At 39.0% G+C, this 125,752-nt stretch overlaps 2 protein-coding genes across 2 annotated transcripts; both read left to right on the top strand.

Annotated features, from left to right (window-relative positions):
• The first annotated feature begins 12,700 nt into the window (after positions 1-12,700).
• EPCAM (epithelial cell adhesion molecule) lies at positions 12,701-26,944 on the top strand. Its single transcript, XM_060606630.3, has 9 exons — positions 12,701-12,944; positions 15,146-15,253; positions 15,572-15,812; positions 16,696-16,761; positions 17,973-18,036; positions 19,498-19,599; positions 21,285-21,485; positions 24,016-24,060; positions 25,472-26,944. Exons 1-9 carry the CDS (start codon positions 12,869-12,871, stop codon positions 25,511-25,513), a joined length of 945 nt encoding a protein of 314 aa, XP_060462613.1. The 5' UTR covers positions 12,701-12,868; the 3' UTR covers positions 25,514-26,944.
• An 11,539-nt stretch (positions 26,945-38,483) lies between these two features.
• Positions 38,484-119,584, top strand: MSH2 (mutS homolog 2). The gene is made up of 16 exons (XM_078444435.2): positions 38,484-38,773; positions 49,992-50,146; positions 53,732-54,010; positions 55,031-55,177; positions 57,397-57,546; positions 59,171-59,304; positions 72,081-72,280; positions 86,150-86,259; positions 103,855-103,978; positions 105,458-105,608; positions 108,442-108,539; positions 111,197-111,442; positions 112,869-113,073; positions 114,250-114,497; positions 116,425-116,600; positions 119,137-119,584. The coding sequence occupies exons 1-16, from the start codon at positions 38,563-38,565 to the stop codon at positions 119,305-119,307; spliced, it is 2,805 nt and encodes a 934-aa protein (XP_078300561.2). The 5' UTR covers positions 38,484-38,562; the 3' UTR covers positions 119,308-119,584.
• The last annotated feature ends 6,168 nt before the right edge of the window (positions 119,585-125,752 follow it).

The following is a 125,752-nucleotide window of genomic DNA, read 5'->3' as shown; positions in this document are numbered from 1 at the left end:
GTAGAGAGAAGGGCAGGGGAGACAGAGAATCCCAAGCAGACTCCACGTTGTCAGTGTAGAGCCCAACACAGGGCTCGAACCCACGAACCATGTGACCGTGACCTGGGCTGAAATCAAGAGTCAGACCCTTAACCAATTGAGCCACCCAGGCACCGTGGTGAGGAAGATTTCTGACAAGTATCCAAATAAGGCTCTGAAAGCCCTCAAGGGTAAGAAGAATCTAAAAAATAAGCTGCAAAAAAGAAAGCAATCTGTTTCATTAACACTTAAAATAGTGTAGAACTGGAGAGTAGCCAGACCAATCCTCTTTCTATTAATTCTGTGTACTGAGTTCTCTGTGGTGGGTATCTGTCTCACCCCTGAAGTTAGAAATTCCTCAAGGGAAGGCATGAGGACTGAGAAACCTAAGACCCCTGTCTTGTTGAACCTGAATCTCCACAGAACTAGTATGGAGCCTCCTAGTTTGATGGTTGATTAAAACTGAATCATTTTATCTCCCCTTCTTGCCAGTTGGTTCTGAAATCTGATTCTCCTTAGGTAATTTTGGATCCCCTTAAGGCTTACTTATAGGCCAGCTTTCACATTTTTACCCCCATTGTATGCCCAACATGCATGAAACAAATTTACCCGTGCTTTCCAGCAGGTGATTTCTACAGGAGTGAGCCAGCTTGGGTGATATACAAGCCAAACTATGCCTGTGTTCTTATCTATACTCCATATACTCCATAATTCCACTGGTTAGTGATTGCCATTCAATGGACCTGCTGCTTTCTCCTACCCAAGCGTTTTGCACCCAAGGATAGAAGCAAAGTGTGATGTCCCTCCATGTCAAAATGGCTTACTAACCCTTCACCAGTCTGAGATATTCTATGAACTATTTGTAGCATTTAGACCCACATGCTATTTTTTCTGGGCTATATATCTACATATCTATATCTATATCTATATTTTTTGCTATCTTTTTGATCTAATAAATCCTGCATGGAAATGGAAGTGTGGTCATTACTTTATTGGTTCACAGACTTCTCTACAGGCTTCTGGAGAAGCCTTCTTTTTTTACAAACAGGGAACCAACAAAGATGTGACATATCCTCTTTCCTCCCTCCTTTGTCCACATTCCTTTATTTCCTTCTTTCACTTCCTTCTACCAATTCATAGCCATAATTCTCCCTGTAATGCACTCTAGCACCCTAATGCTAAGGACTGATGATCCTTAGCACTAGGACAGTGGACAGCCTAGAACTCTCAGGGACGTTATCAAACTGGGTACATTCTGAGTCAGTATTGTATACACAGTGATGTACATTGCATGTGGTTCAGCTGGGCCATGACAGCTCATGTCATTTGATAACTCATTCATCCTGAGTAGGAGTGCCAGTGAAATTAAGTTCATGATATTTAGTTCATTTTTATCACACACCTTGAGTTTCTAGGGACATCTCCGGAGTCCCTATCAGAACATACAGATAATTCCAGAAAGGAGAGCCATGTAAGTGTGTACTTTCCCTTTGTTGTTCCTTTCTCATGCCTTGCGAGCTGCCAATGTGTTTATTCTCAGCCAGCAATATGAGCACCCAGGCGACAGTCCTGTTTGACCCTGGCCAGTTACCAGGAGAGAGAACTTCCTCCGAATCGTGTATGTATACCTGGTTGCTTCAGAGATGTCATTAAACTTGAACACTGTCTAAAATAAGCTCTCAGGTTTCATCAGAGCTTTGGATACACTGTAAATGACGCATCATAAAGACCCCACCCCTCTCTGATCCCGATAAGGCGAGGGTTAAGGTCCATCTCTGTTTGCCACACTCTAGTTCCTTCTGTCTAGGCCACAATACAATTTCTGGAACCAACTAGTTCCTTTCTCAGCTGGCTCTAAGAACACTGTATTCTTTCTCAGTATTGAATGGTTAACTCATACACAAAGTAAATGCCCAATACTTATTAATGACCGTGACTCAATCATCCAGGTGGTTATTAAGCTAAGATTGGTCACCCCAGAGCTCCCACTTCACCATATCCTGCCAGAGAGAGCACTTCCACCCCTCCCTACAAAGATTGCCACCACCCACCACTATACTCTGTAGGGCAGGGCAGTCATCCGGAAGTTCCTTGACCTTCGTATTAATATTCAAAATCTGCACAGCTCAGGCTGATTTCCCATCTCCCTGCAAGAGCCTGTCATGCTAGTCAGACCGTCTTATACCCCATTTGCCTCAGTCACTGCCAGAAGAACACCTTCTAGGTTACCCAACATCACATGGGCCATTCATCCCAGTACCCTTGAGTTCATCACCTAATCTAATCCAGTCCCTCTCTGCCCTCCCCAAACTCTCCCACTGCACCCTTCTCGACTCCTGCTCTGTCACCATCAAACATCCTGATAGCCTCCTCTTCTTTGACCACCCCTCCACCTCTAGGCGGTGAGTGAAACTGGCTTCCCTCCCAGGTGGAAGATGCTTTTACTTTTTCCCTCACTCCCAGGCACCTCAGGGCCAGGGGGTGTGTGAGGTGTTCTGCTTGTCTTTTCCAAACTATTCCTTTAATCCTTCTGAATGTCCAGCTGCTTCAAATCCCCTGTGGTCACCCCTTACGCTTTAGGCTCCTCACTTCCGAGCTTCATTGTCACAGTTCTTCACCCTTGTCTGACCTGCATCGTTACTTCCCAACCCTGCTTAGGTGCCATGGCCCAGCACTGCCATTCCACTTTTGCAAACACGTTCCACACTAACCTCATCCTTCTTTTATCTGTCTTGTTGGCTTGGAATATCCCATTCTGTTGACCCCCAACTCCCTGGCTCTCAGAGCTTGCACCCAAGCAGCCAGTTATTGCTAGAGGAAATCACATCATGTAGCTGATTGATTTCACTTTGAATTGTGACCTGAAACCTCAAAGGAACACTCTGCACTGCCTGGCAAATACTATCAAGTTTTCCAGGAAAGTTCACTGTCCCATGCTACAATGATGTTCTCAGGGGTGTCTGGCTGGCCCAGTTGGAAGAACTTGTGACTCTTAGCCTTGAAGTTGTGGGTTCGAGCCCCACATTGGGTGTAGAGATCAGTAAAAATAGATAGATAGATAGATAGATAGATAGATAGATAGATAGATAGATAGATTTGTCAGAGATTTTGCTCAAAAAAAAATTTTTTTAATAAAAAAGTAAAATGATGTTCTCACTTTTTCCTTTTTTTCCTCAAAATCTTCCACACTGCAGGGGCGCTCAGGTGGCTCAGTTGATTAAGTGTCTGACTTTGACTCAGGTTATAATCTCATGGTTCATGAGTTTAAGCCCTACATCAGGCTCTGTGCTGACAGCTCAGAGCCTCGAGCCTGCTTTGGATTCTGTGGACTCCCTCTCTCTCTCTGCCCTTCCCCATCTCACACTCTCTCTCAAAAATAAATACACATTAAAAAAAATTTAAAAGGCTTCCATACTGCAAATCTTTAATAGCTGCGAAGTATCTCCCCCAGAATGTTTATCATGACTCTCATTTTTTTTCAAGTTTTTTAAGAGTTTATTTATTTTGAGAGAGAGAGAGAGAGAACGTAAGCAGAGGAGGGGCAGAGAGAGAGAGAATTGCAAGCACGTTCCACACTATTAGTGTGGAGCCCAATGCGGGACTTGAACTCACGAACTGTGAGATCATGACCTGAGCCGACATCAAGAGTCAGATGCTTAACAGACTGACTACTCAGGTGCCCCACTGATGGGTTTTTAAAAAATGATTCTGGGGCGCCTGGGTGGCTCAGTCGGTTAAGCGTCCGACTTCGGCTCAGGTCACGATCTCGCGGTCTGTGAGTTCGAGCCCCGCATCGGGCTCTGGGCTGATGGCTCAGAGCCTGGAGCCTGCTTCCGATTCTGTGTTTCCCTCTCTCTCTGCCCCTCCCCCGTTCATGCTGTGTCTCTCTGTCTGAAAAATAAATAAACGTTAAAAAAAATTTAAAAAATAAATAAATAAATAAATAAATAAATAAATAAATAAATAAAAAATGATTCTGATGGTTTTAACATAGGTTCACAAATTGTATTCCTCCACGTGGGAGGTGATGCTTCATTTGCCTCTCCTTGAGTGTTGGCCACACATAGTGACTGGTTTCAAATGAATGGAGTGGAAAAGGGAAACATAGCCACTTTACAGTGGGGAAACCTGGCAGACACTACCTTACATGGTGATTCAAGTGATCCAAGTAATAAAGCATGCAAATAACAAATCAGTTTGATACCATGTACCCTGGATATGATTTAATGAGGGGGGCCTAACACCTCTGTAGTATTCTTCCCCAAACCCATGAATGACCTCTGTCTTCGCATGAGAAAATATCCATACCCCAGCTGAGAGACATTCCACAAAACTGTACTATACCAAAGAGTACTATACCAGTAGTACTTTTAAAAAGCATCAAAGTCATTAGAAAAAGGGAAAGACCGAGAAATGGTCACAGACTGAAGGAGACCAAGGAGAGAGGATAATTAAATGCAACATGGGATTTTAGATCAGAAACTGGAACAGTAAAAGATCATTCGTGGAAAAACTGGGAAATTCTGAATAAAGTCTGCAGCATTGGTAGTAATATCATACCAATGTTAAGTTCCTTTGGGCATGTAAGATGTTAACACTAGGGGAAACGGGGCAAAGGACATATGGGAACTCTGTACGGTATTTTCAACTCTTCTGTAAATCTAAAATTATGTCAAAATAAAAATTAAAACTAATAACTCTCACATCTCGTCTTCATAGCCTTCTTTCGGCTGATGACCTTACCTCATACATCCATGATAAGATAAAAGTGTCAGAACAGAACTTTCATTCTCTCACAGCCCATTAGCTGCTGTGTCTGTGTCTGCTTCCATCTTGCTGGTGGAAGAGGAAAGCCATCCTTGCTCTCCCTGAGGGCTAACCCTTCCACTCTGGGTCCCATTCTCTCTCCCTTCTCCCTTTCTCCAGGATGCCCCTCCCTCACCTACTTCTCTTCTGTCCTACATCAGCAATCCCCCCCTCTCCTGGATCACTTCCATCACCATGTAAACACCATCTTTCACATTAATAAGACCCTCCCTTGACTCTTCATGTCTCTCATTCCACTACCCCGTTTTCCTCATCCCCTTGGAAAATATTTTGCAAGACTTATCTGCATGTGTTCTCTCCTCAATTACTATTTCCTGTCAATTTCTCTCCATGATCACCATGATTCTGCCAAAATTACCAAAATCCATTGGACCATTCTGTGTCATCTTACTGATTTCTCAGTGGCATTCAGTACAATTGACCATTAGCTGTCTTTTGAAAACCCTTTTCTCCTGGCTTCTGTGACACTCCTTCTCCTAGCTTATTGCTACTTCATCTGCCAGTGCTCCTCAATGCTCTATCCTGGCTCCTCCTCTTTCCTGGTCAACTGAGTCAGTTGAGCGCCCAGCTCTTGGTTTTGGCCCAGGTCATGATCTCACAGTCGTGAGTTCGAGCCCCATGTCTGCGCTGTCAGCACAGAGCCTGGAGCCTGCTTCGGATTCTGTGTCTCCCTCTCTCTCTGCAACCTCCCCTGCTCATTCTCTATCTGTCTGTCTCTCTCTCTCTCTGTCAAAAATAAATGTTTTTTTTTAAATTTAAATGAATTAAATAAATAAAAAGTTTAAATAAAATAAATTCTTAAAAAGAAAATTTAACACCCATTTATGATACTCCCAGGAAACTAGAATTAAAAAAAAAAAAAGTTTTTAAACCTGAAAAAGGGCATTCATAGTAAAAAACTCACAGCCAATATAATACTTTATATCAAGCAATTGAATTCTTTCTCTCTAGGATCAGGAATAAGGCAAGAATGTCTACTTTCATCACTTCTATTCAGTGCAATAAATAATATTTAAAAGAAAGAAGTAAAACATTTTTTGAAGATAATATGATTGTGTACATATCAGAGCCTAAGAAATCTACACACACAAAAAAGCTGCTAGATCTATTAATGAATTTAGCAAGGTTGAAGGGTATAACGTCAATATATAAAAATACATTGTATTTATGTATACCAGTAATGAACAATTGGAAAATGAATTTACAATACAATTGACCCTTGATAATATGGGTTTGAACAGCACAGGTCTGCTTATAAGTGGATTTTTTACAGTACTTTGTTTAAAAAAAAATTTTTTATAGTACTGTACTTTAATTGTATTTTCTCTTTCTTATGATTTTCTTAATAACATTTCTTTCCTTTAGCTTGCTTTATTGTAAAAATATAGTATCTAATACATATAATTATTATAGTACATAACATAAAATTTAATCAATTTAATCAAAATTTTAATCAACAGTTAATCAACTGTTGTATGTTACTGATAAGGCTTCCCATCAACAGTATGCTATTGGTAGTTAGGTTTTGGGGGAGTCAAAAGTTACACTGGGGATTTTTTTTTCTTTTTAAAAACATTTTTTTTAACATTTTATTTATTATTGAGAGACAGAGCGAGACAGAGCACGAGCATGGGAGGGGCAGCGAGAGGTGGAGACACAGAATCTGAAGCAGGCTCCAGGCTCTGAGCTGTCAGCACGGAGCCCGACGTGGGGCTCCAACTTACAAACTGTGAGATCACGACCTGGGCCAAAGTCTGTTGCCCAACCAACTAAGCCACCCAGGCGCCCCTACACTGGGGATTTTTGACTGTTGAGGGTCAGCACTCCTAAACCTTGTGTTGTTCAAGGGTCAGCTATAACATCAACAGATGAAATGCTTATGGTTAAATTTAACAAACTATGCATAAGATCTTTACACTGAAAATGACAAAACATTTTGAGAGAAACTAAAGTGAGTTCTAAATAAATGGATAGACCTTGACATAGACTAGAAAACTCAATATTACTAAAATGTTAATTCTCCCCCAAATTTGATATATAGATTCAATGTGATCCCAATAAAAATCCCAGCAGGCTTTTTCATAGAAATTGACAAGCGCAGTCTAAGATGTATATGGAAATGCAAAGGACCAAAATGCAAAACAACATTGAAAAAGAACCACAACATTGGAGGGCTTCTGCTCCTTGATGTCAAGACCATCTTAACCAAGCTGGCAGAGTCCTAGAGCAAGGACAGGTACGTACGTCAACAAAACCAGAGAGTTCAGACATCAACCCCACACACATATGGTTAACTGAGTTTTGATAGGTGACAATGATAGTTTTTTCACTGTATGGTGCTGGAACAACTAGCCAGACATGTGAGTTAAAAAACAAAACAAAATGAAAAAAAAAATACACGCACAAAAACCTTGACTTTTTAAAAAAAATGTTTTTTAATGTTTAGTTATTTCTGAGACAGAGAGAGACAGAGCATGAGTGGGGGAGGGATAGAGAGAGAGGGAGACACAGAATCAGAAGCAGGCTCCAGGCTCTGGGCTGTCAGCACAGAGCCAGACGCAGGGCTCGAACTCGCAAATCGTGAGATCATGACCTGAGCCGAAGTGGGTCGCTCAACTGACTTAGCCACCGAGGCGCCCCTTGACATTTTTTTTTAACATAAATTAACGTATTTATTATAGGCTATCAGTGTTTCAAATGGTGGAGCTTCTACTGGTCTTTCAATTCCTTCAGTCTCCTGATGGCAGATTTTCCTTGTGACAGCAGAAATGGTGTTTGTTATAGATCCAGGCTCCACCAGCCACCGTTTTCATGAAGGAACCACAGTGCTAGATCCCCACAGCTCCTCTTTTCATCTTGGTTTTGCCACAGAGGGAGCAGGTGTACTCGGTGTGCTGGCTTATTTCAATTTTCTTCACCATTTTCCTGAACTAGGCACTTGAACAGTTTCCTGGTGCGGTTAGCCATGTTGCCTCAGATGAGATCCCAGCCCAGTCAAAAACTTTGACTCTTATATTATACATAAAAATTGACTTGAAGTGGATCATAGATCTAAACTTAAAAGCTAAAACTATGAAAGTTCTAGAATAAAATGTTGAGAAGACGACAAAAAGTTGGATGATTTCCGCATAAATAATAATGGTGAGACGCGTGTGAGAGAACTTTGTAAGAGAGAACTGTCTTGTACAGTAGGATAGGAACATGTACCATGTGAAGCTGGGGAGAAAAAGCAGCTGACTGCCTCTAGTGGAACAGGAATCAGGGTGGGGAAGGGAGCTCCTGGTTTTTAACGCTTGTAGTATGATTTGACTTTTATACTATGTACATGCATTTATTTGATAAAAGTAAAAATCTGTATTATTTTTAATTACAATAGATTTCACCTAATGAGTATCTACATATTAATGTAGGAAATAGTGTACTAAATACTTATTATGTAGCGCTTTACATTTTATGAAAGAATTTCAAGGGCCAAAATATATAAAAAACAGTTTTTTCATGGTTAGGGGCTAGAAGTTTTGATCTGGAGACAAAGTTAACTTTTTTAATGACAGATAAAATGACACTTGATAAAAATTATACACATACATATGTGTATATATTAAGGTGGGGCCCGAATATACAAATGCAAACTAGTTTTATAAACCTAAACCAAACTGAGTAATATCTCCATTTTATCAAGAGTACATCCAATGAGGTGTGCCTGGGTGGCTCATTCGGTTAAGCATCAGTCTTCAGCTCAGGTCATGATCTCGCAGTCCGTGAGTTTGAGCCCCGCGTCAGGCTCTGTGCTGACAGCCTAGAGCCTGCTTCTGATTCTGTGTCTCCCTCTCCCTCTGCCCCTCCCTCACTTGCACTCTGTCTCTCTCTGTCTCTCAAAAATAAACAGTAAAACAATTAAAAAAAAAAAAAAAGAGTACATCCAATGAAACCCGGTTCTTTAGAATTAATGAACACATGGCATCAAACTGTTTGACAATGATTATCTAGGAGAGAGAGAGGTTTGCTGGGTAGTGGTCAAGAAGAACTTTCATTCTTCAATCTTTTTTTTAAAGATTTTATTTTCACGTAATCTCTGTAGCCAATGTGGGGCTCAAGTTCACAACCCCCAGATCAAGAATTGCATGGGCTACTGACTGAGCCAGCCAGGTGCTCCTCATTCTTCCTTCTATATAATGTACCTTTGTTTCCTACTAATATATTACCCATGAAATACCAAAAATTTTAAGAACTAATAGCCCATTATAGTAAACGTTTACACATTACACTTCCTTTTAGCCATCTGCGAGAATAACATTTATCCTATTTAAGGTTTAAGTTCATATATTATGTGTGTGTGCAGGAGTGTGCACACACACACACATATACTCTAAACCTATGTGAAGAAACTAGTATAGGATATTAACTAGGTAATGTTCTTAAAGAGCACTTCTAATTGTTTCTTAAGGAACATAATTCTTTTCTCCAATGCTGATTATATTTAATATGATATATTTTTGTTTTAGAAGTATCCTTTATGTAGTCAAGAAAAACTCAAAACCCAAATCCTTATTCAATCAATTAATATTTTATATTACTCATTGAATTTTTTATTTTTATTATTTTTTTAATATTTATTTTTGGGGGGGGGGGAAGGGGGAGGGGCAGAGATAGAGGGAAACACAGAATCTGAAACAGGCTCCAGGCTCTGAGCTGTCAGCACAGAGCCCAACGTGGGACTTGAACTCACGAACCACAAGATCACAACCTGAGCCAAAGCCGAATGCTTAACTGACTGAGTCACCCAGGCACCCCTCATAAATTTTTTTAAGTGTTTATTTTGAGAGAGAGAGAGTCTGCATGCAAACAGGAGAGAGGCAGAGAGAGAGAGAGAGAGAGACAATCCCAAGCAGGCTCTGCACTGTCAGCACAGAGTCTGATTCGGGGCTTGATCCCACCAACTGAGAGATAATGACCTGAACTGATATCAAGAGTCTGACGCTCAAATGACTGAGCCACTCAGGTCCCCCACCCATTAAATTTGTATTAACTACTTTCTCTCCTTTTCCATCCAGTCTTTGGCTTTGATGTTGTTTTTTCAGAAAGAGAGAGCATGAGAATGGGAAAGAGAGACGGGGTGAGTTGGGGAGAGAGAATCTTAATCCATGCTGAACACAGAGCCTGAAGCCTGACTCAGGACTTGATCCCATGAGCCTGGGATAATGACCTGAGCCAAAATCAAGAGTCAGGGTCTCCATCACCTGAGCCACCCAGGAGCCCCTGATGTTGGCTTTCAAATTTGATTCTTATTTGATGGAATGCAGGAGTTTGGTCAGAAAAGTTTAATTTTGGGGTGCCTGGGTGGCTCAGTCGGTTAAGCATCTGACTCTTGATTTTGGCTTAGGTCATGATCCCAGGCTCATGGGATCGAGCCCCACATCAGACAGTGCAGACCCTGCAGACCCTGCATGGGATTATCTGTCTCCCTCTCTCTCTGCCCCTCCCTACTCACTCTCTCTCAAAAATAAATAAACATTTTTTTAAAGTTTAATTTTTAATTTTGTCATATTTTTTTCTTAGTCAAATATATCAAACTGGCTTCTGTCAAAATTTAAAAGCAACATCTGTAAAATTTGAGAATAGTTTTAGGAGTATACCTGGGTATGAAATCTTGCAAAAATATTGACATTTCTTCCACAGGGCACTGGAATCACAAAAGACTAACAATCAAAGCATAAAATGAGAGTAATTTTGAGCAGTGAGTGAGAAATTACAAAGGTGTTAAAGAGCTATAAAAATAGATAATATCTTGGGGCATCTGGGTGGCTCAGTCAGTTAAGCCTCTGACTCTTGGTTTCAGCTCAGGTCGTGATCTCGCAGTTCATGGTTTTGAACCCCGCGTTGGGGCTCTACACTGACAGTGTGGAGCCTGCTTGGGATTCTCTCTCTCCCTCTCTCTGCCCCTCCCCTGCTTGTGCTCTCTATCTCTCAAGATAAATAAAATAAACTTTAAAAAATGTTTAAACAGGGGCACCTGGGTGGCCCAGTCAGTTGGGCAACCAACTTCACTCAGGTCATGATCTCACAGATCGCGGGTTCCGGGCTCTGTGCTGACAGCTCAGAGCCTGGAGCCTGCTTCACATTCTGTGTCTCCCTCTCTCTCTGCCCCTCCCCCCACTCATGTTCTCTCTCTCTCTCTCTCTCTCTCTCTCTCTCAAGAGTAAATAACATAAAGAAATTTTTTTTACATGTTTAAATAAAAAGTAAGTAATATCTTGGATGTGTATTTAGATACAGTGAGTTAGAGATTAATGTGGTATTTTGTCAATTAATAATCATTTACTCAATTCTCTTAATTTTGATGAACAATTTAATAAACAGCCTTCAAGTTATAAGAAGATGAGGTAACAGAGTTAGATCTGGCAATGAAACATTTTGCAAATAAAGCCACAAAAATTAATGAGATTATTCTTGGGAATAGTATGTATAGTTTGGGGGTTGGCAGTGTGCAACTTCCTGAAAATACCCAAAATGCAAAAGCAACAAAAATCAGGTTGATAAATTGTTCTTGATTTGATACTATTCATTTCACTTAAATTGCTGAACAGATCATAAAGTTCCAAAACCAGGTCTAGCAACTCAGATTTACAGGTTTAAAAGACTGATAAGATTTCCTTATGAACTCAATAATCAAATAGTTTTTTTAATGTCCTAGTAAAATTCAAATTATACAGGTAGCCATTGTAACACAGTGACTATTTACATTAATCAACTGACAATAATAGGAAGGTACAACTTAAATTATTGCTCAATAAAAGCATAAATTTTTACTTGATATATACTCGAAAAATCAAATTTAGTTGAATCTTAAAATTGCTTTTTCACCTTTCCTCTTTTGCACTTACTCTGATGATATCTAAAACAGAAAAAAAAAAAAAAAAAAAAAAAGCCAGAAAAAAAAAAAGCCTCCCTCCGCCAAAAAAAAGCCTTTTAAAAACAGGCTGTCATATTACAGCTAGCCCAGATAACATTAAAAACACTCGAGTCATTACAATTATTTTAAGACTGTAATAATAGCGTGTTGTAATTTGAATTCATTTGCAATGAAATTATTGTCCTTCGTTTCTCCTTCTCTGTATTTTGAAAGGACTATCGACATTGTTCTCCAATATTAATCAAAGCTGGAATCATCTCAGTTCTCAACATTTGGCTCTTTGGGAACATATTTTCTTACATCTTCAGGTGCTAAAAATGCTTATAAAAATGGGGAAAGAATGAGAATAATTATAAAGAACACACGGATTTGTCATCTCCTGACAGCCAGAGAGAGTTTTCTTTTCTAGCTTAAAAGAGTAAACGGCCAGGTAAAGTTCAAAGGTCGACTTTTTTATTGTTGTTCCGACGGTTCTCCAGCTTCCCTTTACATTCCATTTTAGCTTCCGCCTTCCCAGACCCCTCACTCTTTCCTTCAGACCTCATTTCTTCAAGGTTTCAGAGTCGTGCTCCTTCTGGTAAAGGGAAGCCTCAGTTTTTTCAAATTTTCTCAGTAGCTACCAAGGTTCCCTGCAGGCTGTCAAGGTCATAGCCCACCGCCCCTCCAGCCCCACCAGCAACCACTGCAGGAAGCACCTGCTGGCGGCGTGGGGCGGGGCGCCGCCCACATACACCTGGGGACGGGGTGGTACCCCCACCCCCACCCCCGACGGCCTCGCCAGGTGTGGGGGAGGGGAGCTTACTCTTTCTCTCTCCCCCGCCCCCAGGCGGTGACTCACCGCCGGAGACCTGCGGCTGAGGTGTGCAGCCCGGGGCAGGGCCCGGGAGGCGGGGCCGCCAGGTCCGGCAGGTCTGCTCCGCCCCGCCGCGCGCGCAGAGTGAGCAGTTCCTCGGGGAGCTCGCACCGTTGGTGCGGTGCGGGTATAGCTCTCCGCCGTCCTCCCGACGCTGACCCGCGCAACCCACGCCCGTTCGCCGGCTCCCAGCGCCCCGCTTCCTCCGCACGCTCTCCCGCGAGACCCCAGCCCGCCTCGCGCCTCTGTCGCACAGTATGGCGCTCCCCCAGGTTCTCGCGTTCGGACTCCTGCTCGCGGCGGCCACCGCGGCGGTGGCCGCGGCTCAGAAAGGTAAGCAGCAGAGTTGTGGGCTGGGGCCGGGTGGGGACGTCCCACGGCATCCGAGACGGGAGATGGTGGTGAAGGGGCGGCCGGCCGCGCTTTCTCGTCTGGAGCGGATGGCGCGGGGCTGCAGCAACCCAGGCCCTCTGCGCTCTGCAGGCGGTGGGAAGGCTCCCGCTCGCACGGCGAGGAGGAAACCTCCTCACTATGCGGCTTTGCACCGCTCTCTAGGGAAATGGCCCGGAGCAGGGGCGGGGAGGCAGTGAACGAAGTGGCCTCGTTCGGTAACTCCTTGGCCTCGGAGTGGGCCAGGAGGGCTTGGGGAGACGCAGCGGCCGCGCCACGTCTGGGCGCGCCCACCTACTCCCGCCGAGGCGCGCGCTTGGGGTCCTAGTGTGGCGGAACCAGCCGCGGCCGGGAGGGGAGTCGGTGGCGAAGATGGCCCGGCCCCTCCTCCCCCGGGCACCTGAGGCTGGCCCCGGATGTGGGTCTCGGGCGGGGTCAGGTGGCTGCGGGGAGGCCGTGGGGCCCGCTGCGCATCTGCGCGGGTAGCAAGTCGTCCTGGGCCTCGACTACCTGGGGTGTGAGAGTGGGTGTTTCCACTTCTTTAAGGATCGTGTAGGTAATGCCAAGTTTATTGTAGGAACCCAGAAATATCGGTAATGGTAAAGAGTAAAAAGAAAAACTCACAATCTGACCGCTTCAAGAGAATCTCCTAATTAATAACTGACTATACTTTTTAGACATTGCTTTAAACATTGCTGTAAACCTAAACACAGTTTTATATCTTGGTGTGTGTGTGTGTGTGTGTGTGTGTGTGTGTGTTTACTCCCACATAACATCCAGATTTTCCTTTTCTTTTAATCTTGGAAACCACAATTTAAGTGGTGATGGAACAGTCTCTGGTGTGGAAGGTCACGCCATTATCCGAACGTTGGACATACGGTTTGATTACATTTTTCTTAGTTTGTTATAAACATCTTGGCTGCCATCTCTTGATGGTAAGATGGTGGCCAGAAGTAAAGTGGCAGTTGGCGGAAGTTTTCTGGAAAGGTCTTTAGACCTTTACCAACAGGGCTTGGGCTTAATTCATTACACTTTCAAACTATGCAGTTTAATTAACTCATGTTTTTCTAGCTCCAGTCTAAGGCTAAGTACTTAATCTTAAATTGTTTTAAAGTGATGATAGTTGCTATAGAGTATGTTCAGAAAGCCTGTACATGATTGGTCTGTTCTAAATTTCCACGTCCCTTGGGCATGAAAATGGGCTTTGGAGCAGGTATAGTAGAGTGCTGCATAAGACTTTAACTCTTGGAGGACAGCCACTATCTCCTTTTGTGATCCCAATATGGAGTTTAGTGCTGGACCGATTATATAGGTGGTTCATATTAATTATAATTTAAACAGGGAATAATTAAAGCCAACTTGAGATGAAGGATCAATATAAAAATGGTTTGTCACAGTAATTTTTGTTAATGATTGTATTCTCTTAGCTAGACAAATAAACGGAATTAGAGGGGCTTGCCAATTTGAAATTAAAATGAGGTTTTGAGATAGTGAAAGATAATGACTATTAAACTGGCACTAATACCCAGGATAAGCTGCTTAATATCACCTTCAAAATTGGGAACTTAGAATTCAGTTTAGTTAGGAAGCCCACAAACAAAAGTGACCCCTAAATTCACTGAAAGTATAATTTTTCTAAGATATAAAGTTGTCCAAGGGCTGAATATATTCCCACTAAGCTTAAATCTTTAAAGTTCAGATTTTAAGAAAATGGGCTGGGAGGAGGGAGGAAATGTGAGTTACTTACAGATCCTAGAATTGGAATTGTTGATTTTTGGGAAATGAGTCAGTAGCTGACAAGCAAGAGTTTATCTAACAGAACAGGAGGAGGGAAGGATCTGAGACTGAGAGTATCATCATGGAGATAAGGCTGAATATGATGTTTGGAGGGCTGTATTCTTGGTTTAAAAAAATCAAAATGGGAATGCATGCAAATTAGACTACGTGTCTGTATAATATATACAAACTATTCACCATGATATCAGCCACTCAAATTACAGCTGAAAAAACATTCAGGACCATTTTTTAAGGCTTTGTGGCCCTATAACTTAAGCATTATTATTAGAACATAATTTAGCTGGGACACTAGAGTTCATAGTTGGATCCACATTTTAAAGTGGGATTTTGTTTTTTAATTTATCTAGGATGTGTCTGTGAAAACTACAAACTGACCACAAACTGCTCTTTGAACACACATGATCAGTGCGAGTGTACTTCAATTGGTGCACAAAATTCTGTCATTTGCTCAAAACGTGAGTAGAATATCCTCATTGCCTTTAAACTGTATTTTGGTTTAGCCTTCCTTAATTGATGTGTCTTGAGTTGGGAAGTGTTGTGTTTTGTGGGGGTTTTTTTTGTTTTTTTTTTTTTTTTGGTTCAAATTTGGATCATGTTATTTTGTCAAAATTATCTCCTGTAGCTGAACCATCTGAAAACTTAGAAAGTGAATATGGAACCATGTAAGTCTGCAATAATCTTTGGCTCTGGGAGTTTAGAGTTAAATTAAAATGTTTTTCCTTATGCATAAAACTGCAGTTACTTTTCAGTATGACATGAAGCTTTCTTTTCAGTGGCAACCAAATGTCTGGTGATGAAAGCAGAAATGACTGGCACAAAGTCTGGGAGAAGAGCGAGACCTGAGGGGGCTTTCCAAAATAATGATGGGCTCTATGATCCCGACTGTGATGAGAAGGGGCTCTTCAAAGCCAAGCAGTGCAATGGCACCACCACATGCTGGTGTGTAAACACTGCTGGGGTCAGAAGAACTGATAAGGACACGGAAATATCCTGCTCCGAACGCGTGAGGACCTAGTGAGTTGAGCTGTCAAATGTTCCTTGTCTTCATGCTTTTCAGATTCGTTTAATGACATTTATCTTTGAGTATGTAATGTGATTTGGTGGTTTAGAATTCAAAAGGTAGAAAAGGGTATACAGTGAAAAGCTTTCATTTTTTTCTCAACCCCCTCCCCCCCCCCCCCCCCCCCCCGCCTGCAGCTACCCAGTTTACTTCCACAGAACCGATGTCACCAGCTTGTTATATAACTTTCCAGAGATACTTTTATGAATTCACTAGCAATATATTTTTGTTATTTTAAGAATTGTTTCTTATAGTAGCCTACTAAACAAGGATTTTCCTCTTACATTTTTACTTAACACTGTTCAGATTTTAAAGTTGGATTAGTGTTAAATGTATATGAAAAATTTAAGCTGTTTATGTATTTGCCTATTTATTGCGTTTTAAAACGAGGTGTGGTTGTCTCGGGCTCATGCAATAAAAAGGAGCGGAAGCATACTCAAGCTAGCTTAAGGAAAAAAATTTTTATTTAAAAAGTGACTAGAGCTGGAAAGTTATCAAGACCAAGGCAGGCACTCTCTCCTTTGGTGTTCTGAAGCCTCATGGTCACTTTTCTCTGTTCCACTCGGTGCCTTTTTGTCTGTTCCCTTGAACGTGACCCAGCGTGAGCAGCTAAGCCTTGGCTTTACGTGACCTTGAGTATAGTGGCCCAGCGCCAGAGGTTGACCTGTTGGAAGGGTGTTTTCTCCTGGATGAGTGCTTTATGAGCAACGTGTGAAGGCCAAGGAAGAAATTAAGGGCATACCTATTGCATAAACCCTTTTCTGTTAATTATACTGTAATTTCACTTGGGAATTTTCCTATTAGTCAATCAATAAATACTGTCTTTTTACTTTACAGCTGGATCATCATTGAACTAAAACACAAAACAAGAGAAACACCTTATGATATTAAAAGTTTACAGACGTACGTACTATTAAGTGCATTCTATTTGCACAGTTAATACTCAGATCTTCGTTCTACACCATTAGAAAAAGGAAAACAAGTCTTAATGCTTTTTCATATTTATGAAAAATAAGATATTATAAGTAATATTTTAACCTTATTTTGAAAATAGAGTTGCAAGAATAATACAGATTCCTATAGGAGTCTTCACTCAGATTCACCAGTCACCAATGAACATTTTGCCCCACTTTCTTTTTAAATGTGTATGTGTGTGTGTGCTTTTTATATCTGTCTAAACATGTATAGATGTTTTTTTCTGGAACCATTTGAGAGCAAGTTGTAGATATCATGCCCCTTTACCCCTAAATACTTTAATGTATCTTTTCCTAGGAACAAAAGGCACCCTTTTAGTTTCTTTCTCTTTCTTGTAATCTCTACGTGCAATGAGGGAATCAAACTCACAACCCCAAGAGGAGAGTCGCATGCTCTACTGACTGAGCCAGCCAGGCGCCCCGAAAGGCACTTTTTTCTATAACCACTCTACAGTTACCAAATTCAGGAAATTTAACGTTACACCAAATTGTGCCACTTTTCCCAGTGTTGATCTTTATGGCAGTTGTTTCCCCCTTTGACCCAGAATGCAATCTGAGATCATGCATTGCATTTAGTTGTGATTCTTTAGTCCTTTTTGATATGGAACACTGTCTTGGCCTTCGTTGGTCCTTCATTACATTGATATTTGTGAAGAGTATAGGCAAATCAGTTCATAGAATGTCCCTCAGATTAGGATTTATCTGTGCAAGCTAAACATTTTTGACAGAAAAACTGCATAAGTGATCTTATGTCCTTTTCAGTACTTCACATTAGGAAGCACCCGATGTCTTGTCCCTTTATTAGTGATGTTAACTGTAGTTAAGGGGATATGTATATATATTAGGTTTGTAAGGTAGAGTTACTGTTTACTTCTTTGTAATTAATAAATATATGGGCAGATACTTGGGTACTGTGTAAATATCCCATTTCTAATCAAACTAGAACTCAATTATTTTAACATCAATGGATGATTCTAGCCTGAATCAATTATTAGTAGTTGCAGAATGGCATAAAATTTTTAAAACAAGTTTGGTTAATGACAATTCTAGAGCTTGAGCTACCTGCTTAGTTAGAAAGTAATGCTTCTTAATGTTGTGTAGTACACTTTTTTTAAAACACAGGTTTTTAATTATTTACAGTGCACTTAAGGAGGTAATCACAACTCGTTATCAACTAGATCCAAAATATATCACAAACATTCTGGTAAGATTTTTGTTTTTTTTTAAATGAGCTTTTGCAGAAAGTTGGTGGGATAGTATGGTTTGGGTATGAATTTTGATAGTGGTTAAACTGCACTTGAATACCAGTTTAAACCCTGGACGCTTAATTCAAATTTCCTGTTCTTTTCCTTCCATAGCCTTTGAAAACCTCAAGTTCACCCTTAAGGAAAATGTAGTATCTCTAATTTCCGTCATGCATGCCAGTCACTTTAGCCTGGGAAACCTCTCTCAATGATTGCTTTTGGTACATTTTCTTTAGGATGCCACCTAGCTCCCATCTTCTCTGGTTTAAGGAGCTAATTCTTAACCAGGTTACCCCTTCCTTGACTCTTTGAACTCTGGTTGAAAAATACTTGAATAGTGTAATGGAACTTTTTCAAGGCAGAAAAGTGATGTCATTTTTAAGGACAGGAAGGAATATACTTTTTTGCTCCTTAAAAGCAGAATGTGGTAAATGCATACTGCATTTTGGATTGTATTTCTTTAGTATTTTATTTTAAAAGTAGTTCTAACCAAATAAGGTGCTTTATTTTTTTATTTTGTTTTTATTTAAAGTTTACTTATTTATCCTGGGGGGGAGAGAGAGAGAGAGGTCAAGTAGCGGAAGGACAGAGAGAGAGGGAGAGGCAGAGAATCCCAAGCAGACTCCATACTGTCGGCACAGAGCCCAGTGCAGGGCTTGAACCCATAACCTGTGAGACCATGACTGAGTGGAAATCAAGAGTCAGAAACCTTTTTTTTTTTTTAATTTTTTTTTTTTTAATGTTTATTTTTGAGAGAGACGAGACAGAATGCAAGTGGGTTGGGACAGAGAGAGAGGGAGACACAGAATCCGAAGCAGGCTTCAGGCTCCGAGCTGTCAGCACCAGAGCCTGACGCGGGGCTCTAACTCACGAGCTGTGAGATCATGACCTGAGCTGAAGTCGGATGCTCAACCGACTGAGCCACCCAGGCACCCCCCAAGAATCAGAAACTTAGCTGACTGAGCCATCCGGGTGCCCCTTTGCTTCTTTTTTTAAAGTAAGCTCTGTGCCCAATGTGAAGCTTGAACTCATGACCCTAAGATCAAGAGTCACATGCTCTACTGACTGAGCCAGCCAGGTACTAAGATACCTTTAAGATACTAAGGTACTAAGATACTAAGATACTTTAAGATCTTGTTTGAAATCTTTTGGGCAGAAGAATATTCTCTTTTAGAAAGAAAATATGCATCATAATTATTTTTAGTTGTGTAGCTGTCTTACTTCCCTTGGATAGATTTTAAAACTTCCAAAGAGTTTTACATTATTAGTTATAAATTCAGTTACCCGCTAATGGAAAGGAACACTGACACATTTAGATTATAGAAAATTAAAAACTAAATATTCTGAATATTGAACAGTAATATTTTTACATGATTTTGGTTGTGTTGGTATTAATTTGTATTTTTCATATTTTCCCCCAGTATGAGAATGATCTTATCACTATTGATCTGGTGCAAAATTCATCTCAGAAAACTCAGAATGATGTGGACATAGCTGATGTGGCTTATTATTTTGAAAAAGATGTGAGTATAATCTTCCTCATTTAATTCCTGTGTTTAGAAATGCAATGCTAGTGGCGCCTGGGTGGCTTAGTCGGCTGAGCATCCGACTTTGGCTCAGGTCATGATCTCACGGTTCGCGAGTTCGAGCCCCACATCAGGCTCTGTGCTGACAACTCAGAGCCTGGAGCCTGCTTCAGATTCTGTGTCTCCCTCTCTCTATGTTCCTCCCCTGCTCACACCCTGTCTCTCTGTCAAGAATAAATAAAGAAAAAAAATTAAAAAAAAAAAACTGCTTTATAAATGCAATGTTGTATGTCATGCTTCAATGGATTCAGGATCTTTCATCATCTTTTTTTTTTTTTTTTTTTAAGTTTATTTATTTATTTTGGAGAGCACACAAGCTGGGGAAGGGCAGAGAGAGAGGGGGAGAGAGAGAATCTTAAAGCAGGCTCCACTCTCAGCACAGAGACTGACACAGGGCTCAATCTTACAAACTGGAGTAATGGCCTGAGCTAAAATCAAGTCAGACACTTAACTGACTGAGCCACCCACCCAGGCGCCCCTTCTTTCGTTATCTTTTTCTTCACTTACATATCAACCACACCTCTGTTCTCCACATGATTCTTGTGCTGCAATTAATAACATCCTCATCCCTGCCTTGCACCTTCTGCAAACACCTTTCTGACCTGTTTGTTGTGTATGAGAGAATATCTTCTCTCATAATTCTTACCTGTTGTATCCTTGGTAGTTACTTAGTTTATGTGGATAGCCTCTTCTCCATTATAATGTCCATGAACAAGGGGTGATATAAGAAGTGCTATGTAATTAGTGTGATTAAAATAGTTTGTTTCGGGGCGCCTGGGTGGCTCAGTCGGTTAAGCGTCTGACTTTGGCTCAGGTCACGATCTCACGGTCCGTGAGTTCGAGCCCCGCGTCGGGCTCTGTGCTGACAGCTCAGAGCCTGGAGCCTGTTTCGGATTCTGTGTCTCCCTCTCTCTCTGACCTTCCCCTGTTCATGCTCTGTCTCTCTCTGTCTCAAAAATAAATAAACATTAGAAAAAAAAAATAGTTTGTTTCGACTTTGTTATCAAAAAAATAAATTAACATAGTGAGCTATGTATTTTTATTTAAAAATATTTTTTAATGTTTATTTATTTTTGAGAGAGAGACAGAGCGTGAGCATGGGAGGAGCAGAGAGAGAGGGAGACACAGAATCCGAAGCAGGCTCCAGACTCTGAGCTCTCGGCACAGAGTCCGACTAGGGGCTCGAACTCACAAACTATGAGATCATGACCTGAGCCGAAGACAGACGCTTAACCTACTGAGCCACCCAGGCACCCCTACACTGAGCCATTTTCTGATGAAACCTGGGATTTGCTTCAAAGCAATCTGGCCCAGGGGGAGGGGGAAGGGAGGAAGGAGAGAAGGAAGAATGGATTAAGTAAGGTTGGCCATTTGTTTATATTGTTGACTCCAGGTGATAGGTACATGGGATTTCGTTATGTTGTTCTTTCTACTTTCATGTGTGTTTGAAAATTTGCCACAATAAAAAGTTTTTTTGAAGTTTCAGCGTACGTGATAGTTACCGCTCAAACCAAAAAGACCCTTGACAGCAGTTCTTTCCATGTATAATTGGCATCTAATTCTATGTGGCCATGGTAGGTTTTCTTAAATATTTTAAATTGCTTTTCTCCTTCTAAATATAGGTTAAAGACGAATCCTTGTTCCATTCCAGTAAAATGGATCTGAGAGTAAACGGGGAGCAATTGGATCTGGATCCCGGGCGAACTGCAATTTACTATGTTGATGAAAAACCACCTGAATTTTCAATGCAGGGTCTGCAAGCTGGTATTATTGCTGTCATTGTGGTTGTGACACTTGCAATTATTGCTGGAATCGTTGTGCTGGTGAGTGTAGAACAAGTCCACTTTCTTTTTTTCTTTTTTTATTTATTTTATTTTATTTCTATTTTTATTTTTTTTTAATTTTTTTTTTAACGTTTATTTATTTTTGAGACAGAGAGAGACAAAGCATGAACAGGGGAGGGTCAGAGAGAGGGAGATACAGAATCCGAAACAGGCTCCAGGCTCTGAGCTGTCAGCACAGAGCCTGACGCGGGGCTTGAACTCACAGACCGCGAGATCATGAGCTGAGCCGAAGTCGGCTGCTTAACCGACTGAGCCACCCAGGCGCCCCTATTTTATTTTATTTTATTTGAGAGAGAGAGAGAGAGAGAGAGAGAGAGTGTACAGGAGTGGGGAAGAGAGAATCCTGAGCAGGCTTTGCACTGTCAGTGAAGAGCCCAGTGCAGGCCTTGATCCCATGACCCTGGATGATGACCTGAGCCAAAATGAAGAGTCAGAGGCTCAACCAACTGAGCCATCCAGCCATTTGAAGGCATATTTTTTCAAGAAAAGGTGACAATGTGAGAGAACTATCTCCATATTTTAGAACATATTAATGAAGCAAAATCTTCAGTTTTTATAATACTCTATAGTGAATGAATCTCTTGCATCTGGCCCTTTTTTATAAAACGGTCACTTTATGAAGTAAGAAAGGATACTAATCTGAGAAAAGCTCATAGCTGAGCACCGCACAGGTCAGTTACGTTGCCACCAAGCAGCAAATGTCCTTTAGTTCTCTTGCTGCAAACAGTCCAACAGCCCTGCCAGCATCAGTGCAAAATACCTGAACTCCCAAACCGTTCAATGAAATGAAACAACAGAACACCAATTATTAAAGTTAGCATGGAAAGGGTTAAAAGTGGTAAATATGAGGAACGATTCTAAACAAAAGATTAGCAAATTTAATTTAGCAGTGCCTCAGCAGAAGAAGGTACCACCTGGACAGGATTTATTCTAGAAATACAAGGATGCTCAGCATTAAGAAATCTTAACAACATAGCATAATTCAGAAATAGATTTGAGGGTATGTGAAAACTTAAATTTTCAGTTCAGTGGAATCATCATACCTGGCTATCCATCTGGACGAAAACAAAGTTGAGCTTCTATTTCGCCCCCTCAGGGCAGGCCATATTGCCCAACTCTGGGAATGGTACATTATGGAGCAGGGTGCCCATGTTCAAACAAATTCCCGATGGATTATAGTAACAAATGTTGAAAAATAGAACAAGCCTCAAAATTAATTTAGGAAATGTTTGTGCAACCTTGTGGTAAAGGAAACCAAGCAAGGCAGGAAATCTAGAGTCCATGAATGAAAAGTTACATATTTGACTAAGTTGAAATTAAACATTTTTTATGGCAAAGATCTTATAAAGTGAAAAATAGCAATGATATGCTGGGGGGAAATATCCATGATGCATAAAACAAAAAAGATAGTTATGCATAATATATGAATTCTTAGAGGAGAAAATTAAATCAAGAATAGCAAATGGCATGGATAGATGATTCACAGAAGAAATCCAGATGGGAAATAAACACATGAGAGAATCCTAGAAATCAAATTGTCCTATAGAAATGAAAGCACAGGTACATAGGAAGGACAGTATAGGTTATGTATTGCACTGTTGCTCGTAAGGGTGAATCTGGAAACAATTTGAGTGCACCCCTGTAGGAAAATGGATGAGGAGATTGTGGAATATCTATGTTATGGAATAAAGCTGTTAAAAAGAATGAGTGCAATTTATAGCTTTTGCTCATCGGAAGGTTCCTATGATGTTGATATAGGCTGTGCAGAGAGGGAAATAATACTGTATGATCCCATTTTTTTAGACTGCCCCCTTTCCCAAAACTCATATGTATGGTTTTGTGTATGTTTGTATTAGGATGGAGCAAAATGTGGAAGAATGCGTAACAGGCTGTTAGATTTTATTATTAAAGATTGTTTGTTGTTTTCTCAATGCTTTTTTTTTTTTTTTTTGGTTTTTTTAACTGGTTGTTGTAGGCTTTTTGTTGTTACTGTTCCAGAAGATTTTGGTGGGGGCTGGGCTCAAAGTTTTTTTTTTTTTTTTAATTGAAATATAATAAACAGTGTTATATTAGTTTCTGGTATATAAAATAATGATGCAACCATTCTGTATATTAGGGGCACCTGAGTGGCTCAGTCAGTTAAGTGTCTGACTTCAGCTTGGATCATGATCTCACAGTTTGTGAGTTCAAGCCATGCATAGGGCTCTGCACTGACAGCATAGAGCCTACTTGGGATTCTCTGTCTCCCTCTTTCTCTTTGCCCCTTCTCTGCTCGTGCACACATAGTATACTGTCCTTCTCTCAAAAATAAATAAACATTTTTTAAAAACCTCTTTAATTCTGTATATTACTTAGGTCTCGTCATGGTAAGTATAGGCTTTTGTTTTTTTTAGTTTAGTAGGGAAATTTTAATTTAAGAAATAATATCTGTAGATTTTAAAATTAAATTTGTTCAGATAGGAATAATGTTCATTAAAAACATTTATGTGTCAATTTTTCTTCCATTCAGGTTATCTCCAGAAAGAACAGAATGGCAAAGTATGAGAAGGCTGAGGTAAATGGATTACTTAATAAAAAGGCCCCTTTTTAAATCTCTTACTCCTGATAATCACTATACCTACCTAGACACTGATAGGACTCCATTATACTGGAGCCCCTTCATAGTATAGTCCTTAAGGTCTTAGGGACAGTCTTTCAGTGTTTCCTTAAATTCTCCTTCATGAGTTCCATGGCAGACCAGCTAATATTGAATTCTGCCTCAACGCATAGTGGGATAGGAAACCTGCAATTTTTGTTTGACAAAGTGTCAACTTTTAATGGAATCTTTCAGAGGCGTACTCTGTGGATTCACATTACAGAAACTTAATGTGGCTGATGACCTGAGTTATTGTTTTTATTCCAGTGAAATAATTATTAAAAAAGAGCTTAATACATGTCCTAATGAGTCTCTTCCATGCTAACTAGTCACCTACATTAGTGTGAAGACAAAGTGTGAGATTGTTAGCGTGTCAGTTGCTTGGAGTTGGATGTGAACCACACTTGTTCCTGAACTCTGTCAATAACATTTTCAGTATACCCACTGATTTTTATATATTTATGCATTTATTTGTAATTGTGTATGTGCATTTTACTAATCTTAATTGTGTATGTGCATTTTACTAATCTTCTACCAAGAAACACAGAAATGTAAAAGAATATTGAAAAAAAATTGAATAGAACTAGAAAGTTGTAGCGTTTTTTTTTTTTTTTTTCCCTAAACCATAGTTGACCATCTGGCTTACCTGGTTTGGTGACCACAGGTCTAGGGGACAGACTCTCCCTGAACTGAAGCATAACAAAGTTGGAATGACAATGTAGTGTTGTGGTCAAGAGCAATGTAGATGTGGGTTTGATTACTTGTTAGCTGGGCAAGTTATTTAACTTCTTTAAGCCTCCATGTTTCCTTATCTGTAAAATGGGGATATACATACAGACCCATTGTAGGATTAAACACAGTAGTCTGTATACAGTGTTGGTCCACTGCTTGGCACACAGCAGAATGTTTGCCAGTGGTCGTAGTTTCCATTCATCTTGTCTCAGTTCTGCTTGTAACTAATTGTGTGATCTGTGACAAGTCAATTCTAAGCTTCAATTTCCTCGTCTGTAAAATAGAAAATATATTGTTTCTTACTGGACATAAAAATGGCATCCATTTAATAAAGACCTTATCCATTCTTAAAGATCTAACTCACCTGCTACTTCCCCATCACTTTGGCCGTCTTACCTCCAAATAGTAGTTTGAGTCGTGCATTCAGTGCATGCTTCCTTGTAGTACATTTTTTCTTTTTCCAAATGGGGCTCATAAACGTGGAGAGAATCATCTTGCTTTCCTCTTTTTTTTTTTTTTTTTTTGTAACTATTTTAAGGATGAACAAAAACCTGGAAAATTATTTAAATTTGTTTTCTCTTTTTTTCCTCTATTTCAGATAAAGGAGATGGGTGAGATGCATAGGGAACTCAATGCATAATGACTATAATTTGAAGAGTAACTGCAAGAAGGGAAGTTAGCAAACATTACAAATGTACAAACATGGGACAAAGAGATCTTTGAGGACTATTGTTTTGTTAGTTAACATCTGTTTGTAATAGTGAAACCTGTACTCAATATATAAGCAGCTTCAAATTGACTTTACCAATCTTAAAATTTGACCACAAGTGTCTTATATATGCAGATCTGATACAAAACTAGGAACTTGGACTGCAGAGTTAAAATTGTTTCTGCCTTACATTGAAGTGTGTACCTTAAATATGCTTCCACAGTAGAGATTTAATGACTAGTGTCTCATCCATTTGTGATTGAACGCTGCCTTTCTTTTTACTTTGAGTCTTGTACATACAAACTTTTTTTTTACAAACTGAAATAAAATATTTTAAAACTAAATTTCCTAACTTTGTTTGAATCATACAGAATCAAATTTCATAGTATACAAATAAGATAACAGGTTAAGAAATGCTCAGAATGCTAACTGCAAATTGGAGTTTTATAGGAGTATTTATAATTATGTGTATTCAGTATAAAGTGTATAATCTCTATGTAACTTCTACACAGAAAAATCAAACAGTTTTATTCTGAATGAATCTAAGTTTCTGTTTTAAACAAATTGGCATTTTGACAAACACACCTTAGGGCAGAATTGGTGGATAATGTTGTGAACCATGAATGCTATGGTTGGTTGAGTTAAAGCACCAGACATTCAACATCTTACATGACAAATAATTACAGTAAGACACATTTTGTGTGAGTTAAGAGTATCCTGAAATTTTGCTTTTGATAGGAAATTTTTAAAAACACTATGAAGAGAACAGCATTAAAGAAAATGTAAAAGTTAGATTGAACATTTACCAACGATTTTTATCCCTTCTGTAGTAGGCAGACTTCTAGGATGTCCCCCAAGATTACTTATCCCTGATGTACATGCCCAAATAATCCTCTCCCCTAGAGTGTGGGCAGGGCCTGTGAATATGATGAGCAGTCACTCCCGAGATTAAGTTACATTTTATGGCAAAGGTGAGGGGATTTTAGATGTAGATGTGATTGAGATCCCTAAAGCTTGACTGTATTGAAAGATTACAAAAGAGTGCCTGAAGGTAGGAGACAAGAAGTAGAAACTATAGATGAGCTCTCCCATTAGTCTTAAAGCAAACTGCCATGTGGTGGAGAGGGTCACCTATCAGGAAACAGCAGGCTGAGAGGAGGGCCTCAGTCCCACAACCACAAGAACTGAATTCCGCCAACAATCACTGAGCTTGGAAGAGGACCCCAGCTCCAGATGAGATCACAGCCCTGGCCAACATTACCGCAGTCTTGAGACCGAGAAAAGGACCCACTTATGTGATGCCTAAACTCCTGACCTGTGGAAACTGATAATGTGTTTATTGTCTTAAAATGCTAAATTTGTGGTAATGCATTATGCAGCAATAGAAATTGATACCGCGAGTAGCAAGAAGGGAATAGATAATAAGGAGCAGCCATTACCCCCAGGCCTGAGACAGAGCACCCGAAGAAGAGAATCTCTACTTCGCCTAAGCCCCACTCCCCAGGCTGAGATCTGGACCCGTTGGGAGAGGGCAGTGCAGCTCACTGAAGAGGAGGGAAGTTGCTATGATGCTACCCTGGAGGGACTTACTGAAAATCTGCCCCATGGAACTTGCTGGAAATATGCCCTCTAGGACAGGAGTCCTCAAACTACAGCCTGCAGCCTGGCCTACCACCTGTTTTTATATAGCCTGGGAAATAAGAATGGCTTCTGCATTTTTAAAAGATTGAATATTTCCTAGTATGTGAAAGTTACATGGTAAAAATGTCAGTGTCTGTAAATAAAGTTCTATTGGAGCACAGCTACGTTCATTTACTGTATGTGGCTGTTTTGTACTGTGGCAGAAGAGTAGCGTTGGACCCACTGGCTGGCAAAACCTAAAATATTCATTCTGGCCCTTAACAAAAAGTTTGCTGAACCCCTGCTTTAGGGTGCTGGGGAAAAACTGTTCATAGGAACATGTCCTATTAGACACCAAAGGCACTCCGTAAAGCTGCCTCCCCCCCCCCACCCCGCCCCCCCCCCCCCCCCCCCGAAAGAGCACAAGCAGTAGAGAGGGAGAGAATTTTAAGCAGGCTCCATGCCCAGCTCGGAGACAGGGCTCAATCTCACAATCATGAGATCATGACCTGAGCCGAAATCAAGAGTCCAACGCTTAACCGACTGAGCCACCCATGTGCCCTTAAAGCTGCTTTTTGTCATTTGGGTGTGGGAGCAGGTGCTCAGGGAAGCTGAGGAGCTGGAGAAGCCCTGGGCTCTTCAAACTGGGGAAACAGCAGGTGTTGCAAGGGGAACGCACTCCCCCTTTTTCTTGAACTGTGTGTCCTGCACCCTGTACTGACAAAGCTTCAGGTGCATTTTTACACAGAAGGCAAAAGGGTGAATTTGCATGGAAGAGGCAGTAATTAAGGCACATTCTTCAATCCCATGCCTTCAAGTGTCTGTCCTCTTTTGAAGCTATACTTCTAAAGACAACACTGACTACTAATTGCCAATGGCCTTTTTTCCCCAGTGTTTAATCATGTGATTCCTCCACAGCTTATCACTATGACTGTCCCATTTCTTAGTATGTTGCTTACAGATTTTCTTCTTTGGCATAACTGGCATTAGTCTCCCCTGGTTGTTTTCATCTTCTACTGACTCTGAAGTACTGATCCAGGATTTAGCCTTAGTATTTTCTACTCCTGTGGATGTGATCTATTTAAAAACTGTGCCTTTTCTTCTGTTAATCTGCCTTCTGTCGATTTAATTCACACACTCCCAAGAACTGAACCTAACAGGGTAGAGGAAAGTTTCTCAACAAATATAACAGTTAATAATAGATACAACATAATTTCACAACTCTTTTCTGTCATCCTGAAACATGGCCCCCAAGCCCTCTAAACATTCCCACTGACCTCCCTAAAAAGCTACCATTCCTTCTCTCTTTCATATCAAACTTTTAATTTTTTAAAATGTTTTAAAATTTTAATTTCAGTATAGTCAACGTACAACTTTATATTAGTTTCAGGTGTAAAATAATCCTATTACTCAGTGCTCACCACAATAAGTGTACTCTTTATTTTTAGGTTATCTCCATACCCAACATGGGGCTTGAACTCAGGACCCCGACATCAAGAGTTACATGCTCCTCCAACTGAGGCAGCCAGGCACCCCACAATAAGTGTACTCTTAATCCCCGTCACCTATTTCATTCATCCCCCCACTCCCTCCCCTCTGGTAGCCATCTGTTTGTGATCTAAAGTTAAGAGTCTGTTTTTTGGTTTGTTTCTTTTTTTCTGCTTTGATCATTTGTTTTGTTTCTGAAATTTCACACTTAAGTGAAATCATAGGGTATTTGTCTTTCTCTGACTTATTTCACCTAGCATACTCTGGATCCATCCGTGTTGTTGCAAATGGCAAGATTTTATTCTTTTGTATTGCTAATATTCCATTTTGTGTGTGTGTGTGTGTGTGTGTGTGTGTGTACATATACATAACCACCACTTCTTTATCCATTCATCAGTTGATGGACACTTGGGCTGTTTCCATAATTTGGCTATTGTTGGTAATGTTGTGATAAACATAAGGATGTATACATCCTTTTGAATAGTGGTTTTGTATTTTGGGGGTAGTAGTGTGATTACTGGATTGTAGGGTAGTTCTATTTCTCCTATCCAAGTACTAACCAGGCCCAACCCTGCTTACCTTCTGAGATCAGACGAGATTGGGCACGTTCGGGGTGGTATGGCCATAGACCGGGTACTTCTATTTCTAATTTTTTGAAAAACCATAACTGTCTTCCACAGTATTTGCACCAGTTTGCAGTCCCACCAACAGTGCTTATGGGTTCCTTTCTTCTTCACATCCTTGCTAACACTTGTTTCCTGTGTTTTTGATTTGAGCCATTCTGACAGGTGTGAGGTGATATCTCACTGTTTTGATTTGCATTTCCCTGATGATGAGTGATGTTGAACATCTTTTCCTACGTCTGTTGGCCATCTGAATGTCTTCTTTGGAGAAATGTCTGTTCATGTCTTCTGCCCACTTTTAAATTGGATTCTTAGGGTTTTTTGGTGTTGAGTTATTTAAGTTGTTTATATATTTTGGATACTAACCTTTTATTGGATATCATTTGCATCTTCTCCTATTCAGTAGATTGTCTTTTGGTTTTGTTGGTAGTTTCCTTTGCTGTGCAGAAGCTTTTTAGTTTGATGTAGTCCTGATAGTTTATTTTTGCTTTTGTTTTCCTTGGCTGAGGAGACATATCTAGAAAAATGCTGTTACAGCCCATGTCAGAGAAATTACTGTCTATGCTCTCTTCTAGGATTTTTGTGGTTTCAGGTGTCACATTTAGGTCCTTAATCCATCTTGAGTTTATTTTGTGTATGGTGTAAAGTATTGGTCCAGTTTCATTCTTTTGCATCTCCAGTTTTCCCAACACCGTTTGTTGAAGAGACTTTTTCCCATTGCATATTCTTGCCTCTTTATCGAAGAGTGACCATACAATCATGGGTTCATTTCTGGACTTTCTATTCTGTTCCAATGATCAATGTGTATTTTGTTCAAATACCATACCGTTTTGATTACTATAGCTTTGTAGTATAACTTGAAATCTGGAATTGTGATACCTCCAGCTTTGTTTTTCTTTTTCAAGATTGCTTTGGCTATTCAGGGTCTTTTGTGGTTCTATACAAATTTCATGATTGTTTGTTCTAGTTCTGAAAAAAATGCTATTGATATTTTGATAGGGATTGCATTAAATTTGTTAATTGCTTTGGGTAATAGTAGATTACTTGTATTTGTCTTCTTTCCAGATTTTTTCTTGTGGTTGATTTCTAGTTTCATTTTGTGGTTGATTTCTAGTGTTGTGGTTAGAAAAGATGCATGGTATGACTTCAATCTTGAATTTGTTCAGGTGTGTTTTGTGGCCTAAAATGTGATCCATTCTAGAGAATGTTCCATGTGCACTTGAAAAGAATGTGTACTCTGCTGTTTTAGGATGGGGTGTTCTGAATATATCTTGAAATCCATGTGTCCAATGTGTCATTCAAAGCCACTGTTTCCTTGTTGATTTTCTGTTTGGATGAGCTGTCTATTGATGTAAGTGGGGTGTTAAAGCCCCCACTATTATTGTATTACTATCAATTACTTTATGTTCATTATTAACTGCTTTCTGTATTTGGGTGCTTTCAAGTTGGGTGCATAAATGGGTATAATTTTTGTATCTTTTTGTTGGATTGTTCTGTTTATGATTATATAGTGTTATTCTTTGTCTCTTGTTACAGTCTTTGTTTTACAGTCTATTTTGTCTGATATAAATATTGCTACCCTGGTTTTCTTTTCACTTCTGGTTGCATAACAAATGCTTCTCCATCCCTTCACTTTCAATGTACATGTGCCTTTAGGTCTGAAATGAGTTTTATAGGCAGCATATAGATAGGTCTTATTATTATTAAATCTATTCTGTTGCCTTATGTCTTTTGATTGGAGAATTTAGTCCATTTACATTCAAAGTAATCATTGATTAAGTATGGATTTATTGCCATTTTGTTACTTGTTTTATGGTTGTTTTTGTAGTTCTTCTCTGTTCCTTTCTTCAGTTGCTCTCTTCTCATGATTAATTGGCTTTCTTTAGTGATATACTCGGATTCCTTTCTCTTTATTTTTTGCAGATCTATAACTGGGTTTTTGGTTTTTTAAATTTTTTTTTAACACTTATTCATCTTTGAGAGACAGAGAGAGAGAGAGAGAGCATGAGTGGGGGAGAGGCAGAGAGAGAGGGAAACACATAATCTGAAGCAGGTTCCAGGCTCTGAGCTGTCAGCACAGAGCCGGACACAGGACTCAAACCTACAGACTGTGAGATTATGACTTGAGCTGAAGTCGGATGCCTAACCAACTGAGCCACCAAGGTACCCCTATAACTGGGTTTTTGATTGATTAGGTTTATATGTAACATCTTCTGCATAGAGCAGTCTATATTAAGTTGATGGTAGCTTAAGTTTGAACCCATTCTTTACTCCTCTTCTCCCCACCTTTTGGGTATATGGTGTCATATTTTATATCCTTTTATGTTGTGAGATGGATATACTTATTTTTACTGCTTTTGTGCTCCCTACTTTTCTTACTTTTACTTATGGTCTTTCCACTCAAAGAGTCCCCTTTAATATTTCTTGTAGAGCTAGTTGAGTGGTCCTGAATTTCTTTAATTTTTCTTCCTCTGGAAAACTCTTTATCTCTCCTTCTATGTGAATGATAGCGCTGCTGAATACAGTATTCTTGCCTGCAGACTTTTTTTTTTTTTTTTTTTTTTTGAGAGAGAGAGATAGAGAGAGACAGCATGAGTCAGGGAGGGGCAGAGAGAGAGAGAGAGAGAGAGAGAGAGAGAAAATCCCAAGCAAGCCCAAGAATCCTCTGTCAGCACAGAGCCCGGTGTGGGGCTGGAACTCACAAACCATGACATAATGACCCAAGACAAAATCAAGAGTAGGACACTTAATCGGCTGAGCCAGACAGGCACCCCTTGGCTGCAGAATTTTTTTTCTTTCAACACTTTGAATATATCATGCCACTCTCGTCCTGCAAAGTTTCTGCTGAAAACTCAGCTGACAGCGTTGTGGGTCATGTATGTAACTGTTTTCTTTTCTCTTGCTGCTTTTTAACGTTTATTTTTGAGAGAGAGAGAGAGAATGAGTGGGGGAGGGCAGAGAGCGACTGGGACAGAGGATTCGAAGTGGGCTCTTTGTTGACAGCAGAGAGCCTAATGTGGGGCTCAAACCCACAAACTGTGAGATCATGACCTGAGCCAAAGTCAGACCAACCGACTGAACCACCCAGGTGCCCCTGCTCTTGCTGCTTTTAAAATTCTCTGTTTATCATTAATTTTTGCTACTTTAATTACTATGTGTCTTAGTTTTGACCTCCTTGTGTTGATTTTGTTAGGGGTTCTCTGTACCTCCTGGTTCTGGATTTCTGTTTTCTTCCCCAGTTTTGAGAAGTTTTCAGCTATTATTTCTTCAAGTAAGTTTTCTGCCCCATTTTCTTTCTTTTCTTCTGGGATCTCTATAATACAAATGTTATTACACTTGATGGTGTCACTGAGTTCCTTAAGTCTATTCTCATATTGCTTAATTTTTTTTTTTTCTCTCACCTACTTAACTTGATTACTTTTCGTTACTCTGTCCTCCAGGTCTCATTCTTCTGCTTCTTCTAGTTTATTATTTATTCTATTAGTGTATTTTTTACTTCATTTATTGTGTTCTTCATCTCTGATTTGTTCTTTTTATCTCTTTGTTAAGGATGTCATTGAAGTCCCTCTTAAATCCAGTGAGTATCTTTATGATCATTACTTTAAATTTTCTATCAGGCATTATTACTTGTTTTCATTTCACTTAGGTCTCTTACTATTACTTGGTACTGTTTTTACATTTGGGATATATGCCTCTGTGTCCTCATTTTGTCTAACTCTCTGTGTCTGTTTTTTATCAAACTTTTTAAAAGATTTTATTTTTAAGTAATCTCTACACCAGATGTGGGGCTTGAACTCACAACTCCACAATCAAGAGTCACATGCCCTACTGACTGAGCCAGCCAGGCACCCCATCAAACTTCTAAAACAACAAGCACATCTTGCTTTCAGAATGAACTCTTCAATCCATAGAGCTTCTGTTCTCCACAGTAACTAACCAAAGAGCTTTCTCCAAAACCAGTGACTTCTTTGGGTCCTTTGTCCACTTTTAAATTGGTTTATTTATCTTTTTATTATTGAAATGTAAGATTTCTTTATATATCTGGATACAAGTCCCTTTGGATATATGATCTGCAAATGGTTTCTCAGAAGAACATTCAGAAAACATGAAAAGGTGCTTAATATCGGTAGTCATTAGGGGAATGAAAATCTAAATCACAACCACAGTAAGATACCATTTTTTTTTTGAAGCAACAAAACGTTCTAAAGTTAGATTGTGGTGATGGTTATACAACTCCTGATAATATAATCATATGCTTTATTTTTTTTTTTTAAATAGGTTCCACACACAATGTGAGGCTTGAACTCATGATCCTGATATCAAGAGTCACATGCTCCAGGGGCACCTGGGTGGCTCAGTTGGTTGAGTGGCCAACTTCGGCTCAGGTCATGATCTCCAATTCATGGGTTTGAGCCCTGCAATAGCGAATTACATGGCTATACCATATTTTATATATACATTCATCAGTTGCTCCGAAGCAGTCACTACTTTTATTACCAAATAATATCGAGTTGCATGGCTATACCATATTTATTCATTCATCAGACTGCTCTGAAGATGTCTCCCTCTCTCTGTGTCTCCCTCTCTCTCTCAATTGTTAAATTAACAATAATAATTTACTTTTAAGGTTAAAGCACCTTAACGTACACAATACTTTTCTATACTTGGTTGTTTTAAAATAGTAATTATTATTTCTTTAATGAGCCTCTTTGTTAGTACATATGCTTTTTTACCCAACACTTATTCTGACTGTAAAAAGAAAATAGTCATTATTGTGAATTTGGAAAATATATGAGAAAATTTAAAAAAACCTGTTGGGGTCATGATTTTTTGCACCCTATCAGTCATGTCATGTCTTCCAGTTATATTTGTATGAAAGTTCTCTTGCCAGTTATTTTTAGAAATGCATAGTTTCCTATGTAGGACTGGAAAACATATGAAATTTCTGTAAGATGCCACTATTTGACATAACTTTAGAAATTTATCATAAATATTGTTGGGGAGAAGGAAATTACTTCCTTTATTCTCAGAAGTTCTTCTGGTCGGATTAATAATTGACACAGATTAACAGAAGAAAAAAACAAAATTACATGGGCACAGAGATTCAATAAAAAAACTGAGACCAAAGGAAATGACAAATGTATGCAGTGTTTATACATTTTAGACAAAGAAACATAAATCTGTGAGGAATTGACAGGACAAAGAAAACATGTTTGGGAGTTTCAATTAGTAAAGGAATTCTAACCAGAATTTGGGCTTGGGTAGTAAATTAGTAAAAACGACAAGATTTGTTTTTATATAGGCTTCTTCCGCCCTGAATTCCCACCTCTGGTGATACGGATGCTACTCTCAGTCTCCAGGTGATGTGGGGGGCACCTTTCACATGGGAGACTTATTTCCTGCATTCAGGGAGATAAAGGGTCAAGAGGCCCTTCTTGCATTGCTGCTTTTTCAGTAACTTCAATTTAAAGCAATCAACATTCCACTGTGGCATATCTTGGGGCAGACTGCACTGAGCTCCAACAACATTGAATCCATGCACATGACTTAAAAAAAAAAAGATGCTCTTGGGGCGCCTGGGTGGTTCAGTTGGTTAAGCGTCCAACTTTAACTTTGGCTCAGGTCATGATTTCAGGGTTCGTGAGTTTGAGCCCCACGCCGGGCTCCGTGCTGACAGCTCAGAGCCTGGAGCCTGCTTGAGATTCTGTGTCTCCTCTCCCTGCCCCTCCCATTTGCAGCCTCTCAAAAGTAAACAATAAACATTAAAAACAAGATTAAAAAAATAAATAAAAAGATGCTTTTAAGACAAACTCTTAGACAAATTCATTACAAGTGCATGTCAAAGTTTTATTTCAAGCTTGTGTTTAAACAGGTTAATTTAAAGAACCCACTTCTTGGGGCACCTGGCTGGCTCAGTGGGAAGAGCATGCAACTCTTGATCTCGGGGTTGTGAGTCTGAGCTCAATCCTCTTCTCAAAGACATTTTGTAGGGGAATGTCTGGATGGCTCAGTCGGTTAAACATTTAACGTTGGCTCAGGTCATGGTCTCTCAGTCAGTGGGTTCAAGCCCCACATCTGGCTCTCTTCTGTCAGCACAGGACCTGCTTCGGATCCTCTGTCCCCCTCTATCTCTGCCCCTCCCCTGGTGTATGCTCTCTCTCTCTCTCTCTCTCAAAAATAAATAAACGTTAAAAAAAAAAGACACTTTGTAGGAAAAAAGCATGTTAGGATCATTGTTATTAGCCTGGATACAAAGCAAAGGATCATTAGGTATCTTCTATGTTTTGTTAAAAGTCACTGTCCTCTGCCGAGGCTGATAGTCCTCTGGAGGAATTTTCTGGACTTTATGCCCATTATAGTCTCTCAGAAATGGTTTTAATGGGTGCCTGGGTGGCTCAGTCAGTTGAATGTCCAACTTCAGCTCAGGTCATGAGTTTACAGTTCATGAGTTAAAGCCCCACATAGGACTCTGTGCTGACAGTGCAGACCCTGCTTGGGATTCTTTCTGTCTCCCTCTCTCTCTCTACTCTACCTGAACTTTCTTTCTCTCAAAATAAATAAATACACTTAAAAAAGAAACAAAGAAATGGTAATAATGTCTCAAAAAGAATGGCTAAAGACATCAGACTATAAAACTCAGGTTTCAAACACATTATCTTTTTCAGAACTGCTGGTAGAACTCCCCCTGCCCAGGAGCAACCACCACGGTTATGGTCTTTAGAAGGCTCACGCTTTGGAGATCCATCTTGATTAGCATGGTGCTTCACCCCTAAACTGTACAAATATTCTGAAATGGGGCTTTAGCTCACAATCTGGAGTGGATTTTTTCCAATTTTATTTTTTAAAATTTATATCCAAATTAGTTAGCATGTAGTGCAACAATGATTTCAGGAGTAGATTCCTTAGTGCTCCTTACCCATTTAGCCCATCCCCCCTCCCACACCCCCTTCCAGTAACCCTCTGTTCTCCATATTTATGAGTCTCTTCTGTTTTATCCCCCTCCCTGTTTTTATGTTATTTTTGTTTCCCTTCCCTTATGTTCATTTGTTTTGTCTCTTAAAGTCCTCATATGAGTGAAGTCATATGACATTTGTCTTTCTCTGACTAATTTCACTTAGCATAATACCCTCCAGTTCCATCCACGTAGTTGCAAATGGCAAGATTTCATTCTTTTTGATTGCCAAGTAATACCCCTTGTATCTATATACCACATCTTCTTTATCCATTCATCCATCGATGGACATTTGGGCTCTTTCCATACTTTGGCTATTGTTGACAGTGCATACCCAATAGGTGCCAGGCCTTATGGCACACAGACGGTTAAGCATACAGAATTTGGAACAAGACAGAACTGTATTACTTACTACCAGCTCTGTAATCTTGGGCCAGATACTTCACATCTCCAAGTTTCCATTGCTTCATTGTAAAATAAGAATAACAATAGTACCTAATACCTAGCGTTTCAAAGATTAAAAGAGTTAACACATGTAAAAATAAGGAAGACACCTGTCAGTGAATGGTGATGAACATTAGTCATTATCATTAACTATAAAAACTCATTGGTGTCCTTTCCAGGTGTTTAGTAAAAGAAGTGAACAGGTATTATAAAACAATGCAGAAAATATTATAATATGAATAAGGTGGTAGGTACTCCAGAAGATAACGCAACTGATGACACCTGCAGAAACTGGGCAGGTTGGACTGAGGAGACATTTGGGATCGAAGACAAAATGATGACTGGGAATTTGCTACACAGACAGGAAAGGGCCATTCTGGAGCAGAGAGACAAGTTTGTGTTGAAGCCACAACCCTTGAAAGGTAAAGGAAATTTAATTATTAAGTAAGCTCTGTGCCCAATGTGGGGCTTGAACTCAGGACCCTGAGGTCAAGAGTCTCGGGCTCTACGGACTAGGCGCCCTAGAAGAGGAATTTACTGGCCCAGATAACAGACCTGGGGTGAGAGGCGAGAGCACTGCAGGCTGAGGGAGATGTTAAGTCTGTGGGAAAATTAGTCAGCAGAGGATCCAAACTTTTTCTGTTTTCCAAGATATTTGAATTTTAACTGTAGGCCACTGGTTTCAAAACATTGTCGGGAATACCCAAGGATGTTTTTAAAAAGATCCCAAAACTCCACCTTCATAAATTCCAAGCTTTTGTATGTGGGTGTGGCCCAGGTATATCTTTGAAAAGCCCCTGGAGTAATTCTGCAGTTGAATCAGGGTTGGAGCTGCTTCCTTGGGTAAAGAGTGAGCCAAACAGGAGAGTAGATACCTTTCCTAAGGCAGGTAACTGTGCAGGATGCGTTCTGACCTCCTTCAGATCTTTGCTCAACATTAAAAAAAATTTCACCCCATCTTTATTTTCCACCTATACAGTTATCTTCTAACAATTTTCTTACTATAAATTTACTTATCATCTGAATTCATTCATGAGAATACAAACTGAACAAAGGCAGTGGTTTTTCTCTTTCCATTTCTAGTGATCCTCAGATTCTAGAAGAGGCTGGCACATAGAAGGCCACATAAATGTTTTTAAATGAATGAATCAGTCAAGGAGAAACGAGAAAGAATATGGCTAGTATAGAACAATAAGGAGGTTGTGGAAGAAACCTGTAATCTTGATGTTGGCAGTTTGCTTAAAAAGGAAAAGGGAGACAGGGAAAGAGGGGTGGTTTTATTTTTTAATTTCAGTATAACTCCAGTGTTATGTTAGTTACAAGTGTACAATATAATGATTCAACGATTCTAAGCATTACTCCCTGCTCAGAGAGAGGTGCAGTTAAAAAAAAAATGTATTAGGACGGGAAGAAAGGCTAGTTTTTCCTTGTTTTCAAGTTTCTTTCTGATCTCACTCATACTTCCGGGTTCATAATAAACTCAAGAGAGCCAAAACGTCCCACCCGGCCGCCTTCCCTAGTTATCTATCCACCTGGATTCCTTTCAGATGCAGCAGAAAAAGTCACCAGCACCTGAAATCTTTTAACGATGGCTGTCTGCCAGGGTCGGCGCGCGACCTAGGCTCAAGCATGCGCAGTAGACAGTTACCAGCGTGCGCGGGAAGCTGGGCCGCGTCCGTTTGTGATTGGCTGCCGCAGCGGACTCCCACCCACCGAAATGCAGCGCTCGGTGCTGATTGGGTGACTCCGCAGAGGCCGGACGTCGCACGGGAGGGAGGGAAGGGAGGCGGGAAACAGCTTAGCGGGTGCGGGGTCGCGCAGTTTTTTCTGGCAGGCGGTGGAGAGTTTCCGAAATGGCGGTGCTGCCGAAGGAGACGCTGCAGCTGGAGAGCGCGGCCGAGATCGGCTTCGTGCGCTTCTTCCAGACCATGCCGGAGAAGCCGACCACCACGGTGCGCCTCTTCGACCGGGGCGACTTCTACACGGCGCACCACGAGGACGCGCTGCTGGCCGCCCGAGAAGTGTTCAAGACCCAGGGGGTGGTCAAGTACATAGGGCCGCCAGGTGAGGGCGGGGACGGCGCGGGCTCGGGGGGACCCCGCGGAGGGGGCTCCTTTCAGGCAATGGGCGGCGTGCGATTCTTGGGCGAGGAGGCACGGGGGCGGAGACGTCGGTGCCTCCCGGGGATGGCGCTTTCTGCGGCCGCTGCCTGGCCAAGTGAGGCGCCACCCGCCCCTTCCTTGCGTCCGTCCTGAGTCTGTCCCTCTGAAGCGGCCCTAGACCTGAACTAACAACGGACACGGGGAGAACGGACACGGAGAGAGCGTCCCGGCTGCCAGGCGTTGGGCGAGGCGTTTTAATACATTGTTCTTTCTTGATCCCCTGCAGTCGCGTGGGTGTCTGCCCGCCGCCCCGCCTTGGCCCTGTGGATCTTCTCGCCTTGGCCCTGTGGATCTTCTCGCAACTCCCGACCAGGAGTTAGATTTAAAATAGAAGGTGGTCTGGGAAACCGTTTTATGTCACCAGTGTGATTTTGCCCACACGCAGTGCAGGGATCTGGAATGGGTTACTGTTGATGGGCAGGAACTGTTGCCAAGTGGTCAGAACCTCGCTTCGAGCCAGATTGCCTGGATTCAAGTCGCGATCCTCCACTTAATAGCTGTGTGACCTTGGTCTAGTCACGTATGTCTGTGCCTCAATTCGTCACTCCATGTCCTCTGTAATCCCAGCCCCATCTCTCCAGCATCATCTCTCCCTCTAAGGCTACATACAAACTTCTCACCCTATGTGAGCTGTATGTTCTAGGTGTTGTGTGTTGATCTTTACTGCCTGGCTCCATTTTGATGATGGAAAGAGCATTCTGGCAGGAGTGAGGAGTCGTAGCTTCTAGTGCTACTTTTGTCACATGCAGATGGGATGTTATTGATAAAAAGGATGTTTCATTCCTTAGACAAAAATTTGTTGAGTGCTGCTGTATCACGCAGGGTTATGGACACTGGGAAAGACAGTATCCCTGCCTTCACAGAGATCTTTCTGGTGGAGAGCAAGGCAGAAATAACAATTCACTGAGAAAAATTGTGGAGGTGTGCTCCGTAGCAAGTTGAAGTGACAAAGAGGCAGGAATGCCAAAGATTGGAGACCTCAGAAGCACTGCACGAGAAGCTGAATTTCACTTGAGTCTTGAAGGACCGGGTGTTTGCAGCGGAGAGGATCTGAAAAGAGGCAGATTGCTGTTGCTAGAGCAGAAAACCCTGAGGAGGGTGGCTCAGGTGGATGGGATCAGATGATGAAAGGCTCTTTATGTTGTAGTGAGTTGTTGGAATTTTATGCTGTAGGTCCCTGAGAAGTTGGATGGCTTAAAAGGTGAAGTGATATGTTGGATCATTTGGCTGTAGGGTGGGGGTTGTTAGAAGGGGCAAGAGTAGAGGTGTTGGGATCAATGAAGACCAGCCAGAGATCATTATGGATGGCTTCATAGTTAACGATGGTCTAAGTTGCTTTCCAGTTTTAAAGTTTTTCCAGGCTAGTGCACTTAACTCTCTTATTTTTGTATTATGCAGTGTAGAATAGTTTAAGCATTTAAAATGATGTAAAAAGTTCTAAACATACTTGTATGTTTGTGTACATTGAATCACTGATTTTTCTATGCACCTGTTAATGATTCTAATAGTTTTTCTATTTTATTTATTTATTTTTTATTTAAAAAAAAATTTTTTTTTAACGTTTATTTATTTTTGAGACAGAGAGAGACAGAGCATGAATGGGGGAGGGTCAGAGAGAGAGAGGGAGACACAGAATCTGAAACAGGCCCCAGGCTCTGAGCCCTCAGCACAGAGCCTGACGCAGGGCTTGAACTCACGAACTGCGAGATCATGACCTGAGCAGAAGTCGGATGCTTAACCAACTGAGCCACCCAGGCGCCCCTAGTTTTTCTATTTTAGATTATGAAAGGAATAATGGATATTAAGCATTATACCCATTTATTGGGAAGGAAGTTTAGTATAAATATCCAGGAATCTTTTATACTGGAGTGTAAGCTTTTAAAAAACAAAAATTTTCCTTTTATTGCTCTTGAAGGTTGAAATGTGTTTACTGGGCACATTTCTAAGAATAGAGTAACCTAGACTGTCACCTCCTCTTAGTCATGCTGAGTATGGCATTAAGGGTGAATTTAACTTGGGGCCCCTGGGTGGCTCAGTTTGGTTAAGTGTCTGACTCTTGGTTTCTGCTCAGGTCATGATCCCATGCCATGGGTTTTTGGGATTGAGCCCCGCATCTGGTTCTGCACTGACAGCATGGAGCCTGCTTGGGATTCTCTCCCTCCTTCTCTCTGACCTCTCCTGATTGTGTGCGCGTGCATGGTCTCTCTCTAAATAAATAAACAAACTTTAAAAACAGGTGAATTTAACTTCTCAGAGATTAGCAAGTAAATGGGTTATTCCTAAGGATCTAGTTCTTATGTTAGACATTTATGCCAAATACACATTTTAGGTAAAAGATTGTCCTAATATATGTTTGTGTAGGATAATAGTTACAAAAAGATCAATCATTTGTTACTAGAAATCGGCTGAAATAACTGGAAGAGGGAGGGACTCAAAAGCAAAAATGTACTGTAGATCTTCAAAGCTGATGTCTTGCAGTTTTCACTATGCAGGATGCAGTGTAACTGAAGATCTTTTTAAATAATGTTTTATTTATTATTAAAAAAATTTTTTTTGAAGTTTATTTTGACAGACCCAGAGAGCCAGTGGGGGAGAGGCAGAGAGAATCCCAAGCAGGCTCCATACTGTCAGCCCAGAGCCCAAAATGGGGCTCGGACTCATGAACTGTGAGATCATGACCTGAGCCTAAACCAAGAGTCAGATGCTTAACTGACTGAGCCACCCAGATGCCCCTTAATGTTTTTTTTTTTTAAGTTTATTTATTTATTTTGAGAGAGAGAGAGAGAGAGCATGCATGTATGCAAGGGAGGGGCAGAGAGATGAGAGAGAATCCCAAGCAGGCTCTGCACTGCCAGCACAGAGCCTGATGTGGGGCTTGAACTCATTAACTGTGAGATCATGACCTGAGCCAAAATCAAGAGTCAGATGCTTAACTGACTGAGCCACGTAGGCCTCCCAATAATGTGTCATCGTTGGTGTAAGGCTGCCAATACTTGTTTCTTGGGAGGAATTTTCCTTCAGTTTAATACTATGCATAATGTTAAAGGGTTAAAAAAACCTTTTTCTTTGTTTCTCTGTTCCACCTGGAAACCTGGTCAAGTTAAGGTTAGTTATGTTTCTAGGCATCATTGCTTATTGCAGAACTGTAAGGCATGATGAGGACCACGTGTACTTGCACTCTACAAATCTTGGACCCTGTGACCTTTTCCCATATTATTGAGCAGTTGAACTTGTTTCTGACTAGAGAAAATAGAAATCATTAGACGAGAAGTCCCTCAATTTCCTGCCCTCAAACCTATACTTTAGGTAAAACAGATTTGTTGAGATATTATTAATATACAATATGATTTACACACTTAAAGTAAATAGTTCAGTTTGTTTTTATTTTTACAAATCCGTGGTTTTTGTAATAAACCATTACACATGGCACATTTTATTTATTTATATTTACTTTCTAAAGTAATGTATGTACCCGACATGGGACTCGAACTCAAGACCCTGAGATCAAGAGTCGTCTGCTCTACTGACTGAGCCAGCCAGGTGCTTCCATGGTAAATTTTAAAACATTTTTTGGGGGCGCCTGGGTGGCTCGGTCGGTTAAGCGTCTGACTTCGGCTCAGGTCATGATCTCACGGTCCATGAGTTCGAGCCCCGCGTCGGGCTCTGTGCTGACAGCTCAGAGCCTGGAGCCTGTTTCAGATTCTGTGTCTCCCTCTCTCTCTGCCCCTCCCCTGTTCATGCTCTGTCTCTCTTTGTCTCAAAAATAAAAACGTTAAAAAAATAAAAAATAAAATAAATAAAAAAAAAACAACATTTTTTGTCAGCCCCCAAAATAAACCTGTACCTATTAGCAGTCACTCCCCACCCCTTCCACTCTCTCCTGTTCTCCCAAACCTAGGCAACCACTAACCTGCATTCTCTCTAGATTTGCTTATTCTGCACATTTCATAAAAATGGAACCATAAAATATGTAGTCTTTCATGACTGGCTTCTTTCCCTTAGAAATATTTTCAAGATTCATCACTGCTATTAGTACTTCACTTCTTTTTATTGCCAAATAATAATCCATTCTATGGATATACTGTATCTTGTTTTTATCCATTTGCTAGTTCACAGACATTTGGGTTATTTCCTGAACCTATACTTTTTTTTAAATTTTATTCACTTTTGAGAGAGAGAGCACATGAGTGAGTGAGGTGCAGAGAGAGGGGGACAGAGAATCCTACTGACAGTGCAGAGCCCAATGTCGGGCTCAGACCCACAAACCACAAGATCATGACCTGAACCTAAATCAAGAGTTGGATGCTTAAGCTACTGAGCCACCCAGGCATCCCTTGAACCTATACTTTTTAATGTCATCTGTACCTTCTTTCCTTCCCTGTTGTGTCAGTGAGGAGGTGGCCTTTTGCTATGGTCTGGATCCCATCCCCACTTCTCAGATGTGGCTTTCTGTTGATCCTTTCTTTCTTCTGTCTGGTTCATTCTATTAGCATTTAGACTTAGTTGCATCTTCTTAGCTACTTTTGATTTTCAACATCTAGTGATAACATTATTGTAATAAAGCTCTGTGAGATGGGTTAGTACCTAGCTCCAATTTGTAGATTAGGAATCTGAATCACTGAAAAAGAAAGTTCCTTAGCCTTTTGCCTCTTTTGTTGTCAGATCTCAGCTTAGAAGGTGTCTCCTTTTGGAAGTCTTTCTTGATTCCCACGTTAAGATGGTCTGGTTAGCTGTGCCTCTTAGGTGTTCCCTGACCTGAGACTTTCTCCGTACCCTAGACACAGCATGTATTCTACCCTATTGCCCATCTATCCCAGTAGACTGAAAGCTCCTAGAGGGCAGGAACTGTGTTTTAACCAGTGTCTGCCTCTGAACCCCAGCACCTGGCACAGTGCCCACGTGTAGGAGACACATGGTAATTGTCAGCTGAATGAGGTTGGGGGCTCCAAATTATTCCTGAAGAGAAGAATCTTATATGAACATGAGGCGGTTCCTTCTGCTGTATCCCAGGTGGAGGCTGGGTAGTTTTCTGTCCCTTATTTCATACCAGGAGGTCAATTTTACCTCCCAACTGATTAGTTGTGTTTATTTTATTTTTTTACAATGTTTATTTGTTTATTTTGAGAGAGAGAAAGCAAAAGCATGAGCAGGGAAGGGGCAGAGAGAGAGAGAGAGAGGGAGACACAGAATCCGAAGCAGGCATCAGGCTCTGAGCTGTCAGCACAGAGCCTGACACGGGATTCAAACTCACGAACCAGGAGATCATGACCTGAGCTGAAGTCAGGTGTTTAACCGAGTGAGCCACCCAGGCACCCCAAGTAGCTGTATTTTAGATGCCTGTCAGTAAATAAGACTTAAAATGCACTGCCACCCAGTATGTCACAAAAACTCCTTTGAGAGAAATAGTAATTTTGGAGGATAACCTTGGCGGTTGGGCAGCCCTTCTGTACCTTAGCAGTGGAGGTAGGGGAGGCCATGGGGGGAGGGGAATTACCTCATTTGTCTCTTCACCCCACCCACTCTTAAGAAATTACCACTGTTGTGAACCTGTGTTCTGTTGAATTTGTCTGTTGAAAGAGGTTGAAAGACTTGACCAGATTCCTTCTACCCAGAGCCAAGTAGATAACATTGATGTGCAAAGTAGTTGAATGTAATAGGGAGTGGTGGGGCTTGTGGATCTGAGAGTGCTTGTTCATCCGGTGATAGCATTCAATTTCAGATGCTTTAAAAACCCTGTACTGGCCAGACAGTTCTGCTGACACATCGTACTGGGTTGATGATTTAAGAGCTGTTTCAGAATTTTGCCAGACTGATGATTTTTTTTTCCCCTCTCTTAGAATTGTTTTTGCTGAGTTAGACTTTACATTTTGTCTTCTAAAATGTAAAGGAAGATTTGAAAAGCAGTATTTTTAAAATTCATTGTATTTATTGGAAGTTGCTGATAATCCTCACAGTGGTGTTTATAAGTGTCTTTGGGAGAAATTCCTCTGTGATTTTTGTGTCAGTGCTTTCCTTGAGCAAAATTTTTTTTCTTATTTTAATGATGTTTCATCATGAATAATATTACTTATGTGGAATTCAACTGGATGGGTTGGTAGGGTGACCAATCATTCTAGTTTTCTTGGGATTGAGAGGGCTCCTGGAACATGGGACTTTTAGTATTAAAAATGAGGGGGGGGGGCACCTGGGTGGCTCAGTCAGTTGAGGGTCTGGCTCTTGATTTTGGCTCAGGTCATTGTCTTTTGGTTGGTGGGATTGAGCCCCATGGTTGGGCTCTGTTGATGGCGTGGAGCCTGCTTGGGATATTCTCTCTCTCTCTCTCTCTCTCTCTCTCTCTCTCTCTGTCTCTGTCTCTCTGTCTGTCTCTTCCTCTCTGCCCTCCCCCTGCTCTGCCCTCCCCCCACTCATTCTCTCTCTCTCAAAATAAACAAACTTAAAAAAGAGAGGGGCGCCTGGGTGGCTCAGTCGGTTAAGTGTCCTTCAGCTTATGTCATGATCTCACAGTCCGTGAGTTCAAGCCCTGTGGTCAGCTCTGTGCTGACAGCCTGGAGCCTGCTTCGGATTCTGTGTCTCCCTCTCTCTCTCTGCCCCTCCCCCACCTGCATTCTGTCTCTCTCTGTCTCTCAAAAACGAATAAATGTTAAAAAAAAAAATTAAAAAAACAAAACACCAGAGAGTTTTGGGCAAAGTGGAATGAGTGCTAGGCAAAACCAGGAAATAATTTAAATGGGACCTACCATTCCACTCAGGTTCTCATCGAGAGTGAGTGTTAGTTGGGAGATGTGAGTCTGTTGCAGGCTGGAGGCCTTCGTTTTGGAGGATGCCTCTGAGAAGTGTGAGTACAGGCTTTGTTGAATGGGAGTATAGAGTAAACATAATTTTCATGCAACTTGCTTTCTAAATGCAAGCTAGAGAAACAGCAATCTATTCAAGTCTAAGAAAAATGTGACTGAGTTGAAGACTGGTGGCCTAAATAGTGTTTTGCTCTAAGTTTGAACTGATTGCCTGTATTTTAAACATTGGGACATTTCATGAAAAAAAAATCATATTTTGAGTGGCTTTTGAAAAGTCTGCCCAGTTGAAAACTCTGGGTGTGAATATACCCGCAGCAAAGCAGTGGGTTTGGAGCTGAGTGGCTGCTCTCTGATGTGTTCCAGATTCCTCCTTTACTCTCCTGTGCTTTCCTTGTTTTGTCACGGTTCCCACCACTCTATATGATCTCTTTTGAAGCCACTTGTCATGTCAGCTCTGTTGTTCTCTTCCTTTGGCTTCCTTTGCTCATTTGATACCTGGCCTGGTCCCTGTAAATACTTGTTTGTCAGTCCTGGATGAGATCACGAAGAATGTTCTAGGGAAGAACCTTAGGCAAGATTTGAGCCCTTTTTCAGGGTGGCAGACAGTGGGGATTATACTAATAACTTATAACTAATACTAGTACTTATAACTAATGAAGAAATGTTGGGAATGTTACCTGTGTTTAGGTGTACAAAACAGTTGAATTATGTCATTTAATCTTCATGCTTATTTGTATTTGATAGTTATACTTGACATGATCTATTATTTAAAAGAAATTTAAAAAAAATTTTTATTTATTTTTGATAGAGACAGAGTGTGAGCTGGGGAGGGACAGAGAGAGAGGGAGACATAGAATCCGAAACAGGCTCCAGACTCTGAGCTGTCAGCACAGAGCCCAACATGGGGCTTGAACCCAGGAACTGTGAGATCATGACCTGAGCAGAAGTCGGATGCTTAACTGACTGAGCCACCCATGCATCCCTATTATTTTTTAAAAATATTTTTTTTTAAGAGAGAGAGGGAGGGAGAGACAGCACAAGTTGGGGGGGGGGGGCAGAGAGGGGAGGTACAGAAGATCTGAAGTGGGCTCTGCTAAGAACTGAGTGCTAGATGCAGGGCTCGAACTCATGAACCGTGAGATCATGACCTGAACCTAAATTAAGAGTTGGATGCTCAACTGACTGAGCCACCCAGGCATCCCTATTCTGAATTAACTTACTTTTTAGTTTTTATTTGAGAGAGAGAGAGAGAGAGCAGGGGAGGGAGCAGAGGGAGAGGGAGAGAATTTTTTTTTTAATTTTTTTTTTTTTTTTAACATTTTTGAGACAGAGAGAGACAGAGCATGAACGGGGGAGGGGCAGAGAGAGAGGGAGACACAGAATCGGAAGCAGGCTCCAGGCTCTGAGCCATCAGCCCAGAGCCTGACGTGGGGCTCGAACTCACGGACCGTGAGATCGTGACCTGAGCTGAAGTCGGAGGCTTAACTGACTGAGTCACCCAGACGCCCCAGAGGGAGAGAATTTTAAGCAGGCTCCATGCTCAGTGTGGAGCTTAATGCAGGGTTTGATCCCAGGCCTCTGGGATATTGACCTGAGCTGGAATCAAGAATCGGATGCTCAACTGACTAAGCCACCCAGGGGGCCTCTTAAATACTTTTAAGTGGTATTATCACTGGTATTACCTGTTATTATAAGAAAATCGAATTTTTATTCAATTTGATGGTGTGAGTGATTTTATTAATTTTGTAAGAAATTGACAATTGCAAATCAAAACTAAGGTGGGACACTGTTTTCTAGTAAGAGTTCTTAACCTTGGCACTATTGATATTTTGGACTGAGTAATTATTGTTGTGAGGGGCTATCCTGTGCATGTTAAAATTTTTTTAAAGATATTTTTATTTTTGAGAGAGAGACTGAGTGTGAACAGGGGAGGGGCAGAGAGAGAGAGAGAGAGGGAGACACAGAACCCGAAGCAGGCTCCAGGCTCTTATCTGTCGGTGCAGATCATGGGAGATCATGACCTGAGCTGAGGTTGGATGCCTAACCAACTGAGCCACCCAGGTGCCCCAGTATCCTGTGCAAGTTTAACAGCACCCCTGCCTTACCCATGCGATTCCATTAGTACTCTGCTGTTCTCCCTCCCTCAGTTGACAACCCAAATGTCCTCAGGCTTTGGCAAATGTCTGCTAGAGAAGCAAGATTATTCCTAGCTCAGAACCAGTAATCTGAGATGAAGACCAGAAAGTTTGAAAACTCTGTGTTGCTTGGATAGGGGAAATAAAGGCACTCATACTTTATGGATGATAGTGTTAATTTACACAGCCAACCAAAGGGAATAGTCTGGCAATATTTATCAAAATCACTGTATTCTTTGATAAAATCCAGTTTTGGGGCTTTACCTTACAGATGTACTCATATTGGAGAGTGAAGCATGTACAAGATTATTCATGCAGCATTGTAATAGAGACTGGAAACAACCTATATGTTCATCAGTAAGTGACTAAATTATAGTACATCCTCAGAGTCATTAGAATGTTTGTAGCTATAAACAGAAAGAAGCTGATTATGTACTGATGGAACAATCTCCAAAATATATTAGGTTAAAAAAAAAAGCCAAGATACAGAGCACTGTTTGTAGTTTGCAACCATTGATGTAAGAGAGGAACAAAGTAATGTTTGTGTGTGCATAGCCTGTGTTTGGAAATATATTAAAAAAAATTTAATGTTTATTTTTGAGAGAGACAGCGTGAACAGGGAGGCACAGACAGAGGGAGACACAGAATCTGAAGCAGGCTCTAGGCTTTGAGCTGTCAGCACAGAGCCTGACGCGGGGCTCAAAACACATAAACCATGAGATCATGACCTGAGCTGAAACTGAACTCTTAACCCACTGAGTCACCCAGGCACCCTGGAAATATATTTTATAAACTGATGGTACTTGGCTGGTAAACTCTATGTGTAGGGGATCAGTGTGAAAGGGAAGTCTCCTTTTTGCTGTACTTTTTTTTCCTTTTTTAAAAATTTAAACCAAGTTAGTTAAAATAGTGTAATAATGATTTCAGGAATAGAATTTAGTAATTCATCACTTACGTCTAACACTCAGTGCTCATCCCAAGTGTCCTCCTTAATGCCCATTTAGCCCATCCCCTCACCCAATACCCCTCAAGCAACCCTCAGTTCTCTGTATTTAAGAGTCTGTTATGGTTTGTCTCCCTGTCTGTTTTTTGTATTATTTTTGCCTCCCTTTTCTTATGTTCATCCGTTTTGTATCTTAAATTCCACACATTAGTGAAATCATATGATTTTTGTCTTTCTCTGACTGGCTTATTTCACTTAGCAAAACTCTCTACTTCCATCCACATTGTTGCCAATGTCAAGATTTCCTACTTTTTGATTGCCGAGTAATACTCCATTGTGTACGTATACCACGTTATCTTTGTCCATTCATCAGTTGATGGACATTTGGGCTCTTTTCCATACTTAGGCTATTGTCGATAGTGCTGCTATAAACATTGGGGGTGTGTGTGCCCCTTTGAATTAGCATTCCTGTATCCTTTGGATAAATACCTAGTAGTGCAGTTGTTGGGTCAAAGAGTAGTTCTATTCTTAATTTTTTGAGGAACCACCATACTGTTTTCCAGAATGACTGCACCAGTTTGCATTCCCACCTTGCTGTACTTTTTCGAACCTTTGAGTTTTGATCTGTGTTACCTAGAACATTTTGCAATGAATAATGACTAATTTGTTTTTATGGACCTTTTCGGAAAAGTTTAATTTCATACAAATACGATATAGTTATAAGACATTTTTTTTTTTTGATGTTTATTTATTTTGAGAGAAAGAGAGCTAGTGGGGGAGGGACACAGAAGGAGAATCCCAAGCACGCTCTGTACTGTCAGCACACAGAGCACAACGCGGGGCTCAAACCCACAAACCATGAGACCACGATCTGAGCCCAAACCAAGAATTGGCTGCTCAACCAGCTGAGCCACCCAGGCGCCCCATGTAATTATAGAACTCTATTCAGACTTCTGAGAAACTAATTATAAGAAAGGACAAGTAAGTTTATCTATATATGTATTTACTTATTCTTTTATCTTTCTTAATTTTTTATTTTGATGTGTAGGTTCCATGAAAGCAGAAGAGCCATATCTGTTCATTTTATGCCCTTCAACTACCAAAGTCCTTCAGATATGTAATAAGGGCTTGATAAACAGTTTATTGAAGAAATGAATTACTGAGAGAAGAATGTGGCTTGGGGGAACCATTGTGTTACTACTTTAAATCCTTAAATCTGTAACATGTATTTTTAATATTTTTCTTTAGGAACAAAGACTCTGGAGAGTGTTGTGCTTAGTAAAATGAATTTTGAGTCTTTTGTAAAAGATCTTCTTCTAGTTCGTCAGTATAGAGTTGAAGTTTATAAGAATAGAGCTGGAAATAAGGCCTCGAAGGAGAATGATTGGTATTTGGCATTTAAGGTAATTATCTTCCTTTTTAATTTGGTTATTTTTAAGAGTAGAAAAAATAAAGATGTGAGGGAATTCTGTGTGCTTTAATATTTTAACCAGGTTGTGATAATAAAATACTTTGAGAAACTAATATTCTTTAGCATGTGGTTTTTAAAATCACAGTTTAATAGCAACTTTGAAATTCACTAAATCGTTATTATGAGTATGAATACTCTGAGCTTTGTCAGTATTCCTGAAACCTAAATAATAAAATAGATTTTACATAAAGTTGAGTGCCAGCATTAGACAGATTTGATTTTACTGTTTTTAAAGTAATAACGTCCAGATTTACTGTATCCCATATATCTCCTACACATCTGTAACATGTTTGTATCTTTGTATGTGCCTTTCTCTTCCATTAAGTTTATAATTTTTGTAAGTCAGAGACTTTGTTTAATGATGATCATTTCTTGGTGTCCCTGGAAAGGCTTATTTTTTTTTTTTCTTCTTTTTTTTTTTTTCCTGGAAAGGACTATTAACATGCATGCTTCTGTGCCTTCATGGAGATAGCACTATTTTATTTTATATAATGACTGTCTTCATTGCCATTCTGTAAGGTCCTGTTTTTGGTTGTTCAACTGTAGGTTCTGTAACCTGCAGAGTAGGTTCTCAATAAATACTGCAATAAATGAATGGTTAAAATGTTGTTGGGGAGTTACAATTTATTCTTGAAAGGGAATAAATGTGTGGTAAGGGAGACAGTGCTTTGGGCTTATAGTCAGCATATTTCATTTCTTTTCTCCTCTGCCCCTCTGGGTGTCCTTGGTGTATTTCCCAACTGTCTCCTGTATCTGTTTCTCCATAAACAGTAAAATTAGAAGGTTTTTAATGATGTTTTCCAACTTGAAAGTCCTGTGAGTTTTTTCTTGTGAGGTTTAATAGAATATCTAAACATCTGATCTTGGTACTACCTCAAATATAACATTCAATCTATGTTCCATACTGTGTCCTCCTTCCCCCACCTGCCTTTGTAGGTATGTCTGTATTTACTGAAGATTATATCTGGGAGAATTTAGCATTCTGCATTATGGAGTTTTCTGGGAATTTTCATTGGTGTTTTACTGAGAAAAGTGGGGCTTTTACTAAGAGTTTTAGTCTGTGTCTTGAAAGATTTTAGTAGAAAATTGAGGTACCACAAAGTGATGTTTTTTCATTTTTCACACAACTCAATTAGTAATAACACCAAAATGTAGAATCCTAAATTTAAGAGATTACCATGATTATCATCCTATCATACCTCACTCTGTGTCCTGTCAGAATCCTTCAAGATGAATTCACTTTAACTCCTACCTTTTAAGTCAGGGGGAAATTTTTTCAAATATATGTCTATCAGGTTAAAAAGGTGGTATCTTAATCCTGACATTTTAAGAAGTTCAGATCTAAAACTGCAAAAACTGATTTATCATGACATTTTTTAGCTTTAAAAACATTTTTTTCTAAATGTTTTTATTTATTTTTGAGACAGAGAGCGACAGAACATGAGCAGGGGAGGGGCAGAGAGAGGGAGACACAGAATCTGAAGCAGGCTCCAGGCTCTGAGCTGTCAGCACAGAGCTCGACGCAGGGCTCGAACCTACGGACTGTGAGATCATGACCTGAGCTGAGGTCGGATGCCTAACCGACTGAACCACTCCGTTGCCCCAGACATTTTTTAGCTTTTTGATTCTATTGTAAATATTAGTGATATTTAAAGTAGTTGGTCTCTTATGATTGATTTCTTTCCCATGTTCTCAATGGTATGTACAGAGTGGGAAAGGATCTTGGATACAATCTAGTTCACAGATTAACAGTCTTATGTTGAAGGACCCTTAAGAACCCAATTTTATTAGCTACTATTCCCTTTTGAAAGTTTAAAGGTGTGCTTTGTAACCTGTATGTGCAAATCTGAAAAATGTATGTAAAAATATGATGTTTACATTTGCAATTGAATCAGTGCTTTTAAAATTTGAATGCAAGATAACACTGTTTTTCCATTTCATTTTTAAAAAATTTAAACATTTTATTTTTAAGTAATCTCTACACCCAATATGGGGCTCAAACCACAACCCCAAAATCAAGAATCACATGCTCTACTCACTGAGCTAGCCAGGCACCCAGCCCTCCATTTCATTTTTTTTAATTGATTTTTTTTTAGAGAGTGAGGGAGAGAGAGTGCTAGCAGGGGAGGGGGCAGAGATAGAGAAAGAATCCCAAGCAGTCTCCACACTCAGCATGGCTCCCGATATGGGGCTTGATCTTGACCTTGTGATCATGACCTAAGCCAAAATCAAGAGTCAAATGTTCAACCAACTGAGCCACCCAGGCATCCCCTTCCTTTTCATTTTTGATCCAGATTTTAATCAACAATCCATAGTTACAGGATATTTAGAGTCATTTTATGGAAAAATCAATGATTATCATGATTATGATGCTAAAGTCCTTCAAGAACTGTTGGGGCACCAGAGTGGCTCAGTTGGTTAAGTGTCCGGCTTCGGCTCAGGTCCTGATCTCATGGTTCGTGACTTTGAGCCCCACATCAGGCTCTGTGCTGACAGCTCAGAGCGTGGAGCCTGCTTCAGATCCTGTGTCTCCCTTTCTCTCTGCCCCTCTTCTGCTCGTGCTCTCTGTCTCTCAAAAATGAATAAATGTTTAAAAAAAAAAAAAAAAGAACTATTGAACTATTGATGGCTATTGGTTCCTTAAGTTTGGTTGTCACCGTGGTCATTGGACTCTTGGTGACTCTCCTGTTTCATACCATGGGTGGTCAGTTGTCTCAGAAAATGCCTCATGTTAACAGTTTCCTATCAGCTTCTGATCAGGTTGAAATATGTAGTGTCACCCACTGGCTTGACACAAAAGTGAAGAAACTTGACCCTTTAGTTGACTTGTGCAGTCCTACAGAGAGATTTCTAATCTTTTTGAAATATTGAAAATAGGCCAAGGATCCTTTATTTTGAAATGACTGATGTAGAACAGTCTCTACATTTTACAGATAAATATATTGATAGAGAATTAACTTTCCAAGGTCAGTATTTGTAGCTAATAATACTGCTCTCCTATGTGGTATAGCTAGTCAGAGAAAATACAATGTGCCACCAGTAGGTAGGCATTTTGGCAGGATGTAGAAATTTAAGCTTACAATTGACAGGATTATCAATTTGGATATCTTAATTATTGGTGTGTGTATAAATCCAGCTGCCAAATTTCAAGTAGGCTTCATACCTGGTGCAGAGCCCAATGTGGGGCTTGAACTCAAAACCCTGAGCTTAAGACCTGAGCAGAGATTAAGAGTTGGATGCCTAACTGACTGAATGACTTAGGCGCCCCTCCAGCTGTCAGATTTCAAACTGAAAATCTTTTTTGCCCAAGTGTCCTGAAAATAATTGGAAAACTAGGGAGGATACTTTATAGAAAATAAGGTAATAGTAATTGGAATATATTGTTATAAGCAATTTTTTTTTCCAATAGTAATTGGAATATATTGTTAGGAACAATTTTGGGGGGTAACTCTTGTTTGCTATGAAATTTTTTAAGTGCATTCAACAATTCTTCAAATTTTTGTTTATTTTTGTTAAGGCTTCTCCAGGTAATCTTTCTCAGTTTGAAGACATTCTCTTTGGTAACAACGATATGTCAGCTTCCATTGGTGTTGTGGGTGTTAAAATATCTACAGTTGATGGCCAAAGACAGGTCGGTGTTGGGTATGTTGACTCCATACAGAGGAAGCTAGGACTTTGTGAGTTCCCTGATAACGATCAGTTCTCCAATCTGGAGGCTCTTCTAATTCAGATTGGACCAAAGGAATGTGTTTTACCAGGAGGAGAGACTGCTGGAGACATGGGAAAGCTGAGACAGGTAAGGGAATCAAGTCTAGTGATGGAGAACCTAAGCCTAGGAAAGGTTCTAATTAACATGCTATTTTATTTAAGGAAAAAAATAATTTAAAAGTCATTTTTTTTTGTATTTAATTACAGTAATGTTTTATATTGAGGATTATCTTGATGTTTATCTTTCACAGAAACTTTGTATATTTAAGAGGATTGTAGAACAAGTTGTTTCTTGTTTTACTTCAGATCCTTCCTCCCTCCCTCCCTCCCTCCCTCCCTCCCTCCTTCCCTCCTTCCCTCCTTCCCTCCCTCCCTCCCTCCCTCCCTCCCTTCCTCCCTTCCTCCCTCCCTCCCTCCCTGAAAGAGTAACAGAATGCCATCTTGAAGGGATCACAGCTGATGAAAGGAATGCTTTCACAGTTGTGAGGGGAGGTGATTGAGGTCCACTTAAAAAAACCAATTTATTACTGTATTTAGCATGGATTTATCAAATAAATAAGATGCAGATCTTCAGTTTAAGATAGTTTAAGTGAGACCTTTAGCCTCTTATTTCATTGAGTCTTTTTAAAAAATTCTGATTATACTGTTTGATTATACTGTTTGTGTAAGTATATGATTTATTTAGGTATTTAAGGGATATTGTGTCCTTGAAGGATTCTTTTCTTTTTGTGGGCTTCAGATACCATAAGAACTGCTTGGGAAATAGGAAGTATATAATGGGCATTGTTAGCACAGATAGTATCTAAACAACTTTCCACAAGTATTATTCTGTTAAGAGGTTTTTACTATTGGGACTATTTTTGGGGTGGGGGTGCTATTTTTAAAAACCTTTATATGAACATACTTTTAAATTACATGAAAACTTAGTTTATAGATTTTAAAAATATGTGTTAGTATGTATGTCTTCCCAGTGTCTTGCACATTGTGTAGAAACTTAATGTGGGTCAATAATTTAAGTTGTTCTTACTATACTTGTCAGTGATATGATTTTTTCTCATTTCTTTTTTTATTTTCCTCAAAGTAATTTAAATTATTTTTTGTAAAATAGGTTATTCAGAGAGGAGGAATTCTGATCACAGAAAGAAAAAGAGGTGACTTTTTTACAAAAGATATTTATCAGGACCTCAACCGGTTGTTGAAAGGCAAAAAGGGAGAGCAGATGAATAGTGCTGTCTTGCCAGAAATGGAGAATCAGGTATGTGGATTATAATGTGAATTTACTCTTAAATTATAATCATGGCTTTTGGAAAGCTACTTCTTTCATATCTCTCCAAAGTGTAAACTGTGAATCACTGATATTAATTAAGCTTATTTTTACTGTGATTAAACTTTTGAAAAACTTGAGGAAATGACTAGAAAAACTGAAACATAACCTTAAATATAATTGCATTATATTTACACAACATATATCCTTGGAGCAAGAAAGAGTTTTATTGATTTCACAGGAAAGAGCCTGATTAATGTCACTTAAGTGGATGAGATAGCATAGTGGTTGTAGGGGGGAAAAAGACCTTTCAGAGCTTTATAATGTATAAGTTGTAGAGTCTTTAATAAATTACTTCATCTTTCTTTTTTTTTTAATTTTTTAAATGTTTATTCATTTTTGAGAGACAGAGACAGAACATAAGCAGGAGTGGGGCAGAGAGAGAGGGAGACACAGAATCGGAAGCAGGCTCCAGGCTCTGAGCTGTCAGCACAGAGCCTGACATGTGGCTCAAACCCATGAACCATGAGATCATGACCTGAGCTGATGCCTAATCAACTGAGCCACCCAGAGGCCTCAATTACTTTATCTTTCTGAGAGGCAGTTTCATTATTTGTTAAATACATAATAGGTCTTAAAGGATTGTTGGGGAGATCAGGAATAAGAGTGAAAGTATATATATATATAGCACATAATGCATAATAAATACTACATTTAAAGAGTTTGGCTAAAAAATTGGCAGATTATGTGTAGTGGTAGAAATGAATATGGGAACAATATAACTTTTATGGGATTTTCAGTGGTTGATGTGTTTCTTTGTTCAAATTTTCGAGGTCGGTGTGGCTTGAGATGTATTTTTATGGTAAAATATTGGAAACTCTTGACAGGATATTTGTGGGTCACTGATAAGTAACATGGAAAATTCTGTTGTATACTTAAAAAGACAGGACAAGCTGTTAAACTTAGAATTCCCAAAGTAGATTTCAAACTAGAATGAACCGGGACTGTTATGACTGTCATGATTTTGTGGTTATTGCTTATCATGTAATAGTTTAATTCCTATAAACTCCGTAATTCTTTTACTTCTTGTGTGTGTAACATAATCAAAAGCCAGTATGTATGAGCAGTAATACTGGTATTAGAAACTTACCTCTTGAAAATGTGAAGAAGCTTTTAGGGCTACAAAAAGTTTTTATCTGTACTTCCTGATGACACTGCAGGAAGTGCCGTGCTGGAGTTTGTCAAGGACAGGTAGATGACAGTTTTCAGTTAGGGAAAGCAGGTACATTTCACAAGTCTAGTATCAAGTATATTTTAATATGTAGGATTTGTCGTTGGGCTGTTGGTTTGATGTCCTGAACTACTTATGTTACAATAATAACAGATTATTTAAATTTTTTATTATTTAAATATACATGTAGGAAAGTGCATATATCCTAAGTATATAACTGAATTTTCATGAATTGCAGATCCCCAGATAACCAGCACCCGTGAAGCAGAATAGAGTATCAGGACCTCAGACCTTTTTTAGGCTTACTTTCAGTCATTACCCCAAGGGTAACCATCGTTCTTACCTCTGCTAGCATAGACTAGTTTGGCCTTTTTTTGTAGTTTACATTAGTGGAATCATATGGTTTATATTCTTTTGTGCCTGGTTTCTTTTGTTCAGTATTGTTTGTAAGTTTTACCCATATTGTCATGTGTCACGGTTGATTGTGCTTATATCTTTGGTTGTGTAGTATTCCATAGGGGTGAACATGCCAAACTTCATTCATTTTACTCTTGATAGGCATTTGAGTCATTTCTACTTTTGGCTATTATAAATAATACTATTCTAACAGTAAATTTTCACTTTCTAAAACTAATTTTTTAACCTTAAGAGATTTATTTAAACTTTGTCTGATTTTCTTGGTTTGGATTGAGAAGGAACACAAAGGAAAATGATAGTGTTCAGAATTTATTTTCATTTTGCCATTTGTTTTCTAAATACCTCTAGGATTTGTTTATATATGTTTTTATATATACTCTAGAGAGTGAGGGAGACAGAATCCAAAGCAGGCTCCAGGCTCTAAGCTGTCAGCACAGAGCCCGGTGCGGGGCTCAAATCCACAAACTGTGAGATCATAACCTGAGCCGAAGTTGGGACACTCAACCAGCTGCACCCCTAGAATCTTTAATTAAAATTTTTTTTTTTTAATTCTTAATCTTAGGTTGCAGCTTCATCATTGTCTGCAGTAATCAAGTTTTTAGAACTCTTATCAGATGATTCAAACTTTGGACAGTTTGAACTGACTACTTTTGACTTCAGTCAGTACATGAGGTTGGATATTGCAGCAGTCAGAGCCCTTAACCTTTTCCAGGTAAAAAATAACATGTCTTAAAAAACTTAATGCTTAAAAAATGTTTCCTTTATTCTATGCTGAGGAATATTATTAAGGAACTTAAATATTTTGAAATATTATACTTAAACATGCAGCTTTAAATTACTATATTTTTCTAGGTGCAAGCTATATAAATAGTATGTGTCCTGGCTTTATGAATAATTTGATTATATTAATAGCAGTTCTTAAAAAATTAATTTTAGGAAGTTTTATGTCTAAAACTACAGTAATTACAAAGTAATTTTGGTTTGGGGGAAAATACACAGCAGAAAATCTAGATTAATAGGTTGGAAGTTTGATTTTAGGAAGAGGAGCTTTTATTTTTTTATTTTTTTATTTTTTTTTAAATTTTTTACCTTTATTTATTTTTGAGACAGAGAGAGACAGAGCATGAACAGGGGAGGGGCAGAGAGAGAGGGAGACACAGAATCTGAAACAGGCTCCAGGCTCTGAGCTGTCAGCACAGAGCCCGACGTGGGGCTCGAACTCACGGACTGTGAGATCATGACCTGAGCCGAAGTCGGTTGCCCAACCGACTGAGCCACTCAGGCGCCCCGAGGAGCTTTATGTTTTAAGAAAAAATTATTTTATACACATTTTACTTAAATAAATTAAAAAAAATTTTTTTTTAAAGATTATTTTGAAAGAGAGAGGCAAGAGAGCTTGAATTGGATAGGGGCGGGGGTTGGGGGGGTGAGAATCCCAAGCAGGCTCCACACTGTGCAGAGCCTGATGTGGGGTTCTAACTGAGATCATGACTTGAACCTAAACCAAGAGTTGCACGCTTAACTGACTGAGCCCCCCAGGCGCTCCCCAGAAACCTTTTTATTAAGTTTATTTATTTTGAGAGAGAGGGAGAACATACACAAACGGGGAGGAGGAGAGAGGGAATCCCAAACAGGCTCTACACTGGCAGCGCAGAGCCTGATATGGGGCTCAAACTCACGAACCATGAGCTCGTGACCTGAGCTGAAACCCAGAGTCAGATGTCCAACTGACTGAGCCACCCAGGCGCTCCAGCACATCTTACTTTAATAGCCACCAAAACAACTGTTTCATTTCCTCTAATGGACTCTGTCTACCAATTATGTTGGCCTTCAACATATGGCCATAGCAATACATATGAGTATGTATCATGCATTTATACACACATGCACACATTCTAAAGCACCATGAGACACAGGCTACACTTTCACACAACTGGGGGCCTCTCATGTGCAATTGATCACTGGTTTGCTTTACTCAAGACTTTAATGGGCTTGGTCTGGCCATTAGTCCCAGTTCCCCAGAGAGGAGTTAGGATGACATAATGGGTCACCACACTTTGGACATCATAAAAGAATGGAAATAGGCTAAATGTGAGATGGCATCTTGAAGCCTCCACTTTGACCATGTGGATTCAAAATACTCAGGTGCTGTAGTATAGACTGACACCCAGCCTGACAGTAAGCCGGCTGAGGAAGAGGAACTTCTGTGCAAATTTCTCATTTAATATCTGAAGAATATAAGTGTTCTTGTTCCCAAAATTATTTAATTATTTTTCGTAGCACAGTAAAGTTTTCACTAATGAGCATGCTATTCTTTTTTGTTTTTTGTTTACTAGGGTTCTGTTGAAGATACCACTGGCTCTCAGTCTCTGGCTGCATTGCTAAATAAATGCAAAACCCCTCAAGGACAAAGACTGGTTAACCAGTGGATTAAGCAGCCTCTCATGGATAAGAACAGAATAGAAGAGAGGTATATTACTAATGTACACTTCTGTAAGCTTTGGGTAACTTCTTTTTTTTTTCCAACGTTTTTTATTTAGTTTTGGGACAGAGAGAGACAGAGCATGAATGGGGGAGGGGCAGAGAGAGAGGGAGACACAGAATCGGAAACAGGCTCCAGGCTCCGAGCCATCAGCCCAGAGCCTGACGCGGGGCTCGAACTCACGGACCGCGAGATCGTGACCTGGCTGAAGTCGGACGCTTAACCGACTGCGCCACCCAGGCGCCCCGCTTTGGGTAACTTCTAATTACTCCATAGGATTATGCCATTTACTCTAATATGCAAATTTGCTCCTGTATTTTTGCATGTGACTGCACAGAGAGCTAGCTACATAGTGATAAGAGTAGTAATGATTTAGATTGATTTGATAACTGATTTTATTAATAATTTTTTTTTCACTATAAAAAAGTAAAGTTTTATCAGAGAGATGGATGGATAATGTTTCAGAACATAAACTTAGGAGCGTGAGTACCTTGGTGCAAGTTACGTCTCTAGCACTTATTAGCTGTGTTATCTTGGGACAGTTACTCAACCTCTGTGTTGCAGTTTCTTCCCTTTTAAAATGACAGTAATGACACACCTATTTTGTAGGGTTGTTATGAAGATTGGATAATTTAGTATATATAAAGTGCTTTGATGGGGGTGTAGCACATAGGAAGCACTTCCTCTTAATTATTTTGGAAAGGGTTTTAAGGCAACCTAAACATATATTTCAGAAAGTCACTTTAATTGAAAAAATGAAAGGTTCTATAATTCTGCTACTTGAATATGATTAACATTTGGGTATATTTTATTTTTATCTTTTGTTTTATATATGGGTTATGAGACTTTAAAAGAAGTATACATAAGAGTATAAATGCTAAGTGTTGCAGCTTGGTGGATTTTCACAAAGTGAACACATCAGTGTAACAACAGTCAAATCAAGAAACAACATAAGTAGCATCCTAGTGACTCTCCTGGAATCTCCTGCTAGTTACTACCCCTCCTCACTTCAAAGTAATCACTGTCCTTCTAACATCATAGATTAATTCGTTTTGCCTGTTTTTTGAACTTTATATAAATGGAGACATTTTAAATGACTTTTTTTTTTAAATGTTTATTTTTTGAGAGAGACAGAGCACGAGGGGGGCGGGGCTAGAGAGAGAGGGAAACACTGAATGTGAAGCAGGCTCCAGGCTTGGAGCTATCAGCCTAGAGTCCGACGTGAGGCTCGAACTCACAAACCACGAGATCATGATCTGAGCTGAAGTCAGATACTTAACCAACTGAGCCACCCAGGCACCCCTAAATGGAGTCGTTTTAGATGATGCACCCTTATATTAATCTTTTTTTTTTAAACATAGTTGTAAATCTTAATATAGTTATGTGCCCCAATTTTTCCCACTTATATGTCAATTTTCATAAGCATTTTTTACTGTTGCTGTTTTATCTTCTCATTCAACATTTTTTTTTTTTTTTGAAGTTTATTTATTTACTCTGAGAGAGGAGAGAGTGTGAGTGGGGGAGGGGCAGAGAGAGAATCCGAAGCAGGCTCATACTGTCAGTGCATCGCACAGTACTGGGCTATATCTTGTGAACTGTGAGATCAACCTGAGCCAAAACCAAGACTTGGTTGCTTAACTGACTGAGCCACCCAGACACCCCTCATTCAATCAACATTTTTAGTTTTTACTAAGTACACAATATTTTATTGACAAGATGTACTTTATTTTACCTTTCTCCATAATTAAGTTCTTTTTTTAAATGCATTTATTTTTATTTTTTTAGAGAGAGTCAGCAGGGGAAATTGGCAGAGGGAGGGAGAGAATCTCAAGCAGGCTCCACACAGCACAGAGCCTGATGGCAGGGCTGATCCCATGACCCTGGGATCATGACTTGAGATGAAATCAAGAGCTGGATGCTCAACTGACTGGGCCACCCAGATGTCCCAATAATTAGGTTATTTCTAATGGCCTTACTTTGTACCTAATGTTTTCCATTTGGCAAATTAAGTGACACTGCCAGAATGGGTAAAAGATTCAATTTTTTTATGGCTACGATGTCAAGTCATTCAAGAATTTGTTGAATACCTACTGAATGCTGATGATATACAAAAGCATAATGATCTTTTGACTATTTGGGACATTGCCAGACATACATAAAATAGTTGATCGGTATAAGATACCCTGTAAATAATTACCAAACTGAGTGTTAATCCTGTGGATTCAAAGAGCGTTACAATAAAAATAACTCAGGAGGTTAGTGGTTTGTGGATGTGCTGGTATTTTATTGAAAATGCCAAAGTTGAGGGGTACCTGGCTGGTTCAGTTGGTAGAACATGTGACTCTTGATTTCAGGGTTGTGAGTTCAGGCCCCACACTGGGCATGGAGCCTGCTTAAAAAACAGACAAACAAAAAACAAGGAAATGCAGAAGTTGAGATGCTATGGTGACTTTCTGAAGTCAGGTTTACTGGGAAGAAGAGTGGGATTTAGTAACTTAAAATAAGAAATAGGAAGGATTAGATAATTGCAAGTAATTAAAGCGGTTTACAGTTTTTAATTTTAATTATTTGTGAATAAGTAATAACATGTATACGTTTCAGGATTCAAACAGAAGGTTACACAGTGGTAATTCTCCTCCTCTTGTCCCCCAATTCCCTGGGATCTCTTTCTCAGGGCCTCTATGTTCGACAGCTCAAGGGACACATTTCTTACTGTACTGTATGTGAGTTGCCATCGTTGCTCTGAGAGCAATCAGTCTTAATCAGCTTTTGAGTATCATTTAATGGAGAGTCTTTCTATAAACAAGCAAAATTTTATGCTGTTGTCTCTCATCTTTTAGTGTTTTGTTTTGTTTTTTTTTAGAAAAATTAGGTAATTTAACTCTGAAGCGCTAGGTCATTGGTTATATTTTTAACCTTGGTCTCCTGTGAACAGAGCAAGTGACACTTGTCCCCTTCTGGCTTAACAACTAGAGCACGTATGTTAAGACTCTTCTGAAACCTGAGATGTCATTTTTATATTATTTACCACAGTAACAAATTACTTTAGAAGATATGAAAATTAGATTTTTTTAGAGGATAAAGGTTTCTTCACAGCACATAGCAATAATTTCCAAAATCTGGTAGTCTATAAGGCTTATTAATTAGAAATAGGATTTGCAAGGATGCCTTTATGAGTCAGAATATTATCTATTTTTCTGCACCTGTAAGGTGAGAAGAATTATTTTCTCCTTTTCATCTTGGTGAGAAATTTTTTGTTTGCCAGCAAGCGTAAAAGCCCTTGGTTTTCAAGACCAAATGCTGAAATTCACAGATTAGGAGGAGAAAGTTATACTCGTTATACAGGTTCTTATTTGGACAGTCCCCTTGTTTTATCTCCCTTTCTCAGTTCTATCTGCTGCGATACCTCTGGCTTCCTAGTTTACACCTTCAGGGTTCTCAGGGCGAATTCATTGCCCCCTTCTCTGAGCATGTAGGATTGATCTCTTCAGGGTAACAGTCAAATCAAGTTTTCTGTTTCTTACTGTCAACATTGTTATGGGATGATTCACAAAAGAGTAAGTAGTGGAAGTCTGTAAATGAAGAGTTTATTTAATTTTCTTTTTTAAATACATTTTATTTTATTTTATTTTATTTTATTTTTTTTTATTTAAAAAAAACATTTTTTTTTAACGTTTTATTTATTTTTGAGACAGAGAGAGACAGAGCATGAACGGGGGAGGGGCAGAGAGAGAGGGAGACACAGAATTGGAAGCAGGCTCCAGGCTCTGAGCCATCAGCCCAGAGCCTGATGCGGGGCTCGAACTCACGGATCGCGAGATCGTGACCTGAGCCGAAGTCGGCCGCCTAACCGACTGAGCCACCCAGGCGCCCCTATTTTATTTTTTAATAAACTCTACCCCCAGCATGGGGCTTGAACTCATGACCCTGAGATCAAGAGATGCATGCTCTACTGATTGAGCCAGCCAGGTGCCCCGAGAGTTCATTTTAGGGACACCTGGGTGGCTCAGTTCATTGAGTGTCTGACTGTGGCTCGGATTATGATCTCGGGGTTATTGGGTTTGAGCTCTGCATTGGGCTCTGCTGATAGGTCAGAGCCTGGAGCCTGCTTTGGATTCTGTGTCTCCTTCTCTCCCTGCCCCTCCCCTGCTCATGTTCTGTCTCTCGAAAATAAATAAACGTTAAATTTTTTTTTTAAATTTTGTTGATGTTGGGTGAATTCTGTTAAGGAAGGAAAAGTTTTCATTTTTCTTTTTTCATTAGAGGACAGATGTGATAAGATCTGAGTTTGGTGCATACATCTTATCAAGGACAGTAGCCCAGTTGATAGGTTCAGGAATAATGATGAAAATGGGATTACTTTTAGGTTATTACCAAGCTCTTAGGAGAAGGAGGATGATAAGACTGGTATCTACTTTGTGTCTGGCACTTTGCTAAGCATCTGCTATTCATCAGCTCTGATGTGGTGGGATTGGTTTTAAAGCCAGGCTGGCCTGACTCCAGAGCCCTTGCACTTAATTGCTATACTGTATTTATTGCTTGTATCAATGGTATTTAATTTGATCCAAATTGGATTTTAACACCAGAAAGGAAACATATTATTTTGGCTTTTATTTAAATTAAATCCATGGAATTGCTTTATATGTTGTCATGCTCATGTTTCCATTCATTAAAACCTACTTGCACAGAGACTACAAATGCTGCTTATTTTTAGCTAATGGCTTAAATACTTTTTATCTCCAGTGAGAATAAGTTATTACCTTTTAGGAGTGAGTATCTAGGTGTTTCTTCTTTTTTGTACTTTATCTAACAAATTAGGAATTATAATAACTGCCATCTTTTGCCTTGTTGCTTCTGAGAGAGCAAGAAGGGTCATTCTACTGGAGTCATCTAAAAAAAAATTGGCCAGGGATGCCTAGCTGGCTCAGTTGGTAGAGTGTTCAACTCTTGATCTCAGAGTAGTGAGTACTAGCCCCACATTGTGGACAGAATTTACTTTAAAAAAAACACAGAAGTGTATATATAGAAAAAATTCAGCCAGGATTCTCCTTGCCACATTTGCATAAACCTGCCTGGTCCAGTCCAGAAATACGGCTTCAATATGTGCCAGTAGTGTTTCCATCAGTATGTAAAGGATACTGGCTTCATTAAGTTGGGTTAAGTGAACTTCCTTGAGTGCATCATCCAAGGTACCCATCTTACTGCAGATGTTCAGGATACCTACCCTAGTGCTAGCTAGCTCTTTGTACATAAATTAAAAATACTTGAATTAAAAAAAGAACTATTCATATTACTATTTTTTCCACTTGTTTTCTTTTTTTTTTTTTAAGTTTATTTTGAGAGAGAGAGGGCATGCACGTGTACAAGGGAAAGGCAGAGAGAGAGGAGAGAGAATCCTAAGCAGGCTCTGCACTATCAGTGCAGAGCCTGACCCAGGGCTTGATCTCAAGAACTGTGAGATCATGACCTGAGCCAAGATCAAAAGTTCAGATGCTTAGCCACCCAGGTGTCCCATCACTTGTTTTCTGATATGTCCCAAAGTCCTCACTTTTGCTCATATACTAGGACTGTTGTTTTAATCTTCTAGGTTTTTGGTTTTTGTCTTTCCATAGATTCATATGAAGTCTTGGTAGTTTTCAAGTTAGAATTCTCTAAAGAACATTGAATACATGATAGTGAGCATATGAAATAGTTCACTCCTAAGAAATTGCTGATGGGGGAGCCTGGGTGGCTCAGTCCGTTAAGCGTCTGACTCTTGGTTTTGGTTCACATCATGATCTCAAGGTTGGTGAATTCCAGGTCTGCATTGGGCTCCACACTGATGGTGCAGAGCCTGCTTGGGATTCTCTCTCTCCCCCTCTTTACTCCTCCCCTGCTTGTGCTTTCTCTCTCTCTCTCTCAAATAAACTTAAAAAAAATTAAATTGCTGGTGAAAAATTTTGTTTATATTAAATCTGGTATTCTTACTGCCTTCTAATTTAAAATTGAATTACTTCTTTTTATGTAAAATTTAGTATGATTAATGTAACAGTCTTATTAGAAACCTAAGTCTCTGAATAAAAGTATTGGTCCTGTAAATTTAGATAAGCCGTGGTGATGCTTAGGTGATAGTATATTATGCTTTTTGAGGCAGTGTACTCCTAAGGTCCCTAGACTTCTTTCCAGGTTATATTTTTGTGCCAGGGCAAACTAGTTAATAGTCCATATTTTGTGGAAACAGTGGTTTGGAGGTCATACAGTGAGTGTAGTTTCATTATAACGGTGAAGCATTGCTCTAACCTCTAAGGAAGAGCCGGAGGGCTTACATTCCATTGCTTTCCCACCATTATTTTCTTTGCTTCTAAATCAGGTTTAGTGGCAAGGCTTTATTCTGCTCTGAGCTGATCTGCCTAGCCCTTTGAAGTTCATTTGCCTCCAATTCAGTCTGCACCACAAAGGCACTGCCTTTCCAGTGCTTTCAAAGGCACCAAGAATTTCTTGTGTTCCATTGGCCCTTTGTCATGCTGGCCTCTCTCCTTAGCTGTCTTTCTCAATTAAGAGTTGCTGGCTTTCATTGCTACTCAATTCTTACTTTTTTTCCTCCTCTGACCAGATTTATTAAACATATCAAAATTCTGTGTACAAAGTGACTTGGACTTCCTGCTTCAAAACATGATCCTTTCTTACTAATATCTTGATAAGTCAGTCCATTGAGTGTCAAAAAGCAGCTTAAAATTCTAAAATTAATAGAAAAGTACCTAATGCACACCAAATAAATGGTCTAACTACTGGAACTTGAATAGTTCTACAAGATCATTAATGTAGGTAGAATCGAGCCTCTATGACAGTCTGCTGGAGAACTGACGTGAGATGTCAAGAGGCCATTTTGTGATTGTCACTGTGATTCTGTCTTGTTTTTGGATCATAATGTTCCCATTATCTGATTCTAGACGCTCCACAGGAGTATCAGTGGGGTCTGAGGTTAGCTCGCTACTTGTTGGGCTAAAATAGATAGCACCCCAGCATGCTCATCAGACAGGGTCCCATGGCAGCCCAGATTAAGTCCTTGTGAACCTGTGCAGAGGACTCCCAACAGTGGATGGATTCTTCACTGTTTCCTTGAAGGAAACAGGTCCAAGTTCCAAGTTCCAAGGTCACTTCTATGCCATCCATGGTCCACCTGGCCCAGGGTCCTGCAGCATTTTGCGTTGTTCTCTGGCCCAGGCCTGGAGCATGTGTCCTCTTATTTTACTACATGACAAGTTACAGTGACCAACCCCCAATTTTTTACTTTCCTTGAAAGCCTTCAGCTGCCTTCTGCCTCTGAACAGATGATCTCCTCCTTAATCCTTGTAATCTCAAAATATATCTGTATTTTCAGTCTTTACTCCATGGCTCTTAAAAGAAGAGATAGTGCTTTTTCCTTTCCAAAGCCAACCTTTTCATTTTACCTCTGGACATAGTTTTTTCCTATTTCTTCTCTGCTTCAGTTTTCCAGTGCATCCTGTACTTTTCTTCCTTCAAGTTTCTGCTGTGGCCTCCCATCCCAAGTCGTCTCCCCCAAGTCTTAGCTCTGTAAATCCCAACTGTTCAAAATACAGGCAAATGAAATACCCCAAAGTGAAGTTTCCTAGCTCCCCTAGGAATCCTTAGTTACTTATCTGCATCACATTGCATTGCATTTTGTATCTCAGTTGTTACTCAGCACTAACTGTAAGATGGAGCATGTCCTTCTCCACTAGATTGAATATTCCTTAAAAGCATTTCCTCTCTTTATATCTTGCCATACTCTTTCTTTTTTAATCTTCTCAGGCCTACCAGAATATGCATCAGATGAGTGGCTCTCGCTGCATTTAACCATACCAAATTTGTTCTCAGCCATATAAATATGCTGTCGTGAAATTCTAGTCAACTATTTTTACAACGAAAGATCAGAAATGCTAGTTTTAAAGAAAGGACAGAATGTGGATTTTAACATACGAAAACATTTCATGATTAATTTCATGATTTATTCTGTCCGAATTTTACCCTAAAAAATTGTCTTTATTCCAGTCAGTTTGCAAATTAATGTGTCAAATTGTGTATAGCTGAGTAATTTTATTGAGGATTGACAGGTATACTATGTTATGCCAACAGTAACTTTGGAGCTTCTAAAATTGTGATTCTCTAAGAGTGGCATTGTCATAGAAACAGTTAGCAGAGCAGTCCTTTTTAAAAACTTTATTAGCCAGAACATAAACTGACACTGTAATTATTTCTGAAATGGTGTACTGAACAGACTTGTGAAACTAGTAATTTATTGGGCTTTTAATGATACCTGGGCCAGAAACCGAGGGGGTGGTGTGTATTGCCTTGTACTATATGTTTCAGAAGTGGTTTCATTCCTGTACTGTTCAACTTCTCAATATTCTTACTGAAATTTAATGTTCTTAAACAGTGTTAATTACTTATTTTTTAAGGACACAAAGGTTGCTTTAAATATTTCTTTGGAGGAGGGGATACTGCACTTATACTCAATGAAGAGAAACATTTTTACAGTCTAGAGGGTGGTCTGTCTTTCCTTCCTTCCTTCCTTCCTTCCTTCCTTCCTTCCTTCCTTCCTTCCTTCCTTCCGTCATACCATGAATTCATAGGGAATGGGTTCCAGCAGTTCAGGCTCTTTTCCATTAGTTCTTACAAACTTTTCTGTGTGCAGCAGGCTGGTGCTTCATTTGGACCCATGTATCTTTCTCTTGGCTTCCTTTTTTCCTCTGATCATTTTATTTCACAGGCTTCAGGAAGCTGAATGCTTAATATGCTCAATATGTACACTAGTTGTCTTGGCAAGGATCTTGCCCCTGTTTGTTCACAACATTGTTAACAGCATGCTGGATGACACTGGAGACTCTTCCAGTTTTGCCATGGTAACATTTGTGGGGCGTTCCTTTTTGAACAGTGCCATTCCCTTGATGTCTGCAGTGTCATTATCATCTCTTGTACATGTGCATGTATGTGGCTAAAGGACCGTCTCTGTTTTCTAAAAGGCCTACAGAACATAGCAGGTGCCCCTCTTGCCCTTTGTGTTGGTCATTTTGGCAGGTTACTGGAAGATGGTGGTATGGGCCAAAAAGTGGTGTTGATGACGTAAGACCCATTCCCTGGTGAGTTTGAGAGGAAACAGTGATAAAATAGTTGGAATAGGGAAGAAGCATGGGAAAACTTTTTTTTTTTTTTTTTTTTTTTAATGTTGATTTTCGAGAGAGAGTGAGTGAGCAGGAGAGGGGCAGAGAGAGAGGGGGAGACACAGAATCTGAAGCAGGCTCCAGGCTCTAAATTGCCAGCACAGAGTCCTGATGCAGGGCTCGAACTCATGAACCGTGAGATCATGACCTGAGCCGAAGTCTGTCGCTTAACCGACTGAACCACCTAGGCGCCCCAGCATGGGAAGATTCTTAATCAGAAATATCTTCTCTGTGGATTCTTAACATTTACCTGAGAGTAGCCTAAGGATACGAAAGTCTTGGGAAAACAAAAGAAAAAGAAAGATGAAGGGTTGGTCAGCCAAGCATCAGGTTTCTTTTATCCTTTCCTCACCCTCTTAACACTGCTTTCCCTGCTTTATCATGAGAACTCAGAGATTTCTTGTGATTGTTAAGACTGAGGCTTTATCAAACTGTTGGTGCATAAGAAGCTCGTAGAAATTTCACAGCTGAGTCCCACCCCCAGGAATATTGTACTATCCACCTCTAAGTAACTTCCATGCTGGTGATCTTAGACCAGCCTTGGAGATGCTCAGTTAGAGCCAGAGGCTTAGGTAGGAAGGCCCATGTTTGTTTCATTGGATTATGGGACTTGACTGTGTTCAAATTCTGGTTTGTCTTTTAAATTTAGAGTACAACCATAGAAATCTTTTCTGGAGTAGTAAGTACTTACAGCCCCAGTGACTAGTACACAGTATAATACCGGCTTGGTAGCAGATTTTCCCCCCCACTAATTTGACATTTGCCATAGCACGTATATCTGCTGCCAGCTGCCTAGATATTATCTTGGCATTCTATAGAGTTTTAGTTATTTTTCTGTTAATTTTCATCTTTTAAAAAGTGAACTTTTATTCAAGTTTCCTTAAACCAGTGGTTCTCAACCTGGGGCACTTTCCCCACAAGGGAACATGTGGCAGTGCCTGGAGACATTTTGGGTTATCACTGGAGGGTGTAGTGTGTAGAACTCAGAGATGCTATTAAAGAGCTCAGAAGAGGGGCGCCTGGGTGGCTCAGTCGGTTAAGCGGCCGACTTCGGCTCAGGTCACGATCTCGCGGTCCGTGAGTTCGAGCCCCGCGTCGGGCTCTGGGCTGATGGCTCAGAGCCTGGAGCCTGCTTCCGATTCTGTGTCTCCCTCTCTCTCTGCCCCTCCCCCGTTCGTGCTCTGTCTCTCTCTGTCTCAAAAATAAATAAACTTAAAAAAAAAGTAAATAAAGAGCTCAGAAGAGCCCTCTCACAACAAGGAATTGTCTAGCTTAAATGTCAGTATTGTTGAGGTTCAGAAATCTTGCTTTAAATATATGTGGTCATCATGTGATTACTGTGGGGGCAGCATAATTTTCCCCTCATATAATATGCTGGATGAGCATTTTGGTGATAGAGGAATTATAAATGCTGATGGAGAGTTAAGTAAATACTTAAGAAATTTAGAAAGCTGATTTGTTTCCTTTCTCTGTCCTTATGTAATTTGAGGGTTAATTTACTGCTCATATAGTTTACAAATATAAGGAAAATGGTTGCTCATTGATAGCCTTCTGCACCTAGGACCATCTGTTATGCCCATGGCTATTTTCCTTACCTTTTTTTGTAGGCTCCACATCGAATGTGGGGCTTGAATTCACCACCCTGGTATTAAGAGTTGCATGTTCTACCGACTGAGCCAGGCAGGTGCCCCTTCTCTACCTTTGATTACTCAAATTTACCTTTTGGCTATACTGAAATATGTGTTGTTGCAATAACCTCTACAACATAGTTTTTCAAACTGCACGTTGTGACCCAGTGGTGGGTTATGAAATTAGTGCATTGGGTGAAAACTAGTATTTTTGACAAATTAAATATAAGAGAAAAATAAGAGTCCATTACATATAGTAGGAGTAAGTATTGTTTGTGAAACCTGTTTTATGTATTTATTTTTAATAGTTTGTTTATTTGTGAGAGAGACAGAGACAGTGTGAGTGGGAGAAGGGCAGAGAGAGAGAGAATCCCAATCAGGCTCCCTGCCATCAGTACAGAGCCTGATGTGGAGCTCTAACTTACGAAACCATGAGATCATGACCTGAGCCAAGAGCCAACCAAGAGTTGGACACTTAACCAACTGAGCCACCCAGGCATGCCTGTTTATTTATTTGCTTATTTTAATGTTTATTTTTGAGAGAGAGAGAGAAGAGACAGCGCACGAGCAGAGGAGCAGAGACAGGGAGACAAAGAATCTGAACCAGGGTCCAGGCTCTGAGCTGTCAGCACGGAGCCCAGTGTGGGTCTCCAACTCTCAAACCACGAGATCATGACCTAAGCCAAAGTCAGACACTTAACTGACTGAGCCACCCAGGCATCCCAGACCTATTTTAATTATATATTGTAGGTAAGGAAAATTTCTTTTTTCCTACTACCCTCTAGGTTCTCTGGCAGAGACCCTATAAATTAGACTGACAAAAGACAGATTAACAAGAGAAAAACACACTGAAGTTTATGCTTATACGCTGGAGCACTTAGATGAGTGACTCGGGGTTGATTAGAACTTGGGCATATATAGCATCTTAGCAAAGGAACAATAAATTTTCAAAGAGACTAGACAGAGGAGAAGAATTTTGAGTTCCTAAGGTGAAGTGATGGGAAACTAATGATAGATAAAGGCTAGTAAGTAAAATTTGGTGTGTGGATTCCTCTGGTACCGTTTCCAGGCTGATAAGGGTCTAAAGTTGTGGTTAACTTTTGTCCTGTCTGGTGAAGAGAGAAAAGAGGACATCTGTAAATTATGTCCTGCTTTTAGGCAAATGGGGAGAAGGCAGAGAGCTTTTCTTTCTGCTTCTTAATTGTCGTCAGCTCAAAATAGTCCTTAAGGACACTAAAGTAGCATGTTTTGAGGTGGCATGTTATGCCTCCTACGATATCTATGCATGCATATGCTGGATCATGATGTAAAAACATTTCTTGCTGTGAGTTACAGGGAAGAAAGTGGAAAGCCACGGATTACAATAAATTGCAAAAGTAATATGAGCTGCATGTTTTATAGTTCTTAGACCAAGATTTTATTTATTGATTTGGGGAAGCAATAAACTTACTTGCTTTTTAATTAGAAATTTGGGGCTTTGTACTGTCAAAAGGTAATTTTAGAATGCATTCTGAAAATTTATAAGACCTTCTGATAGAATAAGTATTGGATTTGGCAACATTCTTGAATTGTAATTCTGTTTTATTGAAGATTATTGTTTACATGTTCACTGATGTGTCAGTAACAACGATATCCCAATAATGAAATTCTTCTGCTTAAAAAATGGCAATTCGATGAAAGGCAAATGAAATGGGTATGTGTTATATCTTCTGATACTACTACTTAACTAAACATTAATTTGGTTATTAACTAATCAGAAACTGCTTACATTTTCTATTATGGCGCTTTCCATCCTAGGAAGTTTACATTTCAGAATAGATTCAAGCTTCCTGTGTGGAATTTTTGAGTTAATTTAGTTGATTCTTATGTACGTAGTAGACAGATTTTAATTTTAAGCCAAAATGTTTAACATTAATTCTAATGTAATTTATTTCAGACTAAATTTAGTGGAAGCTTTTGTAGAAGATGCAGAATTGAGGCAGAGTTTACAAGAGGATTTACTTCGTCGATTTCCAGATCTTAACCGACTTGCCAAGAAATTTCAAAGACAGGCAGCAAACTTACAAGATTGTTACCGACTCTATCAGGGTATAAATCAACTCCCTAATGTTATTCGGGCTCTGGAAAAATATGAAGGTAACAATGATTTTGTTACTGTTTTCCTTCACTCTGAATATACTTAGCAAATATACTGTCCTTACAAAGTTGGGTCTGGTAACTCACTTCAAGTTTTTCTAATAACAGGTTTGTATTGACCTGTAGCTATGTTGTAGAAGTCCAGAATCATGAGACAACTTATAATTTTTGCTTTTTACAAGTGAATGTCAGAGTAAGTGGGTTTATTGGACTAGCAGGGCTCAGTTGCCATAGAAGACTCAAGGGCCCAAAATGACATTGCTTTCAGATCTACAGTTTATTGAAGGAAAGGGGTGCAGTCTAGCAGCAGCACTAACATAAGGATAATGTATCACAGCCAAAGTTTCACAGCAGGGGTCCAGGGAGGTCAGTTGTAGGCTCCTATTGTCCTTCCTTTTCAAAGGTCCTTGGTGAGGTGCACTTTTCTCTCATATTAGGAACCACCAATGTGTGCAGAACACCTTGGAGCTAGGGAGCTTAAAATGGAGTCTTGCTAGACTTTTTTTTTTTTTTTAAGTTTATTTATTCTGAGAGAGAGAGAGAGAGAGAGAGAGTACAAATGGGGGAGGGGCAGAGAGAGAGGGAGAATCTCAAGCAGACTCCGCACTGTCAGTGCAGAGCCATATGTGGGGCTCAAACTCATGAAACTGAGATCATGACCTGAGCTGAAGCCAAGAGCCAGGTTGCCTCTTGCTGGACTTTTCGTATATTTTCCTGATCTTGTGGGCATTTTCCTGTTCTATAACTAGCCTGTATAGCAGAACCTTCCAGTGCCAGGAGGCCTCATTGAGACTCTTGCAAATCATCAATCAAAAACAGTGCTGACAAGCTGAACAAACAATCTTGAATTTCCTCAGATCTATGATTACAGAACAACAGGATATGTTTGATGCCTTGACCAGGAAACATTGCCCTAAAGGAACTTTAAGAAAACCATTCAGGCAATTCCAGGCTTGCTGGAGTGAACCTTTCCAGCACACCTATAAAATCAAGTTAAGACAAAAAGTTTTGATGATCTCTAACAGTTGATGTCACAGTGAAGTTACCAGAATGAAGTGAGCAAAGTTTTACATACTGATATAGTATGGATAAAATCAGTTTGCTCTTACAAGTGTAGTTTTTAACTTTTAAGTGAATCCTAAATTTCTACAACAGTTCAGTGATTATGATGTTATATGTCTCATACATAAAGCATTTTAAGTTTTATTTTTTTTTATTTTTTTTTTTTTTTATTTTTTAATATATGAAATTTACTGTCAAATTGGTTTCCATACAACACCCAGTGCTCATCCCAAAAGGTGCCCTCCTCAATACCCATCACCCACCCTGCCCTCCCAAGCATTTTAAGTTTTAGAGTTAAAAATCACCATCCCTTAGAACTGTTAAACCATTCAGTATTATGAGAAAGCTTTTTCTGCAGACATACTTAAAAAATTCAACTCTATGATGACAAGCTATAAAATAAGCATAGATTTAATTTAAATTTCATGATGACCTTTTCCCTTAAAGTGTAGAAGATACCTAAGTGCTGCTTATTTTAAAGTACCACTGTGGAAGAAGTATTCCCACTCAAGCCAAGGCTCCTCCGCAGACTGATGAGACTTAAATGCCCTTGCATTTTGTTCCACTAACGTGGAATTAAAGGAAATGGGTCTTTATCTTTCCTGTTTCTGCATTCCTTTAGTGTGGCTTAGGCAGCCATTTACCTTCCCTGTGCTTCAGTTTCCTCGTCTACTAAAAGAATATCTTTTATAGTGCTGTGCTTTTCTGATTCCATATTCTCTGGCCCCATTCCAATAGGATCCACTGGAAGCACAAGGGGATTGACCAGTATTAGGGCTATGGTAATCAGATTATCATGGGGGTAGGCTCTGTAAACAGTTAATTCACTCTTAACCACTTATAGTTATTTTGAACCTTACATCTTTTCCTTCTCATAGTAAAAAAAAATAAAAATAAAAAAAATCCTTATTCCTGTACTCTTCTTGTACCTACACCTCTTTTTTGCTTTCCATTCCTAGTCAAGATTCTGAAAGCCTACATTTCCATCTTCCATTTGCTCAGCTGCCTTTCAGCCCTGACCACAGCACTGAAATGGCATTTGCTAAGTTACTTACTATTGCTAAATCCAGCCAGCACAGTCCAGTCCTTATCACACCAGCTTTAAATGCTGAGTTTGACAATTTTTTTCCTTCTAGTTTTATTGAACTGTAACTGACACATAACACTGTATAGGCTTAGGTGTGCAACATAATGATTTGATATAGGTACGTATTGGAAAGTAGTTACCACAGTAAGTTTAGTTAATATCTGTCACCTCACATAGTTACAATTCTTTTCTTGCAATGAGAACTTTTAAGATCTAATCTCTTAGCAGCTTTCAAATATACAGTACAGTATTTTTAACTGTAAGTCACCATGCTGTACTTACATCTCCAGAACTTAAATCTTATAACTGGAAGTTTGTACCTTTAGACCCCCTTCCCCCTTTTCCCCACCCCAGCTGCTGGCAACCACCATTCTTTTTTCTCTTTTCTTTTCTTTTCTTTCTTTCTTTCTTTCTTTCTTTCTTTCTTTCTTTCTTTCTTTCTTTCATTTTTATTATTTATTTATTTATTTTTGAAGGAGAGAAAGAGTGTGAACAGTGAAGGGGCAGAGAGAGAGGGAGACACAGAATCTGAAGTAGGCTCCAGGCTCTGAGCTGTCAGCACAGAGCCTGACACAGGGCTCAAACCCACGAGCTGTGAGATCATGACCTGAGCCGAAGTTGGACGCTTAACTGATTGAGACACCCAGGCACCCCTCTTTCTTTCTTTCCTTTTTAAATGTTTATTTTTGAGAGAGAGCGCACACGAGTGGGGGAGGGGCATAAAGTGGGGGCAGACAGAGGATCTGTCTGATGCAGAGCTTGAACTCATGAACCGTGAGATCATAACCTGAGCTGAAGTCGGATGCTTAACTGACGAAGTCACTTAGATGCCCCTCTTTTTTTCTTTTTTTTTTTTCAAAGTTTATTTTGAGAGAGAGTAGGGGGGTGGGGTGCAGAGAGAGAGGGAGAAAGAGAATCCCAAGCAGGTTCTGTGCTGTCAGTGCAGAGCCCGACGCAGGGCTTGATCTCACAAACAAGAGATCATGACCTAAGCTGCAACCAAGAGTCAGATGCCCACTATTTTCTGTTTCTGAGTTCAGTTTTAATTAGATTCCACATGTAAGTGAGATCATACAGTATTTGACTTTCTCTGCCTGACTTACTTCACTTAGCAAAGTGCCCACCATGTTATCACAAGTGGCAGGATTTCTTTTATTTTCTTTTATTTAAAAAAAATTTTTAAACATTTTAAAAGTATTTTTATTTATTTTGAGAGAGAGCAGGGTAGGGCAGAGAGAGAAGGGGAAAGAGAGAATCCCAAGCAGGCTCTGTCAGCATGGAGCCCAGTGTGGGGCTCGAACTCATGAACTGAGATCATGACCTGAGCTGAAATCAAGAGTTGGTCACTTAACCAACTGAGCCACCCAGGCACCCCAGTATTTCCTTTTTTTTTTTAATGGCTGAGTAATAGTCCATTGTATATATACACCACATTTTCTTTATCCATTAAAAAAATTATTTTTAACCTTTATCCATTTTTGAGAGACAGAGACAGAACTTGAGTGGGGGAGGGGCAGAGAGAGAGGGAAACACAGAATTTGAAGCAGACTCTAAGGCTCTGAGCTGTCAGCACAGAGCCTGACCCGGAGCTAGAACTCACACATGGTGAGATCATGACCTGAGCTGGTCAGATGCTTAACCGACTGAGCCACACAGGTGCCCCATTCTTTATCCATTTATCCATCAGTAGACCCTTAGATTATTTCTGTATCTTGTTAGTTGTAAGTCTACTGCAGTGAACAAGGAAGTGCAGATATCTCTTTCAGATAATGATTTTGTTACTTTTGGATATATACCCAGCAGTAGAATTGCTGGATCCTTCTATGTTTTGCCTTTCCCTTAAGACTCCCCCCACCCCAGTTCGGTTTTTGGCACTTTTTCTGTTCAATACCAGGAACTTTAAAGCTGGGAGTTTTGAATGAATTCTTAGAAGTGTTTTGACATTTCATACAAGATTTTGTGTATGTGTCTTTTCTGGGAAAAGATCTGTAATTTTCATCAGCTATTCAAAAACATATATAAACTACTCCTCCCCCTCCAAGAGAAAGGGTAAGAAATACTCTTGTGCCCATTCTTTGGTGAATCTTTTTCATTGCCTGGGATAAGCACAGAAGTTAGGAATTGGTCTTGAGAGTAGCTTGGCTCTCTTCCTCCTGCATATATGGGGCTTAATGTACTCAAGGAGAGTTTTGCAACAGGTCAGTAATTTCCTACTTTTTGGGGGTTACACTTAAGTTATATAGACCTTTGAGAGATCGTAACATTATCTAAATCAAATGCTTCACATTATCCACTTTGGCAACTGATGTCTGCTTTAAGGTATTTAAGTCACCTAGCCTAGAGAATATTAGGGGAGGAAGACTGTTCCAGATATTGTGGTACCAAGGGCCACGTTCTTTTCTTTCTGTAACATGGAATATTGGATACTCCAGGTGTGCCCTAGTCATTAGGAACCTAACTAATCTGAGTTTTCTCTAAAAAAAACCCCCAACAGAATGGAGGTGCCTGGTTGGGTCAGTCGGTGGAGCATGCAACTATTGATCTTGGGGTTATGGTTTGAGCCCATTGTTGGGTATAGAGATTGCTTAAAAATAAAATCTTACAAAACAAAATAACAGAATGACATTTTGATGAGTTTAACATAGCTCCTAGTTTACTGATTTCATGGAGAGAGCCAAAACTGAGGCCAACTTAGGAGGAAAATGAACCAAATTCACTATTTTTAAAAGCAGAATCATGACTTAAAAAAAATTTTTTTTAAGTATGTGAGTATATTGCTAGAAATTGAGTATGTTCTCCTATCACCTTGTGATGTTTTTGTTTTTGATTAAGTCTAGGTTTAAAGTTATATTAATGTTATACCTAAAAAAAAAAATAACAGTAAATTCTGAGACAGCAGAGGGCAGCAACAGTCTACAAAGCTGACTTGGGTTGAGTGATAGAAGCTCTACTCTAAATCATCTTTCTCCTGTAAGAAATAGTTATCTGAAAAATATACTTGTCTTCCCTTCTTCCTTGTATCTTTTTTTTTTTTTTTTTTTTTTTTTTTTAATGTTTAAGTTTTGAGAGAAAGGGAGAGGGAGAGACAGAGCATGGTCAGGGGAGGGGCAGAGAGAGAGAAGAGAGGGAGACAAAGAATCTGAAACAGGCTCCAGGCTCTGAGCTGTCTGCATAGAGCCTAACATGGGGCTTGAACTCACAAACCATGAGATCATGACCTGAGCCAGCGTCAGACAGTTAACCAACTGAGCCACCCATGTGCCCCCTTGTATCTTTTAAAATTAAAAAGTTGAGGCAAAATCTAAATAATATTGTGCATTTAGGGCAAATTTCTGATAGTGCTTAAAGCAGCTCCTATAAGTATCCAGATGATTTTATTGATAAATTTTATTGTAACAGCACTCATGCTGAGGTGCATAACTTTTCCCTCTTCCTGTATCCAATTAATCATCTGTTTCTGTTTAATATACTTCTTAAAATTTTCACATTTGCTATTTTTCCTCCCCTGCTCTGTGCTTCCTCCTCAATGAAACCATAGTTATCTTTTCTAGCTCATCTCATTTGATCATGTCATTTCTTCCCCTTCAGAACACGTTAATTGCTTCCTGTAACCTACAGGAAGAAGTCCTCTGGTCTGCCTTTTTAACAGCAAGCAATTCTATATTGACAAATTACTTTTCCAAGAAGGTAGTACTCATTTATAGTTCCAGTCATAGGATTCAGAAGAAAACTTCTTTGCATCCTCACCAACACTGTTTGCTTTCTATTATGGTGATTAGTTAGTGTATTTTAGTGGTTAGTATATTCTGTTGCAAATGTTTAGTGGGATCTGGGTGGAAGTAATTTGATGGAGGGACAGAAATACAAGGGTAATATGACTCTTAGCCCAAGAATATATACCAAAAGATTAAATGAGAAAATTGCTATAATAAGTGATGGGTGAGAGAAAGGAAAAATAATCTTATGAAGTTGGGACTGTAAAGGAAAACTCAAGTTTTTCTCCTGTGAGTCTTTTTCCTGTATCTCTCCTTTGCTCTCATACAGAACACTGCACTTCTAGTCACCAGATGTTTGGAACTTTTCCCTCCACGCCAAACAATTTTCTTTGACACCAGCTGGGTGTCCTACAGTGTAACTCAGCTCTGATATCGTCTCCCTGGAAATAACACCAGATTCCAAGGTTAAGGGCATAGTCCCACAAGACACCAGACCAACTGACTATAGATTGAAGATTCCTGTGATAACCTCCTTGGATTTTTTTTTTTCAATGTTCATTTATTTTTGAGAGAGTGAGTACGAGTGTGCAAGGGGCAGAGAGAGGGAGACAGAGGACCCAAAGTAGGCTCCCTCTGACAGAAGGGAGCCTGGTGTAGGGCTTGAACTCATGAACTGTGAGATCATGACCTGGGCCAAAGTCAGACACTTAACTGACCGAGCCACCCAGGGGCTCCCGATTTGCTAGAGCAGCTCACAGAAATCAGGGAACCATATTTACCAGTTTCATTAGAGGATACAGATGAACATCTAGAGCTTCTAGTCATGGTTTGGTCTGTCTGGTAACCAGCCCTCATCCAGGAGCCCACCTTTATTTATGTATGTATGTATGTATGTATGTATGTATGTATGTAAACTTTACCCCAATGTGAGGCTCAAACTCATGACCCTGATAGGTGCCCCTAGAGTCACCCTTTTAGAACAAGAGATGCTCCTAGTGCTCTTAACACTTAGGAAATTATGGGGGCTCCTGGGTGATTCCATTGGTTAAGTGTCTGACTCTTGATTTTGCCCCATGTCATGATCTCATGGTTTGTGAGTTCGAGCCCCAAATGAGATTCTCTGTCTCCCTTCTCTCTGTCCCGTGATCACCTGCTCTCTTTCTCTCTCAAAAATAAACAAATATTAAAAAAAAAAAAACACTTAGGAAATTACAAGGTTTATAGGAGCTCTGTGCCAGGAACTGGGGGCAGAGACCAATAGGTTTCTTTTGATCTCACAGGGACTAGCACAAGTATAAAATGATACTCATAAATAATACATGAAATCAGAAGAAAAAGTCAATATAGAAAAGTACTATTTTGTCAAAATGACAGTAGTCATAAAGGAGAATGAGGATGGCGTCAGAGAAGGTATTACTTGCATGTGGGGGGACTGAGACAGGTGGCTGTGCTTAACCAAAAGGGATGACGTGGCTGGAGAAGCTGACAAGAGAAGATGAGTGAAGGAAGGGGGTGGGGCATGAGGAAGGATGAGAGGCCCGTACTGTAGAGTGCTGACCAGTGCTGATGGCAGTGAAAGTAAGAGCGGGAATGGCCATGTGCCAGAGGTCGTCATTCAGAGCTATCTGATTTCTTAGACATTTTACCATGATTCACCTGCGCTTGGCTTTTTTGTTTAATTTGGTAATTTATTGGCTCCAGCCTCATATTTGTGTGAATACTTAAACTTTCATTAGCAGTGTCTTACTAGTATTTATTCCACTTACCTGGACTTTTAAATCTATTTCATAAATCTATTAAAGGGATCAGATAAAGTTTAATTATGTTAATAAAACTTTTAGTTTAGAATTGATAATACAAAGAATTTGTGTACAATTAGTCAAGGAAATGTAGGCATAGAATAAATTGTTTAAATCTTTGTTAATTAAAACTCAGGTCTTTTTATTACCATTTACCAAAATATTTAATAGAATAGGCCAACTTCATAATTAATATAGATTTTAGGTTGAGTTTCTCAGTCATGGACTATTTGAACAGTCTGATTTAGCTGACCTGTGACTAGGGCCAGGCATGGATCTGAGGATAGTGTCACAAGGGCATGTGTAAGGAGGTACCTCCTATGTGCTGTCCAGAACTGTCCTGTAGTTTGTTTTGATTTTTAGTGTTATTTGCTCATTTAACTTGAGATTAGATAGTCTTTCTTTATTTCACTTAAAATTTTTTTGAGTATAGTTGACACAATGTTACATGAGTTTCAGGTATACAGCATAGTAATTCAACAACTCGTTATGCTATACTCAAAAGTGTAGCTGCCGCCTGTCACCGTAAATACTATTATAATACCGTCTACTATATTCCGTATGCTGTACATTTCATCCCTGTGACTTATACATTCCATAACTGGAAGCCTGTATCTCCTAATCCCCTTCACCCATTTTACCCATTTCTCTACCCCTTATCCTTCTGGCAGCTATCAGTTTTCTGTATTTATGCGTCTGTTTCTCCTTTTTGCTTATTTGTTTGTTTTGTTTTTTAGATCCCAAATATAAGTGAAATCATAAAATACTTGTTTTTCTCAGTCTGACTTATTTCACTTAACATGATACCCTCTAGATCCATCCGTGTTGTCACAAATGGCAAGCTCTCATCCCCTTTTTTTTTTTTTACGACTGATACTCCAGTGTGTGTGTGTGTGTATTTGTGTGTGTGTGTACATACATACCACATCTTCATTCATTCATCTATCAGTGGACACTTAACATTGCTTCCATATCTTGGCTATTGTAAATAATGCTGTACGGGTGCCTGTGTTGCTCAAGTCGGTTGAGTGGCCTTCGGCTCACGTCATGATCTCAAATTTGTGCATTCAGGCCCTGCATCGGGCTCGGTGCTGACAGCTGGGAGCCAGGACCCTGCTTCAGATTCTGTATCTCCTTTTCTCTCTCTTTTTCTCTGCCCCTCCCCTGCTGTGTGCTTGCGCTCGCTCGCTCTCTCTCTCTCTCTCTCAAAAATAATAAAACTTAAAATAATGTTGCAGTAAACATAGGGATGGGTATATCTTTTCAAATTAGTGTTTTCGTTTTCTTTGGGTAAAAAATGACCAGTAGTGGAATTACTGAACCATACAATATTTGTTTTTAATTTTTTAAGGAACCTCCATACTGTTTTCCACAGTGGCTGCACCAGTTTGCATTCCCACCGATAATGCATGAAGATTCCTTTTTCTCCATATCCTTGCTAACATTTATTTTTTATCTTTTTTATTCTAGCTATTCAGCAGGTGTAAGGTGATTTCTCATTGTGGTTTTGATTTGTATTTCCCTGATGATTAATAATGTTGAGTATCATTTCATGTGTCTCTTGACCATCTGTCTCCTTTGGAAAAATGTCTATTCAGATCCTCTGTCCAGTTTAATCTGATTGTTTATTTGGTCTTGAGTTGTGTAAGTTCTTTATATATTTTGGATATTATTCCCTTAACGAATATATCATTTGCAAATATTTTGTCTCATTCAGTAGGTTGCCATTTTGTTTTGTTGATGGTTTTCTTCACTGCAAAAGCTTTTTATTTTGGTATAGTCCTTATAATTGATTTTTGCTTTTGTTTCCTTGTCTTAGGAGACATATCTAGGAAAAAGTTGCTACGGCCAATGTCACAAATTACTGCCTCCGTTTTCTTCTAGGAATTTTCTTGTTTCATGTCTCACAGTTAGGTCTTTAATCCATTTTGAGTTTATTTTTGTGTATGGTGTCAGCAACTCCAAGAAATTAAAATCTTTTGGTGGCTGGCAGCAAATCTAGTGTTCCTACAGAAATTATTTAATGATGTAATTACTTAGATATTTCACATTTTGATGTACTTACGAAGCTAACAGTTACTTCTTTGTGTCATCTCTGGTATCCTTGCTAGATGAGTGTTGTGTGTATCAAAACTAAAGACCAGGGGCACCTAGGTGTCTCAGTTGGTTAAGCGTCTGACTCTTGTTTTCGGCTCAGGTCGTAATCTTGTGGTTTGTGAGTTTGAGCCCCTTGTGGGGTTCTGTGCTGTCAGTGCAGAGCCTGCTTGGGATTCTCTCTCTCCCTCTTTCTGCCCCTCCCGTGCTCACTCAGTCTAAATAAATAAATCAATAACCAACCAGTGATTGATTGCCTTATCAGGCCCTTGCTTCCTTCCTTCAGTAAGTCGTTCAACAGATGGTTAATTTGTGCCAGGCCTTATCCTAGGAGGTACAATAGTAGATATGGCAGATAAGATCCCTGTTCTTATGGAGGGTCAGTAATAGTGGAAGATTAGAGGGAGATAGACAATAAATCAATGAGCAAGAATTTAAATAGTAATAATACAATAAAGAAAGCATAATATATTGATAGGATAGAGTGACTTGGCTGGGGCCAGGGGAAACACTAGGTCTTTTGGTCAAGGATAACCTCTCGAATTGCTTCTAAGGTGGAACTTGTATGATGAGAAGTTGCCAGCTGGTAAGATATAGGGGGAGGCTAGTGGGACCAGCCAGTACAAGTGTCTAAGGCTTGAATTGTTGATGGAGTGAAGGAGAGCTAGAGTGGTCAAGCATAGAGATAGAGAATGAGGGCCATGTTAGGAGTAGATGCCAGAGAGGTAAGATCTAGCTGAGGTTTTTAATTTTTTTGTGCTATGGACCCTAAATAAAGCCTATGAACCCTTCTTCAGAATAATGTTTTTAAATGCATTAAATGAAACACATAGAGTTGCAAAAGAAACCCAGTTATATTGAAATATTGTCATCCAAATATAAAACAAAAATTTTTAACTTTAATTTGAGAGCTAGAGTAAGAGAGAGAGCATGTACTAGTGAGGAGGGGGCAGAGAGGGAGGGAGAGAATCCCAAGCAGGCTGTGTGCTATCGGTGCAGAGCCAGATGCAGGGTTTAATCCATGAGATAATGACCCAAGCCAAAATCAAGAGTCAGTTGCTTAACCAGCTGAGCCACCTAGGCACCCCTAAAACAAATTCTTGATAAAGAAATAAGTCCTTTTTATTAATGCATTAAATAACATGATTGGAGTGAAGTTCTAACATCTTAATGGTGGTTTATTGCCTACATTAGTAATGAAAGTTAATGCCAGATTCCAGTTAGAGGTTAGAGAAAATAAAGGTGGAATTTATTTCTTTTCTATGTTTATGTAGTATTTTATTTCAAGGGTCTGTAGTCCTTGTGTTAAGACCCTAGAATATTGTATAGGGCTTTCTAGACTGGTAACTAGTGAAAAATGGAGTTTATAAAAAACCAATTGATGCCCATCACTAGATGAATGGATAAATAAAATGTGCTATTTTTATGTAATGGAATATATTTGTCAATAAAAAGGAATGAAGTACTGATGCATGGTGCAGCATGGATGAACCTTGAAAACTAACTGAAAAAAAGGCAGTCACAATATCATATCCATTTATGTGAAATAGCCAGAATAGGCAAATCTATATGCCAAAAGTGGATTGCCTGGATTTGGAGGAGTGGCAGGAGGTTGGAGGGGAACTGAAAGTTACTGCTAATGGGTATGGGTTCCCAGTGTTTTGGAGGGCAGTGACAGAGTTCAAAAATCAATTGGCAGTGGTCCCACAAATCTGTGAATAAATAAAAACCACTGATTGTACCCTTTAAAATGGAGAATTGCTTGCTGTGTGAATTATAGCTTAGTAAATTTAATTAATTTAGTTAAAACATAACCAATTGGGGGGAAAAAAAAACTCAGTTGGAAATCAGTGCCTGGGGCTTAGTACAAAATATAGGTAGGGGAAAGAATTCAAGATGTTAGTGAAAGTTTGCAGGATAGGGAGCCAGTGAGCTCAGAAGGGGCCTATTGACTCTGAGAAGAGCTGCAGTAAGGTGGGCCTATATGCTTGAGGGACTAGAGGACATGTTGAGGATGACAGGTTCTGAAGTTTATACAGATATTTCTGTAATAATACCACATGTTTATTCTTGGCATATTTTATTTCAAAGTCGTATTAGAAAACATAGCAGAACTTATAGAAAAAATAGAGTTAAGGTGGACCTCAAGATACATGAAAAAAATTTTAATATTACTAATTGGGCATCTGGGTGGCTCAGTTGGTTAAGCGTCCAACTCTTGAATTGGGCTCAGCTCATGACCTTGCGGTTCATGGGATCGAGCCCCGCATCAGGCTCTGCAGTGACAGCATGGAGCCTGTTTGTCATTCTCCCTCTCCCCGTCTCTGCCCCTCCCCTATTTGTGCACATGAATGCTTTCAAATAAATAAACATAAAAAAATTGTTAACAGAAGCAGTAGTAAACTTTAATAAAACAGTTGCCTACAGAAGTCTCCATTGCATTTGTACCCAGCAGCAGCATCATGTGACTCTTTGCAGCCTTAAAGTCTAGGGTTCTTGTTACCTCCTTTGAGATGCCCCGTGAGGGCATTTGCTTCTAATAAAGGTCATTTTCACAAAAGTTAAAAATCTGAACCAGGGTAAAGAATTAATAAAAATTCTAGTAAACACCAGCAGATGTTTTTGTGCTTCTCGTGTATTCTCTGCTTTTCTGTGTATCTTAGCATAATGACAAGTACACTGGCCATTAAGCCAGCTACTCTGAGGTCTTCATAGGTTGCTAAGTTTACTCTTCCATTGTGTGACGCTTGCCTTGATCACTTCAAAACATTAATGGGATGGGAAAAAGAATCATTTGTGAACCAGTGCCACCTCCACACTTTGCTTCCATCATTCCCCTATTTACCAATAGCATATGAGCTAATTCAGAATAAAGAACCAGGCGTTGAAGCACAACAGACATTATGTGGGAAAGTGTTGGTTATAGACTGTCTAAATAATGTTTCACACATAGGTACTATTTTCTAAATGTGTGTAGATGCTGTTGTGATTAATAAAACATGAATTCTTAAAACAATTTTGCTGACTTCATAGTAGCTTTTCATCATTTTCTCAATCAAGAGCTACTGATATTTCCAGAATAGGTTGAAGCAAAATGCGGTATGCTAGAGATCACTTGCAGAATTCTTGTAAAAGAATTTATTGGAGATCAGAAAAAAAAAATCCTTGCAAGGTAACCAATTATAATACATGGTAACTATAGCTGGGCTTCTGTTAAGTGTCAAGCATTATGTTAAGTGTTGTGTAGCCTTATCTCATTCATTCCTCTTCTGGGTAGCTATTGTCATTAATCCTATCGTAATAGGTAAGGGAAAGGGGTTCAGAGAACATGCCGTAGATCACAGAGCCAGGAGATAACAGAGTTGGGATTGGCACCCAGGTCTGTACTCAGGCCTTTCACACTATACACTTTGTTGCTTCACTTACTCCTTCTGTAATTCCCCAGCATGTGCTCTTAAATAGCATCAAGTAAAGTGCCAGTGTAAATACTTGACCTGATTTAACCTCTGTTAATTGGAACACTGTATTATTAATGGAAATTAGGGATATAAGGTAAGTTAGAGACATTTTATTTTAACGATTTTGACTTTGGGTTATTAAATCTACGAAGAAATGCAATTCATTTAGTTGTAATTAATGTCATGTTTATGCATCTCTAGTGCTCTTGATGAAGGAGATTACAGACAGGCAGGGAAGGTAGTGTTTTATTAGTAGGAAGCTTAGAGAGCCAGATCATTTCCCTTTCTATAAAATAAATACTTAACACATTTGACTTAAATTTGACTTAAATTTACAGGAGTAAATAGTAACTTTGGAGACCCGCTGCACTATTTGCGCTTTTTGGATCAAATGCTGTTTGTTATCTTACACGAATTTTTAAAAATGGGACCATTTTCAGGCGCCTGGGTGGCTCATTCGGTTAGCCATCTGACTTCAGCTCGGGTCATGATTTCGTGGTTCGTGGGTTCTAGCCCTGTGTTGGGCTCTGCTGACAGCTTAGCCTAGAGCCTGCTTTGCCTTCTGTGTCTCCCTCTCTCTTTTTCTCAAAAATAAATAAACATTAAAAAAATTTTTAGATAAGAACGTTTTATTATTTTTTGCTTTCTTTTAGGAAAACACCAGAGATTACTCTTGGCAGTTTTTGTGACTCCTCTTATTGATCTTCGTTCTGATTTCTCCAAGTTTCAGGAAATGATAGAAACAACATTAGATATGGATCAGGTATGTAATGTACTCTTTTTTTTTTTAATGTTTGTTTCTTTTTGAGGGAGAGAGAGACAGATTGTGAGCGGGTGAGGGGCAGAGAGAGAGAGAGAGAGAGAGGGAGACACAGAATCCAAAGCAAGCTCCAGGCTCTGAGCTGTCAGCACAGAGCCTGATGCAGGGCTCGAAACTCACAAGCTGTGAGATCATGACCTGAGCCGAAAGTCAGATGCCTACTGACTGAGCCACCCAGGTGCCCTTGTAAGGCACCTTTGAGACAGTGGATGTAAGATTAAGTGATGAGGAAAGTTTGTTTTTGTTTTTATTTTTTTTTAAGAATTGTTTTAGTGGATGAAGAAAGATTAACAGAGGCAATGAATATTGGGCACAACTGGCTTTGTTAGAGGAAATCTCACAAATAAAAGATTTCACATATGCAATCTAAATTTTGCTTTAATTTCAAGAGAGAAGGGAGATAGTCTCTGGAAAAGAGAAGAGGATAAATGTAGATGTGGAACATAAGAGAAGGCAACTTCTCTTTTGTTTATTTTCCATGTAGGAAAGTCTTTGGGAGAAGAGGTTAGATTATACGTGTGTCTCCTAAGTAGCTGTTGATATAACTAAAAAGTTAACTGTAGTTTAAATACTGTTTAGTTCCAAATTTCTAATTGGTTGAGGTATAAGTGACCTGTACCTCGGGTCTTTAACAATGTTAAATAGTAATTTATATATATAAATATAAAATAGGAATAGTTTTTGAAGTAGTTGAAGATACCTTTTATGAAAATGAATTTGAAAGCAAAATTTATGAAATGGTAATTTTTACTGTTAAAAGTTTGTTTATAGAACAAATTTATTATGGGGCCACTGAATGTAGTGTTTTCCAATTTTGTGACATTAAAAATAATATTTAAAATATTTTCTACACTAAATTTCCTGTCGAAAATGATCATGCAGGGAATATGTGCTCTGATATTATTCATATTAAGGTAACAGTTCGGTTTGCAAATTGTTAGATTCTTTGCATTCTTAATAACTAGATTTGAGTTGTTTGTCCCATGTGATGTCGATTTATTTTGTTTTTATTGAATTCTTAACTGAGGTTTAAAGAAGTTAAACCTCATTTACTCTGTGTTCTTTGGATTTTAGAAGTACATGAATATGTATATATAGGTGTAAATGCTTCACTTTTCTGGGACTGTTTTGTCAGTGATGGGCCTAAACAGCCAAAAGACTTGCATTGTTCACCCCTCATTTGGGAAAACTTGCATTTTAGCTATTGTTACCTCTGTATGTTGCTATGAGTGGAATGATTTAAGGTGTGCAACTTTCAGATCAATGGGAGGCAGAAATACTGCTGAGAAACATCTAATCCCGAAATACCACTGCCTCCCAAGCGGAAGATGTGGCCTTCCCGGTGATTGGGTGGGGTTGGATATGTGTAAACGATGTTTAAATGAAAGCTTGTTGAGGCATAGTTCTTGGAGGTTAACAAAAACTCTTACTAGCTTAGGGATGTGGGGAGGCAGGAATCTAGAGCCCCTCATTGTCACCACAGCTTAGCTCTGATGAATTGCTGCCATTGATTTTGCCCTTTGTGGCCAGCTTTATTCTTCTAAAAGTTGCCATGCTTTAATATTGTGGGTCTCAAGCTTAAGCATGTATCAGAACCACTTGGTGGGTTTGTTGAAACAGGTTGCTGAGCTTCATCCCCAGAATCAGATTCTTTTGGTCTGAGGTGGGGTGAAAAATTCACATTTCTCATTTTTCTTTTTCTTTCTCTTTTTCTTTTTTTCCTTTCTTTTTCGTTTTCTTTTTAAATACAAGTTAGTTAACATAAAGTGTAGTAATGGTTTCAGGAGTAGAATTTAGTGATTTGTCACTTACATATATCACCCAGTGCTCATCCCAACAGGTGCCCTCCTTAATGCCTATCATTCATTTAGCTCATCCCTCCCCCCCACCCCCAACATCCCTCCAGCCACCCTCAGTTTGTTCTCTGTATTTAACAGTCTCTTATGGTTGGCCTCCTTCTCTGCATTTATTTTGTTTTTCTTGTTTCCTACTCTTGTGTTCATCTGTTTTGTTTCTTAAATTCCACATATGAGTGAAATCCTATGATATTTGTCTTTCTCTGACTGACTTACTTTGCTTAGCATAATACACTCCAGTTCCATCCACATTGTTGCAAATGGAAGATTTTCATTCTTTAAAAAAAATATTTTTAATGTTTATTTTTGAGAGAAAGAGAGAGTGAGAAGGGGAGGGGCAGAGAGAGAGAGGGAGACACAGAATCTGAAGTAGGCTCTAGGCTTTGAGCTGTCAGCAACAGGGCCTGATGCAGGGCTCAAACTCACGAACCGTGAGATCATGACCTGAGCTGAAGTTGGATGCTTAACCAACTGAGATACCAGGTGCCCCAAGATTTCATTTTTTTTTTATGGCTGAGTAATACTCTAGTGTATATACATATCACATCTTCTTTTTTTTTAATTTTTTTTTTTTCAACGTTTTTTATTTATTTTTGGGACAGAGAGAGACAGAACATGAACGGGGGAGGGGCAGAGAGAGAGGGAGACACAGAATCGGAAACAGGCTCCAGGCTCCGAGCCATCAGCCCAGAGCCTGACACGGGGCTCGAACTCACGGACCGCGAGATCGTGACCTGGCTGAAGTCGGACGCTTAACCGACTGCGCCACCCAGGCGCCCCACATATCACATCTTCTTTAACCATCATCAGTCAATGGACATTGGGGCTCTTTCCATAATTTGGTTATTGTTAATAGTGCTATTATAAAATTGGGATGCATGTGCCCCTTTGAATCAGCATTTTTGTGTCCTTTGAGTAAATGTCTAGTAGTGCAATTGCTGGGTCGTAGGTAGGGCAGCTCTATTTTTAATTTTTTGGAGGAACCTATACAGTTCTTCAGAGTAGCTACATCAGTTTGCATTTCTGAAAATTTGCATTTCTAACATGTACCCAAATGATGCTGCCTGTCTGGGGATCACACTTTGAGAACTACTTGCTAATAAAATAAATTACTCCTAACAAATTAGGAGTGTGATCTCATCTCAAAGTGAGATAAGTGTGCGATTTCCGTTCACCAATTTGCATCCTACTTCAAAGGCTGCGCTCTTGGGCAATCACTGGGCATTATCTGGCCAAAAGTTGGTGTATATAAATTGAGAATGTTCAAGTTTCTTAAAATTTGTAGCCCCTCTGTCAAAGTACAGATCTTCTATTGAAAACCCTGTGCAGCTATCTTTTTATCTGAGTCATCACACTGACAGCCTGTCCAGTAGATGTGGAGGCCTGCCTTTTAGGACCTGTCTTCCTCTCCTGCTCTTGGACAGTTTTAAAAGCTGTCTCCGGCAATGAGCTGTTTGTTTTCCTTATACTCAAGATGTGAGCCACTACTATGATAATTACAAGAAGCAGCAGGATGATAAAATGTTGGATACTTTTGGGGCACCTGGGTGGCTCATTCAGTTGAGCATCTGACTTTAGCTCAGGCCATGATCTTGCTGTCTGTGAGTTTGAGCCCCACGTCGGGCTCTGTGCTGACAGCTCAGAGCCTGGAGCCTGCTTTGGATTCTGTGTCTCCCTCTCTCTCTGTCCCTCTGCTGATTGTGCTCTGTCTCTTTGTCTCTCAAAAATGAATAAATGTTATTTAAAAAAATTTTTTTAAATGTTGGATACTTTTGGTTCATATTTTGCCTTTTGATTTATTCCCTCTCTCCCTCCCTCTCCTCTTTCTTGCTCTCCTTCCCTCCCTTCATACAATATTCTGACTGCATAGGTCCAGCCCTTGAGATACATAGCTGCTTGACAGCAAATAAGCCAAAACATTCCCTCACAAATGATGATGTACCAAAATACCAAGATGTAAATTTTTAAAGTATTTTCTTTATTTGAAGCTTTTCTACTTAATAAAGATAACACATCTGTTAGACAAGTGGAACGGGGCGCGCCTGGGTGGCTCAGTCGGTTAAGTGTCCAAGTCTTGATTTCGGCCCAGGTCATGATCTCAGAGTTGTGAGATCAAGCCCTGATTAGGGCTCTGCACTAGGCATGAAGACTGCATAGGATTCTGTCCCATTCACTCCATCTCCTTCTCTTTCTCTCTCTCAAAAAAACCCCAAAAAATCAAAAGCAAGTGAAACAAAACTATACGAAGAAGTATAGAGGCAAAAGTGACCATTCTTCCCTCTTCAGATGAACAGTGTTAACAGCCTAATGTGCTTCTTCCAGCTCCATCTTCCTTATTGAGGGTTAAGATTTACTTTTATCTGAAACACTTGATACATAGCTGTTAATTTAGACTTTACTGTGATTGTATAAAATAGTTTTTTAGGAGATTTTTTTTTTTTTTTTTTTTTAGAGAGAGAGAGGGAAAGAGAGAATCTTAAGCAGACTCCACTCCCAACGTGGAGCCTGATCTCAACTCGGGGCTCAGTCCCACGACCCTGGGATCATGACTTAAGCCAAATTAAGAGTTGGACCCTTAACCGGTTGGGCCACCCAGGAGCCACTTTTTAGTGTCAATTTTTGAATGGTGCTATGGGATTAGAGTGTTGTAAGATTTTGTGTCTGGGAAGAGGAGATTTTAGGAAGGCAAGCAGTGTAATTATATTGATAAAGGCTGGGAAAGGAGAGGTCCTTTGTCCTAATTTTATTGCTGTCACTTAAGATTATGACAAAACTTGATTTCTTAATCTGAAAGTAGTTAACTTTATGGGGGAGAAAAAACTTTTTTTTTCTGCTTTCTTCGGTTCATTGTTTGGAAGTCTGCTAGTTAAACTGATAAACAGATTATTAGCAAGAGAACAGATTTTTGGGTTCACAGAAAAATGTGACTCAAGGAGGCTATTAGAATTTGGGGCTTATGTATTATCTTAGTAGGGGAATGGGAGAGGGAGAAAGGGTACTTCCAGGAAAACAAATGACTTTTACAAGTGATTAATGAGCCCTTGAGAGAATAGATTGAGGATATGATAATTTTTACTTCCTTGGTTATGAAACTCCCTGGGAGGGGATTTAACAACAAATTAGTTCTTTTGGGAGCCTCTGTTTTTAGGGAGATAAGAGAGTGCAGAAACAAAGTCTATTCTCAGATGCTTTCATCTTGGAATAATTTTTATGCCACTATAACATATTCTGAACCCCCCTTCACTGTTAAGTACTGTGTCAATAAGTGAGCTGTGGATTTCCTCCCTGCTCCCAGTAGATTATCTGAGGTTAAACTTAGTATTAGTTAGGACTCTTTATTTTTCACATAACTAAAACTCACTACACCCTGGCTCATGAAATTAAAAGTCTAGAGATAGGGTAGGCTTTAATTTAGAGTTGCTTATCCACCAGCTCAATAATACCATGCAAATGACCTAATTTCTTGATCTCATCTATCTTTTGTGATTTTAATACCAACCTAACACAAGTTCCTCTTTTGGCCCTGCATTGAGTATCTACCAGTAGTAATTCACGTAACATTCCTAGGAAGAGTCCTGCAGTTTGTTTTGATGGGACCATTTAAGCAGTGCTTTTGGCCAGAGATCCTAAAATGTGATGATGGGCCTAAGATAGCTAGGGGTGGGTTATCCCTCTGTTGCAGGTAAACAAAATGAAAGCTCTACTGGGAAGGGGAAGGAGGGAATGAATGACTGTTGTGTAGACAACCAGCCTTGTCTGCTAAGATAGGGTCCTGTAACTGAAGACTTTCATGTTTTATGGTGTGATGCTGTCTTTTAAATAAATACAATTCCTACTTAAAACCTTCTCTGGATTCTCTAGGGAATTGACCTGATACAATATCTTCTTTATTCTCAGTTACAAACCTTTAAACTTACCTCGGGGTTATAAAGTGAATTCAACCCTTCACTGTCATTGTAGATATTTGTAGTGAATTTAGGCATTTAAATTACGTGACTCAGAACTACTTTGAGCAAACCTCAGAGGATAGCAATCATTTCATGTATGATTCCTGAAAGCTTTCTCATGTTTTCCAGCTGTGCACTTAGGAGCTCATGTGATGAAGGGAACAGTCATTTATATGAGTAGTTGCATTATTTCTTTTTTTCTAGGCTTAGCTTCGTATGTAATATTTAAGGTATTTTTGTGTCTACTTTCCATACATCTTATGGAAAGATTTTCTATTTCTGAAGTACATATAAATGTATCTCTACCACCCCCAGGACAAGGTTCAAAATGGCAATGATTTTTCACAAAAAAGTAAACAATTTCAGTTAGATTGGATGATTCAATGAGATGTATTAAATTTTAAAATTCATTTTATACTATATTTGGGTATTTCATCTTTGAATATTAGTTTTCTTTTTTTTTTCTTTTTTTAAAATATAATTTATTGTCAAGTTAGCTAACTTATAGAGTATACAGTGTGCTCTTGGCTTTCAGAATAGATTCCCGTGATTCATCACTTACATACAACACCCAGCGCTCATCCCAACACATGCCCTCCTCAGTGCCCATCACCCATTTTCCCCTTTCCGCCACCTTCCCCCACCTCCAGTCAACCCTCAGTTTCTTCTCTGGGGAAGAAACTCTATGTAAGAGTGTCTTATGGTTTGCCTCCCTCTCTGTTTGTAACTATTGTTTTTCCTTCCCTTCCCCCATGGTCTTCTGTTAAGTTTCTCAAATTCCACATATCAATGAATGAAAACATGATATTTGTCTTCTCTGACTGACTTATTTCACTTAGCATAATACCCTCCAGTTCCATCCATGTTGTTGCAAATGGCAAGATTTCATTCTTTTTCATTGTTGAGTCGTATTCCATTGTTTACATATACCACATCTTCTTTATCCATCAGTTGATGGACATTTGGGCTCTTTCCATAATTGACAGCACTGCTATCAACATTGGGGTACATGTGCCCCTGTGAATTAGCACTCCTGTATCCTTTGGATAAATTCTTAGTACTGTTATTGCTGGGTCATAGGGTAATTCTATTTTTAATTTTTTGAGGAACCTCCACACTGTTTTCCAGAGTGGCTATACCAGTTTGCATTGCTACTGACAGTGCAAGAGGGTTCCCCTTTTTCCACATCCTTAGGAACCTCTGTAGTTTCCTGAGTTGTTAATTTTAGCCACTGTGACCAGTGTGAGGTAGTATCTCAGTGTGGTTTTGATTTATATTTCCCTGATGATGAGTGATGTTGAGAGTCTTTTCATGTGGCTGTTGGCCATCTGGATGTCTTCTTTTGAAAAGTGTCTATTCATGTCCTCTGCCCATTTCTTCCTTATTTTTTTTTTTTTTTTTTTTTTTTTTTTTTACATGTTGAGTTTGGTGTTCTTTCTAGATTTTAGATACTGACCCTTTATCTGATATGTCATTTGCAAATATCTTCTCCCATTCCATTGGTTGCCTTATAATTTTGCTGATTGTTTTCCTTTGCAGTGCAGAAGCTTCTTATCTTGATGAGGTCCCAATAGTTCATTTTTGCTTTTATTTTCCTTGCTTTCCGGCATTTGCTGTGGCCAAGGTCAAAGAGTTGCTGCCTGTTTTCTCCCCTAGGATTTTATTGTTCCCTGTCTCACATTTAGGTCTGTCATCCATTTCGAGTTTATTTTTGTATATGGTGTAAGAAAGTGGTCAGTTTCATTCTTTTGCATGTTGCTGTCCAGTTCTCCCAGCACCATTTGCTAAAGAGAGTGTCTTTTTTCCACTGAATACTCTTTCCTGTTTTGTCAGAGATTAGTTGGCCATATATTTGTATGTGGGCCCAATTCTGCATTCTGGTCCATTGGTCTATGTGTCTTTTTTTGTGCCAGTACCATGGTGTCTTGATGATTATAGCTTTGTAGTATGGGCTAAAGCCCAGGATTGTGATGCTTCCAGCTTTGGTTTTCTTTTTCAACATTACTTTGGCTATTCGGGTCTTTTGTGGTTCCATACAAATTTAGGTTTGTTTGTTCTAGCTCTAAGAATGCTGGTACTACTTTGATTAGGATTGCATTGAATGTGTAGATTGCTTTGGGTAGTATCGACATTTTAACAATATTTGTTCTTCCAATCCATGAGCATGGAATGTTTTTCCATTTCTTTGTGTCCTTTTCAATTTCTTTCATAAGTTTTCTATAGTTTTCAGCATACAGATCTTTAACTTCCTTGGTTAGGTTTATTCCTAGGTATTTTATGGTTTTTGGTGCAATTGTAAATGGTATTGATTCCTTGATTATCTTTTTCTTTTTTAAATGATTATTTATTTTGAGAGAGACAGAGACACAGCATGAGTCAGGGAGGGGCAAAGAGAGGGAGACACAGAATCCCAAGCGGCCTCCAGGCTCTGAGCTGTCAGCACAGAGCCAGACATAGGGCTTGAACTCACAAACTGCGAGATCATGACCTGAGCAGAAGTCAAACACTTAACCGACTGAGCCACCCAGGCGCCCCTCTTGATACCTTTTTATGTTGCTTCATTATTGGTGTATACAAATGCAACCAGTTCTTGTACATTGATTTTATATTCTGCGGCTTTGCTGAATTCATGGATCAGTTCTGGCAGTTTTTTGGTGGAGTCTTTTGGGTTTTCTATGTAGAGTATCATGTCATCTGCATGATAAAAAGTGAAAGTTTTGATTTCTTCTTTGCCACTTTGGATACCTTTTGTTTCATTTTGTTTGATTGCTGAGGTTAAGACTTCCAAAACTATGTTAAACAACAGTGGTGTGAGTTGAATATTAGTTTTCACATACACTTACTATTGGTATATCTTCTATTATTGGAAAAGTAGTAATATTAGATAACTTTTTTAAAGTGTATTTATTTATTTTAAGAGGATAGAGAGAATCTCAAGCAGGCTCTGTGCTGCCAGCACAGAGCCCGACATGTGGCTTGAACTCATGAACTGTGAGATCATGACCTGAGCTGAAATCAAGAGTCAGATGCTTAACTGACTGAGCCACCCTGGCACCCCTAGATAAATTTTTATTGACAATACTGGGACAGAAAAAATTGAAATAGTTTTTAAAAAGCCACAGTTCCATGATCATACTACAACTAAATGATTATTGTATATGTAAGCTGTAAAGATACTAATAGTATATAAGTGATGCAATATTTTTGTTTTTGGAAATAAATATACATGTAATATATATATAAAGGAAGTATTCATGGGGCACCTGGGTGGCTCAGTTGGTTGAGCATCCAACTTCGGCTCAGGTCATCTCACGGTCCATGAGTTTGAGCCCCGCGTTGGGTTGGGCTCTGTGCTGGCAGCTCAGAGCCTGGAGCCTGCTTCTGATTCTCTCGCTGCACCTCCCCTGCTTGCTCTTGCTCTCTCTCAAAAATAAATAAAACAGTAAACAAAATTTTTTTAAAGGGAAGTATTCATATTCTCCTACCTAGAATTAATTCTAAATACGTGTTGACATTTTTGCTTATAGTTATCCTTGTTTTCTGTTTTCTGTTTTTATATTTTGATTAAACTATAGTTGGCACACTATGTTAATATTAATTTCAAGCATACAACTCAGTGGGTAATGCTATGCTTACCATACAGTGCTATTACAACACCATTAACTGTATTTCCTAAGCTGCACTTTTTGTCATCCCTGTGAGTTATTCGTGCCATAACTGGAAGCCTGTACCTCCTACTCCCCTCTACTCATTTTGCCCATCCCGGACACCCCTCCTTTCTGGCAGTTATCAGTTCTTTGTAGTTATGGGTCTGTTTCTGCTTTTTGTTTGTTGGTGGACTTTTAAGTTGTTTTTAACTCTTGGCTATTATGATTAGGACTTTCATGAGCAGTCATGTACAAGTATTTGAGTACCTGTTTCAGTTCTTTTAGGTATATATTTAGGAATAGAAATGCTGGGTCATATGATAATTTTATGTTTAACTTTTTGGGAATCACTAAATTGTTTTCTAAAGTGTCTGCACCATTTAACATTCCCATCAGCAATATAGGAGGAATCCAGTTTCTTCACGTTGCTGCTAATAATTATTATTTTCTGTTTTTTGGGGTGTTGTCTTAATAGTGGGTGTGAAGTGATATTGTTTTTGTTTTTTAAGGTTTATTTATTTTTGAGAGAGAGACAGAGACAGAGACAGAGTGGGAGTAGGGGAGGGGCAGAGAGAGAAGAAGACACAGAATCCAAAGCAGGGCCTAGGCTCCGAACTGTGTCAGCATAGAGCCTGACGTGGGCCACAAACCCACGAACCAAGAGATCATGACCCAAGGTGAAGCCGGACACTCAACCAACTGAGCCACCCAGGTGCTGCCATTATGGTTTTGATTTTCATTTCCCTGGTGGCTAATGATGTCGGGCATCTTTTCATATGTTTGGTGCCCATTTATTTGTAATCTTTAGGAAAATGTCTGATCAGATCCTTTGCTCAATTTGAAATTGGGTTGTCTTTTTGTGTTTGAGTTGTAAGAGTTCTATATATATTCTGGACACTAGACCCTTTTTCTAGGAAATAAATACTTCTTTCTGGGTTTTCTACTTGCCACAAGTTGTTTGTAGTGATTTGCTTATTTTTTTAAAATACTGCTGCATTTGCAGATACATTCCGTTTATTAAAAAATATATACTTTTTAATATTTATTTATTTTTGAGAGAGAGAGAGAGAGAGAGAGAGACAGAGCTCGAGAGGGGAAGGGCCAGAGAGAGAGGGAGACACAGAATCCCAAGTAGGCTCCAGGCTCTGAGCTGTCAGCACAGAGCCAGACGCAGGGGTTGAACTCACAAACTGCGAGATCATGACCTGAGCTGAAGACAGATGCTTAACCGACTGAGCCACCCAGGCACCCCATTCCCTGTTTATTTTTAATATAATTTGTGCCTCCCCCAACATTTCCTCCCTTCCATAGTTTGTTTTTTAAGAGAATCATCTTATGACTTTTAATTTTTATTTTGTATTAATTTTTTTAAAGTAGGCTTCACTCCCTGTGTGTAGCCCAATGACCCTAAGATCAAGACCTGCTCAGATATAAAGAATCTGTCTCTTAACTGACTCAGCCACTCAAGCACCCAACTTGTGATTTTTTTTAAATCCTCTTTTGTGTCATTGCTTTTTTGTTTCATTAATTTCAGTTCTTAGGTATTTTTTCTATCTACTTTTTTTACTTTAATTTAGTGTTCACTGTTTTTCCAGCCTTTTTCAGTAAGCATTTAAGATTACACTTTTTTTTCTATATATTTAGCTGAATGTATCCCATAAATTTTAAAGGTAAAATATCTTACTCAGTTTTAAGAATTTTATTCCCGTTATCATTTATTTAGAAATATATGTTTTTTAATTTGTAAGCTTTTAGTACATATCAGTTTCATAAAAGTTCTCAGTGTACTTGAGGATCACTTGTGCTAATTTTGGTTGCAGAGTTTTCTATATGTCTGTTAGGTTAGATAGGGCTTTAGTTGTTTTGTTCACATTGTCTGTATGCTTGCTAATTTTTGATCTGCTGAGTTACTAAGAGAAGTGTGGATTTCTTATAGTTCAGTCGATTTTTGCTTCATATGTTTTTAAGACACAAAGCTATAGTTTCTTTGTGGTGAACTGAACCTTCATCATTCTTTAGAGACAGTATCCTTAGTAATGCTTTTTGCCTTAGATATAGTTTGTCTGATAGTAAGAGGGCTATGCCAGAGTCCTCCTTTTTAGTTTTTTTACATGGTATATATTTTTCTGTCCTTTGTGAGTCTTTATGGTTAGAAAGCTTATAGCTGGATTTTATTTATTTTAAATTTATTTTCATCTTAAAAAAATTTTTAATGTTTATTTTTGAGAGAGGGAGAGACAGAGCACAAGTGGGGGAGGGGCAGAGAGAGGAGGGGAGACAGAATCCGAAGTGGGCTCCAGGCTCCGAGCTGTCAGCACAGAGCCTGATGTGAGGCTTGAACTCACAAACTGCAAGATTATGACCTGAGCTGAAGTCAGATACTCAACTGACTGAGCCACCCAGGCACACATTTCATGATCTTTTTTAAGTGGCAATCTGGATTTATTTCTACATTATTTGTGATTCCTATTCTTCCTGGTTCTCCTTATCGCTCTTTCTTTCTTGTATATTGATTGGGCTTTTTAAATTCCATTTTGCCTTTCCTTGTAGCCCCTCCCCCATCCTATCACACATGCACTGGTTTGGAATTTATTCACAAATTTTTACAAAATGTGTATACATAACTCAAAGTCTGTCAGTATCTTCTCACTTAACCCCCCAAATACTAGGACCTTAGGATATCTGAGATCAGAATATATTTTTCTTCATTATTGGCTGGTATTTTAGTTCTGTCTTTTCTTTTCCCCCCTTAAATTTCCATTCTATACAGTCAGTGTTAAATTTAGATTTGCCCATATGCTTACCAGTTTCTTAGCTATTGATTCCTTCTTCCTGAATATTCTTTAGGAGTTCTTTTATTGGCAGTCTGTTAGTCAGGTTTTGTTTGTTTGAAAATGTGTATTTCACCCATGTTCTTGAGGGATATTTTTTGTGGGTATACATTCCAGGTTGAAGATTAACAGTTATTTTTCCTTAATATCTATGAGATTGTATTGTGCTGTCCTTTGGCTTGCATTATTATTGTTTAGAAGTCTTGGTTCCAGATACTGATTCCTTTAACTGCTCTGTGTCCAAAAGTGGATTTCTTTTTCTTTTTCCTGTTTGGATTTACTGTGTTTTCTTAATCAGAGAATTCATGTCTTTTATCAATTTTGGAAAATTATCAATCATTACCTCTTTGAATGTTGTGATCCTTCATTCTCTTCTCCTAAAACTGTGTTTGGACATATGTTACACTTTCACATTTTTTTTTCTGCCATGTGTCTGTGCTGCTCTCTTTGTGATTACTTCAGATGTTCCAATTCACTGAGTGTCTCTTCAGCTCTGATATGATGTTTAACCAGTCCATAGGGTTTTTGTTTTCAGTGATTACATTTTTTATTTATAAAAGTTATTTGGTTCATTTCTAACTCTGCTTAGACCTTTTTTTTTTAAATAATATTTTGTTCTTTGCTCATGTGTTCCATTCTCTATTATATTACTTTAAACACTTTAATATACTTAAAAACATTTTTTTAATGTTTATTTATTTTTTAGAGTGAGAGAGAGAGCACACAAGTTGGGGAAGGGGAGAGAGGGAGACACAGAATCTGAAGCAAGCTCCAAGCTTTGAGCTGTTCACACAGAGCCGATGTGGGGCTCGAATCCATGAACCTGCGAGATCATGACCTGAGCCGAAGTCAGTCGCTTAACTGACTGAGCCACCCAAGTGCCCCAACATTTTAATATACTTAACATTCCATGTCTAAAATTTCTTGGTTTAAATCTGCTCCTTGTTTCTGCAGAGGTTTTTTTTGTTTGTTTTGTTTTGTTTTTTCTGTTTTTACTCTCACTGTTGGTGGCTTCTTTCCTTGTCCATTGTTTATTTTAAATGTTTATTTATTTATTTAGAGAGAGTGGGGGAGGGGCAGAGAAAGAGAGGAAAGAGAAAGAATATCAAGCAGGCTCAGTGCTGTCAGCATAGAGCCCAGCGTGGGGCTCGATCCCCTGAACCTCGAGATCATGACCTGAGCTGAAATCAAGAGTCAGACTCTTAGGCCCCTGTTATGTATATTTAGATTACGAATTCTCATCTATTTGGGTTCTGTCTGTGCAGATTATACACCACCCCCCATATAAAATTTGCCCTTTTGCTTTTGCCATATGTCCCACATTGTAATTAAGCCAGGAACACTTTTCTTTTTTAAGTGTATTTATTAATTTTGAGAGAGAGTGCAAGCAGGGGAGGGACGGAGAGAGAGGGAGAGAATCCCAAGCAGGCTCCATGTTGTAAGTGCAGACCCTGACACTGGGCTCAAACTTCTGAACCATGAGATCATGACCTGAACCAAAATCAAGAGTCGGATGCTTAACAGATGCTTAACTGACTGAGCCTCCCAGGTGCCCCTGGTACAGGTAATTTGATTCAAAGGTATCTCTTCTCTTCTCTGGTATATTGTTTATTCATATTTAAATGATAGTATGAGGATCTTTCTTTCTTTGTTCTTTGATCTTTTTTCTGAATTTCATCTTCCCATTTTGGAGTTCCAAGCCTGGGTTTCTTTTCCTCCATCTTTTTTGTGTAGTCTGATGTAATGAGTGTGTGGGTTTTCCTGGTGATAGGTGGGTGATGTTGTTGGAAAGACAACTAGAGACTAAAGGTCATATGTCTTGGTTCTGGGTTAGAATACTGAGTTTGGTGGTATATTTTAATATCCCAGATTGTTTGGGAGGGGTGATGTCTTGCTGAAGGGTACCCTGTTTGGAGTGTGGGCCTAGAGTGTTTTAGTGCATTAGGACCCAGTCATTCACTTTCCCTGTTTCACTCCAGTCTCCTCAGCAGTGCTTTCACAACAGTATTTCCCCTTCCCGAGGAAGGAAAATGGAAGGATACCCATTCAACTTTCTTCTCTCCAGATTTGGGATTACTAGTGATGATTCTCAGGGTTAATTTACCAATGAATGGGCTTCTGGAAGGTGGGTGAGGAAAGGAATATGATTTGGCTCTGCGTCACTTCTTTTTAAGTTCATTGGAAGAGGCAAATTCTTTAGCTATGTCAATCCACCCTTGTTGCATTATTTTCCCTGAAATTATCCTAACTCTTAGTTCTTGTTTCTGCATCATCTTCACTGTCTGTTTGAATAAACTGTATAATATTACTGAGGTACCATTGTGCAAATATTGTGATGTTTTATCATTTCTGGGTTCTGCTGTAACGGATAAATCTGCAGAGATCTTATTCATCCCTGTGTGGCTTTGCATCTGTTGCATTATTCCTTAGGTTGAATTCCTGGGAGTAGAATTGCTGTGTCAAAGGGTGTAACAAATATCTCTGAAACTTGTCGAATATTGCTTTTTTTCTAAAGGTTATAACAACTTAGGTTCTCACCAGAAATGAATGAGTACACTAATTTCACTGTAGCCTCATTAGTATTTGATGGTAATATTTTTCTTAAAAAAAAAAATAACTGTAGAATAAGATCTTAAGGTTGCTTAAATATTCATATCTTTTACTGTTGAGCTTTAGCATTTTCCTGTGGGTTAGTTTACTACTTATTTTACTACTTTCTCATTTGTGAATTGTATGTTTTCATATTTGCCCATTGAATGACCTTGATATTTTTCTCATACATGCAAAACCAAGTTCCTTTATAAAAGAAAGTATTTAACCTTTCTATTTTTACATTTTTTTACAAATATAATTAAATCTCTTAGCAGTTTCAACTGAGAAATTTATGTGAATTTATGTGATAAACTGAGAAATTAAGGTAACTTTTTTGGTTAGCTTTTTGTAATTTTAATTCCTTTTTCTTGTGTTTGCCTTTGGTATGTGAGGAAGGTGTGTTCTCATTAAGTAGAAAGTAATTGGAAAGAAATTATATTAACCCCATGTACTAAGGTGTTTTGTTTTTTTAGAGAGAGAAAGAATGTGGGGAAGAGGGTCAGTGGGAGAGAGAGGGACAGAGAGAGAATCTTAAGTAGGCTCCACACTTTGTGCTGAGCCTGACAACCCACGGTTCTGATGCCAGGACCCTGGGATCATGACCTGAGTCAAAATCAAGAGTTGGATGCTCAACTAACTGAGCCACCCAGGCACCCCGCCAACCCCCCACCCAATTTGTTTGCTAAGTTAAAATAAATCTCCTTGGGACACCTGGGTGACTCAGTTGGTTAAGCAGCCGACCCTTGATTTCGTCTCAGGTCATGATCTCATGGTTCATGAGTTCCAGCTCTGCACTCACAGCACCTGCTTTGGATCCTCTGTCTCCCTCTCTCTGCCCCTCCCCCATGTGTGTGCCTACTCTGTCTGTCAAATATAAATAAATGTTAAAAAAAAAAAAAATTTCCTTGTCTTCAAGTAGGCTCTATACCCATTGTGGGGCTTGAATAGGAGTCGCATGCTGTACTGACCAAGCCAGTCAAGCGCCCTTAATTTTTTTTTTTAAGATTTTATTTTTAAGTAATGTCTATAGCCAACATGGGGCTTAAATTTACAACCCAGAGATCAGGAGTTGCATGCTTCCCCGACTGAGCCAGCCACACACTCCTCCCCTAATCCTTTTTAATAGTTCTTAATGGCTGTAAGGATATGCTTCATTCATTTTTAAAAATATTCTGATTGTCTCTGGTTTTTAGTCATTTTGTTTCAAAAAGGGATTCCTATTGGACTGTCACTAGGAATGAGGAAATGCTAATGTTTGATTTAGTTTCCTCTTTTCATAGTTTACCTTTTTGCTTACCAATCGTTTTAAATATTCCAATAAGCAGTTATTTATATATATATAAAGTCCTCTATAGTGGGGTGTGTGGGTGGCTCAGTGGGTTAAGTGTACAACTTTTGATTTCGGCTTAGGTCATGATCTTGAGGTTGGTTGGTTTGGGCCCCATGTCGGGCTTTGCGCTGATTGTGTGAGGTCTGCTTGGGATTCTCTCCCTCCCTCCCTCTCTGCCCCTCCCCGCCTGCTCTCCCTCTCTCTCAAAACTAAATAAACAAAAATAAAAAAATAAAAGTCCTATATAGGGCACCTGGGTGGCTCAGTCCATTGAATGTTGGACTCTTTATTTCGACTCAGGTCATGATCTTATGGTCGTGAGATCACAGCCCGAAGTCAGGCTCTGTGCTGGGCATGGAGCCTGCTTAAGATTCTCTCTCCCCCTGCCCTTCCCCAACTTGTGAATCTGCATGGGTGTCCTTGCTCGCGCTCGCTCTCTCTCTCTCTCTCTCTCTCTCTCCCTCCCTCCCTCCCTCCCTCTCTCCCTCCCTCAAAAATATATAAATAAGTAAATTGTGAGTTTAACATAAAAGTCTTATATAATTAAGACTTTGTTTCTAAATACCTTGTGTATACATTTGCCATTGTAAGTGAGATCTGTCTTTCATTATGATTTCTTGCTGGCTGTTATTGATAAGAATTTAGGGGAAACAAAGTACTTGAGAGATTTTGATGAACTTACCATTTTAAGAAATAAAATTCGATAGTTTTTTTGTAAACTTTGAGATCTTAAGATGCATCCTTGGTTTGGGTAAAAACTACACATTCTGTTATAGGCTATGAACATTGAACATTGTTTAGTAATGTTTAGGAAGAATGTAGTGAACATTGTTTAGGGGGAACTGTAATTAAAAATACTGAATGCTGCTAGTGAAAGAGGCACTGCATTTTTTCATCCAAGTAACTTTTGGACATCTAGAGCTCTATAGCTCCTTATAAACAGGATTTTACATCTCCTAATAAATAGAAACTCTTTAAAGTATTGGCTGAGTAACTTAAAACATAAGTTTAACTCAAAACACAGTGACATTTAAATGAAAGAAAAGAATACATTGGGATTCTTTACCCATCATTTATAAAATGTAGCTATTCTTGGGGCTGTTCTCAGGGCGCCTAGATAGTGCCTAGATAGCTTAGTTGGTTAAGCTTCCAACTTCAGCTAAGGTCACGATCCCGCATTTGGTTTGTGAGTTCCAGTCCCGCGTCGGGCTCTGTGCTGACAGCTCAGTCTGGAGCCTGCTTCAGATTCGGTGTCTCTCTCTCTCTGCCTCTCTGTCTCAAAGAATAAACAAACATTAAAAAAAAAAATGCTGCTCTTCTTTGTTCTGTCGGTAGGTGGAAAACCATGAATTCCTTGTAAAACCTTCATTTGATCCTAATCTGAGTGAATTAAGAGAAATAATGGATGACTTGGAAAAGAAGATGCAGTCAACATTAGTAAGTGCAGCAAGAGATCTAGGTAAGAAGGGTTCGTTGCACGTTTTTGTCTATACAGTATCCACACTGGTGCCAGAATTACTTCCCAGGAGGACACAGTGGATCTTGCCAGTTCCTTGTTTAAATTGCCAGGCCTTTCTTCTGCACAGTAAAATTACAAACACTTCAGGTTAACATACAGGAATACTTTGCATTCAGAGCCACACCCTCTTCCAGACTTCTCTCTTACTAACTCGCTAACCCAAGGATGATCCCACATTCCTTCCAGACAGTTCAACCAAGAGTCCCTTGCATTATTTCCTTTAAACAGGATCTGCATTAAACGTCACCTCCACTACAAGCCTAATTCTACTAGGAATAGTTCGTTGATTTGGCTTTGAGGTTCCCTACTACTTCAATAACTTCAGCTTTTTTTTTTTTTTTTTTTTTAATGGCTGCCTTCCCTACCAGATTATTAATTCCCCCAATTAGTCTCAGACTATTCACACAGATTTGTTCTGAATTTGTAAACCTCTTTGCTTTGAGCATCTCTCACATGTATGTTAAATGAATAAATAAATCTTAGCATATTAGAAGACCCCTTAAGCAGTAATACTTAAACTTTTGAAGAATCTGATGAAAGTTATGAATCCTCTTTCCTGAAATATGTCCATACCTACATATACAAAAAGTTTTGCAAATAGTTTCCATGGAGAATTCATGTATGGACTAGACCCTAGGTAAAGAATCTTTGCCTTACTTTACTTCTCGTTTCATAGCGCGGTCTACATTTTTTCTACAGTCTCTTTCCTCTCCAGGACAGTGATTTCCTCCCCAGTCCAGTGAGGTCTGTCTTTAGTTGTTTGCTGCTACTGATATTTCATAGCCATGCTTTAGCAGTTAAATTTGTAGGTATGATCTCTCTTCTGGTTTGTACTCTAAAGATCACATTGATGTGCAAGATGATGAGGACAGACTTAGAGAAACTTAAAAATCTTAGGTGTACAAACTCTAGCTGATTGATAATTGCTTATTTTGTGAAGTTTCCTACCCTTAACAGAAAATACATGTCATAGTTTTTCTAGAGTTTCATTGTCAAGAGTCTTAAGTTTTTGTTTGGAAAGTGTATTTGTTCACTTTAATCATCCTTTATAATAGTTCCAGAGAAATGCTTTAGTGAAGTAAAGAACCCTGGTGCAGAACTCTCTAAGGGAAGGGGCCATATCTTAGCCCACTGCTGTACTCTGCACCTTCGGATGGGTATACCCAGAAAGCGCTTCAACATCAGAAGCTAATAACATTAATGCAAGAGTTTAAGGATTTTATAGACAGCCTTCATTCATGTAGTTTTTGAATGAAGTAAAGTTTGACTCTTTCCCAGTTAATCTTAATAATTTCCGCTACACTGTCTTGGCATAAAAGTATGTTTTTCACCATTTAGAGTTAATTATTTTAAACATTTTATTAAAAAATGGCTCTAGACATCTGTAACATACTCGTTCTTTATCTCCTTATCCTGAAGGCTTGGATCCTGGCAAACAGATTAAGCTGGATTCCAGTGCACAGTTTGGTTATTACTTCCGTGTAACGTGTAAGGAAGAAAAAGTCCTTCGTAACAATAAAAACTTCAGTACAGTAGATATCCAGAAGAATGGTGTTAAATTTACCAACAGGTTTGTATTTATATTACTTTATTAAGTCTTCAGTAGTTCCATGGAACTAAATTGTTCTGTGAAATGTGAATGCTCTATGATAAGGAAGTTTTTACCTTATTAATTGATACAAGGCATAAGGTAAGAGTGAAACGTTATTTTCTTATAAGAGCCTAGTCAGGTGTTCCAACACCCCCGTGTTAAATAACTCTTCTCTTCCTCATTGACTGAAGTGACACTTTGGATCTGTTTTTAAGATTCTTTCACATGTCTGTCCCATAATTCTTTTGTCAATATGAAATAGATTAATTATATTACAGTTATTTATACTATACTTCTATATCTGTTAGAGTTAGTTTCCCATCATATCTCTGCTTTATAGTTATTTTCATGTTTGGTTTTTCTAAGAAAACTTTGCTATAATTTATCAATTAAAAAAAATTCTGCTATATCAATTGGATCTATAAATTAGTTTAGGGAGATGCCTACCAGCCTTAGCAAGGTCACTCATTAGATTATTGCTTTTTAAAAAATTTCTCTTTCTGGGGGCGCCTGGGTGGCTCAGGCAGTTAAGCGTTTGACTTAGGCTCAGGTCATGATCTTGTGGTTCGTGGCTTCGGGCCCCACGTCAGGTTCTGTGCTAATAGCTCAGATCCTGGAGCCTGCTTCAGATTCTGTGTCTCCCTCTCTCTCTGCTCCTCCTCTACTCGTTCTCTCTGTCTCTCTCTCTCTCAAAAATAAACATTGACAAAAGATTTTGCGAGTTTTTCTTTTCCTTCACTGATGTTAAGTTTCTGAGGCAAATTATTTATGGGTGAAAAAAGAATTATTTTAAAATAAATCTTCTGTGGAGCTCCTGGATAGATCAGTCGGTTAAGTGTCCAACTCTTGGTTTCAGCTCAGGTCATGATCTCACAGTTTGTGAGTTTGAGCCCCGTGTTGGGCTCTGTGCTAGTAGGGCATAGCCTGCTCTGGATTCTTTCTCTCTCCATCTCTCTCTGCCCCTCCCCCACGCTTGCTCTCTGTGTCTCTCTCTCAAAAATAAACTTAAAAAAATTTGTTTTCATAAATAAAATAAATCTTCCATTACTTGGGTGGGGACATTTATCTTTTTCCTTCTGTACTATATTAGAATTTATGGCAGCCTAACACCCACCCCTCTTCAGTAGTCCCTGTACTTTACAGGTAGTTTTTGTATATGTGATCCCCTTTTATCCATTTATTTAGCAAGTCTTTGAGTGCCTCTTATGTGCAGACATTATTCTAGGTGTTCAGACACCCCAGGAATGAAAACAATCCATCTGTTAGATTTCTCATTACAATTCTGAAATAAATAGGTTTATTTCTCTCATTTTTTACATGAAGCTGAAACTCCCAATTTCCCAGGGTTAGACAGCTAGCAACATTAGATACTCACTCCTAGATCTCCTGTCGCTAAATTTAGTAGTAGTTGTTTTTCCAGTAAACTATCCCTGACTCGAGAAATATATATGTATATTTTGGCTTAGATAAGGCAGAACTTGTGGGGTGTTATAACCGTCTTTGAAGCACACCATTGATTAATTTATAATATATGTAGAAGAGATAGAACTGATTGCATTTATTCCAAAAGTTGTGGAAAATTTATTAATTCATTTTGGTCAGCAAATGAAACGTTTGCTGTGTATCTGAGTCTTTGATCATATAATTTTCCTTCTTCCTTTTTTTTGTAATGTTTATTTATTTTTGAGAGAGAGAGAGTAAATGTGGGGGAAGTACAGAGAGAGAGGGAGACCGAGGATCTGAAGCTGGCTCTGCGCTGACAACTCACAAACCACAAGATCATGACCTGAGCTGAAGTCCAACTGAGCCACCCAGGCACCTCTATGATTTTCCTTCTTAAAAACTTCCAGTGTCTGTCTGCCATCCAGAAAAATCTGGAACCTGTATTGTAACCTGCACAGTCTTGTCCCTGGCCCCCTCCACTTTCCTCTGTTGCTACTCTTCCTTCACATAGTGGTCTCACTTTTATAATATCTTTGCCTCTTGTTTTTCTTCCTTTAATTCTTTCTCTTTGCCTGTTTCATAGTCTGCTGCTGCTCCTTGCCTGTGCACTGTTCTTGAGCTGTGTATGTGTATTATGCCATTGGCTAATCCATCAACTTCACAATTATTGCCTTGGTTGATGCCCTCCTTCATCTAGTGAATGCTTCCCCCTTTTTGTCTTCTCCTCTGTGCCCCCCATCTTGTTTTTTTGTTTTTAAGTTTATTTATTTATTTGTTTTGAGAGAGAGGCAGCATGAGTAGGGATGGGTCGCAGAGAGAGAGAGAGAGAGAGAGAGAGAGAGAGAGAGAGAGAGAAAGGATCTCAAACAGGCTCTGTGCTTTCAGCGCAGAGGCCAATGTGGGGCTTGAACTCACGAAACTGTGAGATCATGACCTGAACCGAAACTGAGAGTCGGATGCTTAACCAACTGAGCCCCTCAGGCACCTCATTGTCTTTTTGTTTTCAATGTCCTTCCCTTCCTTTGATATTAGTGAATGTTTTTCCTTCACTTTATTATCTTTCTTCACTTTTTATTTCAACCTATAGTTTCATTTTTTAACTCAATGAGATTTGGTTTTCAAAACATTTTCCTTACTTTGACAGCCTTCAGTATCAAAAGAAGGGCTCTTCTAAACAGCGTTAATGTTAACATAGTGAATTCCAGCCACATCTTCTCCTAATGAGTTGCCCATTTTCTACTCACATTTTCATTTTAATTATTGTTTTGGTTCTTTAGAGGATAGATACTCTGTATATATTTTATGTAGTATGTATTACCTCCAGTAGATGTTTTGATATTTTTAATAATATCATTATCTTGATTTGCAGTAAACTGACTTCTCTCAATGAAGAGTATACCAAAAATAAAACTGAGTATGAGGAAGCCCAGGATGCAATTGTTAAAGAAATTGTCAATATTTCTTCAGGTAAATTGAATAGACCAGTACATTAACTGTTCTGAATATAATCTGGTTTTTAGTAATAGAAACATCAGGATGTTTGAAAAGTGTTTTTTTTAACAGCTGTTAAATGTTGTGACTGTTTATTATGTTAGACTGCGTATAAGTATTTTATAGGTATTGTGGTGGGACAAGTAGCTGGAAGTTACTCTTGTAAGTAGAAAGATAAGTTAGTGCAGGCTAAGGAATGCAATGGGAACAGCCTGAAAAACAGATATACATAAAAGCGCAATTTATTGTTTTGTTTGTTTTTTTGTTTTTAAAGCACAAATTTATTGTAACAAGGAAAAGAAACACCAAGGGCTATAAGGCACTAATAATGTTAGATTATTTATGAGTTCATGCTCTAAGTTTTGGAAATAAGTACCACTGAAAAACAAATAGAAATTACACATGAGGCAAGAAGTCTTCTTTTGGGTTTTGTGTGCCGTTTTGCAGATTTCCAGAGTTTATTCTAGAGGGCACTGTTGAGCAGACTGCATGACGTGACACTGTGGTATTGCCTGTAGCACGGAATGAATGTGTGGTTAGCACAGGGTAGGGCTGATATGTTAAACTGGAAGGCTTTGCCTGTCATCACGGACACCTTTATTGTGCCTTTCAAAAAGATAACCAAAGAACTGCTTCAAACAAGTGATCAAAGTTGGCATCATCAATAATGGGACAAATGACATCATAAATAATGCTTCCTGATGTGATGTAGAGGGAAGAGCACGGTACTGCCCATGAGGTATTCTTGACAAAAATATTTAACGTGATAATGAATGAGAAGGGAAAAACTTAGAATAATTTAGATTTGTGAGACACTACTTTTAAGGCCTGTACTCTTTAAAAATGTGTGTGTCGTGGAAGCAAAAAAGGAATGGGCAGGATCTGTTCTATCTAGATTAAAGAGACACAGCAAGCAAATGCAGTAGACAGTCCTTGATTGGACCTAGGAGTTGGAGGTAGGGAATAGCTATCAAGGACCTTGAGACAAATTGGCAAAGTTTAAAAGGAAATAATACGGTATTGGTGTCCTATTTCTTGGGTGTGTATTGTAAGTAGGAGGATGTCCTTGTTTTCATGCTGAATTATTTAGGAGTAAACAGTCATTTGAAAACTGTGTTTATATAATTCTGTAAATTATTTTACTATTAGGAATTTTCATAGTAAATCAGAAATACAAAACTTAAAGGGTTCTAATACACTTTATATATTGGTGTTGAGGTGAGTGAGATTTGTAAAGATTACATTTTTGCTTGGCAGTATCAGATAATCGTGGCATGACAGTCTCAGTTGAATTACATTCCTGAGTCTAGATTGCGTTTTTAAGGATGCTGTAAATACTATATATTCACACTTCCTTAAAAAAAAAAAAAAAATTACTAGCTCCTATTCATCAAGCACCTACTAGGTTAAAGCTGCTAGCTTTAAACATTTAAATGGAAGGGTTTTTTTATTTAGAGTTACCTTGAATTTAAATGAAGCCTTTTCTTGTCTAATATATGCATTATTTTTATTTTAAAATGTAATGGATCATTTTTGTAGTTTTCTACCCTGGCTATTATACCAGAAAAGGTAATGCTGTTAAGAGCCAGATGATGTAAGATACCAAGTATAGACTTAAGTAAGAGGCTTCGGTTTTCCTTTTTTAAAGTAATTACAGTAAGTACTCCATTAATATTTAAGTAATTTCACAGGTTCTTGTTCCTACATTATAGAGTAGTGTGAGCTGTTACTTTTTTTAAAAGAAGTACATGTTAGGTAAAACGGAATAAATTTGAAAATGGTGAAACAGTAAGAGAGTTATTTGTATTCAACCATTCATAAGTTAATTTTTATTTTCAAAACATTTTATCACTTTTATGGGAAACAAGGGAACCAAAGATGAATTATATATCCTGCCATTTGATTAAACTCATAAATGTTTTTCTAAAACACTATTCTCTTGAATGTCCTTTGAAGCTTTTGACACACTGATGCCCGTGTGATAGTTCTACATAATGTGTGTGTGTGTGTTATGTTACACCAACTCCTCCAAGCTATTAAAATTTAGAACCTATTCTATAAGTTTCGACCATTTTTATTGCTTAAACATGCATTGCCTGGCATGTGTCAGTGACTTTTTAGTGTACATAATAGCTTTTAGTATTAATGTTCTTGGAGAAGAGAATCTCATTGAAAGTGTTTTAAGTGACAATTAGGGATCTAAATTATGCTAAATTTCAACTGCATGTGATACTGATGGGAAGAAAAAACTCAAGTAACAGTTGTGTGGTCAAGTTTATACATGTACAGGCCTTGATGGTCACAGTATTATATTTTAAACCTAGTATTTGTATGTTTCCTAAGATAAGCAGCTGTGTGCTTTTTAATTTTAATGGATTTCGGTAAGGGAAGGCATCACACTCTATTTTTGAAATCTGTTCATACTAGGGGAAGATGTAGTAATACATTTTAAACTCGTGAGGTTTTAGGTATTCCTTTCAAATTTAGCATGGCAAACTTCTGTTAATATTTTAAGTATATAAATTAGAAAATGGATTTTAAATTCCCAAATAGGGAAGTTAAACATATTTCTCTGGCTGTTTATATGTATTTTTTTTCCAGTATTCCTACGCACATTTTCTGTTTTTATACAGGTTATGTAGAACCAATGCAGACACTCAATGATGTATTAGCTCAGCTAGATGCTGTTGTCAGCTTTGCACATGTGTCAAATGGAGCACCTGTTCCATATGTACGACCGGTCATTCTGGAGAAAGGACAAGGAAGAATTACGTTGAAAGCATCCAGACATGCTTGTGTTGAAGTTCAAGATGAAGTTGCATTTATTCCTAATGATGTTCACTTTGAAAAAGATAAACAGATGTTCCACATCATTACTGGTAAAACAAAAAAAAACACAAAACATCTAATTTATGGGCTTTTGGCGGGGGGGGGGGGTGGGTAATGTTTCCTTTTTTTTTTATTTTGGAGTGGAAATATTTAAGACTGATGAAGCAAATTCTAATCCTTGATGTTAGAAAAACAACATTAATCATACTGGTTAGTAATATATTCACATTTGGGTTAGAGGGAAGATTTGGAAGGAGGGGGAGGCCCGTATGAGAGAATGTCATCTTTATATAAAACTTCTGTTCCAAGGGGTTTATTAGTGTATTTAAAAATGAATTTTCAGGGCGCCTGGGTGGCTCAGTCGGTTAAGCTGCCGACTTCGGCTCAGGTCATGATCTCACAGTCCGTGAGTTCGAGCCCCGCGTCGGGCTCTGTGCTAACAGCTCAGAGCCTGGAGCCTGTTTCAGATTCTGTGTCTCCCCCTCTCTCTGACCCTCCCCCGTTCATGCTCTGTCTCTCTCTGTCTCAAAAATAAATAAAAACGTTAAAAAAAAAAAAAAATGAATTTTCCGGAGTGCCTAGGTGTCTCAGTCAGTTAAGCGTCTGACTCTAGATCTCAGCTCAGGTCTTGATCTCACAGTTATGAATTCAAGCCCCACGTTAGACTCCACTCTGGGCGTGAAGCCTACTTAAAAAAAAGAACATCCCTTCAACCTAAAGATTACCGTTAGCCAGAGGTCATTGAAGGTCAAGTAGAATGGACTGCTGGAATGACCTCAGCTTAAGGTAGCAGTTCTTTTAAAGACATGGGACTATATTCATGTGAAACTTGAGAAAAGTTTGCTTATAGACTAATGTTGCATGTTTCAAACTAAAGTGTTTTTAGATCTTAACCAGATTCTAGAAAACAGAAGTGGAGGGTGGGTGGGAGTCTTGGACAGATATATTGGGGGAATAGTCAGTGATAATATTCTAGTTCCCCAAACGGATTTTCAAGTTGTTAATATAATCTAACCCAAACAAAGAAATTGTACTTTTGCAGAAAATGGGGTTGTTTCTTAGGGCTTTAGTGTGGAGTTTAAGTAATTTGAAAGATTTGACCATACTGATCCATTCACTAATAGCCTTGTTTATTAATGAGTTATAGTGTTTAGTTAATTAATCATTTAGGTGTGTACTACTTTTCTGGATGACATCAAATTATCACGTAGGCGGTTCTGTGAGCTGTGAGAAAATCTATGGTTTTTCTAGGCAAATTACAGGTAAGGTATCTTTTTCATGGGTCCTCTTGATGAAGGGTGCAGTGTAGGTTTGACTGAAGAGAAAATACCATTACTTAGGCAGTTGGTGGTTCTGCTGCTTATATGCCATGTCATATGACCTAGGTGATTAGTCATAAATGTGCAGTTGAAGACTAAAATTTATTAGCAGAAATAAATTTAATGATCTTGCTTTTCGATGTAATTTATTTTATAGGCCCTAATATGGGAGGTAAATCAACATATATTCGCCAAACTGGGGTGATAGTTCTCATGGCCCAGATTGGGTGTTTTGTGCCATGTGAGTCAGCAGAAGTGTCCATTGTGGACTGCATCTTAGCCCGAGTAGGGGCTGGCGACAGTCAGTTGAAAGGAGTCTCCACATTCATGGCTGAAATGCTAGAAACTGCTTCTATTCTCAGGTGAGTAAATTTCCCAGTCCCCTCAAAATGAAAATGAATGTCCCTGTCCTATGAGAAGTGCATCTGCAGATTCATCTATAAAACATCTGAGAACCTTCATCTAGTTTAATAGTTTTCTTATGAACTTTTGTCTTAAAGGGTGATTGGTAATAGTTGGGGAAAGCTTCTTTGATTTTTAAATTTGTCTTCTTAAGATTTCTGGCAGTTGTTCACCTTATAACCTCCGCCACTACTATGCTTTTGCTTGTGCTGTTCACAATTATGTGGAATGTTTACCCATGTCCTTTCCAATCTTTAAAGGCCTTAGTGACAGACATTCTACTTCTCTGATGTCTTTCCTTGTCACATAAGCCTCAGGTCATGGATATTTCTTCAACATGCCTTTAATTTTATTAGATTTTTTATTTTAGAGGTTACTAAAATCTCTTTGTTTCACTTTTAGGTGCTTCTTTAAAGGTAGGGAAGCTGTGCCTTCTGTTTCTTAGTATCTTCTAAAGTACATCACATATAGTAGATCCCTAGTAAATTACTATTGATGATTAGAGAGGTGGTACAAATATTTGGTATAGTAATTAGTCAATAAGCTAATATTTGTAATTTAAAAATTAAAGAAATAAGCAAAAGATGCCAGTGGCAATTCACAGAAAAATAAATGACCAGTAATCACATGAAGAACTGTTACATTCTCTGATTGAGGGAAAAAAATTCCCCTCCTTACATTTAGTTAAAAATGAGAAAAGAAAGAATGCTAATGTCTGATTGGTAGGGCTGCAGCAGGCACAGGAATTTACATGACCACCAGCTGTGCGTGCATGCAGGTGTCCATATGCTGACAGCCTTTTCCCATCCTCTTGTGGTATTAATCTCTAAAATCTTGGTTGATTTGGTTGGCAAGAAATGAATGATAGCTGATTTATTTGGAAATTGATTACTGCTAGTGAGATTGGTAATTTAAAAAATACTCACTGTTTCCTTTTCCATAGTTGTTTATTTATGGCCATGCCCATTTTTTTAAGTTTCAGTGCTTTTTATTCACTGTTAAATTTTTTATATATTAAGATAATCTGTTATGTGTGTGGCGCATCTTTCCTATTACATTGCCTTAATTTTTTTTTTTTTTTTTTTGCATTACCACATATTATATAACGGGGAGTTTTCATTAATTATGTGTTTCAGGTCTGCAACCAAAGATTCTTTAATAATCATAGATGAACTGGGAAGAGGAACCTCTACTTACGATGGATTTGGATTAGCCTGGGCTATATCAGAGTACATTGCAACAAAGATTGGTGCTTTTTGCATGTTTGCAACACATTTTCATGAACTTACTGCCTTGGCCAATCAGATACCAACTGTTAATAACCTACATGTCACAGCACTAACTACCGAAGAGACCTTAACTATGCTGTATCAGGTGAAGAAAGGTGAGTGTGTACTGCTAGTGTACCGTAGATTCAGGTGTGACAGTGAGAAACTTACTACCCTTGACATCATCAGTGATTGCCTTATTCTAAGTATGAATTGTTGATATTTGTACAGAACACATTTACCTTTAAATTCATAATCTGGGTACAAGGATGTGGTACATTATTTATATTTCTGTGTCTCATAGTAGACATTCATCATAACACAGTTGCAGAAAGAATAACTCTTCAACATTATCACAGAGGGTTTTGTGCTATCTCTACCATGGCAGCATGATTTCTTATCAGATTACCTACGGTCAATGACAATAATAAGCTTTGAAGTTCCAAGGCTTTTTAACAAACTATTTATTATATTATAATTATCTAATTTTTTTTTTTTTTTTTTTTTTTAAGTTTATTTCTTCACTTTGAGAGATGGGGGCGGGAGCGGGGGGAGAGGAACAGAGAGGTAGAGAGAATCCTAAGCAGGCTCTGTGCTGTCAGCACAGAACCCTACTCGGGCCTTAATCTCACCAGCTGTGAGATCATGACCTGAACCAAGATCAAGCATTGGACGCTTAACCAACTGAGCCACCCAGGTGCCCCTAAAGAGTGTGTTACATGAACAGGTTCATTTAAAGGTAGGGTTTCCACAAATCCTGAAATTGTTAGTAGTTCTCACATACAGAATGACTTATTTGTTAGCATTTCATCCTTTCAGAAGAGTTTGTCATTTGTGGGTCTGGCAGCTAATAAGCTTACAGGGTTGATGAGATTAACATGCTTCCTAAACATTTCACCAATCATTGAAATAGTTTTTTCAGATGGCTTTCTGATTTTCCAGGAACATGTTTTCCTGCATCAGTGGGTTGCACATAAGTGAGATATATTTTTGGTTCTTTTATTCTTTGTTGCTTATGCTTCATTGGGAATCCTTTTGAGTTATTATTGATAAAAAATAAAGATACTTTTAGTTGGACCTGGAATTTAGCATGAAATTGAGGTTTCGTTTTGTTTTGTGTGATGAAGAAATGGGTTCAGAATTTTAAAAGACCAGATGATGTGAGGAGATGATAGGAATAAATCCATCCAATCCATCTCCAGCCCCAGAACATCAGAGATATGTAACTAGGCAAAAAAATTTTATAGTTGATACATAGTTGAGGCAAAAATGGAATCTCCATCTTAACTGTCTGCGAGCATCACTTGTATTAAACGTCTGGAAGGAATGTCTTCAGTCAGTTTATTTTCTGCAAATGGGGATGAAGATAAGCTACCTAATCAATAAATTTACTAGTGACTTGGGTCAAAAATTCCATTTTTTGGAATTTTTGCAGTAGTTTAGAATCAGTAGTCATGTGTTTGCAGTAGTTTAGAATCAGAATAAGACTATGTAAGAATGGTAAGTAACTTTTCTAAGACCAGTATTGTAAATATTTATATTTATCTAGCCAATTTTCTGAAGTCATTATCTCTAGAAAATGATGTAGGCAGATCTAGAGGATAGACCATTGAGTAATAAGTCTGTATATTTTGAATTAAATGCTCTTAATTAGTGACACACATTTATCTTTTTTTTTTCTTAATACTTTATTTAGTTCCTCACTTATGAAATGAGAAGACCTCAGGAAGATTGAATTGATTAATTTTTCTTCACAATCTGATATTTGTGTAGACCTTTGAGGGTTCTTATCAACCTTTTTTTCCCTGATATTTTTCCTACTACATTTGTTAAGGATAGAATATAACATTTTGTGCCAAGTCCTAGTTACTTTCCATTAAGGCCTAATTAAAATTCCTTCATCTAAGTTACTCTGGAACATTTGGCTAATGTATTTGAAATACAAAATTAAGCTTCCTAATTACAAGGTGAGATGGATAAGATCTCTTTACATTAATTGCTGTCTTTTTCTACCCTGTTCCTCATGATCCCCAAATTTCATAGGTGTCTGTGACCAAAGTTTCGGGATTCATGTTGCAGAGCTTGCAAATTTCCCTAGGCATGTAATAGAGTGTGCTAAACAAAAAGCCCTGGAACTAGAGGAGTTTCAGAATATTGGAAAATCACAAGACTATGGTGAAATGGAACCAGCAGCAAAGAGGTGCTATCTGGAAAGAGAGGTTTGTCAGATTGTTTTTCTAATTATTTAATCCTGTATTATATCTATCAGGTCACCAAGATGAGTTATTTCTTCCCTATGTGATTCTAATATTTATTTGTTGATCATTCATTGTTGGCTTTCACTTAGATTTCTTTGCATGGCAAAGACTTCATCTCTATTATTTTTCTTTCTACACTATGTACATGCCCAAAGGAGAGCATTTCAAAGTACCAGATTTAAAACCTATGACGACAGGAATATTAGTCTAGGTGTGTGTTTGTTTTAGAGAGAGAGAGTGCACATGCATGCACAAGCTGGGGAGGGGCAGAGGGAGAGGGAGAGAGATCTCAAGCAGGCTCCAGCCCAGTGCGGAGCCCAGCACAGGCTCCATCTCAGGACCCTGAGATCATAACCTGAGCTGAAATCAAGAGTTGGATGCTTAACAAGACTCAGCCACCCAGGCGCCCCCTTTAAAAGTTGGTTGTGGTGTGTGTGTGTGTGTGTGTGTGTGTGTGTGTGTGTGTGTGTGTGTGTTTGCTTGCTTGAACTTACGATCCTGACTGAGATCAAGAGTTGGAGGCTTAACTGACTGAGCCACCCCTAGTCTAGGTTTGAAGTAAGTAATTCAAAGGAGTAAAAGATGTCTGAGCACTTTTTTGATTACTTCATAAACAAATAGATCAAATCCAGTTATTTGCATGTTTACTCAGTGCTTAGTTAAGATGATAAAGAAAGGAACATAGTTCCTGCCTTCCAATTGTTTAGAATCTGGCTGGGGAGATAAGAATAATGAATATGTCATAGGGTTCCTGGCTGGCTCAGTTGGTAGAGAATGTGAGTCTTGATCTCAGGTTTGTAAGTTCAGGCCCTATGTTGGGTGTAGAGATTACTTAAAAATAAAATCTTAGGGGTGCTCAGGTGGCTCAGTCAGTTGAGCATCCGACTTTGGTTCAGATCATGATCTCGCGGTTTGCAAGTTTGAGCCCTGTGTCCAGCTCTGTGCTGACAGCTCAGAGTCTGGAGCCTGCTTCAGGTTCTGTCTCCCTCTCTCTCTGCCCCTCCCCCACTCATGCTCGCGTGCTCTCTCTCTCTCTCTCTCTCTCTCTCTCATAAACATGAAAAAAATTTTTTTTAATCTTAAAAAAAATATGTCATAGAGATTAATTAAGGGGTATATGACAAATGTTTATTCTGGAAAGCTCTTTGTGGGCAGAATGTTTCAGTTCTCATGGGAGAAGTTCATCTTAAGTTAGGCCTTATCTCTAAGTGATGGGTGAAATTTAGATACTAGCACAGGAAGGTACAAGCATGTGCCCAGTGTATTTTTTAGAAGTTAAAGGATTCTCTGCAGTAATGAAAATAAAAGAATCTTAATTCACCACTAGGTCCTGGCAGCATTTACTGTAGCTATACATTGTGAACTTCTTGTCATGTCTTTAGCTTTAACCAGTGAGTTTTTGGTGGTGTTCTTTATTGAAGGATAGATAATTGTTACAGTAGATTATTGTGTATGACTTTTAAGGTTTGAAAAGGCCTAGTTTCATCTGTTGTACCTATACTGGCAAGAGAAACGTATTCTATCTCGTTGCCAGTTTTAAGTTTGGAAGGTTGCTGTGAAATGGTCTTGGTGTCACCAGCACACCTGGTGGTGATCTGGGGTTACATAGGTTCCTTCATGTAATTCCTGGTTTCCAATTAGAACAGAAACCATGTACTTTTGATAATATTAATTACACTTTTTTGAAAAAATTTTAAGCTAAAGAAGATGCTCAGTCTAGATTTTATCTTTATTTGAAAAAGTGCACTTGTTATTTAATAGAGAAGTATTTTTTCGTTTCTTACCATTTGAATATCTACTTTTCAACCCTTAAGGTACTTATCACCAACTAGCTCCCTGTATGAAAAACAGGCTTTTTAGTTCTGCCTCATATGTGATGATAAACATTTACATAGTACTTACCTTTGCCAGGCATTGTTCTAGGCACTTCTAAGCACGCATATTCACTCTCCATTTCTCCTAACAGCCCTGTGGAGGTTGGTAATATTATCATCCCATTTTATGGATGAAGAATGTGGGTTAAGGGATTTGCCCACAAATGACATGGCAAGTAACAGCCATGTTTTTTAGAATGGCAATAAATGGCCAGTAAAATAATACTGATTTTAAAATTCTGTATGTGTATGAGTACTGAATTTTCAGTGACTATTTATGCCTTACAGTATTTATAAACCTTGAGTTCTTTTTCTCCCAGAAGACTGTTTATGCATCGATTATAAAAGGTGAGGGATTTGGAAACTATTAAAATATTCAGCCCCTTTCATTAGCAGCTGAAAAGATATTTATAAATGTCTTTTAATAACTTGCTATTAAGAAATATGGTCAACTAAGGCCTTTGTGTATATTCTAGATAGTGCACACTTGTAGTTTAAAGAATATTCTTTGAATATTGGGTGGTGTGTTTAGATTGAAATTTAAAGAAACAATTCATTACAGTTCAATGTGACTTTTTAAAAAGACATTTTAAAGACTAATGGATCATTCATATGTCTTTCAGCAAGGTGAAAAAATTATTCAAGAATTTTTATCCAAGGTGAAGCAAGTGCCTTTTACTGAAATGTCGGAAGAAAACATCACAAAAAAGTTAAAACAGCTGAAAGCTGAGGTAATAGCAAAGAATAATAGTTTTGTAAATGAAATCATTTCACGAATCAAAGTTACTACATGAGGAAATCCCATCAAAGGAACGAAGATAATATTGATAAGCTATGGTCTGTAATACTTTTGTATTGTTTTTATATTAACCCTTTTTTTCATAGTGTTGGCAATTTGATGCCCATGGGATATCACCTTAATAAAATATTTAGTAATACTTTGAGTACATTTACAAAGATCTTTATTTTGAAGAATGAGAGCTGTAACTGAGGAATACATAAATGGACATGGGCAATAGTAGTCAGTGTGTGGAATTTTATAAATAAAATCATGTAGTTTGTGAAATTTGATATGTGTTACATTTCTTTGTAATAAGACTTTCTATTTAAACATTGATTTATGTTTTTGAGAGAGAGAGTGAGAGTTTGGGGGGGGTCAGAGAGAGAGAGACCCAAGTAGGCTCCACACTGTCAGCGCAGAGCCCCACACAGGGCTTGAACTCACAAACTGTGAGATCATGACCTGAGCCAAGATCAAGAGTCTGATGTTTAACCAACTGAGTCACACAGGCGCCCCTGTAATAGGACTTCTATATGTGTTTATTCCCAAATGGTATGGAAGAAACAAGTAGCACCCAAAGACTTTGTACAAGTAAAGGATCTTCAAACTAGAATGAACCATGGAAATTATTTCCCTTGATTCCCCAGAGTGTCTGTTTGTTGGCAGGAGCTAGGGTAGCTGGATACACATTAGCCACGGAATTTGTTACAAATTCCTTATTTCCTTATTTTACAGGAAAGAGATGGAGTGTTAAGAGTTAGTGGCTAGCTTGCTGAATATGGGTGGGAGGATGGGAGGACCATCTTTTCAATAAATAGTGATTGGATGATGGGGTATCCATATAAAGAACAAAGTGAAACTGGAGCCCTACTCCATATATGAAAATAAACTCCAGTGAATTTTTTTATCTAAATGTACAAGCAAAACTGCAAAGCTTTTGGTGTTTAGTTTTGTTGTTCTACAGAAAATAATATAGGGAAGTATATTTTCATGATCTTGGCTTTGGGAAAGATTTCTTAAGTCACAACACCACCCACTCAGCTGTATTGAAACTAAGCACTTTTTTTCATTAAAAGTCATCACAAAGTGAAAAGACTTAGATCCATGATGGGAGAATATGTTGGTACTACATAAGATATCAAAAGATTTATTACCGGAATATATAAAGCACTACTATATGGTTACTAAGAACATGAGCACTTAAGAGTCTTATTACAGAGTCGGTCGTGCAGGAGCCATCGCTCAGGGGCAGGTCCGGCCTTGGGGCTGGCAGGCTGAGTGGAAGAAAGATGGCAGCAGCAGTGGTGGCTGGTGGGGCCCCTGGGCTGCCGGGTCCAGTGGCACAAGGATTGAAGGAGGCATTGGTGGCTACGCTCCCCTGGATCCTATCCCCAGTGCAGGAGGTGCAGTTTAAGTTGCTCGAGGTGGTGACAGGGATAGCATAAGCACGGTCACCTGCAAAGGTTGCTCCTCAAGGATTCAGACACATCATGTGTCAGGCACTGAGCTGAGTGGAAGGCGGCCACACTTGGAAAAAAGCTGGTGGTGGAGTTTTCTTTTTTTCCTTTTAGCTGTGGTTTTTGTGGTTCTTACCAACCCCCATGAGGTAAGGGGGGCTTCTTCAGAGCTCTACTCAGAACTACCTCCTTTCCCAACCAAATTCTATTCGCAGTTCTCCCTAGTAGTAGTTTCCATGACTATCAAAGCACTGCCAAGTCTCCTGTCTCTCTAGACACTACCACTAAGATGGTAGTGTATGTTTCTTAACTCATCCTTTGCCCTCCGTGCTCTCCTGTGGATCTTTCCTGCTAAGCCAGGTTTTAGATGGATAATGTTTTTGCACAGTGGGATGAAAGAGAAAGGGGAACAAGGATGATGAGAGAGAGGAGCAAAAGACTAAAACACCAGAGAATGAGTTAGGGAAGGAGGGCAAAAGCTTTTTTAGAAAGGAAGTCCGAGGATACCATTTTGGACTGGATAAAGGTATACTCAAGAACCTACAGTCAGGGTGAAAACCCAGATTGACAGAATGGGTCTGTCTTACTTCACCTAAAAACGTCTCAATACATCTCAATAACAAAAAGATAATCCAGTTAAAAGCCAAAGGATCTGAAGAGATATTTTTTCCAACTAAGTTATGCACATGGCCAATAAGCACATGAAAAGATGCAGGGTATCATCAGAAAAATGCAAATCAAAGCCACAGTGAGCTACCACTTCCCACCCATTAGGATAGCTAAAATCAAAAGTCGTATAGCACACTTTGATGAGGGAGTGGAATTCTCACACACTGAGAAAATGTAAATGGTGCGGTCCCTTTGGAAAACAGTCTGGCATTTTCTCAGAGTCACTGTATGACTCAGCATTTTAACATCCCTAGGTATATATCCAATAGAAATAAACATGTCCACACAAAAACTTGTACACAAAGTTTATTAGCAGGGATTGTTCATAATAGCCAAAAAATAGAAGCACCCCAATTAGCCAAGGCCAATGGATGAATTAATAAACATCAAAAATGTGGGATATCTATACAGTGGAATATTATTTGGCCATAAAAGGAATGAAAGTGATACATGTTACAACTTGGATGAGCCTTGGATGGACAGGAGTTGAATGAAGCCAGGCACAAGAGTTTATGTATTACATCATTCCATTCATACGAGTGTCGAATACCACGGAAAGAGGGGTTTAGCAGTTACACAGGGCTGGTGCACAGAAAATGGGTAGCTAGGGAGGTGATATGATAGCTAAAGGGTATAGTTTCCTTTTGAGGTGAAAATGGTCTACAATTGGTGGTGGTTGCACATATCTGACTATACCAAAAGCCATTGAATCGTATACATCAAATGGGTGCATTGTATGCTTTGTGAATTTTACCTCCATAAAACTTGGTTTAAAAAAAATCCAGACACTTTACCCAAGAGAAATATAAATGGTCCATACATGAAAGGTTCTTCATTCATCATGTAGAAAAATGAAAACTGCTGTATTCCCCCTTCCTCTCTACCAGATTGACAGTCATTCAAAGTGTGACAGTGCCAACTGTTGGTGAGGATGTGGGACAACGCTGCTGGTGGGAATAATTCTCTAGTACAGCTGAAAATAGGCATGTGACCCAGCAGTTCTCCTCCTAGGTGAATACTCTAGAAATGCTTGTGCATGTACTACGATGAGTATACAAGAATGTTTGTGATGGACCCTAACTGGAAACAACCCAGCTATGGAAATGAGCTCTACAGCTATACAAAATAACATGGACTGAATCTTAACAGTAAGCAAAATAATGAGAGATAAGGAATAACAGTTTTTCCCCATTCATATGAAGGTGAAAAATAGGTAAAATACCGTCTATTCGTAGAGGCTGAGAACATTGAATATGTAAGTCGGGAGAGTAGTTGTCTCTGGAGACCCAGGTGCCGATGGGAAGACGGCTCCTATAGGGCTTCCAGAGTGCTATGCCGTTCTGTCACCTGGTTGGTGGTGGTTATACAGGTGCTTGCTTTATAATTCTTGTTAAACTGCCATTATGTTTGGTGTGAGAACAAATGAAAATTTAAGGCCAGCGGGCCCTTTAAAATGCTCATTTTAATTTACCATGCTCTTTTTCATCATCGATAGTTCAGAATGAGTTCTATCAGTTTCTTCTTTTTTTTTTTTTTCTGGATCCCAGAAGCTTAGAAAGAAGGTGAACTTACAGAGGAAAAATTTAAACGTGGAAATTTTTATTGGTGACAAAAGCATTTAGTCATTTCCAAGTGGAAGACTTTTATATAATTCAAAAGCAATTTTAAAATTCCAGTGCAATATTTCACCCCCTAGTTAGCCCTGAAAGTGTTGTTAGGTTGCTACACAGAAACATGCATAAAATGGAAATCAGCCCATGGTTTTAGTTGTTAGCCCTACAAGAAATGGAGGGAGGGGGTGTTGATGCTACGAAAATGGAGTCAATTGAACTCCGATAAATCAGGCTGCTTTCATTTCTGTAAAAGAGATTTAGTGTTTAGTTGTAAGATGTTTTTGAAAATGAAAAACACATAATAGAGCCCTTTAAGATATTTCAGACTTAAGCAGAGCTTATTACATGAATATGCTAATGAAGCAACCAGGCCTTCAATTAGAGTCCCCTTCCTTTTGGAATGGTGGATGTAAAGCAAAAGAGAGTTGCACTTAAAATTTTTAATTGTAATGTGGTTTGGTTTTTCCTCCCTCAGACATGAACTTGGATAATACCAGAGTAAAGCCAAATATATATTTTCCAAGATTTAGAACTCAGCCATACTGTTACCAAATGAAATCTGTTGGCCACATAACCACGTTTCTGAGAAAATCCATGATTTTTGCATTTTTTAAAAGTTAGCACTAAGAATCCATCCAAGATGCAATTGTTTTTGTAATTAATTTGATTTCTTTCCCTAAAATACTGTTTTGAGGATAAAAATTGTAACAGAACAGAAGAAAGATGTTTTAGGATAGATATATTTAAAGAATAACTTTTTCCCCTTAAAATCTCAATGTTCCACATACTAAGCACATCCTGTTAGACTCCTTAAGTATTAAATGCATCTTCTATCCTTGGTCTTTCTGCATTTAGCTTTTTTGGGAAGTATGTTTTTACCCACAGCATATGGTATGAGCTGCTGATTCAGTATTGAGTGGCTCTTTTAAGCTCGTTAGCTACATTCTGTTGATCAAAATGGTGCGCCGAACAGTCAGAAGAAAAACCAGTTCCTGATCTGAAATAAATTAAACACTGCTAATCAGCTTATGAAGAAGAAGAAATGAGTAAAGAAGATTTTGTAAGGAAATGTATCATTGCCTTCCTAGGCGGGTGTGTTTGGGTTAAGGGGGTAGGGTGTGGCTGGGGACGGGGATGAAAATGCCCAGAATGGTACGTATAGTTTTAGGCTAAAACTGGAAGTGGAGCCCAAATTAAAATAATAGTTTTCTGCCTGATGTTCTCCCCACTCCACTTTTCCTTGATAGATAGAGCTGCTGCTTTCTCTTAATTCTGCTTCAGAATTTACCCATTTTGCCTTCAGATGTCTGTGATAATTCTCTTGCTTGGGTGTCACGGAGAAAATAGTCCCTTGTAGAAAACGTCACATTGCTGGTAGCAATGCCTCCCTTTCTCTGAAGAGGGAAATGGGGAGCCCTCGCCTTGCCTTTGACACAACAGCTTCCCCGCGTCCCTGGAAGCAGTGTTTCATGGTGTCAGACAACATTCAGAACATGGTCCAAATTCAATGTATGTTAGCATATTTTTGCTTTGGCTTGTGGTTTGTCCAACAGAAGTGCCCACACACATCTTTCATCCAGCTATGTGGGAAATTCAGCAGTGGCATGAACAATATGAGATGTTGGACAGCCTTCACTGGACCATCCTGATCTTATTTCTAGACCTGGTGAGTAGAAGACCTGCTGTTTCCTTTGGTTCACCTCAAAGAGGTAAAGAGAAACTATAAACTCCTTTAAATGGTTAAATTTAGAAGGAAGGAATATTCTGTCAGTGGACACTTAATTAGTTCTAAAGAAAGAACAATGGCAGTGAATTCCTTGGTGTTCAGAACCAACCAGTAAATGTAACCATAGCAATTAACCTGTATTATCATACTATTACTAGTGTGTTTATTTCCTAGAATTTTGGTGACACGTAACTAGCAGTTAGTTTGATTTTACAAATAGTCTTGAATGGAAGTAGTTTAAAACCAAATTAAGCATAGTTAAATCTAAGACAGTGCAACTATTTTCAGTTCAGCCGCTGATCTGAAAACTTAATATGCACTGTCCAACCAGTGAGATGTATTTTATCCATCCTCTCTACACATAATGATCAGGACTTCCTATTTAGTATCAATTTTCATGGGATATTTTATTGTTAAACATTGTGTGGCTCAGCCAAATCAATCATGAAAGTGACCTTACACATTGAATCCTTAGTATTACAACATGGATGAACAATTTGGCCACATTGAATACTTGGTGAGTATCTGAAAAGGACAAGGTACTGTGCTGGGTTCCTCTCAAAGCTCTTAAAGGTCAACACTTCAGTCTGCGCTCCACAGAGGACACCTAGGCTCGGAGGTATGGTGACTTGTCTCGGTCACACAACCAGTAAGTGGCAGAGCCGGGATTTGCACCCCAGGAGTACACGTGTCTCCAAAATCTGTACTTTTCCCCCTTTCCATTTAGAGCCTTAAAATATAGTTAGGAATCTGAAAGGCACACATGTGATAAATTTAATCTTTCTAAATATTATTTAGTGTCAAAATGAGTGGTGTAGGCAATGGAACAGGAGTTAAGGAAAATAGAGGGAGGTGTGGTGCAGATGTTAGGTATTTCTAATTCTGTTGTGGAAGCTGACATTGCTGTGGAAGGCTTCTCTCTGGGCTGCTGCAGACACAGCAAGAGGTGTCGAAGCACCAAGGCCCTGCTGCCCACCTGGTTTCTGGCTACTA

This window comes from Panthera onca, chromosome A3, assembly GCF_046562875.1.
Source record: "Panthera onca isolate mPanOnc1 chromosome A3, mPanOnc1 haplotype 2, whole genome shotgun sequence".
Lineage (NCBI taxonomy): Eukaryota > Metazoa > Chordata > Mammalia > Carnivora > Felidae > Panthera > Panthera onca.
The sequence above is the reverse complement of the archived record's forward strand: the minus strand, read 5'-3'. Positions and strand labels throughout refer to the sequence as shown.

Bases quoted from the DNA above. Each gene is read 5' to 3' on its own strand.
- MSH2 (XM_078444435.2), top strand. From the start codon at position 38,563: ATGGCGGTGCTGCCGAAGGAGACGCTGCAGCTGGAGAGCGCGGCCGAG. The intron at 108,540-111,196 runs GTAAATTGAATA...GTTTTTATACAG, and splicing joins AATTGTCAATATTTCTTCAG to GTTATGTAGAACCAATGCAG. The intron at 116,601-119,136 runs GTTTGTCAGATT...TATGTCTTTCAG, and splicing joins GGTGCTATCTGGAAAGAGAG to CAAGGTGAAAAAATTATTCA.
- EPCAM (XM_060606630.3), top strand. From the start codon at position 12,869: ATGGCGCTCCCCCAGGTTCTCGCGTTCGGACTCCTGCTCGCGGCGGCC. The intron at 15,813-16,695 runs GTGAGTTGAGCT...TTTACTTTACAG, and splicing joins TCCGAACGCGTGAGGACCTA to CTGGATCATCATTGAACTAA. The intron at 18,037-19,497 runs GTAAGATTTTTG...ATTTTCCCCCAG, and splicing joins AATATATCACAAACATTCTG to TATGAGAATGATCTTATCAC.